Source organism: Sander vitreus, chromosome 12 (genome assembly GCF_031162955.1).
Source record: "Sander vitreus isolate 19-12246 chromosome 12, sanVit1, whole genome shotgun sequence".
Lineage (NCBI taxonomy): Eukaryota > Metazoa > Chordata > Actinopteri > Perciformes > Percidae > Sander > Sander vitreus.
In genome coordinates, this window is record NC_135866.1 from 10,065,331 (window position 1) to 10,187,716 (window position 122,386).

General features: G+C 41.4%; 6 protein-coding genes and 2 long non-coding RNA genes across 33 annotated transcripts; 4 read left to right on the forward strand and 4 right to left on the reverse strand.

Annotated features, from left to right (window-relative positions):
• Positions 1 to 13,482: 13,482 nt before the first annotated feature.
• LOC144526302 (ras-related protein Rap-2b-like) lies at positions 13,483 to 14,392 on the reverse strand. The gene has a single exon (XM_078263705.1). The coding sequence runs from the start codon at positions 14,041 to 14,043 to the stop codon at positions 13,495 to 13,497; it is 549 nt and encodes a 182-aa protein (XP_078119831.1). The 5' UTR covers positions 14,044 to 14,392; the 3' UTR covers positions 13,483 to 13,494.
• Positions 14,393 to 18,081: 3,689 nt separating this feature from the next.
• Positions 18,082 to 66,264, reverse strand: mbnl1 (muscleblind-like splicing regulator 1). Of its 23 annotated transcripts, none has more exons than XM_078263685.1 (12): positions 66,241 to 66,264; positions 50,172 to 51,158; positions 29,495 to 29,710; positions 29,080 to 29,301; positions 27,392 to 27,631; positions 26,271 to 26,324; positions 24,926 to 25,079; positions 23,927 to 23,962; positions 23,023 to 23,105; positions 22,488 to 22,532; positions 21,758 to 21,829; positions 18,082 to 21,589 (listed from the first exon to the last, which is right to left on the reverse strand). In XM_078263685.1, the coding sequence occupies exons 2-11, from the start codon at positions 50,343 to 50,345 to the stop codon at positions 21,773 to 21,775; spliced, it is 1,281 nt and encodes a 426-aa protein (XP_078119811.1). In that variant the 5' UTR covers positions 50,346 to 51,158; positions 66,241 to 66,264; the 3' UTR covers positions 18,082 to 21,589; positions 21,758 to 21,772. The 23 variants fall into 23 exon arrangements, with proteins under 23 accessions (XP_078119811.1, XP_078119809.1, XP_078119808.1 ...); XM_078263683.1 differs by lacking the exon at positions 66,241 to 66,264 and adding an exon at positions 65,602 to 65,711; XM_078263682.1 differs by lacking the exon at positions 66,241 to 66,264 and adding an exon at positions 61,110 to 61,289.
• LOC144526303 (uncharacterized) lies at positions 60,673 to 66,640 on the forward strand. 2 transcript variants are annotated; one of them, XR_013502745.1, is made up of 2 exons: positions 60,673 to 61,085; positions 64,007 to 66,640. It is a non-coding gene; the product is annotated as an uncharacterized LOC144526303 (long non-coding RNA). The 2 variants fall into 2 exon arrangements; XR_013502744.1 differs by lacking the exon at positions 60,673 to 61,085 and adding an exon at positions 61,399 to 62,873.
• A 10,016-nt stretch (positions 66,641 to 76,656) lies between these two features.
• On the forward strand, positions 76,657 to 77,683 carry LOC144526304 (uncharacterized). The gene is made up of 3 exons (XR_013502746.1): positions 76,657 to 76,829; positions 76,932 to 77,150; positions 77,404 to 77,683. It is a non-coding gene; the product is annotated as an uncharacterized LOC144526304 (long non-coding RNA).
• Positions 77,684 to 78,321: 638 nt separating this feature from the next.
• On the forward strand, positions 78,322 to 94,754 carry LOC144526299 (cullin-3-like). Its single transcript, XM_078263678.1, has 16 exons — positions 78,322 to 78,607; positions 81,867 to 82,064; positions 82,489 to 82,602; positions 84,515 to 84,675; positions 84,942 to 85,056; positions 85,153 to 85,381; positions 85,514 to 85,659; positions 90,286 to 90,462; positions 90,586 to 90,756; positions 91,065 to 91,172; positions 92,486 to 92,610; positions 92,713 to 92,809; positions 92,934 to 93,068; positions 93,257 to 93,443; positions 93,826 to 93,971; positions 94,182 to 94,754. Exons 1-16 carry the CDS (start codon positions 78,548 to 78,550, stop codon positions 94,311 to 94,313), a joined length of 2,301 nt encoding a protein of 766 aa, XP_078119804.1. The 5' UTR covers positions 78,322 to 78,547; the 3' UTR covers positions 94,314 to 94,754.
• A 2,583-nt stretch (positions 94,755 to 97,337) lies between these two features.
• Positions 97,338 to 99,549, reverse strand: LOC144526450 (dehydrogenase/reductase SDR family member 12-like). The gene is made up of 9 exons (XM_078263934.1): positions 99,422 to 99,549; positions 99,265 to 99,347; positions 99,063 to 99,158; positions 98,877 to 98,958; positions 98,743 to 98,804; positions 98,497 to 98,601; positions 98,231 to 98,321; positions 97,642 to 97,779; positions 97,338 to 97,517 (listed from the first exon to the last, which is right to left on the reverse strand). The coding sequence occupies exons 1-9, from the start codon at positions 99,480 to 99,482 to the stop codon at positions 97,360 to 97,362; spliced, it is 876 nt and encodes a 291-aa protein (XP_078120060.1). The 5' UTR covers positions 99,483 to 99,549; the 3' UTR covers positions 97,338 to 97,359.
• Positions 99,550 to 100,982: 1,433 nt separating this feature from the next.
• ap1s3b (adaptor related protein complex 1 subunit sigma 3b) lies at positions 100,983 to 105,504 on the forward strand. Of its 3 annotated transcripts, none has more exons than XR_013502758.1 (6): positions 100,983 to 101,139; positions 102,226 to 102,404; positions 102,615 to 102,723; positions 102,937 to 103,074; positions 104,581 to 104,691; positions 104,805 to 105,504. XR_013502758.1 is itself a non-coding variant. In XM_078263936.1 (6 exons), the coding sequence occupies exons 1-5, from the start codon at positions 101,137 to 101,139 to the stop codon at positions 104,620 to 104,622; spliced, it is 471 nt and encodes a 156-aa protein (XP_078120062.1). In that variant the 5' UTR covers positions 100,983 to 101,136; the 3' UTR covers positions 104,623 to 104,642; positions 104,805 to 105,504. The 3 variants fall into 3 exon arrangements, 2 of the variants coding, with proteins under 2 accessions (XP_078120062.1, XP_078120063.1); XM_078263936.1 differs by having other exon boundaries at positions 104,581 to 104,642; XM_078263937.1 differs by lacking the exon at positions 104,581 to 104,691 and having other exon boundaries at positions 100,984 to 101,139.
• A 209-nt stretch (positions 105,505 to 105,713) lies between these two features.
• scg2b (secretogranin II b) lies at positions 105,714 to 108,959 on the reverse strand. The gene is made up of 2 exons (XM_078263933.1): positions 108,893 to 108,959; positions 105,714 to 108,368 (listed from the first exon to the last, which is right to left on the reverse strand). The coding sequence occupies exon 2, from the start codon at positions 108,349 to 108,351 to the stop codon at positions 106,555 to 106,557; it is 1,797 nt and encodes a 598-aa protein (XP_078120059.1). The 5' UTR covers positions 108,352 to 108,368; positions 108,893 to 108,959; the 3' UTR covers positions 105,714 to 106,554.
• Between the last annotated feature and the right edge of the window lie 13,427 nt (positions 108,960 to 122,386).

The window sequence follows — 122,386 nt, forward strand, 5'->3', positions numbered from 1 at the left end:
TCTAGTGGAGGACAGAGAGCTGCATCCAGCAGCCGTATCCAAGGAAACCGCATATTAGGCTTTGAACAATCTAAAGTCTTATTAAGTTATATTTGTAGATTTTTGTAATATATTTTTTGCCCATAAAAGAAACATGCAGTTTTTCAGAAACCATAACAAAGATGGAAGTGCAGTGTGCGCGCACACACACACACACACACACACACACACACACACACACACACACACACACACACACACACACACACACACACACACAGGTTTGTGGCACTATCTTTGTGGGGACCCGTCATTGACATAATGCATTCCCTAGCCCCTTACCCTAACCTTAAACATCACAACTAAATGCCTAACCTTAACCCTTACCCTCACCCTAACCATAACCTAATTTTATCCCTAATCCCATAACCAAGTCTTAACCCTCAAACAGTCCTTTAAACTTGTGGGGTCCAGCATTTTGGCCCCACAAGTTTACTGGACTCCCGGTTTTTGGACCCCATGAATATAGTTAAACAAGCCCACACACACACACACACACACACACACACACACACACACACACACACACACACACACACACACACACACACACACACAAGCAAAATGAAGATAAGATGTTGGATGATGATGTCTGGGAGCTGAGAGCACCTCTGTGTGTCTGCTGTGTCCTCCCACTAAGTGTGCAGTAAAGCATTTAGTCTATTTCAGTCCCTGGATATGTGAGGTCTTTTCTTCACTGTTCCCCCAAGTGACTCATCCACCACTGTGCACGATCTGACTCCTACAGGCAGCAAGGCAACACTGTTAGAAAATGAAGACCATCAGTGTGGAAGCAGCTGTGGTCCATCACGTGCAAATAACTTCAGTTACTCTCAAAGATCAGCATCCGGCACATTTTATTGTTTGTTTTACAAAATATGTTTCTGTATCATACACTGTCTTATCTTTCTTGTATCCTCTATTATATTGATTTTGTTTTATATCTTGTTTTTTTTCTGTTCTACCTTATCTTAGGGATTCCATAAAGTAACCATTAAAGTTATGAAAGAAAAAAATGCTCAGTTCAGAGAACAATATTCAGAAAACATTCTGTTTATGTTGTTTATTTTAAGTGTTGTAAAGTTAATAGTAAAAAAAGGATTAGTTTGTTCTGGTCTATCAGAGCAGAAGAAACTAACAGAAGTAATGAAATAATAAACTCCTCATTTTTATGTAGCCTCTCAAGGTAAGCAGGTGGCATTTGTAGCATCTCTCGGCCCCGGTGGAGGTGTTGAACCTTATAAAGTTGAGATCACACTGACCTAAAAGAATATGTACACAAACACAGGCGCGTACAACCCTGCAACAGGTAAACTTACCATAATGAGGTGTATTAATAGTTAAATTGGTTTATTTGGTAAATACATACTGTGCCTGACTCTAGATGAAATGGAAAGCACAACAGATGTAACTCTCTGTTGATCATCCCCAGGTATTTTCACTGCTCCAGTCAAAGGAGTCTATTACTTCAGCTTCTCTGGCCATAATATATCATCTAAACCAATGGGACTGCGCCTGATGAAGAGAGGAGAGCAGATAGTTACTGTGTACAACCATCCAGCTGGAAACCGCTATGAGACCGCAACCAATGGCATGACTCTACAGCTTGAAATGGGAGACCAGGTGTACATGAGACTCCACCCAGACACCTGGATTTTTGATAATAATAACCACAGCACCTTCATTGGGTTTTTGATATTCCCTCTGTAAGTGAAATAAAGTTCAAAATAAGCCAAAAAGAAAAGACAACCACTTATATATTATTGTTCCAGGTGGTGGTAATGTTACAATAAAAAATGGAGACTCAAATTAAATGATCAATAATATAGGATGTACAATTTCCAGGGGGACATTGACTCAAAATATCTTGTGTATATTTATATCAATTTGTTGGCCATTAACAGGCATCTGTAATTTTCTCTATTAGATGTAGAGTGGGTTTATCTTTAATGGTTGGAAATGTTCTTGATAGCTGCTGAGGAATATTGAATCAATGTAATAATGAAGAAATAATGCAGGAATCCCTGTCATAAGTGTGAAAAATGTATATTAATTGATTTTATGATTGCCTTTGTGATTTTAATTAATAAAGCTTACTCTGACTCCAGCCTGAAAAAATGCTGCCATCATTTAAATTAAATTAAGATTTTTTATGTGATATGAGCTAAAATCATGACATAACTGTAATTCAAATGTAAAATTGTAATTTGCATTTTTATTTTTACTTAGTTTTTCTCAATCGATTTGGTACATTTCTCCTAACTCAGGTAACAGCTCTCAAAACAGTTAACACAGTGATCTGTACACTTTGTAATTGTTATGTGAGGGTAGGTGAATGGTGGACCCAAAATGCAGAGAGCAGGCTGAAAAATAGTTGCTTGAAGATTTATTGCACAAAAACACAGGGTACACACCACAAGGCAGTAAAAAATTGAGGGAGGCAGAAACAAAGTCCAAAATCCAAAAACTAGAGAGAACAAAGAACAGGAAGTCCAAAACCCAAACACCAAGACCGCAGGAAACACCAATAACAAACTGACAAGAACGAACAAACTGGCAGGAACAAACACCAACAGGACACAAAATGATCTGACACAGGACAGGGGGAAGACAAAGACTAAAATACACAGGGTAACGAGGTAACACATGACAGGTGACACCAGGGCAAGAAAACAGGTGAAACACATTAGGGCTGGGCAGAACAATCAAAAAAAGGCGGGAAAACTCAAGACAGGAAGAAAAACCAGACAAGACAAAACAGACACCCGGGCTATCAAAATAAAACAGGAAACTGAGCAAAATACAAAACAGAAAGACTACCATAATAACACAAACACCAAAACCATAACAGTAATTGTCCTAAACAGATAGTAAATTTTCCTTCATTTCATACAAATTACAAATCAAAAGCATACTTTTCTCAATTCCCTAATGTTATCACAGCAGTTCATACAACCAACCAAATCTTTAATATATCAGGAAAAACATTTGCAGCTTTTTCATTGGTCTTCACAAAGATCACAAGCATTTTTGTACCATTTTCAAAACACAACAAACAAAACTTTGTGAATTGTAAAATAGTCAGTTGCACACCTTATGTCCTCAATTAACCCCAAATTGATATCTGATGAGTTAGTAATCCACTCAACACAGAAAAAGCCAATTTCCTAATTGTTCACACAGCTGTCTTAATTACAACAACTACAAAAGGGGAAGAGAAAAACAACAAAGAAAACGAATGAGGAGAAAAGACAATAAAAAGAAGAAGAATGAGCAGTGGAAAAGGAAGAGGTGTAAAAGTGAGAGGTGGTGGACAGGGTAGAGGGAGAAGAAGAGGAGATGGAGAAAGAGCAAGAAGAGCTGAAGATGTGGGAGAAAGGGAAAGAAGAGCTGAGGATGTAGGAAGAGGAGAAGATAGAGGAGTAGAGGGAGAAGAGATGGATAGATTGGAGGGCAATGGTATAGTGGAAAGAGAGAGTAGAAAATATAAGAAGAGATGGACAGAGAGGACGAGAAGGGCAAGGTGTAAGAGGAGGGAGGAGAGGTAGAAGGATAGGGTATACGTGTGTTTAAAATGAAATCAGAGCCACACTTATTGACCATGTCATAAATCATGGTCTCTCACTGAGAGAAGCTGGGCAGAGAGTTCAGCTCAATATAAACAGATCCACAGTGGCTTCAATTATCTGCACATTTCAGAGGGAAAACCGGTAAATAACTATATCATTCTACTTCTACAATGAGAGTCCATGTAGTCTTGTTTGACATAAGTCTAGATTTCAACAATAAATGTTCCTGCTTGTCCAAACATTTTTAGAATTGAAGTTGGAGAACATTCAGGTGGACGAACAAGACTTCTTTCAATTGAACAAGAGCATGCCATTGTTGACATGGTGGTCCAGAACAACACCCTCCGCCTCAAAGAAATTCAGCAAAGAATAACAGGACAATCAACTGTTCCACAATATCCACCAATGCAGTCTCTCCACAACTGATCGTGTTCTAAGGAGAAATGCAATCCGAATGAAGCAAGCATACAAAGTGCCCTTTGAGAGGAACCCCCGTTAGAGTGAAGGAGTTGCGGTTCCAGTTTGTTCAAGAACGTGCAACCCAATTACTGCACTTTTACTGTCAACACAGATATATTTTTGAACTCAACTGCCAAACAAATACAATCTCCCTTCAGAAGCTCCGCCCCCCCGGATTCACGAACAGATAACAACTGGCTGGGCCGGCACACTCACATACTGCCTCCCCCCTCCCGCCCCTACCATCAACTGACGCCACCTGTTGCTGGAATAGTGCCATTTACTGTGTATTACAGAAACACCTATTTTTTCTCCATTTTCTGAAAACAAACACAAAACCTCATCTTCAAGCACTATTTACAAAACCTCTGACTCCTCTTGAAAAATGAAACTTTTTCCTCAAAACAGTTTTACCTGTGTTCTCTGTGCTCTCAAATCATAAACAAAGTGATCAAAATGATATACACTATCAAGCAGTCAATAAACAATACACCAAAAAATAGAAAACACATTGTTCAAAACATACAGTTCTCAGGGAGAAGTACATTTTTCTATCTCAAAACTAATTTCATATTTTTCACTTTAGATGAACGAAAACATGTTCCATCATAGTAGCTCAAAATTGATCAGAAATTACTACTCTGCTTTGCTCTTTGCAATTTTTGTTGTTCTTCCTCCTTGTACCCCTATTTTTACAGTACTGTACCCTGCATCTCACAAACTTGTCCTTTGTCTCTGTGATACTGTAATTTTTATAATTCTTTGTTGATATAAACCTGCAACCAGTCAAAATCTATTGAGCAGTCACTACTGTTACAGTAACAAATGTAAAGCACAATGTTCAGGGCCATACAATTTGTTCATTGTACAGTATACAGCCTACAATGCACTGTACTACAGTATACAATACTAAAAGGGACAAAAATCAAAGGAGTAAACATGTGATCAATGTGCTTCTTCTTGTCTTTGGGCTGGCTCAGGCCAGAGCACTTCGTCGACATCACAAGTAATGTTGTCCCTCCTGAGGCGACGGGGGAAGAAGCCTCTTGTGTGCCGTATCCAGCCGTGACACCTCGCATACGCCGTCGTCCTCGTCCTCTCACATTGTTTCTTCTATCCATTCTCAGACTTTCTCCTTCCCAACTTCAACAACCTGTTTGGTCTGTGAACAGGCTTATATTGGTTGTGTCACATAATTTGAAACAAGTGAAATCAATTTTGAGTGGTTGTGTTCAATCAATGACATGTGTTCTCTATTTGTATTTGATTGTTGCCACTTGTGTTTGCCACATGATGGTGGAGAGAGGCAGGATCAGTCACACTATTCTTTGTTACTGTTAGGCACCTTTCCAGTAATTCCATAAATTACTAGAGACAAAATACTATATTGAAGCAAACTGCTGATTTTCATTCCTTCTTGTTTACCTTACTTCAAAATTGGTATATTACATAAAATCTATATCTCTTCTTTAAAGAAACTATTGAGTAGTATGAAGTCACTTCAATTGTTCAAACTGTAAAGATGAGAAAGTTAGTATGTTCTGTATTGGTGTTTGATGCCTGTGTTTTTACTCTGAGTGTGTTCTGAGTGACTGTGTGTGTGTGTGTGTGTGTGTGTGTGTGTGTGTGTGTGTGTGTGTGTGTGTGTGTGTGTGTGTGTGTTGTCTCAGTGAGGATTGTTCTGAGTGTTTGGCTGCACTGAGCCTGTTTTGAGACGTGTGTGAAGAGTTGTGTTGTTAGGAATGAGTTTTGCAGGAGATGTGAACTGTTTAGCTCAGGTGACTGTTGGTAGTACAGACTGAGTTTTGCACATGTGGCTTCAGTCCAACAACCTTAAATAGTACAAGTACAATAAATAAATAAAACACTGGTTGTGAAACAACAACTTTTCATTTTTACATTTCTCTTTAAGCACAAATTAACCAAAGGAGATTAAACCTGTTAATTATTGAGCTTTCAATTAAGGCTTTGGCTGCAAAGACAATACTTGTCATTATGATTAATTTTTTTCAACTGCTTACACACAAAATCTTTTCATGTCACACAATTTTTGAAACCTCTCACTCAAAGTGCAAAACTACACAGCAAAGCTCCAAAACCATAAGCTATTTCTCAGCCTTTCACTCAGTTTTCATGCTACTGTATACAACACTGTGCTACTCTTACAAACGTGATGTTTTGTCCAATAAGTATTTTCTGTTTTACTGTAACATTACATTGTTGTTTACAGTGCACTTTTCAACCACTCTCAGCAGATTACTCTAGAACATTGTAAATGTAGATATAGGCCTATGAAATACAAAAGAGCTTTAGATTTAGAACAACAGTGTGTACATGGTATATCCAAAAATTTACTATTATGAAAAAAGTGTTTGCCATTTGATGCAAATGCTTCATTTTGAGATGTGTTTATGCTCTTTTGAATGCAATGTTTCATTTCGAAGGAGATGTGAGGCATTTCGCATTTTGGGTGTGCTGTTTTGGGAATTGTGTGTAGAGTTTTGAAAAAAAGAAGACATAGTTTTGAAAACGTGTGTAAGCAGTAAACTGTAATTCACTGATGTGAGTCACTTCATTGAAATTGCTGACAATAACAAAAATATAGAAATGTCCTGCCAGCCTTATCTTTTTATTGGAGAACAAAAATGATTGTAAATAAGATAAAACAAAAACCAAAGCCACCTTTGACCAGATATCATATTCTTGTTATGAGTTTGTTTGTTTACCCATCAGGGTGGAAGATAACAGCTTTTGGGTTTCTGGTAAATTTCAGAGTATTTCCTACCTAACCAATGGGGCTGTGCCTGATGAAGAATGGAGTGCAGATGGTTATTGTGTACAACCATCCAGCTGGAAACCGCTATGAGACAGCAACCAATGGCATGACTTTACAGCTTGTAGCAGGAGACCATGTGTACATGAGACTGCGGCCAAACACCTGGATTTTAGATAATGATAATAACCACAGCACCTTCACTGGTCATTTGTTATTCCCTCTGTAAGGGAAAGAGGAGAGTAGGTTTGCTCTGGAATGGCCTGCAACAATTCCAGAGAAAAATATCTGGATCTTTAGCAGCTAGATGCTCTTGACTGTGTTCACCAACCACTCTGTTATCTTCTCTGTTAGCTGTTTGGTGCTAAGCAGGTAGTGTAGAGTGGCTTCATCAGAGCGTTATTGTTAGAAAATGGTCTCCTATAATGTAAGTGTTGATAATAGCAGCTCAGGAAATTTAAATCAATGTAAATATAAAAGATAATGCAGGTTAAGAAGAATACTTTTCATGATTGTGTACATTGAAAAGTGTGTGTTCATTGACATTATGTTTGCCTTCATAAAGTGTTTTTATTAATAAAGCTACTCTGACTACAGTCTGAAAAAATGCTGCAATCACTTTGAAACAAATGCAAACTGCCATTTCCTTCTCCTTTTTTATGTAAGCTAAAGTCACGACATAACTGTAATTCAAATGCAACACCCTGGTTTGCACTTTCACTTTAAAGTTCACTTAACCTATTTTGAAACTGTACTTCGGAGTACACTGAAAATCTAATTATATTTTTTTCATACTGTCAGTTCTGTACTTCCATACGTTTATTTATTGTGAACTATAGGTTGCTTAAAATAAAAAAAACTCTGGTTCTAGGCCTGCATAGCTTAGCTTAAAGACTGGAAAAAGAGGAACACAGTTAGCTTGGCTCTGTCCAAAGTCCAAAAACCTGAAAAAATACAAATACGAGAAACAGTTAAAGCACTTAACTCCTTAAAACCACAACTTATCATTTTTACATTTCTTTTTAAATACAAATTAAACAAAGGAGTTACGTGTTAATTAGTGAGTTGTTATAGGTGCTGGTAGGCACAGACCCAGGCCAGCGGTTTCCCCATTTCCAGTCTTTGTGCTAAGCTAAGCTAACTGGATGCTGGCTATAGCCTGATATTTACCTGACAGATTTGAGAGTGGCATCTAACTCTCAGAAAGTGAGTATAAACTATGAGAAGTGATAATGGGCTCATAGTAAGCTAACCATGAAAATGGCTGTAGGCCTATATGTCAACTTTAACTCTGTGAAGTAGCAAGCTTTTTGTCTCTGTACAGCTTCCTACTCTCCCCTCTGCAGTTACTGACTCTATTATTGCAAAACCCAAGTCCAGTACAGGACATATTATGAAATAAGACTTTCTTCTTACTTCCACATTTTCTCACTCACTTGCTGCTATGGTCAGACTGAGTGTGTGTGTTGTCAGCTGTCACATTGGTTTGAGTTCATGTGGTTTAACAATAATAAAGGCATGAAAGCTCTTCAATAGTCTCCATGAGAGAAAGTGTTTTACGAAGAAGTGTCTGCAGTGACTGGAAAGGTAGCAGTGTTTTGAAGGAAAAGATGAAGGCTTCGCATCCAAAAAGCTCATAAACAACCAGCTGTTGCAACTACGGTAAATCATTGTCATATGATCCTGCTGGCTTCTTTGCTCAAATCAAATCACATGGAGCCATTGTATGCACCACAGCCACACAAGTGAAACCTATTCATCCTTTTCCCACCGTGTCCCTGTCCTTTATTTTCTATCAGTGTAAGATCAAAGGACATACTTCTCGGAGCATTACAGGACTGGGGTCAGGTCCTGTGTTATGGGCGCCCGAGGGAGGACAGCCTGTGACGATGCAAACCATTTATTTCTAAATGCTTAAGAGGAACTGCCTGTCTGTTTTAACATTTCATAGATCTAAGGTGAAGTTACCGCAGCACAGGAAGCACTCTCTCCTCCACCCATGCAATAAAAAAAAAAAAAACTTATCAGTAAGCCGGTCTAAGACTTACATGCAATGAAATGTTAATGAAGCATAGGTTACAGGCAATAAAGGCTTTAGACTAAACAGGATAAATGTTGCAGGAGATAAGATGAAACTTTCAGTTTACATGTATTACACGTTTTTTTAATCTGCCAGGCAGATTGTGAAATTCAGGATGGACATTAGGGTTTGTGTAATAATGCAGTAAGCAGAGGATTTTAGGCAAATCTTCATAGTAGCAGTTGTAAAACTGCATTTGTAATATTATATGTGTATAATTATATAATTTGAAAAAAGGTTATAAAGGTAACGCCAGAAAACGCCTAAAACAAGGCAACGGATATACGGCCTAAATAAGTGAAATCGTGAAAAAGGTGTAATTCTGAAACTTCCTAAAAACTGTCTTTTTGCATTGTATTTGATAAGCTCATGTTTTTTACATAAGATAAGGATCCTTTATTGTCATTATGTTTCCATGAATACAACAAAATTGCGAGTGCCCCTCCCAGCAGTGCTTGAAATAAAATGATATTGCACACAATTTAACTGTAAAGTCTTAGTTTGAAAAGTACCTAGGAAGTGCAGCCAGGTGTACAATATTTCCCTGTGAAATGTAATGGTGTAGAAGTATAAAATATAAATACACAAGTAAAGAACAACTACCTCAAAACAGTACACATGTACAGTACTTGAGAAAATGTACTTTTCACTGTGATAGGCTGTGACAGTAGTCCTGCATTAGCTCACTAGTCATTGAGTTACCTAGTATTTTACATCTGTGAAGCAAAGTGAACAATTTAACCCATTGCTAGGATAAAAAAAAAAAATCAGTAGGTAAGCAACTAGATAATTTAGTTTGACACATTTATCTGACAGCTTCTTTTGTGCTGTGTTGCCTTTTTAACCTGAAAAAATGGAAGTGATCTACAGAAACCTCGTCCTCAAATATTGCAAGCCTGTTGCTTTTTATGAAATGCAAATGTCTGCCAAGTTAGTTTGAGCTGATGTTAATCTACAGCCAACTTTACTGTATGTTCATTTCCTGCTGTGTGTGCACACTTCTGATGATCTGTGTGCGTGAGAAGTTTAATTCATTTGTTATTCAAGTGCTCATATTATGCTTTTTGGCTTTCTCCCTTTCCTTTATTGTGTTATATATCTTTTTTGTGCATGTTGTAGGTTTACAAATTGAAAAAGCCCAAACTCCACCCCAAAGGGACTTACCATCTTCCAAAGAAAACACTGTTCACAAACTGCTCCAGCTCTATTGTAGTCCAGCCTTTACTTCCGTGACAAACGTGCGTCACTTTGCGTCACTTTGTAACACGTTTTAGTGCTCGCCTAGCTGCTAGTGTAGCACGCCCTCAAACCAAGCTAGTTAGAGCGGAGGCCTGAAGAGTTCAAGTAGTTGTATCGCCATGTCCAGGAGACATGACATTTTTGCAGAATGAAAACGTATGAAAGACAAATTTGTTAACATTTAAATAACTTACCACTCTGAAACGTCTTGCTCCAGTCTAGGTTGCGAAGCTGGTTCGGGTTGTTCTGCCTGTGTTTCGGGGTCAGACTCGGGTTTGAACACGAGCCAAAGCCATGAAGCGGGTTTGTTTTGGATCACACTAGCATGCTTGTCAGGGCCCGCCCTACTCTACTTCTGACTGGCTAGTAGTCCTTAGCAGTAGTCCTGTGCATGTGCGACTCAGGTGTGACTCCGAACAAAGATAGGATAGAAGTGTGATGCCTCACTCTGTAGCTAAAACAGAGAGCTCAACACACAGGGTGAAAAGAGGAGCTGCATCAATGTGTAGTACGACAAAAATATGTTGTTTTTTGAAAATTAAACCATGTAAATCTATTCTGGTACAACCTCTAAATACAATTATGAACCTGAAAACGAGCACAATATCAGGTCTTTAAAAGGTATTTCCTTTTTTCACTAAAATAAAGAAATGAAGCCCATCTGTTCATTCAGTAATAATCATTACGATGGCATTTATTGTATGAAATTGGAGTAATCTGCAGTAATAGTTAGGAGTTGGCGATAGTTCTAGTTCTAGTAAAATCCAGTCATCTCTAATGAAAGTGCTCTGGAGTTGTAGCTGCATGCACTGACAGTTACAGCTACTGCAGATGGTCATTAGGAAAACAAAGTAAGCATTGCTAGACTCATTGAAGCAACCCTTTCTTCACATAGGACCTGAATAGTCCTTAGATTGAATTTGGTAATCTGACCTTTCATCTCTGTGGTTGTAGGGACACTTGAGGCTCATTGGCTGGTCTGAGGAACGGATTACCAAATACCAGCCTACAGTATGTATGGCTGATTCAACTTGGCTGCAGACACAAAAAGCCCTCTCTGCTCTCCGCTCCACAGCCTAGAAAACATGCGGCAGGAAGAGGGGAAACAGCTCTCCCCAGCAAAACAAACTTACTGGAAACCCTACCCATTACCCAAACAACTGGACTGAGATGTTTTTTATTCACGTGGGCCATCGTTACTTATTTAACACTACTAACCAAGGTGTTTAAGACTATCCTTATACGAACAGTAAACATTTAAAACCTGCAACTCTTTATCGTTTCTTGTAAACAAGTGTCTATGTGTCATCTATGATATCTAAAAACAAACAAACAAGAAAAGCCACAGGTTGTCTGACACAGTGGAAGGGCTGCAACTAATTATGTTGATTGTCGATTAGTAGGGCTGGGCAATATATCGATATTATATTGATATCGTGATATGCGACTAGATTTCGTCTTAGATTTTGGATATCGTGATATGACATAAGTGTTGTCTTTTCCTGGTTTTAAAGGCTGCGTTACAGTAAAGTGATGTACTTTTCTGAACTTCCCAGACTGTTCTAGCTGTTCTATTATTTGCCTTTTCCCCACTTAGACATTATGTCCACATTACTGATGATTATTTATCTAAAATCTAAGTGTGAAGATATTTTATGAAAGTACCAATTGTCAACCCTAGAATATCGCCACAATATCGATATCGAGGTATTTGGTCAAGAATATCGTGATATCTGATTTTCTCCCTATCACCCAGCCGTATCGATTAGTCTATGTTTTGTTTTTTAATTAATTGATTTGTGTATAAGATGTCCAAAAGCATTGGAAAGTATACATCACAAGTGCCAAGAGCCCATGGTGACGTGACAAGTCGTTTAAATGACTTTTTTTGTGTGCAAAAACCCCCCCAAATATAAAAACTAAGAAAAGCAGCAAATCGTCACATTAAGAGAAATGTTTTTGCTGTTCCTTCATATAACTACAGAAACGTCAATTCATTTGTTTTGTTGATTAATCAATTAATGGACTTGTTTCAACATCAAAATTGTTTACAGGGACAATCACAATCAAAGTACCCCAAAAATGTAGACACTTTATGTTATCAGCAGAGACAAGCACAGCACACAGCGTAACGTAAAATGCGTTTTGTATTAAGTATTAAGTCTTTCAAACTGACAGGTGGATGGCAGAACATTTTGTCCAAAGAGAGAATTACAATTACGGTAAGTCCATTTTTAGAAAAGGAAAAAAAAAAAATCTAGATAATACAGACACACATGGCTTGCCATTCACTGAACCACAATCCTAGTAGGCTAAAGTTACTCTGTTGTTCTTGTTGGACTAGTACCTCGAGAAACGGCCTGAGTCGGACCCTGAAACAACAGGTCTGATACAAGCTCGGCTTCCTGACAGTAAGATAGGAAGAGGCTCTTCTCACTTCGACACCAAATTAAACTAGATCGTTTACTGAAAACTGTTAAAAAGTTCTGATTGCCATCAAGACGCACTGCAGAGGAAGTAGGGCTCATCAGTTGGCACAGTCACAGGAGTTTTCTTAGGAAGGCACTTGACATGGGGTCGTGGCGTTCCCCATGCAGCGACAGCAATGCACTAAGGTCCTTGTTTGTGCACACTGAGGAGGGACACCGTCAGCTAAGTGCAATTCCATGATAAATCCACTTTCACCAGACAAAAACATTTAGTCGTAACACAACTCCACCACAGTCCACAGCTTCAAATACAGTATCTTAGTGGGCGGGGGTCTGCGCCTCTTGGATCACACTTGACCTTTTGGGGAAATAAATTGTGTTGATCTGATTTGAGTAACCTGTGCAAGGCTAGAGTGGTGATTGATACGTTTATGAGCGGTTTTAAGCGCTTTCAGGCCCCCTGTTCTCAGCCAAAAAGACCTTAGAAGTGACCAATCCCAGCTCTGCCTGGATTTAGCATAACCCCACCACCCCTAAAACAGATATGGACCGGGCCTAGAAGATGTAACAGTACAACTCAACAAATAAAACCACAAAAAAACAATAACCAGAAAACAGGTGTCTCTTAGGTTTCACAATAAGACATTCCCATTGAGGCACATTTCCAGAGAAGTGTCATATACAAAGCTATATTAAAAAAATCCCAAAACATTCAAGTACTTTGTCATGTAAACACTTTTCCAGGCTATAATACACAATGGATTATTGTCGTCGTTGATTTGTGTTTGTGCGCAACAATAAGACAACAGTGTGAGGAGAGAGAATAGCTTCGCAAAAAGCCTGCAGGACAAGTTAGAAGCTCAAATTCAGCCCGGATGCACTGTTTTCTGTAGGTTGTTGTTTTTGCTAGAGCAGGACACATGAGCAGCACTGGTCGCCACCACTGGGAACAGTTGAATAGTTCATCTGTCTGACTATTTCCGCAAACAGTTCGTCGACTGATCCTTTATTTTTGGCTGAAGTTTCCATAAACGGGCAGTTCCACTCCTGGGCCAGCGCCTTGCCTTCCCCGGAAGACACCTCTCTCTCCCCCTCCAGGTCCACCTTGTTTCCCACCAGGATCATGGGCACCCTCTCGTATCTCTTCACCCGGATGATCTGGTCTCTCATCGGCTTGATGTCCTGGAAGCTCTGCTGGTTCACCAGGCTGTAAACCAAAATAAAGCCCTGGCCGTTCTTGATATACAGGTCTCGCATGGAGGCGAACTGCTCGGTCCCCGCCGTGTCCAGGATCTCCAGCACCGACGGGGACGAGTCCACCTCGATCTCCTTCCGGTAGAAATCCTCTATCGTGGGGTCGTACTTCTCGATGAAGGAGCCCGTCACGAACTGGACCGTCAGCGCGGATTTCCCGACTCCACCCGAGCCCAAAACAACCACTTTGTACTCCCTCATGGCAGACACCTCCTTTTTTTTCCGCGACGAAGCCTGCTCGCTCTCGCTCTCTCTCGCTCTCTCTCGCTCTCTCTCTCTCTCCCCCTCTCTCTCCCTCTCTCCCACCCGCTGACCAGCCCCGATGTTTTCAAAGCGAGCAGGCTGGGAAGGCTGCCCTCTCGCTCGGATAGGAGTCAAATCCTCCTCGCCTGCTCTGTGACGGCCGCGACGGAGTGCAGATCCGAGGAGAATGGCCGCTCCTGGACATTAGCGTGGCAAATTAAAGCACATTTTGATCGCACTGCATTGTGCAACGGGGCTGGGAAGCGTGATCGCTTCTCCGCTCTTGCATGGCGTTTCCTGCCCACATCCTCAGCAGCGCGTCAAAAGCCGAGGCTCAGTTCCGTTTTCTTAAAGGAGCCGTCACCCGAAACCTCAGCCAGAGCCATCAGATGTTCTCATCAGATGACCAGACAGACACTGCAGGCCGTGCATGTCTGTGGCCTATAGTCCGCATGACCTCTGCCCTCTGCCCTCATGTACACAAAGGCATTGCTCTCAACAAGAGGCTCTTCAGCTGTCTGTAATTAGGATTATACATGCACATGCGTGTGCTAATAAGGTCATTCATTAGCCATTTTACATATGTCATCTTACTTACCCCATTACCTCATTACCCCCCCCCCCCTCAATGGGCCAGTGGTGGAGGAAGTACGGACATCTTTTACTTGTGTAAAAGCAGCAATCCTACAGTGTAAACATACTTAGTTACAAATAAAAGCCCTGCATTCAACACTTTTGTCAAGTTTAGTACAAAAGTATCAGCATCAACATTTGTATCAGCATCACTCAGTAAATAAAAGTAGCCTACTCATTATGCAGAATGTCTAATTTCAGAATCAAATATGATAATATAATAAATATATGTATATATACAGTGGGGAGAACAAGTATTTGATACACTGCCGATTTTGCAGGTTTTCCCACTTACAAAGCATGTAGAAGTCTGTAATTTTTATCATAGGTACTCTTCAACTCTGAGTGACTGAATCTAAAACAAAAATCCAGAAAATCACATTGTATGATTTTTAAGTAATTAATTTGCATTTTATTGCATGACATAAGTATTTGACACATCAGAAAAGCAGAACTTAATATTTGGTACAGAAACCTTTGTTTACAATTACAGAGATCATACGTTTCCTGTAGTTCTTGACCAGGTTTGCACACACTGCAGCAGGGATTTGGCCCACTCCTCCATACAGACCTTCTCCAGATCCTCCAGGTTTTCGGGGCTCAATGCTCTTACTGAGGGAAGGAGGTTGTTGGCCAAGATCTCGCAATACATGGCCCCATCCATCCTCCCCTCAATACGGTGCAGTCGTCCTGTCACCTTTGCAGAAAAGCATCCCCAAAGAATGATGTTTCCACCTCCATGCTTCACGGTTGGGATGGTGTTCTTGGGGTTGTACTCATCCTTCTTCTTCCTCCAAACACGGTGAGTGGAGTTTAGACCAAAAAGCTCTATTTTTGTCTCATCAGACCACATGACCTTCTCCCATTCCTCCGCTGGATCATCCAGATGGTCATTGGCAAACTTCAGACGGGCCTGGACATGCGCTGGCTTGAGTAGGGGGACCTTGCGTGCGCTGCAGGATTTTAATCCTTGATAGTGTGTTACTAATGGTTTTCTTTGAGACTGTGGTCCCAGCTCTCTTCAGGTCATTGACCAGGTCCTGCCGTGTAGTTCTGGGCTGATCCCTCACCTTCCTCATGATCATTGATGCTCCACAAGGTGAGATCTTGCATGGAGCCCCAGACCGAGGGAGATTGACCGTCATCTTGAACTTCTTCCATTTTCTAATAATTGCGCCAACAGTTGTTGTCTTCTCACCAAGCTGCTTGCCTATTGTCCTGTAGCCTTGGTCAGGTCTACAGTTTTATCCCTGATGTCCTTACACAGCTCTCTGGTCTTGGCCATTGTGGAGAGGTTGGAGTCTGTTTGATTGAGTGTGTGGACAGGTGTCTTTTATACAGGTAACAAGTTCAAACAGGTGCAGTTAATACAGGTAATGAGTGGAGAACAGGAGGGCTTCTTAAAGAAAAACTAACAGGTCTGTGAGAGCCGGAATTCTTTCTGGTTGGTAGGTGATCAAATACTTATGTCATGCAATAAAATGCAAATTAATTATTTAAAAATCATCAAAAGCTGTCATGAAAGTACAATATTGGCTTCCAAAATGTAGTGGTGTAGAAGTATAAAGTAGCATAACATGAAAATACTCAAATAAAGTACAAGTACCTTAAAGCTCATAAAGTACAAGTACCTTAAAGCTCATACTGAAGTATAGTACTTTATTAAATGCACTCTGAAGTCCACCACTGCCTGTACATGAGTAAAAGCAGCAATACTGCAATATGCAAGTAATGCATTACAAGTAAAAGGCCTACATTTAAAATGTCTAGATAAAAGTAACAAAAGTAGTACTCATAATGCATGCATGGCCCTGGTACTGTAAGCATTATACTACACTATACTATTGGATTATTATTACAAAATATCACAGGATAAAGAATATTGTTTTTTTTCCTTACTAACATGAAAATGTAGCCCCAAATCTAATCACATGATTCTCCTCTATAGCAGGAACCACATTTATTGGTGTTGATGTGTTGTGATAATCTGATTAGATCATCTTTACCTTAGTTATTTATTTATAGCGTCAATACAGAGGTTGCAATCTTAATCAAATTGTACTTGATACAATGACAGTAAAGATATTTTATTCTATGACACATAGCAACATAATATCCTGCCAACAGGCACCGTGGTAGAAACGATAATAAAAAGTTTAGCCCGGAAAGGTAGCATGTTTCTGAAGATAAATATTATTATTAGAATATTAAGATTTAGCTTTTGTGTAACTGCTTGCATTAGAAAACCTGTCAATGACCCAATGTCTCTTATTCTTGGTCTCCCTGCTAGATATGTAGTGTTAAAAAACCAGAGACTCTTCTGTATTCTTACATACGCAGCTAGGAGGAAGAATATATTATTGCAGTGGATTAGCATAAAGTGGTGTTTGATTTAGTACCTATGGAATACCTGACATGTGTGATTCATTCCAAATCAAACCAATTTTATAAAGTTGGGGAACCTTATCTGAATTATTTGGACCGCATTGAATTTTCTGAAAGGTCATAATGTGTATGTTTTCTTTCTTTATTCATTCATTTTTATTGTATTGTATGTGTGTAGCTGAGCCGATGTTGTATTCTGGTGTTGTGTTTTTGGATGTGTGTGTTTGTTTGAAGTATGGTTGCGTGCTAAATGTCATGGATCCATTTTGTACTTATTGTAAAAATGAAAAACAATAAACTTATTTAAAAAAGAAAAGAAAAAAAAGAGAAAACCTGTCAATCAATTTGGGATTGAAAGCAGGTTCCTGTGTTTTAATTTTTGGGGGGCGAGACCTTTGTTCACATCTGGATTACAGCAAACACAAGTCACTGTATGAATAAGATAACCATGCCTTCTGAGCCGTATACACTCTCTCCAAAAGATGGAAAAGAGGGAAATAAACCCTCTGATGTCATCAACATGTTACATGTTCAAATACAACACAATGGTAGGCATGGTGTGAGTTCATGTGGCCTTCACCTGTTTTATTATCACGTCTGACCCAGATAAAGCACACGTCATGAAAATTGCCCTGAGCATGATTCATTTAATTAAAAATAATATCAGTCTCTGTGGAGCTGCTCCAGTCTTGCTGACATTGAACCCCCAAGGTTGAAGTTCAGAAACAATTTTGAATACACTCTCCTAGATTATCCCATGCACATATGTTATGCCAAAATATAATGGGAAAACACTTGCATGTTGATCTGCAGTACATAACAGATAGCAGGGGTGTTTTTCAGCAACAGGGCATCAATGTTTACGTGTTAATACATATTAGGTTGAATGTGAGAACTTTAAAACATTCACTGAAATGTGCCTATGTGTTAACTTGACTCACACACCCAGTACACACAGAGTCAGTGAACACACACCTGTTGCATGAGCAAATCAAATATTGTTTTATTCAGATTTCAGATTCAGAGTCAATTATGGCAACAACAAAATGTTCATCAACAGATCTGAAGACAGAATAGTACATTATTGTGTGGCAACTGTTAGCAAATACATAATTGATGGTTGCACTTACAAGTAAAAAGCAGTCAAAGCGTACACGTGCCCCCAGCAGGGAAGAGAAGCCATGGTTCCAGCCAGGAGACTGAACATCTGGTTTTTTGAGGAAAAAATGGTGCTTTGGTTCTGTAGCAACTAAACTCAGCAGCCTCGAGTCAGACACATGTTGACCAGTGACTGTTACATTCATTTCAAAGACTAATTTGCCAAATAAGCATTTGGTATGGTGAGCCCTCACCTGCTGAGTGCACAGCTCTGATAGCAGGAGCAACTTCCTGTGAGTCAGTGTCGACTGTAATTATACGGCTATGAGAACGTTCTGCATCTGGGGTGGATGAGTGCTAATATTTATCATTCTTTAAATAACATGTTTGCTTGGAAAATATTTTTTTTAATCACACAAGAGTAAGATGACTTGTTTTTTTTTTTGAAGTATTATTTCTCCCCACTGTGGTTGTTATCTACTTTGAAAAACAAACAAACATATTACTGTGTATTCTGTAATCTGAATGTGTTATCTGTCTTTACATAACTACGCAGTTTATTTTGTTTACATGTTTGTACTTTTACATGCAGTCAAATCAAACTATTATAGAATACAATTTTTTGAAAGTTTTATGTATCAAGTGTACCATGGGAGCAGCAATACTGCATGACCAAGTCTATAACAAATGATATATGGATATTATTGGATATGTCATCCCACAGGAGGGGTGGAGTTAGCATGACATGGGGAAATCTATTCCCCTTCGACATTCCCTGGCAATACTACCGATAAAATAAGACAAAAAGCGCATAGCTTTCTCTGAATGCGTTGGCCAAGAAACTAGTGCCCTTCTTTGCAAGCAATATTTTTTTTTAGCTGGTCTTCTAATTTAAGAATTTAAATTAATCTAACAAAATTCCTTATAATTATAGATCTTTTTTTATTCAAAATAATATCTCAATATGATACACATTTTTTTCTCTGTTCATTTGACTATATACAGAAGTGCAAAAAGTCAACCTTCGTCCCTTAGGTTAGAACTCATCATCTGCAGCATTTCTGACCTCTCCAGTCTGGAAAAGTCTTTGCTTTCTCGCTCCTAATCTCACTATCCACCAAACTTCCAGAGACCCGTCAATCTCACTGCTCGTTTTGGCCTGACATTCAGGGCAAACTTAAGAAATATTCAAACATAAGTACATATCTTTTTGAAATGGATACAGTAGAAAATAATTTTTACTCTAAAACATGGACAATCTATTTTTCAATACAATATATTTTCAAACATGATCGCGACATGGTACAAGGAAAATTGAAGTTGGTTAAAAGATTAGTCTTTTTTTTTTTGTCTGCTCAGAGATGCTGCAGTGGCAGCAAACTAATTGATCTCATTCCTTGTATCAAAAAAGTCTTTCATCAACAAAATTAACTGATAATGTAACATCATCTGAAAAAGGCATCCAGCTATATGGATGAAATGGATATTTAAAACTGACTCAACACATTATCATTTATATGGTTTGAAAAAGTTATGAATGTCATACTATCTCAAAATCTACAACGGCTATATCAATGTTGTCAAGTAATATATAGTAAGGCAAAAAAAAAAGAAAAGAAATCTACAACTACATACCTCAAATAGATTCAAATCCTTAAGTAGTACATAACACAGAAGTTCAATGAAATTTAAGAGAGTAATTGTTACTTTTACATCGAGAGAAAGAACAAAAAAACGATCATAAGCGACATGTGAGAGAACTATAAAATATCATTGGTGTTCTTTACCTGCATGGTGATTGACATGTGATTGGGCTGGGACCCAGTAATTGTAATCTAAGGCTTTGTTAGGTACATTACAATCGGTAAAGACACACTACACACCTCTGTGAAAACAGAAAAGGGATGTGATCTTAACAATTGACAGATGTGGTGGAACATGATGAACATGGTTCCTTAACTAAGCCTCTTGAGAGATGCTTCTGTAACCCTTTGTGAATATGATTGAGAATAAAACTGTGCTTTGGTGTCTGTAGTCAGATCTACAAGTGACTGAGAACCTTCATGTTTTGTTTGGAAATGCAAAAGTGTTGTATTTCCTCAAAAGCCAAAGTTCACTTAGGATGAGTTGTGACAATCAAAACAGGGCGACCAGACAAACATCAATCAAGTGCACATGTGGTTTAAATGACCTAATAGACCTCTGGGTCCAGTTGTTTTAAAATTCCCATCAGTACGTGGCTCAACAGTGCTCCTTGGAGAAGCTTTAGAGTCGCCCCTCTTTGAAAGAGGGAGAACAAGGTAACGCAATGCCAATTAAAGCTACACCCTCCACGCTTTAGAGTCAACAATAGACTTGAGCAACAATGTAATCCCAACACACAAAAACAACACTAGTCTAAGAAAAGAGGCATGACCAACTTTGGAGAAAAAAAACCCTACATTTTTGATTTTAAAAGAAAAAAAACATCACAATTAGAAACACAAATTTGGCGGGAACCCCACTTCTAAAATGAATTAATTAGAGAAATCAAAAGTAAAAAAACAAAAACAAAAAAAAAAACACTCACAATGGAGATTTTGAAAACGAAACAATACAAAAAAGAGCCATACAAAACTTTAACCTTTGGTAAACAAATAACACTGCTGAGATAACACTCTGGTTTTAGCTGTATGGCCTTGATGGCACATGACAAGGTGAGGAAAGCTAGCCTGGCTGTGCTTTCAAGGTACACAGGTATGTTGGTTTACCAAGAACATTCATACGTCCAAGACCCTCATTTACAAGTAGCCGTAAAAACACAATACTGTACATATGCCTAATTCTTTTGGCGAATAAAATTCCTGTTTAAATCATTGTGCCTTTCAGATTTCAATTGAAATTCAAGGTGCATGTTTGCATTACACTTGTAAACTATGAAATATGGCTATCAATTATAAAATAAAAAAATAAAGCAGAGGAAATAAAAAATTTAAAAAAGGGATGAAAAAACTGGATGTTGCTTTTATGCAACCATGCCTTTGACCTTGTGTGCGCATGGTAATGATATTAGGTAGAACAAATTGAGTGCTATGATTTAGTCGGGCGCAGGGGTGTAATGTGAACGTTTCCCACAGAGGGAGAGACACACTGACCCCGGCACCAAGATATCCTCTTCTCTCGGCTCGACGTTGAATTTGACAACAAATTCTTCTTGACATTGATATGTGGGAAGATGGCACAGATCATGTGTTGCACCGCTGATGTTTACACGTGCGATGAGACCATCGTTGTGGACCGGCTAAGAGATGGCAGACCCTCCTTGTCCCATTGTTTGACATTCTGAAGGCTATGTACATAAAGGCTGAACTCTTTTGGCTTGGACGGTGCCAGCACACATTCATTTGATCTGTAAGACATGACGGATTTCACTTGAGAAAAAAAACTACTGAAATAGTTGCTAGTCTATGTGCACACATATTCAAGTCAATCTTAAACCAGAGCTACAATGATTCACTCCAAATAAACAAACGTTGTAATGAATAGAAAGAGTATGAGGATTGAAATAGGAACTCACTGTTCTTGAGAGGAACTACATTTGAGTCAAGTACTTGTGACTACTCAGATGATCTGCAGATATTATTGGAATCTGGGGGGGGGAGAAAACAGACAGGGATCAAATGAAGCATCCCAAACCGAAACCCCCCCCCCCACTCAAAGCGGAACACAGATCAACACATTTTAACCACATCCTCTCACATTGAGACAAGTTCAAATACTGAAAAAAAGGACAAAGATAACAAAATAGACAAAGCAATTTGGCTCGAGTTTCAGTTGTGACATGTCAATAACAATCCAGACACTTCTGGTTAAGGGAAGGGAGAGATGAGGGGGGCAGAGGGAAACTGTCAGTGAGGTGGCTCCCCCATGCAAATCTAAGTCCTCCATGTTGTTGACCTGCACACCTCAATAAAATGCAGAACACTGGTCCTGGATCAAGACTGCTAACATGATGATTAATCCTACATTTTCACTTGTATTATAAAATTGTACAATGTAACTGACTGCCTTGAACAGAACTGAAAGCAGAATGTTGCAAATCCTTTTTTAGAACTTTTCTGACTTTAATAATGAATATGCCCATCTTCTAAACACGAGAAACATGGTAGAGCATTGCTTTACAAGCTGGAAGCAGCAGCGAAACACCCCCAAAAAAAGCCAAGCACCAAAGGGCACAGATAGCAACTTTTGCACAAGCTGTGCGAAGGTCGCTCTAAAGAGTTTTAATAAAACCACCTTATACATACCAATTGCATGTATTCGTTGGTAGTCAACTTTGATAAGGAAGAGTCCTCAAAATGGGAAAGGACAAAAATCGAGGTTACAATGAGGACAAACATTAAAATACAATACAGTATGTTTTTTTTTCTCCAGAAAGACAGATAGATCTAAGAAACGTATGAATATTGTGGTTAGAGTTTAAACTTGTCACAGTATGATATGTGTACACATGTTGGACTCTAGTGTAGGCCAACAAGAGGGAGTACCGCCTTTTACCCAACCCACCACTCGCTGTAAGACACAAGCATCCCCAGATCAAGAGAGAGAGAGAGAGAGAGAGAGAGAGAGAGAGACTGATAGAGAGAGAGAGAGAGAGAGAGAGAGAGAGAGAGAGAGAGAGAGAGAGCGAGAGACTGATAGAGAGAGAGAGAGAGACTGATAGAGACTGATAGAGAACGAGAGAGAGAGACTGATAGAGAGAGAGAGAGAGAGAGAGAGAGAGAGAGAGAGAGAGAGAGAGAGAGAGACAGAGAGACAGACTGAGGTGGTAGAGGTGCAAACCTGATTGGTGGAGGCAGTTGCGAAGGGGTTTGTGGCAGATGTGTTGGCTGCAGTGGCTGGAGTACCACCGTGCATCATGGGAACTTTTTTTGGAGGAAAAATCATGTAAGCAAAAATACATAGAGGAGCAGTGTAGCCACATACACACCAGGCAAATGAGGGTAGGAGAAGGAGAGAGAGGGGGAGTCAGAAGAGAGGGTTTCGATTGAACTAGTTCCCTTTCTTCCCTCTGCCAATGCTGATAAGAGGCCTTGTGATTTGAGAACTTGATGTGACACAGTGTAGCTGCAGCAGCGGTGACTTACTTCTGGATTTGTGTGTATAAATAAATAAAATGCTGTACTTTAATAATACTGTACTTTCTTGGTAAACACCAGATGAGAGCACACTTTAAAACAGTTCTACAAGGAAATAACACAAGTCTTTAAGGCAGAGGAGATAAGGGAAAGGTTGTAATTGAACTCCCTCTGTTTTTTTTATTAATAAAAAAAAGGAAAGAAAAGAATTTCAATATGTGTCAGATTAGACCAGCCAAAAGCCAAGTTTAGAGTGGGCATGATAATGAGAGTGGCCAAGCAATATATAGTAGGTGTACACATGAAATTAACAAAATAGAGGTCAGTGAAATTGATTATGAACAACAACAGCTGACACAGAGGTAATAAACAACATTAAAATGTCACAATATTTGTCTTTCCTTATGTGGACTCTTGCTTATGCTTCAAATCACAAAAATGTATCTTCACGCAACTAAAACAGTGACTCTCAGGTCACCAAAATCTCATCACAAAGTGGCCATAGATTCAATACAGTAGATTTCACAGGATGGGTTCATTTTGATGACGTGCGAGTCACAGACTGACATGAGGTTACAGACAACTGAAGAAGGAAAGCTGGAACCTACCAACGCCGCCTGTAGGTGTCATGCACAATATTGAGCCTGCCCATCATGCAGTGCAACAGGAAGTGGATTGGATAGGGAAGAGAAATCAAAACAGCCCATCACAAGGTTTGTTAGAGTGAGGGGAGAGATAAGGTGGGAAAAAAAAAGGTTAATATCTCTTGGACACAGTCATCAGCGATTGGAACAGGCAAAGTGGTGACAGCATCACATCTTTTTTTTAATCAAATGAGAGTGTGAATCTAAACTTTTTGTCTACAGTGCATTGCATATGAATGTGTAATACAACAAGAGTGATAGTGCGGTTATGATTGTAACTATCGAGTATTAAACATTACATACACACTCTAGACAGGAGTGAGGAGAACAGCAGATGTGTACAGAAGCCAGACTCTGTGGCCTGCTGTTTGTTACCATTAACCAACCCATCCAGCCCCGTCCTTACCAGCCCCAGCCAAAGCCCCGGCAATGGTTTCTCATCAAAACATGAGTAATCCCACCATGGACACTACAATCTAACAAACTAGTAAACCAAGTTATGTCCTTTCTCCTACAAACATCCATGCCTTCCTCATTCAGCCTACATGTACTAGGAGGAGCAGGTAGCTACTGTATGTGTTTTATTAAAGCAATTAGTAGGCAGAAAGACATTCTAACCCATTCTTAACAACTAGTGGCCATGCAATGCCATACAAAGCATAATGCACACATTTGTTAAAGCATTCTTAGCTTTTCAATTGCACTTTGAGAAATGTTCAACCCTTTCTGGCCTCTAATGAAATCTAGAGTTGTTTTTTTTTTATATTATGCTATGTGTACGACTTTCTTTGTAAGTTCCCTCTATCTGAAGACATAAAAGTTAATGTATAGTCCACAACCAGTCTGCTCTGTCCTGCAATCTACTACCTTTCCCAACCCCAGACAAACAGGAGCCAGGTTAGACCGATCCAGGCCTCCTCTGGGTGGTCAGAGCATTAGTGGAGGTTGCTTTGGGAGCCATACCTGATGGGAGGAAAGCAGCCTGCTGCTGAAACTGCATGCTGGCCAGGGCCTGTTGGTACTGGAGCATGCTGGTGTTAAACATGGCAGTAGCCCCGTTGGCCTTCTCCAGGGCTGCCCGCTTGGGCATTTGAGCCATGACATTAGGGGCGATGCCCTGCCCAGCCAGATGGAGGGAGGTCAGTGAAAATTGAAATAAAAATAAGATATAGAAAGAGCGAGAGAGAGAGAGAGAGAGAGAGAGAGAGAGAGAGAGAGAGCGAGAGAGGGTGTGTTGAAGAGAGGCCAAAACGGGAAAGAAAACAAAAAAGGTACATACGTTAGAGGACATCATATAAACAGCATCACAACATCCTTGTGTGTACAACAACAACAAAGACAATATCATCATCATATCATCAGTAGCAAGCAAGCAGCAGTCTGACACAAGTACTACACAAGCAGGAGCATGGTGCTTACTGGAGCTACTGGCTAACAAGCATATTTATTATATTTCATCAAGAAGCTTACTTGGATTATTAACTTTGTACTCCTACGCCTGACTAAATGCAACATGAGCAAGCAATAACAATTAAAACAATAAGGCTGCTAACAGGAGGTGGAACAGGTAGGAAGCACAGAGAGAGGGAGGCTGCACTGCTAGCTCCATGATAAACTGTGTAAGCCATGTTTAAGTGATGGTTCACTCTCAGACAAATGTCAAAAATGGTCTCAGGCCAAGGGACACGAGTCGGCTGTTTAAAGCTACTTTTCTGGTGTGAATATTTACACCATAAAATGCTCTGAATGTGGATTTTGTCTTGGCATGAGGCCATCCTTGAGATCTGAATATCTGTGACAAGATTTGATGAAGGAGTGAACTATCATTTGAACCGTAATCATCTGTTATGGTGTTCCTCTTAGCCCCACCCTTATCCATCTGACATGCACTAGTAACACAGACATGCAAACATTTAATTGAGCTACTCCACACAACACTGACCACTGACTTGGACGTAAGCCTGAAGCCATGCCACCATTTACAGAAGCTCTACTTCCCTAGCCCTTGCTAACTTTTGTTAAACAGGCGACAGGTGATAAATTGATTGTGGCTCCTTATCACAAATTCCACATTTGAATTTGTGTTTGAGGTGATTTCTACACGAAAGAAGATAGGTGTTTAGTGTTGGATGCAACCTGAACCCAGAAAGCCACAATCATTTTATCACAGGCAATAATGACAGATCAACAGGAGGAAAAGACAGACATTGCACTGAGACGACAACAAAAATAGCTAGGTATATTTGGTTAAAAACACTGCTCTACAACAAAGCCACATGCCAAGCTAAAAGGTGAAAGGTCATAGTACCAGGTCAAAGGTTGCGTCGAGGGGTCGCTTCAGTGATTTGACAGCCGACTGAGTCTTAATTAGCAGGCAGCGAGCACATGATGGCAATGGGCCAATGGGGTTCAAGCGCATTAACATAAACCAGCAAGCAGAGGTGCATCATGGGGGCAGCAGTGCAGTTTGGGTATAGGTGAGAAAAAAACAAATAAAAAAACAAATCATTGGAATGCAATATACAAGGGGATAACAGGACTAAGGCATGCACAGTGTGGACACTAGCTCTACTGCTCAACAGTTAAATGGTCATCAATAATCTATGACAGCTACCAATCTACATTAGTTATTGTCACACAACGATAGATGAATATAGCGATGAGAATATTATTCAGTCATTTCTTTAGGGTGGGTCTCTGAGGTATCGTATCGGACAGAAAATTACATTTAAGCACAATTCACAGGTTTCTGTTTCACTGTGCACATTGTAGTCAGTGTCAGATTCGGCCCAAAGCTCTCAGCCTCGCTATGTCAATAAGAGCATGTACAGTAGAAAACACTGTGGCTGTACTATTGTTCACAGGTGCTATTACTGTGAGACAGCACAATATTTCCTTTTTGATAATGTCAAGAGGAAGAGAAGTAATAGATAGGAAGTACAGAAACAATGGTGTCACAAATAAGACCAGGCCATCAGAGAGAGAGAGAGAGAGAGAGAGAGAGAGAGAGAGAGAGAGAGAGAGGAACTCGCTCTCTGCTTGTGGTACGGGATGAAATGAACAAGGAACTAGACAATCTTTTTTTATTAAATCAGGAAGGAAAAAGAGCTTAATGCACTCATTGAGAATAATGTACCATTGTCCGATCCTTCTTCATATCATCCCGTTCTGAGCAGATTTTACCCAAACCACCTAACACCTACACATTTGACCTGGCAAAAGCAGAACTCAAAAAGCTACAGGAAGGTGAGACATTTTCAAAAACATGAATGTGAATATGAGCCACAGAACAAATTCCCCGCTGGGTAATTGAAGTTCTAGTAAATAGCCCTGCTGTAAAATTAAAGAACTTCCCCAAAATTGCACCTGTAAGCCTGTTACTGTATGTAGGTGTGAATGAGTGTGACCACGCTTGTACAGACTGCTCACCATGGCCGCGGCGGCTGTGGCCTGGTTCACCTGGTGCTGGGCAGCTTTAATTTTGGCCTGCAGATGGGCCGGCGGGTGGAAGTACTTGCACTTTTCCCGAGAGCAGCGACCCTTGATGTAGTCCATGCACACGGTGACGGTGTTGTCGTTGGTGTCGATCATGGTGCTGTCTGAGGGGTGGGCGAAGCGACAGTCGGTCTCCCCCCGAGAGCAGTTGCCCCTCTGATATTCCCGACACACCTGAAAAAACAAAAAGAGGACAGAGATCATGAAAAGACGTGGAGTTACCTATAGGTACCTAGAAATTCATGTGGGTACAACACAAAGAACAGTCCCAAAGAACATTTCCTGCTCGGTGCATTTGTGTCTTTAGGTAGAATATATCAAGTATGACTCACCAAGCCTTTACTCTGTCATTATAGAGAGTGTGTAGTTAGATTTAGCTTAAAAATGCGTGAGACCTGCAGTTCAATAAACAGATTAAAATGCTTTGCAAGGTAATATTCCTCCTGCTGTGTCAAGTCATTTTCTAGGCCTTCCTCTCTACAATATCCTTTCACACCAAACACAAGATCTGTACAGATTATGCAGCGTACTTCCTGTCTAATTGGAACCGTTAGATGTCGAGTTCCTGTCCTTGTTAGTGAATAACTATTACACAGAGGAAGGTGCTGAAGCTTTAGCACAATAAACCTAGAATGTTAACGGTTTTCTTTATGAAGAACTGTATTGTGTTTGTTGGAGCGTGAGTCTCTGCCATTTTTTAAAGTCTATATGTGAGACACCAGAGGGCAGCACTTTCTTGTGTGTGTCATGAATGAACACATGGGTATTACTTATCTTCAACTCACTCTGCTTTTCTGCAGTGTGTCAGCAGTGTATGTTTGAACTTAGATAAATGAGTACTCCAGAAAGACAATAAAGGTAACAGTTGCATTTCTACTTGACTTTTTAATTTCACCGACGCGACAGAATAGAGGAAACGCATTGTACAACATGTTTGCTCCACGAAACACACAAAACTGCTTTTGGATGACCTTGCATTTCTAGGCCTATTGTGTGGTTTTGCGATTCCTTTTTCTCTCAAAATCATTAGGCTTATTTCTAGACTCAACAATCACACCCTCCAGCCGCGCTAGAGGAAGAAGACACAGTAGCCTTGATAGACCAGAATGCAACGCTGCAGCAAAACCTGGTATAATTTTTAAAAGGGCTGTTGCTGTTGCTATACTATAACTGGTGCTGTGGAAACAATTCCTGCTCTTTCTACTCAAGTTAATATTCAACAGTCACATCTCTGGTGCTTGTCTAATGGTATTTTGTGAATTACAAAGCAACTCTTGGAATGCACTCGGCATCATAAGCTGATGAAAAACTACGCTTTATGATTTTCGAACTTCTCTTTTGCATAATGGAGCCTGCTTATAATATCACAATTCAGTTTTAGGAACAGTTAATGCAAGTCCAATAAAGGGGGCCATTACTCTTACAGTATGCTTGTAAAACCACTTGTTAAAAATGCGTGTCTTGTTTACAAGCTCATTATCATACTGGGAGACTCCACCCCGACTAAGAAACACACTTCATGAAGTAGAGTTTTCCTGGTACTCTTAGGGAGGAGTGGGTTGATTCTATGCTGCATATAATCTGGAGAAAAAACAGGTTCTAATCATCAGTGTGTCTGTTACCTCAAGTCTATCTGTTCTCAGCAGTTTCTGGGCTGCAGCAGCGGCAGAGTTGGGGCCTTGGTTGACGTTGGGGCTGGAGGCCATGAGGACAGGGGTGCTGGACATTATCTCTTGGGGCATCAGGCCTGGTGACATAGGGCTCAGGTAGGGATTAAAGGCTGCGGCTGCAGCTGCTGCTGCACTGGCGTTGGAGGCCATGCCTGGCGACATCGAGAACATGGGCTGGAAGAGAGCCAAATAAAAGCAGAATGAAATGACTGTGGAGAAAATGTACACATAAACCACAACTGTGGGTTTTTTGTATGGGGAAAAAACAGAGAGGGACTGACGGAAAGACAAATCAAAAGACTGAAAAAGCCACGCAGACAGTGAAGGAGCTGTATATGTGTGAGCTTTTACATGTATGTGGTCTCACCGTGGGCAGCAGCTGTGGTGTGTTCATACGTGTGTGTCCTCTCACCATAGGTGGTAGCTGCGTGGCAGGCATCATGGCGTTGGCGAGCTGCATCTGTTGGGCGAGCATGGCCATGTTCTTCTGCTGGATCAAGTTGTTCCTGCCATTGATCTCCAGCTGGGTCTTTAGGTGGGCAGGAGGATGCAGGTACTTGCAGTTCTCCCTGGAACAACGGCCCTAAAGTTGGCACGCAGAGGTGACAAAATGGAACAACAGAGTCAGAATGACCCATTTACTGCAGGTTTGGCTGCATTCACATCGGAAATATGGTAACCGTACACTTTATGGGCATGTTGAAACTACCAGTGCTAAGTTCTTGTGGGAGTATCTTGGATTCAAACTGATAATGTTTGTACGTTTGTAAAGTTTACTTGTGGCTTTGTGCTTGTGGCATGGCTCTATGGATGGCAACGCTGGTCTGTATTTCAGTCCAACATTCATGATTCTTAGACGATGAATCCTAATGACTTCCGATCCCATGACTTTTCCTCTGGTGCGACCATGAGGTTGACATTTGTGGTTAATGTCTCAACAACTATTGGATAGATTGCTACAGACATTCATGTTTCCCTCAGTATGAACTGTAATAACTTTGTTGAACCACTGACCTTTCATTTCATACCATTATCTGGCCAAAATTTCAAGTTTTCGAATACTTTGGTATTAAATAGCAGCAAAACTAATGGGATTCCCATTAGCGCTAATTAGCATGGCAACATGCTAAACTAAGATGGCGAACATTTTAAACATACAGTACTTGCTATACATCAGCATGTTACCATAGTCACAGTGAACATGTTGCCATGTTGACGTTAGCATTTAGCTCAAGGCACCGTTGTTCCAAAGTACATGGCATGGCTGTAGACTCTTAGTCTTGTTATGATCTTTTGTACTCCCAATAGTCTGTGCTTCCCCTCAATGCAGACTAATTAAAATAGTATACTGAGCATTAACAAATTACAATGTGAATATGGCAGATAACAAGCAGGTTTGTTTTTGGTTACGTGCAACATCATCACATCAAAAAGGGTGTAAATGCTCAATGTCAGACACTCAAATTCTCATTAGGTCTGGGCTAAGTTCAGCACTAATTGTTAACGGCTTGCTATTTCTGCAGGGACATGTGTATGTGTGTGCGTGTGTGTGTGTGTGTGTGTTTGTTAGCCCCAGGAGGTAATGACAGACAGTGTGGTGCTGCTCTCCAGAGTATTGACATATATATAATGGCCAACAGACCCCGTTGCTCTGGACTGAGACCAGTGAAGGATATTAGAAGCACTGCTCTGGTAGCTGTGCCAAGAGAAATCTCAATCATTCTGAATCTTGCAGAGACGGAGAGTGTAGGTATATGTAGGGAGATAACATAGGCTTAGGCTAATTATTGCTAACTAAAATGCTAGTTAACATTAGTAATTAAACTTAAATAGCTAATGTGAGTCGAAACTGCCTGCGAGCTTCTCCTGTACTGTACGGTAATTCCTCTACTGTGCGACAGTAAGTTGCGTGGTTATGACACAATCATTAGCCTATTTTTACAAAAAGTCTGCTACGGCGCCATAACGTGAGATACAAGGTAATGGAGCCTTTTATACATTGTTGTGTTTCTTTAGAAATAAAAACAATGGACAAATAGAGTCTTTAAACTCTTCAGATGTAAAGTTATTCGCTGTCAAAGTGGCGTCAAAATGAATGGCAGTCAGTGGAACGCTAACGGGAGGTGATGGCTTGTTAGCATCAAAATGGCGCCATAGGAGCTACGCATTCCGAGGAGAAGCTTACCCCCTTGCTCCAGAGCTCCATCTCAGCTACATGTCTAACTAATGCTATAAATACTGTCCACTCATATGATCCGTATATATTGTATCAGCAGTCATCCGGAGGTCACACATCAAAGTCTTCAAATAAGACAGGGATCCCTTTTTGTTGCCTGCTGTGAGTATCCAATTTTACCTTTAGTCTGGAGAGGAGTCTAAGAAAAAGTCTGACACACGCACATTCTCATGCAAGCAAGAATGCAAACACATCAATGCATGCACGTCGGGGTCATGTTCGGATAACAGGTGGCAGATACACGTCACACAAACATAAGACAAACGCACGCACAAACACGTCCACAGTTTAAGAAAGCTGTGTATTTACTTTCAGTCCTGCGGCACAGCTGAGCTGACTGTGGCAGCTTGTGCTGACAGAGCTGTCCCCAATGGGATTCATCTCTATACCCCGTCATGACTTCATTCCTCTTTCTCTCATCTCCTTCCCTTTCGCTGACACTGGAGCCCCGGACAGGTGCGAGGGAAAGGGGTGGGGGATAAGGAGCAGAGAGGGGGACACTTAAATAGCAGGGGGGCCTCTTTAAGATTTTTTGTTTAGTCCACTTGTCAAGTTGTCATCTCAAGTTCTCATTGGATCTCCTTTTAAAGGGATTTCTTAAAGACTGTGTTGCATCAGTACAGAATGCATGGAGTGGGACTACAGCCATGTCTCTTCTATTCTGCGTCCCTGTTCTCTTTGTTACTGCCTCAGTAACAGAAGGGAGCACATGGATTATGGTCCATATAATAAAATCTTGAGTGAAGAGCTAACTGACGCAACATATTATATATGATATTTATGTCTTTTAAAATAAGTTAAGATTGGCTGAAATACTGTAGATGAAAAAGTGCATAAAGTGAAGCATGAGATATTTTCCTTTTGACGTAAAGACAAAAGCACACGCAAACACATAGAGCCATAAAAACGGCAATTGTAATGGATTTAATAACCTCCCATAATATGTGTGATACACCTTCAGTGCATCAAAGATACAAGCAAAAAAGGAATATGTCACAGTTTTTGTATAGTATGGAATAAAAGTGTTTGTATAACTTTATATTCATTTCCAAGGGCAATTTAGGGACAATGATTGATTGATTAATTAATTAAAGGAAATTTGAACAAAAGCATAACTTTCCATGCCGAGGGGTGAAGGTTTCCATCCAGGTTATGTACACATAGGTTGAGCTGGCATTCAGAAGAATTCTGACACTGTCAACACTCAGAGGTGTGTGTGTGTGTGTGTGTGTGTGTGTGTGTGTGTGCGCTTGTGCGTGGAAAGTGAGCGAGTGTGTCTTGCATGTGTGAAAGAAGAGGAGATGAAAACAGGTTCTAATAGCACTTATCCAGAAAGTGACAATGGCATGCAGCAAGGGGAGAGAGTGAGAGTGTGTGTGGAGAGATAGTGTGTGTTACGTGAGTTGGCATGTGTGTGCGGAGGGAGTTGCAAAGGCATGAAGGATCATGTTGCATTCACCCCATATGACCCTGTCTGTCGAGTGCAGGATTCGCACCTGCAGTGGTTTATGTGGGTTAAGGTGGTACGGTAATGTTTAAGAAAGAAACATGTGGCTCTGACTTGAGCTAACATTTGCCATTCTGCCGAATCACGCAAAGAGAAACGGCATCAACCGACACAGGCAGCCATTTTGAAAAAAAGAATCAGGTCCCAGAAGAGGAAACGTCAGGCTGCATAAGTGGAAGAGAGAGAGTCATAGTGACTCTATAGCGAGAGAGAGCGCCGGGCTGCGTCAGGGAAATTTTAGAACTTGCAGAAGAAGTGATTAGTATGGGTCATCACATGCAGGGAGGAGAGAGGAAGGAGAGAGAAAGAGAGAGAGAGAGAGAGAGAGAGAGAGAGAGAGAGAGAGAGAGAGAGAAATGGAGATGCAGACTGAGAGAAGGAGAAGAAAGACGCCGCCCCTCTCACATCATGTTTGTGGCTGTTATCATGACATCAGCGGCCTTGAGGAGCAGCGAGAGACGGTGTCCACGGCAACAGAGCAGCCGGACCCACTGCTCTAACAACACAGTTATTCCTGGAATCTTCCTGATCGCTGGCAGATACAGTACAGGAAAGAAAGTACTAGAGATACCACCGACCCTGAAGCCACAACTATTCCGAGAGTAAAGGGCATTGTCCACTCCAATCACCACACCTCTCTGTCCTGTGTCCTGGCCTTTTTGTGTGTCTGTGCTGCTAATACAACCATCATGAAAAAGCTGATACTCACTGCCGATGAATGTTAAAAGATATCATCTTCAACGTTTCAAATCGTTCGAGGGATTCAAATTTCGGAACAGAGAATTATATTATCTCATTATACCAACACAATTTAAAGGTAATTATGCAAATAAAAAAATTGGATGTGTTATGGAGACCCATAGAAGGCTTCAAATCACATTTTTCATGGCCCAGTGAGAAAATACCTGATGAGAATGGGATTAGTGAATGAAGTGATTTGTCATTACTCCATGTTTATGCCAGAAATTATGAAAACAATGAAGCGAGCCGCTTCAGAGCGATTTATTCACATTATCAGTTGATTCCCCAGTGTCGGTTCAGGTTGATGAGCAGAGAGTAGTTACATATGTGTCTTCATCATCCAAAATGTGTTTCAGGAATGTTTTTTCCACTTCAGGTTATCCAGTTTTACAGCTGCATATTATGACAATATCATAGCCCCTTTCACACTGCACTTAGCCCCAGGCTAAGGGAGCTGTTAGCCTAAAGCTAAGAAAGCGTTCACACTGGCACAATCCTGGCACATTGCAAGTGGGCTAACCCCAACTTTAGCCTAGGGCTTGTTGGCCCTGCTCTGGGGCAAGGTTAGCCCCGAGATTGTAGGGTTAACCCCTCAAAAAAATGCTAAACCTGGGACTAACAGTTGCCAGTGTGAAACAAGGCTTTTGGAATTTATACTGTTGCTTGCTGTTAAAGGAACACGCCGACTTATTGGGACTTTAGCTTATTCACCGTATCCCCCAGAGTTAGATAAGTCCATACATACCCGTCTCATCTCCGTGCGTGTTGTAACTCTGTCTGATGGCCCGGCACCGGTAGCTTAGCCTAGCACGGATCCTGAAGGTAATCGGTTCCAACTAGCCTACTGCTCCCAATAGGTGACAAAATAACGCCAACATGTTCCTATTTACATGTTGTGATTTGTATAGTCACAGCGTGTACAAATAACAAGGTCACATGAGACACAGCCATCTTCTAACCGTATACATACTGGGAACTATATTCTCAGAAGGTGAAGCACTGCTACTTCTGCTACTTGGGCGGAGTGATATGCTTGCAGCACCTGAGAAGCACCGGACAGAGAGTAGAAATGCTTGGGAACCGATTACCTTCAGGATCCGTGCTAGGCTAAGCTACCGGTGGAGCCGTCGGAAAAAGTTACAACACGCACGGAGATGAGAAGGGTATGTATGGACTTATCTAACTCTGGGGGTTACGGTGAATAAGCTAAAGTCCCAATAAGTCGGCTTGTTCCTTTAACAGAAGAAGTTATAGAATGTTAACATTAGGTATGTGTTTCAACTGACACTTAACCCAGGGCTAGCAGAAGTGGAGTGTGAATTGTATAGCCCTGGGCTCAGGCTAACCCTGAGAATACAGTGTGAAAAGCCCTCATATTGTTTTATCAAGGGCCACAATACCAAAATGACAAAACCTAAAGATATATAATAATATTAAATTAGAATATTTCAAAGAAATTGTCTTTCAATGTATAAAAATGACTACTTATATGTACAAATTGCAAAATGAAGAAATTGATAACTGGTTTAAACTTATGTACAGTACAATACAGATTGCAGGTTACATTACAGAATCAATAAGCAAATATCCAATTCATTCAGATCTCATTTTGTAAAATATTTTACATTTGCTTGTCATCATTACTTTATATAATGATGACTTGTGGATCACAAACAAGAACTTAATATAAAAACAATAATAACAACTGAACTTCCCGTGCCTTCTTTAGGTTCCGTCCAGACTGTGTTTTGTATTAGTAGTGGGGGTCTGTGTTTCTCCTGGTGAGACAGACTTGCCAAACTCCAGGCCAAACAGGGAACAATAATCCCACTGGCTACTGTGCAGTCTGATTGATGATAAATTGGAATAACATGTCCCACCCTGATCGCTCTCTCTCTTTTCTAACTCTGCCTCTCACCCATAGACACACACACCCTGCTTTTGTGACTGTGTGGGATTTAAACAAACAATGAACCAATGTGTAAAGAATGCTGGGTGTGGCTGCATCCCAACTCTTTGGAAAAGAAGTGAAGCATGCGGCAAGATGTTTTAAATGCGCCTGTGTGTGTGTGTGTTTATGTGAGAAAAAGTGAGTGAAACAGTGGCAAGGTGAAGAAACATTGGCTTTAACTTAAGGGTTAGAGTAAACATATATCCAATACACCAGTGGTTCACAACCGTTTTGAACTACAACCCCTCACTACTGGTGGTTAATAATATGCTGAATGGTTTAGGGCCACAATACATCTCTAATCCGCTGCTACGTTATGAACCGTCCAGACCTCTCAAGTCGTCTGGGGCAGTCTGTTGACTGTCCTCAGTATTGCGGCTGTAAGCAGTCCAACAAAGTGCTGCCGCGAGGGACTAAACACTGAGAGATGCATAAACACACTGTGACGCGCTCGAGATTGTATTGCAATGATTTATTCCTCCACACGTAAAATACAACTAGCACTGCAGTTGGCGAAATAAGTGCGTTAGTGCGGCGGTCAACAGAAAGTGTTTGCGCCCAGGCTCACCCCCTCTCTGTCAAAGCCCAAAAAACCCAGGTGAACAGGTGAAGCAAACAAATATATGTTATAACTTCCGCTCAAACCGCGATCAAAACACCCACCACCTACAATACAAGTGCACAGCACAATAATCAACAAACAATACAAACGAGACCATAAACAACATACAACATGTGGCTCCTACACTCAGGGTTAAAACCAAACATGAGAAGAAATATGAGAATGTTTTATTTGAATAATTTATAGAGGCCTGAGGTGGTAAAACTGTCTCATAATTCATTAAAAAAAAGACTAAATAAAAATTAGAAGTAAAACAATTTTGTATAGCAGAAATATGTTATCTTGCTTTCCTTTCCCTTTGAATGTCTCATGAAACCTCAGCTCTATCTCACGACCCGTTCGGGAACCATTGCAACAAACCATCAATCTCAATTCCCTCTGGGCTTTAAACTGTGGGAAGAACATTTACTAAAATTCTAAGGAATTAAAAACTTGGAAAATCATTTTTGTTACACTAATTAACAGCTAGTGTATGTCTGTTTTATATCGGGGTGGCAGTAGCTCAGTCAGTAGGGAGTTGGGCTCGGAGGGTCGCTGGTTCAAGTCCCCATACAGACCAAAGTATGGTGGTGGACTGGTAGCTGGAGAGGTGCCAGTTCACCTCCTGGGTACTGCCAAAATGCTCTTGAGCAAGGCACCGAACCCCCAACTGCTCTGGGCGCCTTGCCATGGGCAGCTCGTGTATGTCGCATGTATAGGTACTGAGCATGTGTGTGTAATTCAGGCCTGTGTGTAATGTGTGTAATAACGACAGAGTGAAAAACATTGTAATTTCCCCTTGCGGCATTAATAAAGTATACATTATTATATATTATTATCATTTCACTCATTTGCAGCATTGCCTATGCATATATATGTATTCTTATGTTTCTTTGATGTTCCAGTGTTGTGGTGTGAGACTCAGTTGTGTTGGGTTCTGGTGTGAAGCCACACTGTTCTCTGCTTTGCGTTCCAGTGACTTCTGTCCAAAACATACGCAGAGATGAAAGCCCTTTCTCCTCACACACACACTGTGAATAAAGCTTTGTTTTGCTGGAAAAGCAGCAGAGACTCAAAGAGCCAGGCCCGGTGGTTGGTCTTTTTGTCTACTGTGTGCTCAAATATGGCTCAAAATATAAAACATATCAACTCAGTCAAAATTCTGACTACTAGCAGATCATCTTACATGACATGGCAAACTGGAATTTCCTGATAGTCAGTGAAGAGCCATTCAAATTACTGGAAACATAGCAGACCAAGAATATTCAGACGTGCTTGTGTGGTCTTATTGTTGCTATATTTGCAAGTATTGAGCCACCAAAAGCAATGAGAAATGCACAATCAATAATACCCTTTTACAGTAAAGTACAATTGATTTTCTTTTTGGTTTTAGCCACTTAATTTTGCATTAACTTATCAGTAAAGTTTATAAGGAGGGCAAGGAGGACATAAGAGATCTACGTAGTGATACTTGATGCAGGGTTGTTTCTCACTGTGGCTGGCATTTCTATATCAGACCACGAACGCACACTCAAACCCTTGTGATTATGTCTATATCTCCCTGTTGGGACTCAGTGTACACTGTGATCCACGCTAGAGCTTACTGGGATACGGAGGAGGGAGGGAGTGTTAATCTATGATAATAGTTGCAGTATGCCCCCGGTGACGCATTACCACCCTCACCAAACAACGACGATGAGAAAAGGATTACAGGCTACAACACAGACCACACAGAGAGTGATGAGGTAAGCTAGATAAAAACATGTTTGTGTGGTCAGAAAATGTTGGTGGATTTACAAAGTTTTAGGTAATCATTTAAAGTAATACTGTGCAAACTGAAGATGACAGCAGTCTCTCTTGATGCTTCAAACATAAACACACATATGGATTAGACACAGTGGCAGCTACACAAACCTCACTATGTATAGACACACACACACACACACGCACGCACACACACACACACACACACACACAGCAATGAGTTATTCACACTTGAGAGGGTGTTGGTTCTCAGAAATGCCTCAGGTCAGATGTCACGTACACAGGAGCCCTGGATCCAAACTTAGACCTTTCTGTTTTTCTCCGGACTCCACCCCCCTATCTCTTTTCACACAAACATACTTTCATGTGACTTTATTTACGCCAGTTTTTTTCTCTACAGACTCTGTTCTATGCAGTGCTGCTTTCTTCTCCTTTAAAGGATAACAAGGTTAGTTCGGTACTTTTCATTATCAGTAATAACAGAGCAATCTCGCAGGTATCGATTTGAGCAGCAGCACTTTATGAAAGCCATCCAGTACTCGCAGTGTAAGTACGTGAGGTGGCCTGGGCACGTTCATTAAATCATCTCGGAGCTCCGCTTCCCAGTGGGAGACAGAAAGAAGAGTCATTGCGCAGAAATCACAAGGTCCAGGCAGCAGCGAGGCGTCAACAATGCTATTGTTTCTGAAACGACTGAGGTGTGCTCTTTTCTCACTGTCTGTAGGCATCACAGGCTCAGAATCAAAGTCGGCCAGTATCTTAAGTATCTTAATCAGCCAGCCTTTCAAAACTTTAAAGATAATTAATCTGGTGACATGCGAAACCAATGGTTAGACTTTGCTTCTAGTGCCTTAGCAGAGCATCTACATTAATAGCAAATGTACTTTTAGGATTCCCCACCATATAGATGGATTTATGTTCATGGGTTTTAAATCATTAAGGTTAACTGTTATGCTTTAATGTGTGGATTCAACTACCATAACAGTCCTGAATAGCAATAAGAATCACTTTGTCACAGACAACGTTGTCACAGACAGATAAGAAAAAAGGGGACAGAAGGGAAAGTGATTATTTAAGGCAGAAGTAACAAAGGAAACTCCTTTGACCAAGATAAGAAAAGCCTACTGTATGCCTTCCCCATCTTTTTTATGCAGACTACATCCCTGCTTCTACCTCGTCAGAGTGGCAGCTTTACGATGCATCAAAAAAACACTTCAAAAGCTGAAAGAAAGTTTAGAGGCATGCCACTGCTCCTTTTTCTCTTTTACATGCCGTTCTTTGATCCCCGTTGTCTGTTCTCCCTTTCTCACCCACACCACTACCACCATTATCTGCACAGGGTTCATTTCCTTCTCAGGTTTGTGACACCTGGGTTGTGGAAACACGCAGAACAAGTCCCTTCTATCAATGGACAAGTAATAACCACCGGGCAGATGATTAATTTAGTTTGCAGCACTAACAGATTCAATCTGGCATGTATTGTGCTAATCTGATCTCATAGACTGTAATCCTATCCACAGCTCTAATCCCACTGTCAACTGGCCTAATCCTGTTTCCTGCGTGCGATTATCTCCTTCGAATTTCGCACTAGTAAAAGCGGGACGCTTTCACACTCCCCTCTCTCTCTCTCTCTCTCTCTCTCTCTCTCTCTCTCTCTAATTGCATTTGAAGAAGGGATTTTTTGTATCACATTTACTCTTCAAATTGTTTCTCTCTTGAAAGGTGAGGGAAAAAAAACTGACAGTGGAGTGGGAATTCAATTAGTTTCTGGGGCTACTTGACTTGTTTCACAAATTCTGTACACGTGTTGTTGCCCTATAATAAGCATCACAAGGAATTATTCTAGTTTATTCTTTTCTATTCTATTAGGGTTACTGCAAGTTTCTAAACAACATAAATGAACTCTACTTGCAGTTTTCAATGAATGGTCTAAATCCCATATAAGTGAAATGAGAGTAGCTACAGCAGCCAATGACATCTATTCAACAAATCAGCCCAAAGTCCAGTCCAGACATGTTAACTAGCAGTGTGCAAATGCAAGTAAATGCTACGACTACTCATGATATATAAAGCAATATATTATGTACCTGGTGCCAGTATGAGTAATGGACAATGTAGAGGATGCAGTGCACTGTGCAGTATGACTCCTGCAGTCTGTGTGTGTGTGACACAAAACTAATCAGGGCTAACACTAATTGGACCTCAGGTGGTGCCACTGTTTCAGGTCAAAAAACAAGGACACATGATGGATCACGACAATGACATAATTTGTGAGAAAGTGGGTGATGATGAAGTGCGTTTACTGCTGACTTGCTTCACCTCTCAAGAGTTTTCGCTCAATGTCACATACTAATGTTTGGTAACACTTTGCTTGAAGGTGTCATGACACTGTCATGACACATGAACCCTAACCGTAACGTTTAACCTTCAAGTTATGACTTGTTTATAATGTTTACGACACGTTCATGACAGTGTCATGTCACTCTTAAGTAAAGTGTAACCTAATGTTTTTATAAAATGGGTACATTTTGCAATTTTAGAATTAGGGTTGGAAAATAATAATGGATATGAATCTGAGTATGTATTATTGCAATGGATACAGAATGTATATGTATATGTATATATATATATATATATATATATATATATATATATATATATATATGTATGTATTTGCACTCATGTAGGGAACGCTGTGAATATAAATATTTTCAAAAGGCAGAAGTGGCAACAAGTTAAAATTGTGGACTCACTATGTATTCCTGAATGGATGAGAAACTGAAATGTGTAGTATTGCAATTCAATTAAGATATGTATTACTTGTATGAATGTGAAATTTTGCACAAATGACAGGTGTGTTTATTGAAAGACACTCCCATCGATAAATTATTGTCAATTGTCTCACACCTGGGGGCCCAGAATGGGAGGATCAGAACGTATTTAAGACCACGGTTGTGTGTACTGTTGAAAATACTCTTGATGAAGGTCCAGAGGGACCGCAACGTTAGTTTTCTTTAATAAATGGTGATGCTGCAGCAAGAGAAGAGTGCTGGATTTTCCTTTTTTCCAAAAGTTAGCGTTGGAATCGGAGAAAAGGAGAAAGTAATTAAGACCAATCCCATGGGTTTGACGGGCCCAGACACCGTGATTTTTAGAAGGAATGCACTTAAAAAACAAAAACAAGATTGACACAGAGAGAGAGAGAGAGAGAGAGAGAGAGCAATTGAGCGAGTGAAAAACAGATGGACAGCTATCCTTGTTGTCTCACATTCTTGTGCCTTGCACCACCAGCGGGCGTCTCACCGTGTAGATTCTCTTTCACGTTTTGGCATCAACATAGAGATAAGGGGCAGGTTAAAGTTGACTGATATACCTAACAGCTGGCGAGGGGGAGGAGCAGCGTGAAAAGGTGTTGAGAGAGTTGAGTCTAAGTGAGTTGCTGTGCCCTCAAGCTCCTCTCCTCCTCTCTCATCTGTCTAATGGGAGGATAATGGCAGAGCTGACAGACTGAAAAAGCCAACAAGAAAAAGAGAAACCGGATGTTATTGACAGAGATGGATGGGATAATTAGGAAAAGCCAGATCAGTTAAAAGGCTAAAGGTATATTAAGATTAAAACAATTTCATCCCTTATCATCCAGTTTTCCTTTTTATTTCCCCTTAAGTAGCTTTAAAGTCCCTTAGATTACCTTGAAATCAAACTCCATTTTTGAAAGTATTTATGCTCGCCATTATTTCCGCATAGCATTTAAATGTATTCACATTCAGTAACGATCTCTTAATTTAGTAGTGGCGGAGTCCGCCATTCTTGTGCTGATTTGAGATCGCCTCACTAATCACGAGGGATTCACAGGAAAAGTATGCATCTATGCAATCCGGGGAAAAGTGAAGTGTTTGTCAGTGCGGTTAGCCACAAACCACGAACACGACTGTTTTCGGCATTTTTGTTCTCTGTTAAAACAATGTGAGTTTGTATAGCTGCGACACACCATTTACTCTTCTGTTGTGTTAGGTAGCTGCTCAACGAGCGTTTGCTGAAGTATTAAACTGCCCTTTTATAAGTCTTTAAGTCTTATTCCACATTGTCTGACAATATTACATATATTCTGTGGTGGCTTGTTCCAGTTTTTATTGAAGCTATATGATGTTTTCACCGAGTCAAATATTTAAATCCAAGACTCATGGCAGCGCCATGTCTGCAAATGAAAATACATGTATTCTAGATGTAAATGGATGCATTTACATATTATTAGATGCGACACATGCATTGCAGTGCATCATTTTAGACACATTTTTCCTCAGTTTAGCCTGATGTATTAAAATACGGTTCTTGGGGTTAAAAGTGATGAAGATAGAAATGTTTTCATGCTAATGTCTGAAAGATGGAGCCAACGATAACGTCTATCTCGAAGTTCATGTCACAAGCATTGAATAGTTGAAACCTAGGCCTATGCAAAACTGGTTTGTATGAAGCTTTCATAAAAATAAAGCATGATGAGGGCTGATTCCTTTCCACAGTATGTGTGCATATAAAACAGCCTTACCTTTTATAGTGTCTGAGTTAAAATAAATGTAAATGTTTGCTCTGATTCATTTAATAGTTGCTTGGAAATCTATACATTTTAACCAATAAAAACGCATGAACATAAATCCACTAATAACAGCATAACTGGAATAATAACACGTCGTCAATATTGATTAATTGGTGAAGCAAACAAACCCTCAAGCTATGTGAGGTTGTATGGTATGTCTGTGTGTTAGAGAGACAGAGAGAGAGAGGCTAGAGAAGTAATCATTGTATCAGTGGTGTTATAAAGGGGCCCAGTGTGATGGAGGGATAGGGACGACTGACACTGAGAAGAAAAGACAGGCTGTTGTCGCTGATCTTCCGTCACATAAGCTCACAGAAAAGACGCACAGCCAAACTGATCTGACAAGGATGGACACACCATAGAATGAGCAGACCAGAGAATGTCTCAGTGTGTGTGTGTGTGTGTGTGTGTGTGTGTGTGTGTGTGTGTGTGTGTGTGTGTGTGTGTGTATAGGCCTGGATTAGAATGGTTTTAACACAAACCTCTCTAGCCTGACAGTGAGAAAGACGTAAGAATAAACCCCTCAACACTAGCAGAAAGAGACGTAAAAGATCATACTTACCAAAATAAAAGCCCCTGTAATGTGACTCAGCTCTTATCTAGTGAAACCTGCTTGTTATAATCAGAGAAGACCGAGCACAGCCAAACAGACGACACTGCAATATGAATAGCTCTCTTCTAGTAAAAGCTGAATGTTATGGATGTTATGGCCTTGATAATTCGAGAGACATTTTCATTGTGGATACACCCACAGATATCCCATTAAAAATCTAATTAGGAGGGAGATCCCATGTGCTGACTGCAGAGGAGAGAAACCCATACGGATCCAGGAACCAGTATCTGTCACAACAATGGCTTCAGGGCAGCACCCTGACTTGAGATTAGCACAGTGCTACTGAAAACAAACCTTGCCGATCACAGGTGTGACTAAACCTTAATATCTAAACACATTTCTCTTGGTCAGCTATTGACACTGCGCACAGGTGTCCTATTTCCTTTTCTTTGGGCTTGTAACTTTTGGCGAAAACCCAGTGAAGCAAGCAATGTGAGGATCACACGGCTATGAGTGGCTTTGGATTCCACATGCCTGGCTGTGGCTGTTGTGCAGATAAACAGCACATTTGGATTGTATCCGAATGCGGCACAGATCTTTTTAGACAACATCCAAGGAGAACGTTTGATCTGTTTTATGTCAAATACTGTAGACCTAGTATGTATATATATATATATATATATATATATATATATATATATATATATATATATAGGATTAAAATAAAACTATACTGAGCTAAATGAGACACTTAAACTACAATATGTTGTTTTTGCTCTGGTTTTTATTCTTTCATTACTGGCCACATGAATTACAACTGTTGCCTACACATGGCTATGTGCAGTGTCTTTTAATGCAGTGTGTGTCAGCAGTGTCAAATACACATTAGCCTTCTGAACTTATAACTTATAACCATCTGCTTATTGCTCACACACACACAAACACACGCGCGCACACACACACACACACACACACACACACACACACACACACACACACACAGTGTTGATTTTACTGCCCAGAGATTGGCTGGACAATTTGTTTGAAATCATAAAAAACACTGTAGACTAGCAACGTGGCTAATATTTACCCCACATGTCTGTCTGGCTAACCACCTCAGTGCATGTGTGTGTGTGTGTGTGTGTGTGTGTGTGTGTGTGTTTAACCTGACTGTTCCTTTTGACCACTAAACATAAATATGCTGTCAAAAAATGATCTGCAAAATGAGAGGAAAGACAGACAGCAGGAGAGAGAGACAGAGAGAGATAAATAAGAGGTATTTACCCGCCCTCTGCTCTGTAGGAATGTAATCTTGGCTCAGAACAGTGTGGTAACACATAGAAACCCGCTGCAACAGCACTACTAATACAGATGCAACAGACACACACACGCACACTTGGCCTCTTTTTCTCAGGACACAGACATGATGACAGTGGGTGTGTCAGGCTGGCAGGTAGACAAAGTACAAGGTCTATGCTGTGTGTCTGTGTGTGTGTGTGTGTGTGTGTGTGTGTGTGTGTGTGTGTGTGTGTGTGTGTGTGTGTGTGTGTGTGTGTGTGTGTGCGTGCGTTCAAACTGTTCCCCATGGTGGACAGTTACCACTCCTTTTTTTTATGGCATGGACAGCAGTGTCGGGGGTAAACAAGGACCTGCTGCTGCTCTTGGGTTCACAAAAGGTTGCTTGTTGATGTCACATCAGCCCATAAGCTCACGCTACATAGGTTTCTGTGTGTGTGTGTGTGTGTGTGTGTGTGTGTGTGTGTGTGTGTGTGTGTGTGTGCGTCTACCAGGGTGTAATGTGAACCACCCTGTCCAGGGATGGGCGTGGCCTGAAGTAAATGAGGCAAAAAACAGACTGAGCGGGAAATGAAGTAGAAGGAGCTACCAAGATGGGAGGAGAATGAAAACAAGCAACGGTGGACTAGAATAGGCTTGCATCAAATTAAAGTGGGATGGTACAGCACTTGAATTAAACTGGCAGTCTCGCTTGCATTATCTTGCTCTGCAACCTGAGCTCCCTATTATACTCTGACATTATACAATCTGATTAGGAATGCTTTAGTGAGGCAAGTAGAGAACTCAAGTAATTACAACCACTGGAGGTTAAAAGTAGGTTACTTCAACATTCTTCTTGTAGTTTTGTCAGATACAGTGCAGCTCAAAGGAGCATAATGCTGCACCACACTTTTCCGCCTGTCTCATCGGTTATTCTGTGTGCGTTTTTTATTAGAGCAGATCGAAATAGTAGACATACAGTGGTGTGAAAAAGTGTTTGCCCCCCTTCCTCATTTCCTGTTCCTTTGCATGTTTGTCACACTTAAGTGTTTCGAACATCAAACCAATTTAAACAAAAGTCAAGGACAACACAAGTAAACACAAAATGCAATTTGTAAATGAAGGTGTTTATTATTAAAGGAGAAAAAAAATCCAAACCATCATGGCCCTGTGTGAAAAAGTGATTGCCCCCCTTGTTAAAACATACTATAACTGTGGTTGTCCACACCTGAGTTCAATTTCTCTAGCCACACCCAGGCCTGATTATTGCCACACCTGTTCACAATCAAGGCATCACTTAAATAGGAGCTGCTTGACACAGTAAGGTCCACCAGAAGATCCTTAAAAGCTACACATCATGCCGAGACCCAAAGAAATTCAGGAACAATTGAGAAAGAAAGTAATTGAGATCTATCAGTCTGGAAAGGGTTATAAAGCCATTTCCAAAGCTTTGGGAATCCAGCGAACCACAGTGAGAGCCATTATCCACAAATGGCGAAGACATGGAACAGTGGTGAACCTTCCCAGGAGTGGCCGGTCGCCCAAAATTACCCCCCAAGAGCGCAGCGACGACTCATCCAAGAGGTCACAAAAGACCCCCACAACAACGTCCAAAGAACTGCAGGCCTCACTTGCCTCAGTTAAGGTCAGCGCTCATGCCTCCACCATCAGGAAAAGACTGGGCAAAAATGGCCTGCATGGCAGAGTTCCAAGGAGAAAACCACTGCTGAGCAAAAGAACATCAAAGCTTGTCTCAATTTCTCCAGAACACATCTTGATGATCCCCAAGACTTTTGGGACAACATTCTGTGGACCGATGAGACAAAAGTGGAACTCTTTGGAAGGTGTGTGTCCAAGTATATCTGGCATGAGAAGGAACACTGCATTTCATAAAAAGAACATTATACCAACTGTAAAATATGGTGGTGGTAGTGTGATGGTCTGGGGCTGTTTTGCTGCTTCAGGACCTGGAAGACTTGCCGTGATAAAAGGAACTATGAATTCTGCTGTCTACCAAGAGATCCTGAAGGAGAATGTCCGACCATCTGTTCGTGTACTCAAGCTGAAACGAACTTGGGTTCTGCAGCAGGACAATGATCCTAAACACACCAGCAAGTCCACCACCGAATGGCTGAAGAAAAACTAAATGAAGACTTTGGAGTGGCCTAGCCAAAGTCCTGACCTGAATCCTATTGAGATGTTGTGGTATGACCTTAAAAAGGCCGTTCATGCTCGAAAACCCTCTAATGTAACTGAATTAGGACAATTCTGCAAAGATGAGTGGGCCAAAATTCCTCCAGGACGCTGTAAAAGCCTCATTGCACGTTATCGCAAACGCTTGGTTGCAGTTGTTGCTGCTAAGGGTGGCCCAACCAGTTATTAGGTTTAGGGGGGCAATCACTTTTTCACACAGGGCCATGATGGTTTGGATTTTTTTTTCACCTTTAATAATTAACACCTTCATTTACAAATTGCATTTTGTGTTTACTTGTGTTGTCCTTGACTTTTGTTTAAATTGGTTTGATGTTCGAAACACTTAAGTGTGACAAACATGCAAAGGAACAGGAAATGAGGAAGGGGGCAAACACTTTTTTCACACCACTGTATTTAGCTGTAAATAGGAATCTTTTATACAAATTTAGAATCAGCGTCTGCTTAAAAGTTAATCATTCACAGTAACAAAGTTACAAAGCTGACTTCAAATCAGGGAGTTCTGGCAGCCACAATCCTTCTCCAAATATTTACCCCGCTTCGACATAGCTGAGCCGTCTGGGTTGCACCAACCAGATACACAGGCAACGGAAAGGGCTGCGCTCTGAGGTCTAAGTCTAAGGCCAGTGAACACCCACACATGCATACATACACAGTATATTGTAAGTGCACAGACGCACGCATGCATGCACACCTTAGTTTCAATTCTGTGGCCTAGATGAAAACTTAGTTCTGATTGGTTATCTTGCTTGGGGGTATATCATCCACATCTGATTACTGCCATGAACATCTTCCCATGAAAAAAATATTAAGTCTTTTTTGCTAATTCTGGTACAAATACATTCCCTGCTCTAATTCCCTCAGCGTTGACCCTACAAGTGGGGTTTAGTGCAGGACTTTTTTTTTTGTGGGTGATCTCTGTATGTGCACGCATGTGTGCTTGTGCACCATGTAAAAAGGAGGCCAGAGAGAGAGAGAGAGAGAGAGAGAGAGAGAGAGAGACTGTTGGGGAAATGACTGGGTTTGGGTGTGACCTGCTCAGCTATGCACTGGTGATCATGTGAGACCCATTCTAATTATAGACTTCTCAAGAAGAAGGCCGATCCTCTCTCATGGGCAGAAAGTGTGTGAGGGTGCAGTGTGTGTGTGTGTGTGTATAGGTGTGCATGTGTGTGTGTGTGTGTGTGTGTGTGTGTGTGTGTGTGTGTGTGTGTGTGTGTGTGTGTGTGTGTGTGTAGGGGGCGCAAGACTAGTAATGGGGAGCGATGTGGCTTCATGTAACAAAACTAAATTAAGAATTTGTCCTATTTCAACCACTGAACCTGTGTGAAAGTAGAGTAGGACATGTACTTTTTCAGGTTGTGGGTTTGTGGGTCTATGTAAGAGGAAAACCTTAACAATGTGATGAATGTGTCCGTGCCTATATGTTTGTATTTTAGGTCTTATCTTCCGGTTTATACTTATATGTGCAACTAATAGCCTTTGCTTCTGATTTCCTCCATCTTATTTAGCTCTCGCTCTCTCTCTCTCTCTTTCGCTTTCTCCTGCTGTTTCCACTGTGGGTTATAGAAACCTGCTCTGTTTTTCATTACCAGTGGAAAAAATGGGGCACACAGTTAAAAAAAGAATCACCCATCCCCATTAATACACAAGTCCTAGTGGAAAATTAGTCCAAACTACTAAAATAGGCCCCTTGGTGCCCACAAATAGCCTCTATACTGTATATCTGCCAGCTACTCCTTTCCAGTGGCTGGCCTTTATCTCAGCGTGAATGACAATTTAAGCATACGTTCATGTATCGAGAGCCTTTCGCCTGTAGATAAAAGCTCCACTGTGTTGTCAGTGAATGTCTACATGTGGTCACTGTATTGAACTGAGGGGTCACTGACATGCAGATAGTCAGAAGAACATTTGTGTCTTACTTCTTGGGACTTTGTAATTTTGGCCCCCATTTCCATTGGTTATTATAACTTTTAAATTCACTTTTGACATCTGGCAACACAGCGATATCACTTTAATGTAGTTCGACTGGGAAATAAATGACCATTCAAGCTCTCAGGTCAGATCACAGGTTGTAAACAAGCCACCAGTTCAGCCAGATTATGTACTTCTGGGCGAATCAGAAATGTTGGCCATAATCAATCGTTGCGTCAGAAAATTGTGGTAAGTATAATACATCAAAGTTGAACCAGGAAGTGGGTCTATAAACTGTGATGGATGGTTACAACTGACCCGAACAGACGGTTCGGGTAATCATGTTACAGTCTTTGTTTTCTCTTACTAATATGTTTGGCGAAATTGCTTGTGTTTCTTGAAATATCTCACGAGATAGGGAGAATGATGGTGGCGGAAATCTCCACAGACATGAATGATGGCCAAAACTATGAAAATAAGACTCAAGATGTAATAAACAACTATGACTTAATGTGGCTTGCAATTTTGACAATCACACACACACACACACACACACACACACACACGCATGCACACATGCACAGGCATTAGCACATTGTGAGGAAACTTGGGGAGAGTTCAGCCTGGGCTTGACAATGCTCTTCTGTCCACATCTGGCAATAAACACTGTTCTCTGAGTCGACTCACACACACTGTCCTCATCCTAACCCTGCCCTGTTCACACACTGCCAATGACCACGAGTCACCAATGTCTGCAGAGGCAAAATACAAACAAAAGTGAAAAACACACATAGCCAAACCTGTGTGGTGTGTGTGTCAATGCTGGAAACTTTGGGTTGAGGTCCGCCCATCTCTAGAGATCTTGTGCTCCGATAAAAAGACAGATTGTGAAAGAGAGAGAGAGAGAGAGAGAGAGAGAGAGAGAGAGAGAGAGAGAGAGAGGTGTTTGCTTTTCTCCTTTCCTGCTGCTGCCTAAAAATGGAAAATGACTGCATACAGTGCCCCAAATCTGCCCCTAACTTCGCTCTTTAACACACACACACACACACACACACACACACACACACAACCCCCCTCTTAATGCCACTAGGCCTCTGCACAGGAAGTGGTTTGACTGAGCGAGATCTACATGATGACGCTATCACCTTGTTCCACTCTAGCTGTTGAAACATGTTGTGCTTAGGGCATCCATATGAGTTTGTACATGTGACAGCCTATTCATCTGTGTTTTCCTGTTCAAACACTGGCACACAGCCATGTTTTTCACTTTTAGACGGACTGTGCTGGTTTAGTAAATTCATGCAGCAGTGTTTATGTGCAGTGTATTCAGTCGGAAATGCAACCGAATCATAAGTGACTGCCGAACAACCAGCAAAAACTCTTCAGCCTGTCCTAGAAAATCCACAGTGCAGTGTTACAAATGCCTGACTTCTGCTTCCTGAATGTAAAAAGCTGCCCCTCCCCCTTCCCTCCTCTCTGTACCCTTGATCACATGTTCCAGTCACCTGACCAGAAATAGGTGGGACCAAGGAGAGCACATGCCGTAGCCAGATGGTGCACTCTAGATGTAGGCTGCTATTTCCAGTTTATAACTCCACATATTTACCCAGACTGAGCACGCTCAATCTCTTATCTGTGGCCAATGTGTCTGTCTGAGATCTGACCTTCAGACTTCCTTTTCACCACTTCTCGTTTCTTACCTTGAGTGAGTCGAAGCAAGCGATGACCCGTCCGTTGTCCACCTGACAGCTCTTGGCCGGATGAGCGAACTTGCACTCCTGGTCCGAGCGTGAGCATGTGCCCCTCTGGAACTCCCTACATACCTCAAGTGTCAGCCACTTTGTGTCACGCATGTGTGCCATGTTCATCGCCATGGCAAAACACTGGCAAAAAGTTATTCCGAGCTGAAATCTGTTCAAGTGTGAATAAAGTACCTCTAGTGTTTTAATTCACAACTTTTAAGTATTTTTTTTGTGTGTGTATTTGTTGTTAAAGTCTGTGATACGTGTATGTGACGTTAAAATGAAACATTCAAAATAAAGTTCCTATCGATTGAGAGGGCTCCTTTTCCAATGCGAAATGTTGCAGTGCGAATGTGATTGGATAATCTTTTGGCTCAACCAACCACAGAATAAGTGTTTATATCCAGGAGACGACTAGCAATGAAGTTGCCGCTCTCTGCCTGACTTTTCTCTCTCAGTGTTTCTTGCTGAACGGTCTCACTTACAACATTCACAAGCCAAGGAGGCAAACAGATGAGCGGGCCAAACAGAGAGCCCTCTGGTTAGGTGCAGTGAAGCAGGCAACAGAGGTGAAAGTCTGGGTGTAGCCTGCTACAGGAAGGTTAAGGACACTGAGGACCGAGTGGAGGCTTAGAGGGCTGAAGGCGAACGTCAAAGGCAAGGTGGGTGAGATGCTGCGTGGGCCTGGTGGTGTGTTGGGCTGCTGTGGTAAGGCTGTTCGGCTGGTGGAGGGCCGTCCGGTGAGGAGAGCTAAGGCTGGAGCCCGGCTGCGAGGAGTGGATGGTGATGGATGAGCAGGTCGGAGCGTAGGCTGCGAGGTGGGTGTGGCCGCTGTCCTTGTACTCGTGTTACTGTGGCAGCAAGCGAGCGAGGCGGGGCGGAGGGTGGAGCTTCAGCTGTAGAAGCAGGTCGAAGCTGCAGCAGACATCAGAGAAGGCACTTCCTCTGGGGAGAGAGAAAGGAGGGAAAGAAAGATTTAAGGTTTATTTCTCTTTCATTTATCTCTCATAGAAGGATCTGACCTGCAGCATTTTTCTTTTAATCTGCTGCTAAGCTATGCAGCTGTGGGCATGAAGAATATGTAAAAATGCCAGAAATGCAGTGGTGTCAGCTGAAACAAATACAACTTTCACCCGCTTTGCAGTCTAAACACACATGGTGCGCAATCACGCTCATCACACCACACCATAAACACACACACACACACACACACACACACACACACACACACACACACACACACACACACACACACACACACACACACACACACACACACACACACACACACAAGCCATTTACAACCTTCCAACTCTTCTGGTCAACGCAGGAAAATCTGATCAAATCCTGTATCACTTACAGTTGAGTACAGCAAAGCCGGCCATTGCAAATGTGTTTAGAGGTGAAAGAAAGGGAAGAGAGTGAAAGCAGAGGGGAAGTCGAGGCAGGGCAGGAGGTTAGTCATTTCCCTTCTTGCGAAGCGGTGTAAGAGTGGGGACCAATGAGTTTGCAGGGTTGCAGCAACATTCTGGGCTGAGCGCCAGGTGAGAGCTGGGGGAGGAGCAAAAAGGAGGCTGACCTGCCTGCTGCTAGAGGAAGAGAAATAGAGAGACAGGCTAAGCTAATCACTATGCTCACTAGTTCTATTGATTTCTCGCGAAACAAATGATGTATTTTTCTAACAAACAACCTTTGATTAAAGACCCTAGATAATATTATTCTCCATGAAATCAAGCATTTCTAAATTAAAAACAGTACCATTATGATCACAGCAAGACTGCGAGGCTCTCACACAGATATGAACTTGCCTGCTGTGATAATATCATGTGTATTTCACTCATAAACCAAACTTCCCATTTATCAAACGCTTTTTTTTTTTTTATGTATTTATTTTATCATATTTGCAGTGGTTTCTATTTTTGGTGAATGCATTGTACGGGGTTTGCTATGGGAATTTGAATGATTGGGCTCCCGTGGGCCTAGTGTGCTCTTATCACACAGGCGGGGTAACTCACCACACCCTGTGTAGAGAAGTGGCTTTTCCCAGAACAGCATGCGCACCTTCAGCAATGCTACCAACCGCTTCTAACTTTACAGCACTGCAACGCTGCAACACGCTATATCAGAGCTCTGCAGCAGTACCGCCCAGGTCATGATGACCCAGCAACATGGATATATGTTACAGAGTGAAGGGAGGGGAAACTGCTTCGTTTCACCTTGGATAACCCCTATGCTAGCAAAAGTAGCTTTACAGCTACAAATGACCTTTGGAGAGCAAGCATAATCATAACACAAACACTACAACTGCCCTACCCCTGCAATACACAGGCTCACACACATTGTCCATATCATGCACTTTAGCGGCTAAAACCAATTAACTTTTCAATAACATTTTCAAAACAACAGAACAGATGTATCACCTTACTGCTAAATATTTTCAAATGACAGATAATAACATTTTATTTGATGATAGGCGGAAATCTTTACATGTCCTTTTTTATAGTATTTTCATGCCAAAAAAAAAAAAACATTTTGAAGTGCGGCAAGATTGAATGTCTTGTTTTGGAACGAGACTTCATCATTTTAGCTTCATCGCTGTGAAAATGTCAAGTCAGCCAAGTCTAATCTCTCTGTGAAAGCCTGTATGCACTAGCACCTGCGTTTTTAATATCATATAATGTTGATATTACAAGTATTTATTGCTACAGCTCAGTCTGATAGGGCTGATGGCAACACACTTTTACTATCCAAATATACATTGTAATAAGTTGAAGTTCAGGTGAGCGTGGATCATCTCAGAACTCATCAGACTCAACTCTAGCCACAGCTGGACACAAAGTAATGAGGTGGAATAGAGATATCTATTATAACATGTTTTAAATTGAAGGTGCCAGGGGCTGTCTTCAATCAAATGAGAGAATGTGATGACTTGATGCATGAAAACGTGCCCCACTGCATTCTGTCTGGCTGCCTAATCTGTTTCTATGGCTGATGAGCACATACTGTATCTATGAGAGAGAGATGATGTAGTATGGTGTAAGACAGTGCCAGAGTGATAATGAGCGCTCATTATGATCCATCATGTCTGGACATGGGTGTCCTTCCCCTATTGATTTCTTCATCTCTATGGTCTTTCTTGTCAGTATGCCACTCCCTCTATCTAATTCCTCTTTAACTGTTCTCTGTCTCCAAAGCATCCATTTCAAATGACTGTTTAATATGATCTACTTCTCTTCTCTAACCACAGAATGTATACTGTTTTTACCAGTGGATCCTACTCTACTTTGGTCTTGCTGTTTTTTTCCCCATCCTCTCCAACTCCGTCCATGCCTCTGCCTTTGTGCCCTCAATGTGACTGTCTGGACTCTGTTCTCATCCAACATCCTCCAGCAGCACTCCCTCTTGCAAGCTGGTGCAAGGTCAACCACACTGGAGGAAGGAAAGATTGCGTGGTGTGTTTGTGCACCATGTTAAAAGGAGGCCAGAGAGAGAGAGAGAAAGAGGGAGAGGGAGAGAGAGGGAGAGAGAGAGAGAGAGAGAGAGAGAGAGAGAGAGAGAGAGAAAGAAAGAAAGAAAGAAAGAAAGAGAGAGAGAGAGAGAGAGACTGTATGCTTCCTATCACCCTTAAGGACACGTGGCAGAAACATTACATGACTGCAAGAAGAGGAAGTGTGTGTCTTCAATATCAGCACATCACCATCAGCTCACAGTCATGTGACACCAGCATATGCCTCAACGGCCCAAACCGTTTCTGACTCAAAAAAGCAAGTCTGACCGTCTTCTATTTTGTCTTGGTTTATGCCGTCGAAATACACTCTTCACCGCCACTGAAAGCGCCAACTTTGCATAACTGCAAAGTTGGCGTTTATTTGCACGGTGCACTGTGATGGATGGTGCTCAGACATTATGAGGTTTTCTTGAACACAGAGAGCTGTATTGTTACTAAGGCATGTCTCAACTGATTGAAAAGTTAGAGCAATCAAAACAACATGCGTTTTGTTAATCTGGGCTGGTCTTGAAGTTGTCAATGTGACTAACTGCTAGAGACAAGAGGGAGTGGTTCACAGTTATGGTAAGACTTCCTGCGCTTCCTGTGCCAAGTGGCACAATAGTTGTCTAGTTTAGCATAGTCTTGCATTGCCAGACCTATCTATACAGCGCTTTGGAGTAAGTTCTGGCTAGAACACATACATAAAAAAAAAACGCTCGGGGTTGTTTGCATTTCTTTAAACCAATCACAATCGTCTTGGGCGGCCCTAAGCTCTGGACGCAGCGACGGTGGCTCTGCGAAATAGTCTCAGGAAGGAACTTGTTCTGGTGGAACATTTGCACCCCGCAAAAGAAAACGCCACATACAATATTAAATGAAGTTAACTGTTAACATGATACAGTAACGTGAGCTATTTAAATTAGCTGGAAACATCATTTGCTTTTATCAGTGTATCACCTTGTGTACTTTGTCCACAGCAATCCCCACCAATTGGTCCCAAAACGTCCCAGTTAGATTGTAAATGCTGTAAACATATTCTTTTTAAATCTTTACAATCATTCCCCGTAAGAACAAAGCAGGTCTGCCTTTTTGCACGTCCCAAATTTTCTTCAAAACTTTTTTAGCGTGTAGCTTGGTAGCTCAAAGTTTGTTTTCGTTTCTGGAAGCGAAGGGATTTTGAGAACGGCAACTCACAGAGAGCAGAAGGTGAGGGACGTCTGGCGTGTGTCTCATGCGCCGGATGTCCCTCCGTCAGGCAATTATACTGGAAATGTACTTGGATTGATCCAGACTAAGTTTAGCATAGCTTAACACCAAAGAGCATGAGTTACTGGAGGCTCTATTCTGCGTAATTGCATATGAAATAAAACACTGGGGTTAACTGATGCAGTATGAGCTTCTAGCTTGGAGTTCCTATCTTCAACATGGACTGCAGAGAAAGAGGCGTCCTTCTCTTTTGGTTTGCTGCTGTTGAGTAAAAGGAGTTGTTTCAGCATATTGACAGAGCTGGAGTCAGGGTGACAGTGTGCTGAGACAGGTCATCTCAGTGGAGGACACTGGAGGAAATGCAACACCCCAAGCACCGCTCTTGCTGCTCCATGTGCTCAGAATATAGCATGTCAATATTGCCCTCACTGACCTTTACGTACACACATACACACCAGCGCATATTTGGACACGTGAGCATGTTCTCCTCGCCGTTTGATCTTTTTCGCTCAAACACACATATACTCAGAGGCTGAGGGCTGCTACTCTATCCACCGTAGCTCTTCTACATCACATGCATCCCTGAGTTAGTTGCATTTCTTCTGGCTGAGTAAACTGCTTTTCTTTTGGTGATGTGACCTTTCATGTTGGTTGAGAGAACGCACCCAGTGAGGTCTGCATAAAATGAGTGTAAAGGCTAAGAATGCATTGTAGAGCCAAATACCATTGTCGGCAGGTGCTGGACCAATAAAGACAGCAATGAAAACATTAGGGAAACGTCTGCACACTGTAGCTCAACTGTGTTGCTATGTTTTTGTATAAGGGCTAGGGCAACAGCAGCACGTTGCATTAAAATGAAATGATGAATACACTATGTATTTATACGATATATTTCTACGTTTTTGAGTGGAGGATATAGATGGAAAGGACAGCCGTGCTCCACAGGGTAAAATCTCCGTCATTTCTTGCTAATTTGAGTATAACCATTGTTAGTATTGTTATCGACCTACTAATCATAGCAAGTCGTCATCTCCTCTCAACTATTAGTTTAACGGACTTATTTGTCATCGGATTAAATAACGTGGTTCTGAAAGTGAGTCTTCGGCTAGGAACGCACAACAAACAATGCCTATTGACTCCTCCGAGAGCAAACCTCTGGAGACAATTAGATCTCTTGTTTAGCATAAATGGACAGAGCTATGCACACACACACACGCGCACACACACACACACACACACACACACACACACACACACACACACACCTATACAAACACACAAACCTCTATGTGTGCTTAAGTTGTGGTGAATATCTGTGTGCAACTCTTTGCATCTTTCTGTGTGTGTATATATAATGATGTGGTAAAGTCAATAGGCAGTGAGGATAATGGCTGGCCTTATGGTTTAAAGTGACTATATGTAACTTTGTAATGTTTCTGAAACTGTGTAATGTTCCATCTGATGATCATAAATGACCTGTAACAGCAAACGAGACTAACAGAAAAGAACACTAGTTTTATATAGTTTTTGTTAATGCCTCTGCCCGGGTCCGATTTTTCCCGCAAAGTCACAAAATGATTTTACGACTGGTAGACGGCGCTACAGAGCCCACATTCTGACGGGTCACAGATTTCAGGGTAACATCGGAAAAGCCTGTGTTAGTGAGTATCCAGCCAGGTAAAAGGTAGCAGGAGATGTCTTTATTGTATTTATTTTTTATTTTAGAAGTTATCTGCTGTAGTTATGGCTGATACTGGGGCAGGGTCAACACAGAAAAGAAGGAAATTAAACGAAGAACAACTAAAAGCTAAAAGAGAAAGTGACAGATGACGGGCGAAACCCCGGGTCTATCTAGGTCAGGCTTTCAGCAGATGGAGACAATTACGAGATTGTAAATGATTCAAAAACGTCCTCGAATTGCCCCTCAGGTATGGAATATGTCTATTTCATTCATAAAATAATGTAACAATGCGTGATGTGGTTGTACGTCAGTAGCCTGTATTAACGCAGACGTTTTATTCCTTTTAGTCCGTGTTTGTGTTGGCCTCCTATTTTCTTTTCCCTTGTCCCCCTGTACCTGTGTAAAGCGTCCATGGGTTTCATAAAGCGCTATATTAATCTAAGTTATTACTAAGTTGGTTGCTACAACAATCTCAATGCTTTGGCTCGTGACACAGTGACAGTGATAATGTTACCCGGTTTAGCTCACGAGACATCCAAAGTAGGCTACGTTACCGTATGCAACATTTGAAATGCATCAATGCATCTGTAACGTTTTCTTTTATTGTAAATGAATGATTTTCTGTCTGACCAAAATATTCATCACGACTATATGACCTCCTGGTAACATTAATCTACAGCGGGCAATACAGCACCGTCAAGAAAAGACCTTTACTACAGCAGGTGTGGTAAAAACACTACCGCTTTTGTCCAAAGCAACCGCTATGATCAACACAAACTGAAAGTTACATTCAGCCACTTTAATGAGTGGCTCATTGGCTCACATTTATGTTGTCTGTGTCAATGTGCTGGGACAAAGTTCCACATGTACAGACCGGTTTCACGTTTAAGTAAAACTTGAAAAAATTAGAGGAAAAACATGGCAAATGCAAAGAATGAATGGTTTGATGAGGACTTCAATTATGTGAGTTGTATGCCATGACCTTAGCCGTCACCAATTGAACACCTGTGGGAGATTTTGGACAGGTTTATTAGAGACGAGTAAAATCGATGTTTTATTAAAGCTGTTACGGCAGATGATGGTGGACAAACACCTTACTATGAAGCTTTTCATGTTATTTTCCCCCCTTTAATTTGCACCCATCTGTATATATACACAGGTATTGCCTAACCTAGTTGTTATCCCATATACAGACATAAATATAAACAGTAGGCCAATGAAATAATTATATTTTTGACCTAATTGTTGCTGTGACTTTTCCAAACACATCACAGCAGTTTTGTGTAACTAAAATTGGCTGAAAAGTAGCACAAACTTTTAGTCTCAAACCACACGCTTACTGATTACTGATTTTATTACATCTTTGCACATATCTTAGCCTGGTTGACACCAGACCCTTCTCGGTTGTAACTGAGAGTGGGTCTGGGGGCGTCACCAACGGACGCTGCTCAAATGCCTCTGGGCGCAATTGGATAGTCCATAAACCAATCAGACCAACGATCCGGGTGATGTAGCAGCGACAGCGGCATCAACGGGTTGCTGCGCTTCGGTGGCCGTCATGTTGAACGTAAACAAAAAGCTGCTTGCTTTGCTTTTTCCTTAATGGAAAAATTGGAAATGGGCTTGAATGGGCTCTTGGCCAGACGGACTTGCGGAAGTTCATCAGGGTTTTCCCAGGCTACACATATCTATCTATCTATCTATCTATCTATCTATCTATCTATCTATCTATCTATCTCACATACATTTAGAACAGAATATTTTTCATTTCTGAGCATACAACATGGTGTCTTTTCATGTATGTAGGCTGTGTGCCTTCTGGTAATGGCTTTACCACATGTAAGACATTCGCTTCTTTATCAGTATATTACATGCAAACATACTTCACCAGTGACCAATTTCATCTTCTGCACTAGTTATCTGTATCATTTTAATCAATTTCATGGAGGACAGGCCATGCTAATGTACCCACATCCACTGGCTGGTGTTGGGGCCTGCTTCTAATATACCGAGGCAAACAGAACCAGTGCAGTTCCAATCATAGAAACAAAGGCTAGGCAGCGGGATAGCTACAAAGAGACTGTGAGTGAGAGAATGTGACTATTGGGGCAGGATTGTGTTATTAAATGTTATAGCCATCTATCTCTGCTTCAGAGATGGAGAGGTTTAAAGACGTCAAGGCTGTAAGCAGGAGCTGATTCAACTGGGCTGAAGAAGAACAAGGGCAGGCTTGTGTTGACACGTGTACTTCTGGACAGAACAGCAAAGAAATAACGAGACACTTATTACTGACTGCACAAACGGCAGCTTCGACATGCTGCTCGCCCTGCTTATTATTACTGTTGTGTGGTTCAGATACAGGTGGACGCTGACTTTGCTTCCTCTCCACTGCATTATCTGATAAATAAGTATTACTGACTACCTGAAAAGAATAGAAATAGGTACATATTATGGCAAGTTAACGACTCCACCGTGTTTCTTACAGTGGCTGAAGTCAATTCATTTATAGCTTCGCTTGAAATAACGTCAAGTGGAAGGTGTCTTACTCATCCAAAGTTGTGTCAAAGTGTTGCTCAGAGGGGTTGAAATGTGGTCACAACACAGTAGGAACATACAGTGAAGCCCTCGTGTAATAAAGGCTTAACCTGTCAGCGCAGATTCAGCCATGCACGTAATCCTGTCCGTAGGGCAGATCCTAGCTTATAGGCAACACACATAAATGCAGAGCAATTTGTACCCAAGTTCACATACAACAAACCACAGAGAGAGCTATATCACCTTTGACATTATTGGCCATAATATTCATATTGACAATAACAACAGCACGCTCCTCAGGCTTAATAAAATTGATAGTCTACCAGCAGCAGAGCTACCATGAGGATTTTAGAAAGTCTCAACAATGCAATCTGCCACACATCTGTCTGTGTTGCGCTTGCTTGCATATGTGTACTTGTGTGTGAGTGCTACTGTCTGAGCCACCCTGAATTCCTCCAAGTCACAACAACAACAACATTCCTCATCATTGCCCCAACCACGGACACACCACCATGAGGAAACCCAGAGAGGCGAGCGGGAGGAGGGCAGAGGTGGCGAGGAGAGGGACAAAGAGGGGAGAGAAAGAAAGGCTGAAGTTTAAAGCTCTGAAGATCCTCTGGCTTTCACATACCATATGTATTTTACCAGAATCATGTCCTGCTGTTATTATTTTTAGACTCTCCGAAATTAAGAATGGCACTAAAAAAACCTTTAAATTATTGTTTCTAACAAATAGCAGGTTATTATTGCATGTAAGAAAACACTTTGAGTCTGTTTACCTTGGCACGATCCACACAGACAAACTTAACTCAACTCCTGAAAGAAAGAAAACCATCACAGGGCAATCTCACGTTATCTCCCAAAGCCTTAATAAAGTACGAAGGTACTTACTTTCACTCCAGTTTAAACACAAACAAGTAAAATCCCTCCATTTACTGGTTCTCCTTCTCCCTGTCTTTCTCGTTCCTGCCCCTCTTTCCTTCTGCCTTCAACTTTCTTCCTCTCTCTCAGCTACTCCCCCTCTGTCAGACGCATGAAAACACTCACTTAGTCACACACACACACACACACACACACACACACACACACACACACACACACACACACACACACACACACACAGACAGAGTCACCCTCTCACACACTCTCTCCTCCCGCGACCCGGAATGCTTGGCAAGATCCGACTGTACTGAAATACTGTGCTCACCATATAAGGTAGCAGCAGCTCCACATGTCACACGTAATTTACATGCAGCCAGGCAGGAGTTTTGCCTTACACAGCACACACACACGTAGACATACACAAACACACATGCTAAACCATGCTTCTCCCTTTAGGCTGACGCAGCAAGGCAGGGAAGAGGTACAAGAGAATCAAATTTACCATTCTCCTTGTTAACCAAGCCCTGCAGGATAACTCCCAACATGTCCAATGTTGAGTCAGACGGAGGGAATGAATGCTGAGTGGGTGATCTATTGATTCTCTCTACTGCTTCCTGGAACAACCATGGTCCTCCAAACACACACACACACACACACACACACACACACACACACACACACACACACGAGAAAATTTTCTTGCTAACTAGCGCTACCCTCAGGAAGTAGCTATTGTGTGACTGTCTGCTTTGAGCCAAGAATGTGTCTTACTGTGTGTGTCTGTCTGTGTGTGTATGTGCATGCTTGTTTGCCTATATCTATGAAACAAGCAGGAACAGATCAATGTTAACCCTGTGGCCCACATACTGAACATGCACGCGCGCACACCCACGCACACACACACACACACACACACACACACACACACACACACACACACACACACACACACACACACACACAAAGGCAAGCAATCCCCATATCTCTACCTATGTTTCAGTACAGGCGCTTACTTTGGAAAGTAAAGACTGCAGCACACACAGGAGGAAAGATCTAGATAAACCAATGAGACAAGGAGGTAGGTTATGAACCAAGCTCTTACCTCTCACATAGCTCTCCAGTTTGTGTGTGTGTATGTGCGTTTGCTTCCGCGTGTCGATTGACTCTGTGTTTATGCGTGTGTTCAGACAGGCCGCGACAGCAGACCCCCAGGCACCGGCTGGACCATTCTCAGGCAGGCAGGCAGAGCGCAGCTAGGCAGAGCGACTGGCAGAAGACAGGCAAGCGAGTGAATCAGCAGCGAATGAGTAGAGGAGCTGTGCTGAGCCGAGCACCAGAGTGTGAGAGAGAGAAAGAGAGAGAGAGAGAGAGAGAGAGAGAGAGAGAGAGAGAGAGAGAGAGAAAGACAGAGAGAGAGCGAGAGAGAGATAGAGGGAGGGAGGAAGAGAGAGAGCAGGAGTGTTTGTCTGTGTAATTGTGTGTGTGTGTGTGTGTGTGTGTGTGTGCGTGCGTGCGTGTGTGTGTGTGTGTGTGTGTCTACGTTGCAGCGTTGGCTGTGTGCGCTAGTGTCTCCCCACCCCTGCCTCTTGAAGTGGCTGTGCGGAGCTGTGCTGAGATGGGCTGGGCTGTGTCTCTACTGACTCCACAGCCTCTGGATCGTGTGTCTGCTGCCTGACGAAAGTGGTGCTCGCTGGGTGGCAGTAGCAACAGCTGTGGAGGAGGAGGAGGAGGAGGAAGAAGAGGAGGAGTGACTGCACTGAGCATACAGATCCTGCAGTCCCTTCTCCCTCCCTCTCTTTCTTGCTGAAGGCTGGCCACGCCCCCCCTTAAACAACACCAGGAAGTGCTGGTTCAGTTACAGCAACACTGCCCTTGCCTATCCAGTGAAGCTGAGGAAGGAGAGAGGGAAGAGGAAGGGAGGAAGGAAACATTGGGAAAGCACAGCAAGACGATAAAGAAGGATAAAAGAAGGGAAATCAGTCACAGAAAAAGCAAGAGCGACAAAGGGCATTAGAAATGAAAGCTGGGATAGTGATGAGGAAAGAGTGAGACAGAAACGAGTGAAAGAAGGGATTTAATGAGGTCAGGACGAATAAGGAGAAAAACAGCAGTTGGAATAAAAAGAACAGATTAAGGGGTGTGGAGGAAAGAAATATAGAAAGAAATTGACAGGGAGTTTGCGACAGATTAGGTCTGGCTTGTGTCAGGATCCCCTCTTCTGCTGTGGCATGCAACCCTCTAACACCTCAGCTCAGCCTCACACTCACAGCTCTTGCCCACACTACAAAAGCAGGATACATTGAACTGCACCAAATCACATTGGACTACGCTAGTAAGTGGTTACACATTCAGAGTAATACAGAGTGTGTAAATACTCAGGAAATGGCTATTCAAAAAGATGCAGACCAGTGCAGTTTGGTTGCAAGTCAGCAACAGCAACATACTATAAAAACTGGGACAACAATGAGGCAACTGCTGCTGCCAACTTTCCTGGATTGTTGTTGACCCAAGGCTTCTGCCACCAGAACCCATGCATCCAGGGGAAAGCCAGAGAGGCTAAAAGAGCCTCCAAGAATTTGATTTGGACCTAATGCTGCAATATCCAGTAGCCATGGAGATAGTGGCCTTGGCATCTGCAGGAATCTTTACAGATTTTGAACTGTGTTCTGGCGCCAAGTTTTCTGTCTGATCCTGCATATTGTCAGTGACTCACTTATTGTGATCAAGGAGAAATTATATTCATAATGCTGCCTGAACTGACATTAGCTTTGCAATGTATTTTCATTTTGAAAAAAACAAATTCCACACACTGCAGCTGAATTCAGTTGGACTGAGATCACACCTGCATCCATATTCGCAGAGAGATGTAAGAAACCTTTCTTTCTTTGGTGTATTTAACATGTATAATACTGCGAACAATACCCCAATGCTTCTCCTATGTAAAACTGTAACACCTGACTTTCTGTTCCACCCCTTCTTTCTCTCTCTGGACCAGTTTCTATAGCTGCACAGCTCTGTTTAATACATCGCTGGTGATAAGTCATCTCTAATTTACACAGCAGGCCCTTAAACCCCCAGTGACAATTTGTGGTAGAGCCCCAGCAGCAGTGCTAACCTTTTACCTAGCCAATATTCGGGTGCAATGTGCCTGTGTACTCAGGGAGAACAGATGTTGTATAGTCCAGACAAAAGGAAGATGTCATAGGATGCCATAGTACTGTTTTTCTGAGTTGATCAAATTTAGATAGACAGTGCCATTGTTAGCTACAACAGCAAAGTGCATGCCTTAATCTATTTCCAACCGTCATTCATTAGTGAAGGAAGGAGATCCATTTCCAACTATGGAAACGGCCCTGCTAGAACACATACAGTATGTCTTTTAGATTAGCAGAGCAATCTGTTTGACTGCTGATCAATGGAAGCAGCAGGTCACTCGAACCTCCGAATGGAGTTTTCCTTGACCCATAATGAAGAACCGTGGTGATTGATGTTGTTCTGGCTCAATAGGAGACACATTAGCAACGCCTCCAAAGATCTGGGCGTTCTGTGAAATTCAGCCACTGACGTGGAATTTCCCCTCTTCTACTGCAGCTGAGTGTATGCCAGTGCTTCTGCTACTTTCGGTCTCTGCGTCTCTCTTTTACTCGTCTGACCTGCTGCTCCATATTTCCTATTCATAATCATTCTTTATATGTTCTCTATGAGTCTGTGTTTTCATCACTTTGTCTCGCTCATGACTACATCTTAATTTAACTAAATTTCCCCACAAACAACCACAAGCACTTGGCTATTTCTCACAACCCGCAGATATTCCCCTAGTCTAATCAGATGTACAAAATGAATATAGAGCCAAACTTTGCAGTTACCAGAAGGTTTGCTCATTCAGTTCTACAAGTGTATTCAACATATAATCTTAGGAGCCCATTTCTCCTTTTCTAGTTTTTGTTTTTTAAGTCATTTTTTGTAACTTCCTGCTCGTGTTTCTTGTGTGTCTTACAGATAAGAGGATGATCAATGAGGCCGTGGAGCTGTTTAGGTATGAGCAAAGAGCGACAGGCATCAACATCCTGGGGTTGAGCAAACTGTTACCCAACTGAAAACAGGAAGAGGTGTGTGTATGTGGTGTAGTTGAAGGGGAATTCCACCGATTTTACACATTTAGATCAGTGAACTAGTCATGGGGAGAGAGTCTGAGAAAGTAACCCTAAAAATGTCATTATCAAGTTGCATTTTCTGTTGCATCAGTTTTGTTCATTCTTTTTTATTATCTGTATTTTGCGAGTCCTACAAATATATGAAAGTAAAGTCCTAAATTGCAGAGTAAAAGAGTAATGTAATAAGGAAAGAATCCCCTCACACTCTATTCTTCACACAACACATTAACCCTAAACCAAGACAGTCTGGAATGGGTGACCCTTCTGCCTCTGTCAAGCCATCAAATCCTAACCCTTCACATTCGTCCACCCTTATTTTTTCTCCCTCCTCCCTGATGAATGCAACTTTCCACCTTAAGCTTCCCTATCATCTCAGCGCTCTGCTATTTCCCAGCACTCTGTAAATGACATTGGCTGGCTGATGTGAACTCTCACTCCACTGAGGAAATGTCCTAGAGCTCTTGTGTGCCAAAATCTGACGGCTCATCTATCACTAAGGCCGCAAATACACATTACACTCCCATTACAGACCATCACAGCAACAACTGTAACGGTACACGGTCTTGCGGAAAGGCCCACAGCAGGGAGCTGCATTCAATGTCAGCCATTTCACTCTAGCTTATTTTGGAGGCCGCATAATGAGAAAACAAAACATTGCTTTGAAAAAATATCTACACCTCAAACAACTTTTGTTATATGTGACTTTAGAATACGTGGGGAGTATCCTACCTAAACAAAATACACATTACTAAAAATGTACATAACAGTGGGACAAATTGTAAATGTGTGTATGACAGTGTGGAAAATTGCAGTCCACTTCCTCTGCTGCATAATTGTGGTTTTCTCTTAACTTCGCTCCACCAACAGCAGGTGCGATTCAAGCTGTCAGGTTTGAAATACAGAGAGGAAATAGCACACTGTCTTGTCCCCATCTGAGACCATTGTGTGTGTATGTGTGTGTGTGTGTGTGTGTGTGTGTGTGTGTGTGTGTGTGTATATGTGTGCGTGTGTATGTGCACCATTTAAGCTTATCTTGAAGATAAAATAAAAACAAATGGAAACACCCTTTGCAAAGAGGTCTTTAACTCCAGCTTCCAGCTATTTTTCTGTCTAAATGTAGCCTGCAGATACACTGCTGCGAATATCAAATAAACGCTACTTACATCCCAATCTTCTTACAAACTTTATATCGCCATACAAAGTTGTATAAAGAGACAAATACTGCAAATGTTGGTTTTCCTACAGCTGACAAACTTAACGTCTTTGCAAAGTATCAGAGAAAAAAACTTTGTTTGTTGAAAAAAAGGAATCTTTATCAACTACAATTATGAAATTGTATAAAACGAATCAATTGAAAACACTAAATAATACCAAAAGCCATTTAAAGTGGTCAACAGACATGAATACTACAGAAAGTGATTTTATAGCCAGTGAGCTTACCTGTGTGTCTGTCTAGCGCTGACGTGCCACTGGGATAGACAAAGTCATTTCAATACAGGTCACACTGACGCAATGCACTATGGGACGAACTAACATCTTCATTTCACTCTTCCTCTACTTCTCTCGCTCTCATCTCTCTCACTCTCATAATAGCACCTTCTGCTTGGCAACGGCCATACCACAAATGTGGTCAGGTTTACAGCGAACCATCACTGCGCAACATCAAGTCTCCATGACAACCACTCCTTATCTAATTTGCATCTTCTGCTTGCATTATCTACTGATGCCAAATATGGTCACCTTGTTATTTCCTCCCTCCTCTCTCTGCATCCCCTTTTGTTTTGTTTTTTTTACTTCCTCTTTGCCTCACATTGTGAGAACTGTGTGTACTTTGTGTCTAATGTATATGCGCACACAGACATGTACGCATGCTTGCAGCCTGTGAGTGTGTGAAAAGAGGAAGTGCCTGTGACATTAGACCAGTTTGTAGCCTGAGAGATAAGCAGTGAAACAGCGTTTTAAATCAGGAAGTGGAGTGTTGTAAAGGCTGCTGTTGAGGGAATTGAAAAATAAAGGGCACCTACAGTATGTTATCACAATCCACCCATGGCAGGTACATCGTCACAGGATTTCACTTACCCCCTCGGTTCTTCTTCTGTGAAGTTGGTGAGAGAATTTGGCCACCTCCTCTTCCTCCCCCAAGGACTGTGCCTATCAAACTATCACTGGAATGTTGAACCAGGCCCCTGGAGCCCACACATACAGCAACACTCAGCAGCACTCAGCACCTGTCTCCGACTGCCAGCACAGAGAAAGAGACGCGGTCAATCACACTGGACAGCACAGCAAAGAGGAAAGAGCAGCGGAGAGTGGGAGGCAGAAAAGCATTTTATCAACAGAAAAAGACATACTGAGCAGGTTGAATGTCATGTGCAACACATCACATGATGGCTAAAGCACATCATTTGTTGAACGTAACACATCATTATTAAAACAATTGTGAAATCTTGGCATATTTACTATAAACAAAAAAAGGTCAGGACGCGTTGCAGCCTCTCTCTCTCTCTCATGTCAATGTTATTGTGTTTTTACATGTTGCAAACATAATGTTGCTATCACACTACAACCTTGAAGCTAGTACACACTGGATATAAAGAGCTTATCAGAGCAAACTAGGATGAAGATGAATTTGACAATTTCAGAGACCTTATTTCTGGCATATTGGTGACTTTTTTAAGACGAATAAAAATGTAGCTATCACAGTGCATCTGCACTATTTAACGACATTTCACAATTACATTTGATACCATAAAGCAGTTCTGTACCCCTTTTGGACACAAGATGATTAAAAGATTAGAATTCTGTTAAATAAAATGATGTTTAGTTTTTACAACGTTTCTCTAATTTGTGCTAATTATACCCCTTCAGGCATCTCATAATCCCCAAGAGAAAGCTATCTGAGAAAAAAAATAATGTATCTTTAGTGGATTGGCTAATAACGTGTGTTATCCTTATTTTAAGGGGTCACAAGCCAAAAACATTGGGACCCCCTGCCATACAGCAATATAGCCGATTTATTTCTTGCAAAAACCAACAGAGCATGTTGTGTTGTTTGTTGACAGTAATAATACTATCACTAACGTTGATCTGGTAATGATGATGATGATGATGATGATGATGATTACAGTTTTTCTTGATTGCTTTGACCTGCTTAAAGAAACTGGGATCCACTCGGTTTTCATCATCACTGTCTCAGCAGAGCAGAAGACACCTCTTTGCAAATGTGTGTGTCAACCCTTTCTCATTGGATTGACACACACTCATTTCCCCCACCCTTTTGCAGAACAGTTAACACGGCTGTCATTCAAGCAGTCCAAACACCATTGTTTTAGCTATGGTAACCAAACAGAAACCATCTGTTCCTAACTATAAGAAACTACCTACATCAGTATGAAATCACTGAAGCACCTGTTCACACAAATCTTCAATTAGCAGTCAGTGCAGACAGAAGAGACTGAGTATCAATAGTGGCTATTTCTTATACTCTACAGTAATAGATGTTTATACGTTACTGTAATAGATTTTATTTTTATTTTCTTAATTTCTTATACTCTAATAGATTTTATTTTGGTTTACATGTATTATGTGTAATATTTACAGTATTTCAGTTTTCAGCCACAGTTTGAAATAAGAATGGACGGAATCAATAAAATTTGCATCAACGCATTTCTGATTCTGGATCCAATTCTCTGCTGGAAGGCAAATTTGACAACAAATGGCATGAAAGCTACGTAGAGTAATAGACTACAGTGACAAGCAGTGGTGCGCTGATTCACACTGATTGCTCTATTTTGTATTTTGTTGTCCACTGTGTAATGGTTGATTGGAAGAGCTCATACACTTGTTTTCAAGTTGTGTTGTTTGAAGGAAAATGAGCTTTTGTTGCATAATGTTTTGGCACGGTTAGTAGGGTTGGGCATCGAGAACCGATTCCTACTTGGAATCGGTTCAAAAATTACGATTCCATCGGAATCGTTTCTTTATTGGAATCGTTTAGAATCGTTTAGAGAATTAGTTTCAAATCCGATCATCGCTTCCCAATTTCCCAAAAACATGCGTAAGTTTTGGTTTCCGTAGCGGCCAGGCGCTTGTTGCGTTGCAGCCTTGGAGTGCAGTAAGCAGCGCTCTAGTGTGGCTTTATTTTATGTTGAAAAAGCAGTAAAACTGCACCATTGACTCAAAATAAAACTTTGCTCTTATTTGTGAAAATAGGCATGTGATCCGTTTAAACTCCACACCTCAAAGAATCGGAACCGAGAATCGTCAAGAACCGGAATCGAAAGGAAAGAATCGCAATTGGAATCCGAATCGTTAAAATCTAAACGATGCCCAACGCTAACGGTTAGAGCCTTTTGCAAACAAAATGTGTCGTTTAGACCATGAGTGCCACTGTTTCGGCCTGTGTGTTAACTGTTTTGAAAATGTGGAGTTTGAGTTGACTGCTGCATCAAAGCAATCAAGAAAAACTGTAATGTTATAATGCCAAACATCACAGAACCTTTAATGTTATTCATGTTTTCTTCCCCATTTTCTCAAATATTATCAGGAGATGCAACCTCTCATCTCAAGCTCTTTAGACATATCATCTCTCCATCTGACACTTTAACTTACCCAGGCGGTGTCTGGAGAAGCTCTGAGGAAGCATCAGAGGCCCTGAGCACCAGCCAGCCTCTCCTCCTCTGGGCTGCAGGGCTGCTGATACTCTGGGGACTCTGGGGATTGGAAGTCAATGAAACTAGGCCTAATTTAGCCTCCACTGCTCCACAAGCTGCCAGAAATCAGAGTGAGACTCCTTCCCTTTTTAGGGCTCCCTGGATACTTGCAGTCTGCAAGTGGCACTACAGCACTCCTAGCTCCACTAAGGACCTGGACAGAGAGTAAGGCAGAGAGAGGTGACAGTCAAAATCTGTTAAATGGAAGCGCCATTTTAATTATTATCTAGGTCTAAAAGTCCAAAACTTGCACTGTGGGAACTATGTCATTTTTTTTTTTTTTTTACCATAGCTATTTATTGGCATTACTCACACTGTAAGCTTATATAACCTGCCAGTTTGGACACTTTTACAATCATCTTATCTTGACACCACATTCAATATATGGACAGCTTGGTCCTGTAAATGGCCGAGACACATTTCCCACTGCCACGACAGCTTGCCATCAAATCACACCAGTAATTAGGTGTGAAAAGGGGGACTAATCAGAGAAACTGTACTTACACAATCCACTCAGCCAGGTCCTGACACGGTGTCATGTAATCTTTAATAACCTCGGTCGGCTCTGAAACTGGTTGCTGCCTGCCAGGAAGTATATTTCTTTTCCCATCGTGATCTGGCTGATTCTTAATGTGAGAAAAAGAGAGAGAAAGAGAGAGAGAGAGAGAGAGAGAGAGAGAGAGAGAGAGAGAGAGAGAGTAAACACTCATCTTCCACAACACAAGATACATAGTATTTTATTTTAGTGTCTAAGTTAATCAATTTCCTCCCAATTTGTGTGGTAAAAATAAACCTGTAGAAAAGAAAATGTGATTTATTACGTGAACTGATTAAATTACCCTGACATGCAATCATTTCCTAGAAAACACAGATTAAATTGTGATTGTTGTTTTCTTAAAAAACTAAAAAAAAAAAAAAAAAAAAAAAGTAGACAGGGCAAGGCAGCGGTACTCATGAAAATGATAGACACATCACTTTTTATTAACCGTGGCAGCCAGTGTATTTCAAATAAATGGATGAAATGAGGATTACTCATTGAGCCTCCACTCCCTTCCCATCCTTGTGTTTTCCACTTGTGATATGACTACGTCATGTATTATAAAAGACAGTGATCACATAAGCCACGGTATGTAATACACAACAGGATTATCTATGGTGGAGAGACTAAGTCTCATCTTCACCTGCCACCTTCTACGGGGAGCAAACAAATACAAGGCTGTCGTTTTACCGCAAGTGTGTGGATAAACCCCGGCAAAGACCGATTCAAACTGACACAATCCCATTAGTCTATTCAAGGTCCCTGTCTGAACACCCTGCATAATGAGGAGATAAAGGCTACTTGGGCTATATCTATTAGTAACTGTTCTTATAAAGATAATTGTTCATGCCTCGTGTCATGGATAACTAATCATTTAATTAACCCCCCCCTCGCAAGAATTGTATATTACCATTTTTAAAGAAACTTGAGTGTTTTAGTAAGTCTCTGGTCAACCCCTTTACTAACTGTTGAGATGGTTGTTGAGAGACCTGTTTCTCTTGCCTCTTGCATATCTGACTCCTGCTTTCTCACCTCCACATATAGCGCAGTTCACTGGAAATCTTTGCAGCTCCTTGGAAATCCTTCTGACATACTTTATGTCAACGATAAGCTCAGTAAACGTCATCTCCTCAACATGCAATTAGATCACAACTAGAGGCTATTAAGTGACATCAATAAAACGTGAAATTACAGTCTTTCGTTGGTATTTAAGTTGTACGTCTGTCAGGCACCAGTACGTTCAGATAACAGTCAACTGTACAGAAGTGAATTAATAATAAACAACAAATCAGGAATCTGAGCGGGTAGTTCTAAACCGTGGTTAGTCCTGTGTCATCCAACTGCTCTGGTAAATATCGATTATTTTAATAGTTAGGGCTCACACATGTCTTTTTAAGATTACTTTAGATGCAAACCTAAGTTTGTTTTTGTCTGCTATTGAAGTAGTGAAATATCAAATACACACTTTTGATCACATATCAGTCAAACTGCTATATACTGAAAATGTGACAATATTTAGAGGATGAATGTTGGTGCTAGAGTAGAATAAGTAGAATAAATGTATGCACAAATTTTGAGATATGATCAATTACAGCTATTGTACACTGCAGGTCATTTAATTCACCTGTAACTCGGGTGTAATACACCCTCTGGGGTAAAAGAACAATGTTCATGCTTTATTAAGATATTAAAAGGGATAGCTGGAATATTTTGAAGTGGGGCTGTATGAGGTACTAATCCATAGTCAGTGTATTCCCTATAAAAGATGGCGGTCAGCACGCCCCCAGTTTGGAGAAGCAGACAGGAGACAGACACAGAAGCTAAGCAATGTCCTGCTGTGGATGGGGACAAAACACATTATAGCCACGTAAGAAAATCTGTTTAAGTGTACGCTATATTTAGAATATTTTCACCGCTTTACTTTGCCATCAGACAGCCCTTTCCAACAGGGAACTTCATTCTGGCCTTTAAGAGATCCCTTCCTGAAGTGCTTCTGATGTAAGTGATGGGGGAACACAATTCACAGTCCTCGTGCAAAATTGTGAACCTTGAACACAAACAAAATCGCAGACAGTATCTTGTCTCATACAAATCAGTAATGAATTATCACATTTCCCAGTGTCAAGTAACTATGCCTCATTATGTAGGTAAAAGTTCAACCACCAGACATAGGTCTATATCAAAAACATTTTCTATACAGCACAAGACCCTCCACTTAGTATCATAGCAACCATGAACTCAACATGGCACCTATTATAATTCTAAAACTAGCTAAGCTGAGCGCCAAACATAATTATATCTCTGCTCAACCAATCACAGAAACCGAGCCATAAATAACAGACTGCTCCACTACAGAGCACCAGCCTGTGCCGAAAAGTCAACAACCACTTTCTCCAGCGCGGCTCTTGCTCACAACTGTAGCCGTCGTGCTCAGAGGAGGACAAACACACTGGGACAGAGAGAGAGGCCGATAGGTTTACAAAAAGAAAGAGCAAGAGAGATAGAGGGAGTAGAGAGGAAAAGAAAAACAAATGTAGCCTATGATTACTGAGTCATAATGAAGGCTGTTGGATGAGACTGTGGCTATGAGCTATGTCATTAAAGACAGTGCAGAGTGGCTGGAAAACCTATAGGTCTCTATTTGAAACACTGGCATGCTGGAAAACATAGCACAGGATTGCATAGCATAAAGGTCCTTTCAAACAGCTTCTTCAAAGTCATTACAACATTTCACAGATATTACACTAATAATCTCAATAGCAGAAGCTTTCTTGTAAGTGGTAAGGGCTCCACTTTCAAGCCTTATTACCCTGTGTGTTTCTGCCAGACAGCTACCGCAGCGCTCTGTGAAACAGCTTAGTCCCTGGGGCCTTATATTTAGATTTTACGACCAATATTGAATTCTGACCTATGATATTTTCAACGGGGTGATGTAAGTGGTCACCTCGACAGTGCACACAGACACTGCAATTAGGTTTAGATCACATCACAAGGCTGGAAGTGGTACATTTGGTCCCTCTGGGTGATGAGAGATGGGATTGTGTCTGCACATAAGACATGTTACAAAGTAACAGAACCCTTGTTTCACTTAAGGGACTTTAGAGTTGCTCTAACCTCTTAATGTCATATCATCATTGTAATTGTGGTGACAAGTCACAATGACAAAATGGCTGCATGGATACAAAATGACCAAGCAATTTCTGAAAGATCAGTTAATAGCTCATTCTTTAACTTTCTGCAAGGCTTTTCGATACACGCTCAATTTTTAAAGAATGTGATCTAATCAACAGAGATGCCAATGCATTAAAAATATCACGTCACATATCACCCGAGTTATGTAAACAGGACAAGATAGAAGTACCAAAAGACATCCTTGGCATATGTATCACATAATAAAAGCAGATGTGTCCCACATTTCTCCTGCCCTCCTATGCTATTTGTTTTATCTAGCGCCTCTCATACAGGGAGGTGATACTTTCTAGACTTCAGTGTGACATAGTGAGTCACAATTGTATTCTTGTGTGTGGCATATAAAGCTTACGTAGGTGCACTTCTTGGCTAGAATTAGGTCACATTGGCTTTTTTGTTTCGGCCAGTCACATCATATGATGCCATGATGGAGTTAACTCCCCAACAACTACAGTTGTTTTCCACTTTGAGGGGGGTAACATTTTTGGGGAAGCACTGCATTCTTGTAATTTTTCTTATTTTATGGCATGAGAAGGGCCAGATTTGGAGCACAGTATTAGCCTTTAAAACGCTAGCCTTGACTGGGATTTTAAGAGTTCTATCATTATGATGTTGTTATTATTAAATGGTTATGATGGTATACACAGGATCTGCAGACGACAATTACAGTTGGTGAATCTATAGTTAAGTAATTGATTGGTAACATCACCTTATCTGTCACAGTGCCCCGATACCTTTAAAAATATACTATTTATGTAAACCTGAAGGACAAAAGTATTCCTGTAGAGCTAAGGAGACTGTGTGAGATGCTACAGGCAACACAGCCTGACCCCTCTCTCAGCTCCCAGGACGTTTTCTTCAAGCCTCCCTATTGGGATTCTGGTAGCCTACATTCCCTGCTTCAAGGTCGGCAGCAGTGGCAAATTAAATTACTTGTCCTGTTTTGTGGTGTTGGCGCCGGGTCAAAAGCAACTTGGCTAAAATGATGAGTGCGGGATTCTGAAGGGAGCCACATTTGCCCTGAGCCTCTGGTGTCATGTTTGCAATGAAAAGAGCTGAAATCAAAAGCAGTGTATTAAATTCTGCTTCTGTAATCACTTGCAAAAAAAAGTCAATTACCTCCGCTTTCAATGCACCACTTTATACTGCTGTCCTTTGGGTTTACCCTGCTGCTGGATGAAGTCAGGTGTTTTTACATGGAGCAAAGCTTGACAACATTAGGCCCAATTTGTTAAACTCACGCTACAGCACACGCCACCTGCTGGCCATCCTGGGTATGTTATGTGGCAAACGAAAGTAAACGTCAAAAACATTTTTTTATTAATGCTATTGTTACTGGGGTTGAAAGTGATTACTTTGTGTGTGCCCAAGCACATATAGCAGTCAATTTAACATCACATAGACACCTTTCACTTAGCAGAGTCTTTATTTCCACAGCCACAATACATTTCTGCCACGTGGGGGTGTCAGCATCTTATGTTAGCTGTCTCTACAGCAGCATGCAGTTTATCTCTCAGTTAATAAGGGGGTTGTTATCAGCAGACAAACAGCTTACACACCACACTGTGGAATGGGAGGAACTCAGAGTATGTAATGTGATGTCAAAACATGACCCAAGCAAACAGACAACTTGATATTATGCTACACACGGTCTGTTTGCAATGTCACCAAGTGACGTTATAGGACAATTCAATTTGGGGTTCACACCTCACTCAATATTAGATAAAGGTGTATTTTATCTTTTCTCTGTAGGATGAAGTAATGTGTATTCAGTAATGAGTAAGTCATTTGTCCACGATATAAAATTAACTCACCTCTACAATAAGAGTAACATGACCTCTGAACACATGCATTGGGATTGTAGCTGTCACACTTCCTGCCAGAACCGCAGTTCACATGACAACATTCTTGTTGTCAATATCAGTGAGGATGTTACCTGATGAAAGGAATTGTTTTTTTTTATCTGATATATACGCAATACTGCAAGTCATTTTCTATAATGTATCATTGTTACATGAACAATGGCTAGGCTGAGAACAAACATTGTGATCAAGCTTCACCTCCTAAGTATTCTAAAGAGGAAGAGAGCCAAACATAAAGACTAAGTGGACAAGTCAAGTACTGAAGGCATGAGTAGCATCATGCAGTATGTGTGGCCATTAAGGTACCGGATGCAGCAAAGGGTTTATTAGCATGTCTACATAGTCCCATAGTCATGTCAGACTTTTTACAACCCCACAGTAGTTGTTGAAGGCCTCCTGGTACTAAGTGTAAGCTGTCATGGTTGTGGTTTTCAGTTTTGTTATTTCCTGTTATATTTTGTTAAGTAATTCCGTGTGTTTTGCTTGCTGCGTGATGCCCTGTAAGTTGTTCACTGTTTCGTTTTCCTAGATCCTATTTGTGTATGTTTGCGTGCTTTACTTCCTGCGTTATTTTGTAGTGTTCAGTTCCATGTGTCTGTCTAGCTTTGTTTCCTGTTCGAATCTGATTAGTCCCTAATATGTTTCACTTGTTCGCTCCCTCCCTGCTCGTTTGCCCCTGTATAAAATGTCCTCTGTTCTGTTCAGTCTTTTGTCAGGTCTTCGTCCTAGGTTCAGAGTTTCTGCTTGTTCCCTGTTTACTTTTTTTGGACTCTTTTAGCTGTTTTGGACTTATCTTTATTTGGTTTCCCACTCTTGTTTGGTGTCTTGCTCAGCATCTACATGTAAGCCTGGATTTTCTTTTCTAATAAATTCTACACCTGCATCTGCCCCTGGTTGTGTTGTGCATTTGGGTCCAGAACTCTGTTTTCGCGCCTCAGCACTCAGTCCGTCGTGACAAGCTGTACACAAAGATTTGGTGATAAGACCGATTCACTGCAGCAAAGTAGAAAACACTGATACCGATAATCAGAAACACCCATTGGTGATATGTATAATTACGTATAATAAGGTGCATTAAGTTCAATTGTCAGCAGTATATAAAACTACAAAGCCTCCTGGTTGGATTCAGATTAACGAGTGTGTGATACTATCCATCTGCCCAAAAGATCTGGCATAAAAAACTCCTTGCAATATGATGATCTTTGTCAGTAAATATGTACAGTACTACCTTTAAGAGCCCATCCCCTCAGTGAATCAACTATTCTTAAAGTTGTTATTTGTCCATGACACATTAGGCAATCTAAAGTGGATCTAGTGATATGAAAGGTGTGATATAGAAGTGTAATCAGAGTGTTCAGTGAACACTGACGTCACTGTTAGTTGTAGTCAGAGTAGAGGTCCTACAGACTTGTAACCAGAAGAGGTCAGTAAAACAATGTTTTTCTGCTTGGTGTTAGGTGCTAGGACTACGAGACACTAGAGAGCAGCAGAGCAGCACCAAACAGACACTCACTGACTCATACTTTCTGCTCTAAACAGTGCACATATGATGCATATATGTTCTTACTATAAAGCCTCATACATTAAATATGTATAAGTACGTACAAATAAACTTGGGCTGGGCGATATGGAGAAAATCAAATATCACAATATTTTTGACCAAATACCTCGATAGCGATACCGCAACGATATTGTGGTGTTGACTATTGGTGCCTTCACAAAATAATTACACAATGAGATTTTTGATAAGTAATCATCAGTAATGTGGATATAATGACTAAGTGGGTAAAGTTACATGCACAACAGTTACAACAGTCTGGTTAGTTCAGAAAATGACATCACTTTACTGTAATGCAGCCTTTAAAACCAGTAAAAGACAACACTTATACCATATTACGATATTACCATATCCAAAATCTAAGACGATATCTAGTCTCATATCACGATATTGATATAATATTGATATACTGCCCAGCTCTAAAATAAACACAATCACACAGCAGTTATCTAGTTATTCATTACACTTATTTTCACTGTGTTATGGGTTTAACTGTGTGTACAGTTTTAGATTTGTGTGAATGCAGTAAGCGTGAGCCCTAAAATGAGGATATTGGTGTGGAAACTGAGAGGTCTGTTTTGATATACCTCACATACTAAACCCATTTTGGGGCTTCTTTGTCCATTTTAGCCAAACTGAGTTTAAAGGAGAAGCAGCTCACCCTTGACACAGACTGTGAGACCAAAGGCTACGCCTCTCCCAAGTTCCTATTGTGGCTTTACGTTGACAGAGTAGATGAATATTTAACAGGAGGAAGGAAAGTGGTAGGCATCAGATCACTAAGAAGAAAATAACTCTCTTCCTATCACGTGAGTAGACTATCAATGGTCTGATGACAGACTAGATTGCTGCTTTTGATGTGTGTTGGGGCTTCTACACATATAGCCAATGTGTAGACTGTGTGTTTGCAGGTCAGATGGGGTCAAGTCGTGTGTTGTATGCAGATGCAGGCAGGTTGGAAATGTGTGCAGTTAGCACAATGGACAGCGAACAAAGGCTTATACAGGTGATCAGCGCCATGCGGATGGAAATCAGAAAGCTGGAGCTGGAGAACATAGGCCTGAGGAGGACAGCTGGAGCTAATCTCCGAAAGAATGCAACAGTTCCCATTATGACACCAGAATGCAGAGGTAGACTTTTTTTTTTTTGTTCTTCTAGACTTTCTTTTTATTAGCACTATGTAAGCTAAGACTGTAACATGTGAGTAGGCTGTGGTAATTAACTTTGTGGCTTTACTGTACTCTAAGGTAGGTTCTTGGTTTAACATTCTGATAGTCCCATTTTGCTTAATATATATATATATATATATATATACTTAAGTGTCTTGCTTTTCTATGGACTCACCTATTTGCTGTTATTAATATTTTTCTTTATCTCATTCAGAGAGCGTCGTCATGACAGTGAGAAGATATTCCATCTTCCAGCCGTTGGTCAATCATCGGAATTTGCAGTTGGGCAATTCTAAAAGTGAGCGATGGACTGGAAAACAGAAAAGATGAAAATTAGCAGGCTGTTGAACTGTATCTGACACCGGCACAGAGAGTGGTCGTGTAACGTAGGTTCTGCTAAAACATACCAGCTCTTGGAGTGGTGGCCTGGTCTAAAACTCTATTTTGGGACATAATTGTGTATCACTGTCACCAAATAAAATTTTGTTCTGCCCTCGGTGCGTTTTTTTCAATGCAACTTCTTAAGTTGAACCAGTTAGTTTGTTGTTGTTGTTGTTGTTGTTGTTGTTGTTGGTGGCGGTGGTGGTGGTGGTGGTGGTGGTGGTGGTGGTGGTCTTCTTCTTCTTCTTCTTTGAGTTTTAACTACAGCTTGCATCCTTAATGTTGCACTACTGCCATCTTCTGAAGTTAATTACCTCCCACAGCCCAGTATGTGAAATTTTCCTCCTGTTCTCAAAGCTGACCGAGGATGTTCTGTCTTGTCCACTTTCACCACCTTTCACTACGTTCTTTACTCCTGCACCTTTTATCCCAAATCGTTTCATTTCGTCCAACATGTCCTTTATCTCTGATACATATAGCTAGGCTATGTCCTGCAACTAACAAGCACATAATGCTCTACAGTTTCTGGTACCTCATAATGATAACACAAACCACTTCGACGCTTCCCTGTAAAGATGTCTGTTGTTTATGTTGCCGTGTAGCCAGTTATTTTGTCGCTGTACTGTTACAATATCAAATGTATCAGTTAGCTATATATATACCAATATAACCGCTATGATATGAGTGAGCAGTTATTATCAACCTGTGGAATGCACCTGACAGTAGTGACTTTATTCTCGCGAGATTTTGGCGTTGCGCAGTGGAGTACAGCCGTCCGCCATCACTGCATACAAGCTAACATTAGCCAAAATCCACTGAGAAGAGAGCGAGTGACAACAACATAACAGACCAACCTAATTCCTGAAGGGGAGGTCGCTGAGTTTCCCTGCCGCTTTCCTTGCGTAGAAAACAAACTAGCAACTGCCTTTCATGTAGTCTTTAAGTCAACTTAGAAACGAAAGTCGTTCTAACTAATCATGTCCAACCTCAAAGGCGGCACCAAGAAGGACACCAAGATGAGGATACGAGCCTTTCCTGTAAGTATTTTCGTGCTCTGTGAGAACTGAGACGCTAACTATGGGTCTCGAGTGCCGGGGTCCGGGATGACAGGTCTCTACGCTAGCAACTGCCTGCTAGCTAGCTGGTCAAACGAGAAAAACATGTCATTGTCAGGTGAAAAATGCTATTAGCTGGACATATTACCCGAAGAACATTAGCTTGCTATGTTATCAGTTACGTTTATTTAGCTAACGTTAGCTAGCTTCTTGGTTTGAAAATGCTATCGTCGTTTGGCATGAACTGATGTTAGCGTAAGAAAACTTCGTTATATTAGCAAATGGTAGCTAACGTTAGCTAAGTAGCAGGCCTGATAAGGTTAGCTAAATTAACGCTAGCCAAGTTGCAGTCAGTCAGCAAGTATCATTACGCCAACGGTATGGTAACGGCAAGCTCTTGGCTGTTAAAGATGGCAATTAACACATTATCATGTAACCTAGCCTGTGTTAGCTTGAGAGCTAACGCAACTTCAGCCTAACGTGAGACTAACGTTACAGTAAACATGCCTACGGTAACTTCAGTAAGTTAACGTTAGTTCATGTTCTTGACATCAACCTAGTAATACCACTGTCACAATGAATTCACCAACATCTGCTGATCACTGGGCTGAATTACATATTCACTCACTCAATTAGCTAGTCAATGTTATGAGTGCAGTTGTCATGTTGTGGGACATGCAGTCGTGTCTGACTTGCCATGCCCTTGCTTATGAGAAACAGGTAACACCCTGAATCTTGTAATCTGACAGGGAAAGCTGTCAGGGTTTAACCACAGCGTGCCAGCGTGGAATCCCTAGCCCTTGCAACATCCTTCCATTCCTTGTTGAGGTTGCTAGTGTGAAACACAGACAATGTTTTTTTTCTTCTGTTGGATATCCAGGATTATAAGTGGGTGTCCTGCAGAATGACTCAGTGAGCAGAGTTTTGAGTTTACAAGCAAGTGCAACACCAGTTTGACCATCACCAGTTGATCCTATTACAGCTCATGTATTTCCAGTAGCTATTGAGACATACTGATCCTGTGATCTCTTAACTCTGACTAGGATAATAATCAGCTTTGAACTGGAATTTGGGCAGGTCATCAGTCACATCTGGCACCGAACGGCTTCCCTTCAGGTTCTGATCAGGTTCATGATCGACTTTAAAGTGCTCATATTATGCTTTTTGGCTTTTTCCATGTCCTTTACTGTGTTATATCTTTTTTGTGCATGTTATAGGTTTACAAAGTGAAAAAGCCCAAAGTCCACCCCAAAGGGACTTACCATCTCCAACAGAAAACACTGTTCAAAAACTGCTCCAAACAGCTCTATTGTAGTCCAGCCTTTGCTTCCGTGACAAACGTGCGTCACTTTGTAACACGCGTTATAATGCTTGCCTAGCTGCTAGCATTGCACTCCCTCATACTCTGCTTCTTAATGGCTAGAAGTCCTTACCTAGGTACTGCGCATGTGCAACTCCCAACAAAGATGGAACAGAAGTGAGATGTCTCACTCTGTAGCTAAAACAGAGAGCTCAACACACAGGGTGAAAAGAGGAGCTGCAGCAATGTGCAGTACCATTTTTTTTTTTTTGGCATTTTTTGAAAATTAAACCATCTAAACCTATTCTGGTATAACCTCTAAATACAATTACGAAACTGAAAATGAGCATAATATGAGCACTTTAAGAAGTGAGTTAAAGAAGTGGTGAGATAATGTAAAAATGACATCCACACAACACGTCATTGTTGTTGTTAAATATATGGTAAGATACCCGGAAAGTGACTCATATCCTACTCCGGCAATTAGGCAGAAACAACAAAATATTGGACAATATCATCGTCCATCGTGACGGCTGACCAACATCACGATGGAGAGCCACCATCGTGATGCCATGCCCCTCACCCTGTCAGACACACACTAATCCTAGTCTCAAACTTTGCAGGCAGGCACGGAGCTGTGGGCCCGCCCACATTGACAGCTGGCCCGCCCAATCAGAAATTCAAAGTCAAGTGTGTTGGTGTGCCGCAACAATCACAACAACTATGGATTGCTGTTGTGGCCAACAACTGGAAACTTTAGACATTGTTCGTCTGCTATTAAATCACTAAATTCACTTCTGAGACTTTTTTATGCGAGAAATCAACTATGTAGAGCTCAAATATGGGCCATATTACGAAAATTGATGGCTAATTGCAAATTTGGTCCGACTGTGTCGGATTTCAGAAGCTCCACAGTCTGACGTGCCTGCTGGGGTCGCTGGCATGCCGGTCGGCCTGTCCACCTTCACAGACCCGCTGTGAGCTGGCTGGAGCTCTATCAGGAGACTCGGACAAGAGGCGTTTAATTCCCTGATCGTTTGTTTAAATAACACAACACACACATCCATTATAAGATTAACTGGAACCTGTGGTTTTTCTAAGTTATAATGCTCCACAAGAGATTGCGCCACTTCTCACAAATAAAGATAGGATTGGAGATGAGAAGTTTAACTGACACGTGACTGCGATCAGCGCTCCACTTAGCAACAACTGCAATGTTTCATTTTAAATGAATGTAGCCTAATGGCAGTCTGGCACACATGGATGCTCAGTGTTTTATATGTTTTGTATCGGCACCTATAATACCATTCAAATTTCATTTATTTTTTTTAAATTAGTTTTTAAGTAGAAAAAAAATTTATGTAAAGAGATGGTAAAATAAAAAGTGCCTGGCTTTTTAAATGATATGTATATATTTTTATATGTATAATTTATTTGATGTGATTGTCCAACTGACAGAGTGCACAGTGGCTGGCTAACCTGCCAAATCCTTGCTCACCCCCCTGCAAAAGTCCGGTCCTCCCCCGAAGCATCAAATGTATTCAATGGGGGTTTATAACTCACGTTTGAATTATATTCAGGCTTAAAGTTAGCCATGATTTAAAAGCATTCTGCTTTTTTTTTCATTCAGCCCGACTCACCTGCATCCACGCTCCACCTCTTTGCCCATTTTTGGATTAGCCAACATCAGGCACTGCCAAGATGGCGTGGACATAGCTTTAGAAAGCTGCAATACTATTGTTCATTAACAATGTAGAGCATATACTGGTCCTGTATTATGCATATGTATCCTTTTTACAAGTAGTCTACAATTTTGTATCTAATTGTATTTCACACATTAATCCTTGACACTACTGTTGTTACCTACTTATACCATGTAAAAATAATGAAGAATAGACATTTTTCAGGTAAACACACTTTCATCTTTTTGTCCCTCCCTAGATGACAATGGATGAGAAGTATGTGAACAACATCTGGGACCTTCTAAAGAATGCTATCCAGGAGATCCAGAGGAAGAATAACAGTGGGTTAAGCTTTGAGGAGCTGTACAGGAATGCCTACACCATGGTGCTCCACAAGCATGGGGAAAAGCTTTACACAGGCCTGAGGGAGGTCGTCACGGAGCACCTCATCAACAAAGTAAACATTTTCCTTGCTAATGCAGCTCTTTTTTATGAAAATCATTAACAGAAAAGAGATGAGAAAACATTGACATGTGAGATAATCAGTGATAATTAATTGCTATTGTGTCTTTGTTTCAAGTTTCCATTTATTTTCTGGGATACTGTCATAGATTTAAAAAAAAGTGAAACTTTTAATAGCAAAGAACATGCTTGAGTGATGTTTGATTATATTAACAACAACATAAACGAGTTTGTACACCCATCTTTTACCAAGCTTAAATGGACTTCATGGACTGTTACTGGACTTTGCATACTAAATTTCTAGACCGCTATGAGGTCTAGCTATTAAATTATTTTTGTCCTTATGACCTGATGTTTATCAGTCACCTCAGAAATAACTTGATGTGACCTCCATTTTGTCAATCTGTTTGTATTTTCAGGTACGGGAAGATGTCTTAAACTCTCTAAATAATAACTTTCTGCAAACACTGAATCAGGCCTGGAATGACCATCAGACTGCCATGGTTATGATCAGAGACATCCTCATGTACATGGTAAATGGGATGTTGCGTTCTCTTGTCATACTCATTTTCTATGAATCGTCCTGTAGTTGTAGATTAATAACTGTACAAAGATCTTTAACATTGCACAATGCCGCGGTGGATGTTACTTTGTTTTTGTTTAGTCCATGGGACCATAATTATAATATTTGTCCTATGGGTCATGTTGCCTCTGCAAGGAGATCATTGGTGCGTGTTCCCTGTCATGAATCATTTTTGAAGAAATAGCCTTTTGTTTCAAACTGTGACCAACCTAACTGTAAGTTGCTGTTTTATTTGTGGTCCTAACATTGAGCCTCTGTTGCTGTATTTATTTGTTGTGTTGGAAAACTGGCAGGACTAGTTGATTTACTTTAGCAGCAAGTCCAAAATGTTTGTGGGGGTGTGTGTGAGTAAGTGAGCCCTCGATGATAGGCACAAGTGTAGGCTAAACAATTGCACAGTCAGTACAGAGACTACACAGCTCTCCTGGGGTTCTTTTGTTCTGCACTCTCCTTTTTCCTGTTCTGTTCTTACCCCGGACAGTTGGCTTTCTGGTGTTTAACTGTACAGCAGACTCACTACGTATATGCAATGAGAGCAGCCTGCTGACCTCTAGAGGAGAGCCAGACAGATGTAGCAAGTGTGACTTTGCTGTTCTCACCCAGTGTATTTATCTTTTTGGAAGCCACAGCCTCTCTTTAAGCCCTGGAGACATTATTTATTTGTCTGGGAGATGTAGGGTGATGTACATTTTAATACTGAGCATGCATTAACATTTTACCTGTTAACTGCCATATATCATTTTTAAAATATATATATATATATATATATATATATATATATATATATATATATATATATATATATATATATATATATATATATATATATATATATATATATAGCATTTATGTAGGATGTAATCTAAGAAATGCAATTTCATTCACTATTCAAATGAAGAAAAAAGAGGCATCAGAACCAAACCCTATAAGCTCATAAAACAGGCTTTTGGAAATTGGCAGGACTAAACTCTTGTTTTTGTTTTTTTACACAACAGAAGCCATGCAAATCACATTATGATGCCATGAAATATCCTGGAAGTCTAGTAGAAACCACCACCTCTAATTCTGCACTGGCTTATATTTGTCATTCTAGATGTATGTAATGTCAAATCTTGATACTGTGATGCATTGTATATATTTTATCACTCGCATCCCCCTTGAATATTTGTGCTATAGGAAGGGGCTTATGTCGTAACCCTATGTTTTCTAGGAATAATTCAGACACGTACCAGTCATGTCTTCAGACGCCAGGAACACAATGCACGCTGAAGCACCACAAATAGCTGTGAAGCGTAGATTCGGGCCTGATCGCACGCCTGGCTGTTCATAGCAGACATGCACTTGACACGTTTGCTCGCAGAAGAAATAGAGGAGACGGCGAGAACGATCGCTGCAGCGCGCAGGCCGGGCTCGCCAGCCTGTGTGGCTTGACAGATTGAATAAATGTGGGCACCGAAATGAAAATAGCTCCGCTTCACGGCGGTGTGTGTTGTGTTTCTGGCCTGATGTTCTAATTAACTTATAAAAGCTTTGCATCCTATCAGTAGGATTGTATAGTGTGTATAATGAAAGGTTTGCTGGCATATTCAGCACCAGTTAAAAGTACTTTGTGCACCACATTGGGTCACAGTGGATGTACCGTAGTTTTGTTAACACTGGTCAGCATACAAAATACTTAAAATACATTCTTGTGAAGTGGGAGTGGGTGAATACATTAACTAATCGCTCATTAAAACTGCATACTCTATACAGTAGTTACTGTGCTTTTAAATGAATGTAATTGAGTCAGTTTGGGCCATAGTACTTATTACATACATAAAGTATTCAATGTCTTTTTCTCCTCATTCTCTCTTATCTCGCAGGACCGGGTCTATGTTCAACAAAACAATGTGGAGAATGTGTACAACCTCGGCCTCATCATATTCAGGGACCAGGTGGTGCGCTACGGCTGTATTCGAGACCATCTACGACAGACGTTACTGGACATGATTGCTCGTGAGAGGAAGGGAGAGGTTGTAGACAGGTATGCAGGAGTAGTACTTCACTGCTTGATCTGAAGGATTACTATTGTAACTGTGGGCCTGCTCCAGGATGCCCCATATTTTGCTTTACTTAGAAAAGTTGGTGACATGCAGCAAGTTAACTAGATATTTGTGTTGATCTTATGTTTCAACTTCAGGCACAATCATGCATTTACTTTTTGTTGCTTTTTTGTGTTGCAATGTATTTTTATTTTTAATAATTGCTAATATGAAAGCCTCACCCTGATGTTTTTGTCATCCATTGCAGGGGTGCCATCAGAAACGCCTGCCAGATGCTGATGATTCTTGGCCTGGATGGAAGGTCTGTATATGAGGAAGACTTTGAGGGTCCTTTCTTAGATATGTCAGCGGAATTCTTCCAGGTAAGTCTTTGGTAGGTTCTTGGTGTCTGATATTTTTGTAGCCACTGAAAATCTTTGTAATCAAATGTAATAAACGCGCAATATACGCTCTTTCAGATGGAGAGCCAAAAGTTCCTAGCAGAAAACAGTGCCAGTGTCTACATTAAGAAGGTAGAGGCCAGAATCAATGAAGAGATAGAGCGAGTTATGCATTGCCTGGACAAGACTACAGAGGAGCCCATTGTCAAGGTGGTGGAAAGGGAGCTAATTTCTAAACACATGAAGACCATTGTGGAGATGGAGAACTCTGGCCTGGTTCATATGCTCAAGAACGGCAAGACAGAAGGTAAAAGCGTTGCCAAATTCAATGAAAGAATTGCATTTTTATTTCAAAATTAAGAATTGCAAAGTAGCAGCAGCAGCAGCAGTCGTCTCTGTTTGTTTCTCATAATGTTCCCCAACCATGTCTCCCTCTCAGACCTGGCATGCATGTACAAGCTGTTTAGTCGTGTGCCAAATGGCCTGAAAACGATGTGCGAGTGTATGAGCTCCTACTTGAGGGAGCAAGGCAAAGCTCTGGTGTCCGAAGAGGGAGAGGGCAAGAACCCTGTCGACTATATCCAGGTATGCTGGTTGAACAACACAACTTTATATGTTACTTGAATGTGGGTGGTTTATGTATATCTCTGTGCAAGTAAGTGGGTGTTGAGTGTGAATGTGTATCTGTATGTCAGACACAGGAAGAAGTTGACAGGAACTGATCATCTTGAAGTGCTTAATGTAAAACGTTTAGCTTGATTTCTTAAAACGGCAATAGAAATGATCAGCCATGGCCATTCAACTGCAAATTAAATTGTAGGCAGTGGTGTCGGCGCAGTGGTGGAAGGTCAGAGAAGCGAGCTTGTGACCGGGAGGTCGTCGGTTCAATCCCCAGACCGACAGGATTAAAAAAAAAAATCTGGGTGGGGAAAGTGGAAGAGCAGCGCTTCTCCCTCCCTCATTACCACCACTGAGGTGCCCTTGAGCAAGGCCCTTAACCCCAACCGCTCCAGTGGAGCTGCTCAGTGGCCAGCACATCAGACTGTGGTTGTACTGGGCAGCGTCCAGGTGTGAATGTGTAACTGTGTGAATGTGATCAGGGTGTTCCTGCAAAAGAGAGGCTTCCTCTCAGTGAACCTTCCCTGAATAAATAAAGGTAAACATTTTTTTTTTTAAACAATAAAGTCAATAAATAACATGAATGAATCAATAAAAATAACTATTTAAATAGAAATCAATTAAAAGACATAAAATCTATCCCCGTTTGTAAAGACCTACAAAAACAAAACCTAAAATAATAAAAGTGCTTGTAGTGCTCTCGATGACCACCCTCACAATAGCAACATGCGTGTCAGTGATGTTCCTCCACCTGTAATATGCATTGAGGAATATTCTTTCCCCCACATTCTGCGTCATGAGTCACGCACAAGTTGAAGGAGCTGATGGAGGATTACATTTCACTGGAATTGTACCTCGTATGATTTCATGGGACACACATAATTGATTGAGTAATGACCTTTTATATCCCAAGGGCAACTTCACTGTGACATCATTAGGGACCGAGCACTGACGACCGTCTATTGAAACTGAAGGAATTAGTATTATAATGTTATTATAATTATTCAACGCTATAACTCTATTTAACGATTGTGACCATATTTCACATTTGGTCAGATACTGAATTGGGTGCCCACCTTGACACAATGGTGATTGTATAGATCTTCTTTGCTGCCAAGTTGAAAATGTGTGTGTGAAGCATCCATGTTTGCCAAAAAATACACTTAATATCTTTGATTAAATTGTTTCAAAGTCTTCACTACATCTATGTAGAGACAAGGACTACACATTAGCCTACAGCTAGAAGTCCCATGTACATTGCATCGGTTCCACTTTAGATGTAACGATGCCTATATGTATTGTCCCTGACAAATAAACTGATAAAATATTATGAGTCAGATAATAGAAATGGATGTAAACTGCAACTTGACTGGTTGGCAATGTCATACCACCACAAGGTGGTAATTCTAGTTAAAGGGATACTTCACCGATTAGCATTAAGCTTTGTATCAGTAGAAACCCAGTAGTATTTTCGAATGACCGTGCTTCCCTCCCTCATGTCCCAAAAATAATGAATAAAAAAAGCCTCCAATGATGCGAAATGACGATTTTCGCATCATCAGAGGTTTTTCTTCCAGACACACAATACATTTATCTCTCGTATCAGGGGGACATGAGGCAGGGAAGCACGGTCATTAGAAAATACTACCGGTTTTCAACTGATACAAAGCTTAATGCTAATCGGTGAAGTATCCCTTTTAAGTAATTGCTACAAGGTGAGTATTACTAACTATCAAAGTGATGGTTCGGATTCTTACCTATATGGTCGTTTTTACTAATCCATGTTAGTGTAATAGATCCAGAAAGTTTGGCCCGTTAGCTTCATCCCTGTCTTGAGAACGAGCACTTCCCCGGAACAGTACTGTTCTAAAATGAATGACGTTTTTAGCAGCGACCCAGAGCTGTAAAAATGTTTTGAGGGATGGACACACATTTGTTATTGTATCATGGATAATCTTATCAGCCATCTTTGCTGCACCACGCAACTGAAATTAACATCATAGGTTTATTTCAAACAACTGGTAAGCGTATGAATATGGGACCTAAGCGCCGCTGCGTGGTGATATAGTGGCAACTGGAGGAAACAAAGTAGTTCCACCATTTTGGAACAAGGGGGTTAGAAAAAAGCATTAATAAACATTCAGTGACAATTCTGCGTTGTAGTGTAACCTTAAACGTTTTTTAGCTGTGGGTCACTACTTAAAATTGTTTTATTTGCAGGTCTATATCCGCTTTATTTAGAGCAGCACATCACTGGTCAAGCTCTCGTTTTCCCGTAAGGGAAGAACTTGACCGGTCAAACTTGGATCTATTACACTCAAAAGGAATAACAAATACAACTATTTAAGTAAGAATCCAAACTATCACTTTAAGCTGAATTTGTGGTTGAATAATGACAACATTGTTTAAATGTGAGGAAAGGAGGTGCTCAGAGGAAGGCAAAGTTTGCAAGCAAGTTGTGGAAAGGTAGAAAGGTGGATATGTTTTTCCTAAAGTGGTGTTCTGGTTAAAGGGTAACCATTGTTTACAAAAAAAAAGGGGTGAGAGATACAGTATGGTCAGAATAGACCATACTGCAATTCAATCCGAGGGCTAGCTATTTTTCTTAGAAGACCTTGATCAATGGGTTTTCCTTCTTCTGGCCATGAAGGGCTAAGGTCCTTTACTATCAACAATAGGTTTCTCTCTCTTTTCTCAACTTCATGCATAATCTGTAGTTTCATTTCTTCCAGACTGCCCTGGGTTTCTCCTCTGGGAAAGTTTGGAAGGTAGTTTACTTCAGCTAGTCTGTTTTTTATGTTGGAGTGGGGGTGCACTTTGTCAGGGCTGTTTATGCTCCTTCTGCCTGCATTGACAGCCACCTCCACACATCTTTGGCCAGCTTTATACAATTAAATTCCCCATCTTAGAAAACAGACTGACTTCACTGAGTTGCCAACTTGAAATTCACAAACATTACCCAAACGTAAAAAGTTTTTTTTATTTGTAAAGCTACAGAAGAAATGCTCCAAATATTGTTTTTTTAAGAACACAGCTAACATATTACTTGACATATTTGTAGAAGTTTAGCTAATACAAGTTTGCCATTTCATTAACTGACTTAACATCATGCAAACTTTATGACATGCATTAGCCTTAACTTAATCATGAATAAAGGTACATCTAACCACCAGTTCAACATTACATTTACCAGTTTAGGGCACTTCACATAAACGGCAGCAACACACTTGCGAAAAGAGGTAGCAGCTTACATTAAAGGGTTAACAGTGACTGCCCACTTTTTGAACGGTTCTGGAAGTGTTTTTCTCCATTTAATTACTCCATTGATGTTCCAGAAAATGCTTATATAAGCCTAGAACCAAGCCAACCAATCATGAGATGAATCGTGAGCATAAAACATTGGATTTGGCGCAGAAAAAAAGGCAAAGGTAGACAGATTGTATAGTTCAGTGGTAGCAGCTCATTAGATGTTAGTGGGTGCGGTAAACATTCCCATGGTAACAGCAAGCTCCACCAATCAGAAGTCGCTGTTACGGTTAGGATTGTTTAGGTAGTATAGTACTTCTCCATGACATTGCAAATATAACATGTTTTTCTTATAGCGAGGTTGATATACAAACGTGTGGCTTCTACAGAAGAATATACTGTCATTTCACAATACCATAGCTCGTGGTAAGTCTAACTTGGATGGTTAAGACATTATGGCTAATAATCAATATCTGGAAAATCGGGCAGTGACGCAGTTCGAAAATGTGCGCAAAGCACAGTCTAAAGATCAAAGATTTTCATCACTGTCACATCCTTACAATGTTACAACAAGCAAAGGAGTTTTGACACATTTTTTTGGTTTAGCTTATAAAAGTTGTTCGATGTGTGAACTCCCGTCGCTTGCGAAGGCAGCCATGTTGGATAGATTTTTTTTTTTTTTTTACTGGTGATGTCCTGACGTAGGTGACCTCAGATGCTGCGTCGCTCTAACACTCAGTTGTCGAGCAAGCTAGCGAGTGTATGAAAAGGGGAGCACCATACGAAGCAGTGAATCAGAGAAATAAAACAATATTTTTGAATTGCTTCACGGTGGTTATGTTCTAAAGCACAAATAAACGCACCCACACATCCATGGGATGGTGCCACATTGCCGGATAATTAGTGACTGCAGAGCTTCATCCTGTCTGTTTCTTTGTGTCTGTGTCAGTTAAACTTGTACCTCGGTATGGGGCCTTAAGGCTCTTTTGTTGACGCCCAAAAACTTCTCACACACTGAAAGATGTGTGGAGAAGAAAAGAGAAAATACAGTGCAGGGTCTCTGCAGATACAGACACCACCACGCACATCTAGTCGGTCATAAGGGATGATTGAGAGGGATTACTTTTGTATTAGTCTGTTGTTTTTTAGGATGACACTGCATATTATTCCTTTTAAGAAAACCTATTAGTTTATTGTTGGGTTTACTTAATAGCTGGTTTTGATTGCTGTACCCATAATGCTTTTGACTATGAAGTACTGCTTGTTATTACAGTGTAATTTAAATTGTGATTAGGAGAGAAATGTGTTATAGATTATCTCACCTCTTTGTGATTTCCTCCTCAACAGGGCCTGCTGGACCTCAAGACACGATTTGATCGTTTCCTCCTCGAGTCTTTCAACAATGATAGACTCTTCAAACAGACCATAGCAGGAGACTTTGAGTATTTCCTCAACCTCAACTCCCGCTCACCAGAGTACCTATCACTCTTTATTGATGACAAGCTCAAGAAGGGTGTCAAAGGGGTATCTTCTTCTAATTTTCTTTCAATGCAAAGCAAATATATTTTATAATATATGTTTGTGCTCTGTAAGAATATAATTTTTTTTATGTGCTTTATTTCTTTTCTCCCTGCCTTGTTTAACCAGTTGACAGAACAGGAGGTGGAGTCGATCCTTGACAAGGCCATGGTGTTGTTCCGTTTTATGCAGGAGAAGGATGTGTTTGAAAGGTACTACAAGCAGCATCTGGGTCGCAGGCTGCTCAGCAACAAGAGTGTTTCAGACGACTCAGAGAAGAACATGATCTCTAAGCTCAAGGTAAAAAAAAAAAAAATAGAAAGTTTAGAATACAGATGTTTATGCATATCCCTTGTGCTGTTCCCCATTATTTAGTGCCATTGCCATTCATCCAGGTGACTCTTCTTGCTTAATGAATAATATAATAATGAATCTTGCAGAATCTTGCCGTTTAAGGAGCTGAATGGGATAACATTTCGCTGGAATTTGACCTTGTACGATCTCATGTGACAAATCCAGTTGTTTGTTTATTTCTTCTTCTCTGCTCACGTTGCCCTGTTGTCACCGTCAGCAGTTTCAACTCACTATTCCGTCTTTCTCCTTTGCAGACAGAATGTGGCTGTCAGTTCACCTCGAAACTGGAAGGGATGTTTAGAGACATGAGCATTTCCAACACTACCATGGATGAATTCAGGCAGCACATACAAACCACGTCGGTAAGGCAGTCATACGGCTTTTCAGAGAAACAAAACGCTAGTTATTCTAAACAAGGCACATGTAAAAGCATGAACTCAATACAAGTACAATTCATGATCCATATGTTTGAAGGAAGAACATTTGAAGCACAGGATTTGAAGTAAGTCTTAAATCATTAGTACTTTAAAGATATACTTTATATTAGAATGTTGTGTACCAATTATTCTGCAATGGAGAGTAATAACTGTTCAGTCATGTTATGTTATATAAAAAGTAGGGGTGTGTATCTCTCATAAGTCCATCTGAAACCTATCTAGATACATGGGCTACGATACGGTTCAGGGACGATACATTTTAATATGGAACGATTCAGTTTGAATCGATGTTGAAACGATTCAGTGCGATTTGAGGATATACAATTCAATCTGATAGATGCAGTTAATATTTGTTTAATGTAAACACATTCCTTTCCCATTATAAATTAAAATAAGCCAATTCTATAAAAGAAGCGTTGCCTACCTTCAAATATATATTTTGTAAAGGGACCAGAGAAAAGCAAAGCTAGGACATGCTAATAGTATAACTTCAACTTAATCAGCCAGCCACTTATAGCCAAATAATCATCCACATCAGCTCCATATTAAATGAAACTGCCTCCTTGCTGCTGTAATCTTAGAGACAGTAACTCAAACATAGGTCCACATTACACCGCCATTGTGAGCACTCCAATAATAATCAAACAGTATTGAGTGAGAACACCCATGAGCACAATAATACTGTCGTGAGCGTTAGCATGCGGCTATGCTAATGTACTGAACATCAGTTTACTCAGATGTTTATAAACACACACATGGATGGATGACTCCCAGACCGTAGCTAGTACAATTGACAATATCTACGATGTATTCCTCTCAGCCACTTTCACTGCTAACTCCAAAAACGAAACCTCGCAGTCGGCACACGTTTTTTCTGCAAACCCAAACAAAGGCGCTTGAATGAACATGAATGACCAAGTCCTTAATCACACAAATGGTGAGGCTTTTGTCTTCGACGCACAAACGCACAGCCGTCTCTTCCAAAAGCATTGCGCACACCGCAGCAGCTTTGTTGGATTGACAGCAAAGCTTCAGTCAACCGATTTGTAATGTTAGACCCGGGCCATCGGCCCAGTCTTGGTCCATTTAGACCGATCCAGGGGTCCGTGTATCGATGTAGTCGTATCTGTGATAATACAACCAGATACCGAGCCGTAACTGTTCATCTTTACACCCCTAATAAAAATGTTTATTAAAAGAGAATTTTATAAAAACAAAACTCCATGCATCTCTTTCAGGCATCTCTAAGTGGTGTGGACCTCACAGTACGAGTCCTCACTACTGGTTACTGGCCTACACAGTCGGCAACCCCCAAATGCACCATCCCCCCTTCTCCCAGACACGCCTTTGAAGTCTTTAGAAGGTAATGCTCTTAAATTCACTCATATGTTTTACTACACACAGGGAGGCTCAATGTGGCTCTGTGTGGTTTCTAAAGAACATGGTCCTGGCTTTTATTCTACAGGTTTTACCTCGCTAAGCACAGTGGTAGACAGCTCACACTGCAACACCATATGGGCGGAGCAGACCTAAACGCAACTTTCTATGGAGCTATTAAAAAGGTAGACGCAGTATACCATTTGCCTCGTTTATCAGAAACCACATATTTCAAGATGCAATGTTGCTGTTTAGTATCATTTTTAAGTTTGGAGTTTGAATTCACCTTACCTTCTACTTCACCTGCAGGAGGATGGTTCAGAGGTGGGTGTGGGAGGGGCTCAGGTGACGGGCTCTAACACCCGGAAGCACATACTGCAGGTCTCCACCTTCCAGATGACCATCCTCATGCTCTTCAATAACAGAGAAAAGTGCACTTTCGAGGTGGGGACACAGTGAAGCACTTTTAACTTGCTATCTTAATCTCACTCTTCCATTTGATTTTTTTTTTTGTCCGTGAAGGCTATTTTGATTACTGTATGACTTGCATGCATCCTTCTGAGGACAGAATTTTACAATATGTGCCCCCCTTTTTTGTACAACCTTATCGCCTATTCTGTCCCCGTCTAAAGGAGATCCAACAGGAGACGGATATTCCTGAGCGGGAGTTAGTGCGAGCGTTGCAGTCTTTGGCCTGCGGGAAGCCGACACAGAGAGTTCTCACCAAGGAGCCAAAGTCTAAGGAGATTGAGAGCGGCCATGTGTTTACAGTTAATGATCAGTTTACTTCCAAACTGCACAGAGTCAAAATACAGACAGGTGGGCAAAGTATTTGTATGACACATCTAACCCGTCGCTACAAAAAGAAGTCTCGCCTCAATTCTGGGCCATTTTCTATCTAAAACTGACGGAAGGTTTCATTTCTGGAAATCTGAAACATGATACTGTGGTCTTCTTTCAACTGATAAATGGGCCATTACTACTGTGATTATAAAAGTTGATCATCATATAAGTTACTTCACTAGCATCCCATAACTACAGTTTCAGTACCTTGTGGACAGCAGTAGATATGCCTTTAGCTCAGAATATGAACTGAATCCCCCAGTATCGTGTTGGGACTCCTCCTTTCTGCTGATATAAAACAGCACCTTGAGAGATTTTCTCCTCAAACTTATCTTGTCTCTGTATCCTACTTTCCCAGTTGCTGCTAAACAAGGTGAATCAGACCCCGAAAGGAAAGAGACGCGGCAGAAAGTTGATGATGACAGGAAGCATGAGATTGAGGCAGCCATTGTCCGAATCATGAAGTCGAGGAAGAAGATGCAGCACAATGTCCTGGTGGCGGAGGTAAGGAACTCCACCAGAATACAAATGTTGGTCTTTTAATGGACAGCAATTTGAATCCAGTAATTGTCCATCTTCTCCATTTCTTGATCCCAACATTTTCTAAATATTTTTTATCGTGACACCATGTTCTGCAGAGAAATGTAATTTAAAAGGCTAATTTTATGTTGATAATGTGCCTTTTTCTAACATTTTGTGACTTTGTGTCTTCAGGTAACTCAGCAGCTCCGAGCACGTTTTCTTCCGAGCCCTGTTGTAATTAAAAAGCGTATAGAAGGACTAATAGAAAGAGAATACTTGGCAAGGACGCCAGAAGATCGCAAAGTGTACACCTACGTTGCATAGAAGATGAACTGTGGATGAGAGGAGGAAGAGACTGGACCGGGGGGAATGGGATTTGTTGTTTTCTTTGGACTGTTACGCATGGACTGGAAGTTTCTTTTAAAGACAAATGCTGGGAACCTGATTCATCCTCCCTTACAAAAACACAGTAAACGCATAAATGGGGGGATAAAATGTCAGCGCAGGAGGAAAAAAAATCTATCAAAACTTGTAGATGATTTTTAAATCAGGCCCAGTCTTCCTATTCCCTGTGAGTTTTAACATGGATGGATCCAGCTTCAAGCTTTTCACTGTTTTACCCTTGTAGAGATCAAACTTGCAAAGAATCCCTTGGGAAAATGTGAATGCACCACATTATTTTTGTTTCAATACTGTATAAAAAAAATAATAAAATTATTAAAAACAGCAAATGTGGATTGTTACAAAATAAAAATAATGAGTATTGATGCTCTGTAGTTTTTCACAGAAATACTCTGCTCATCTGCTCTTGACTCTTACATACATATCCCCATTGTGATTTTTACATTGCAGTAAGTATGAAAACATCAGTTCTGTCTAAAAAAACAAACAAAATTAACTGAATTCTCTCTCCCAAAGGATTTACAACGGTGTTATCTGCTGCTCCTATTACAATTTCTAATTTATAACATGAAGAAAAGTGCAATATTGTGAGGATTGAGAAATTTGAGAAGGAGCAGACAACAAATATGTAAGCGCTGCAGACTACGGTGCAAACAGTGATACACTTTTCCAATTCACATCCAGCAGATAACCCAGCAGATGTTTTATCTTAATAGTCATGTTGTTACATGTGTTAAGTAACTGCTAATGAGATATTTAATCCAAATCAACTATTGTCTTTAATTCAATGCAAACAGTCCAGTTACCACATGCTGACATCACAGATTAATCAGGTGACACTGAGCTATGCACTGTGAACATAATGCTGTGTAGAATTAAGGGCCATTCACATTGTACGCGGCATGCGCTGCGTTCGCCGCTAGGTTGTCCTATTCCCAACTATATTTGTTGTGTTTGCCGCCGGGCTCAGTGCAAATTTACGTCATACGTGCGCCAATATTTGAATACACGTCACGTCTGCGTCCGGTGTTTACATCAGACGTGCAGTACATGCGACGTTGTGGATAGTGATTTGGTGGAGACGATGTTTCTGTCTTTGAAACAAAAGAAAGCCTTGGCACTTGCCCTGGTTGTGAGGAGAAGACGGAAGAAGGGTGTCTCGTGCACCCACGAGACCCTCAGGTCCAGAGAGCAGTTGGGGGAATTCCGGCTGGTGAAGGAGCTCCGCATTCACTGTGACCGGTTCCAGGGGTACTTTCGGCTCAACAGGGAGCAATTTGACAGTCTGCTGACGAGAGTCGGGCCTACGATTTCCCGGATGCGAACAACATTCCGAAAGCCCATTTCTACAACGGAGCGTCTGGCTTTGTCTCTCCCTGACGTGTGGCTCCAGACAAGACAGTATGGAAAAGTACTTCCGAGTCTGCCCCTGCACCACTTTTTTGTCTCCTCTCCTTTATGTACCTGTCCTTTAGGTTCTTCCACCTTTTCTTCCACTCTTCCTCTAAATAGATGAAGACGCGTGGATTATTTTCATTTCTAAATAAAATGTTGGATTTTAACACTATGTGTCATTGCATGTTTATATACTTAAGTAAGAGGTCTGCAGTCATTGCAGTTGGGTATAATAAAGCTAAGATATGAGCCTACATTCATACATGCATCATTCATTCTCTGGAAAACACTGTGTTTAATGCATATGTGCAATTAATTCCTCCAAAACTGGAGCTTACACATTTGGAAATGGGTAGTTATTCTGTGTAAAGGCCATATACCTACCTATATACCTATATGTGAACTTCAATGAAAATGAACATGACTTGCGTCAATCAGTCCAAACATATTTTACATCATATAAACATACAAATACAATATTATTATTGTGTAATAACAACCGAGTGTAAATTGTAATTTCCATATTGGGGATCAATAAAGAGTATAAATTATAATTTTTTTATTAAAAAAATACAAATATATCCTACAAATACCTGTATGGAGCTGTATAATCAACTTGGTATTTGGGTTTCGCAGCTCACAACAGTAGGCTACAGTTCTTCTCAGTTGCTTTGGCGCATTTCTCAGATCAGAGATGACAGTAATGTGTAACTTTGTCATATAGGGAATAGTGCTCCCTTTCATGTGCATTGTTCATTAGACCATACTTCCAGAGTGAACTGTTAAATATGGACAACACCACAAAGCAGTTTCACTATCTTGGTATAAACAATGGCGTAAGGACTTGTCAGTTTGATTCATTGGTATAAATACTTGCTTTGGACACAAACAAAAGATTTCCAGCAAGATAGCCGATTTTTCAGGTCAGTCACTATGCGGTGCAGTTTACACCAATTGTTTTAAGAAATGCACTCACTGTTGCGCAAATGCAATTATGATTTGACAAATGCACCAAAGTAAAAAATGTAACATGGGATTCTATTTCCGTGGAGACATATATGTTGATTTCACATAGCTAAAACAAACCTGAATGATTTAAATTAAGAGGCTACAATAATCTACACAGGTGGCATGCCTATTATGGTGAAATACGCTTCCACAGCATAGTTTTGCGTCCGAGGTCTCTGTACGACCTCGGACTTGTGTCGTAGCCTGTACAGCTCTGGGAGATCGCTGACGGCCAAAATTAACCTCTCGTCCATGTTCCGTTTGTGGATCCACGTGTATTCTGTGTTTTTGTTTTTGTTTTTTTCAGACACTTGAATGCACGTCACAGCGCACCGCGGCCGCTCTTGCGCGTGCCGCGCTGCGCTTTGCTCAGCGCAGCGGCAGACCAGTTCTTGCGCGCGCAAGCCATTGACAATAATGGTTCTCATAGCGCTGCCGTTTGCGCGTACAATGTGAATGGCCCTTCAGGAAGCACAGACAAATTATTATTATTATATATTTTTTTTATTCAGAAATTGATCTTATTTAAGCTAATTTGTCACTTACATATGGTGTAACATTTGCATCAGAATTCAGACAGATTAAGGTCTGGAATGAGCTCTACATCAGGTTGTGAATTAATGGCTCTGGCCAAAGTCTCCAGCTGAGTCATGAAACTCTGAATCTCTTCAGCAGAACTGTGAGTCCAGGCCAGAGGCAGGTGGGCAGGAACCGGCGTACGATCTGCAAAACAATCTGTCAGAATTCATCTAAGAAGATTAAAGAAGAGAAAAAAGAAAAAAAAAGAGAGAAAGGATCATCTCTGTGTGTTTTGTGGAAGAACCTGTCAGCACTTCATGCTGTTCACCTTGAAAGAACTGCCCGCCACATGTTCTGGCAGCAGCTCTAGACAAAGCCAACCACACAACCGTGTCCGCTCCTTGCTCTACGCTGCGCAGCCTCTCCCCCATCATCTGGTGGAACTGAGGCATTGATGTAGAAACAGCTGGAAATGGGTAGAAAAATCAGCCAGGGTTAGTGGTGTGTGTATTGTTAGGCTAATACTATATTACTAACAAAGTGACAGACTTATTTTTTTTCTACTGAAGCAAATCAAACCAGCAAGGTTTCTACAAAATGTACTTAAAGTATGAAAGTAAAAGCCAAAATGGGCTCTGTCAATGTTGCATTATTTATTGCATGTTATAATATTGGGTTAGTATTATTCATGCATTAACATGTAAGCACCATTTTAATATTGTAGCTAATTCCAGCTCAATTTAATATATAACAATGCCCTGTAGACATTTGCTGTAGCACCCCCATCAGGAGAATTGTGCAAGGACAGTACAGTATGTGTGCGATTTTATTGAGAAAGGAAAAAAAAACTAAGAAAAATTACCAGCATCAACAATACTTTTCAGGCCCTTTGGGTCAGCTGCCTAATGAGTCAGTACCTGGTGTATCTGCCCAGCCTGGATGCATGGCAGAAAAGTGAATGAGTGGGTGAGCTTTGGCCCACTGTTGTGTCAGCACTACCTGCTGTCTCTGAGAAGAAACAACACAATATTACCTCAGCTGGAAATGTATTTTGCATTACTAATTTATGTAATTTTGTCTTCTGTTCAACAAACATTATACAGACAAATCCAAACTCAGTGAGAAGTAAAGAGAACTCCAACACAGATATACCTGTCTTATAACCTGGGTTACATTGTCCTACCTTGTTCTGGGCGTAGACCATGACGGCATCAAAGTGGCCCTTCTCTGACTGCAAGTCATCGACTCTGAGTTTCTGGACCAGCATGCCTCCTGAGGACACAGTGATCTAACAGGCAGGGAGAAAAGAGGCACAGTGTGTTTAGACAACAGCCACTAGAGCCTGGACAAAAGTGGCATTATGCTGTCCACATGATGCAGATGAGCTGTGTGCGTGTGTGTTTGTGCGCGTGCGTGCACGTGCGCTTACCACCCTTGGATCCCGGCTCTTCTGTAGAAGTGGTATGAGACTCTGGGTGAGGATGTACACGCCTAAAGAGAGAGTCAAAACACTGTTACATATACAGCAGCATGGCACTTTTAGACATCAGAGAGAAGTCTCACCCATAGTGTTTGTAGCAAAGTTCTTCTCCAGGCCCTCATCATTAAGCTCTCTCTTGTGCACCATACACCCTGCATTATTTATCTGTCATGAAATAAATGACAAAGAAGACAGATCAAACAGAAACAACATTATTAGTTTATTGGGCAGATTTGTGATGAAGGTTAAAGGGAACAGGCGACACCTACCAACACATTCAAGGCTGGATACTGCTTCTTGAAGGCCTCGGCAAACTCCCAGACTTTGCGTGTCTCTGACATGTCCACAATATGAATGTATACCTCCTGGAATAACCAGATAGGTGTCGGTCTCACTCACACACAAATCATGACATTTGTCACTTCTTTTTCTCATTTAGTGTTAGGCATGTTCAAGGCAAACAACGCTCACCGTATTCCCAGACTCACTAGTGATATCCACCCTGGCCTCTTCTGCTTTATCTTTGTTCCTACACACCATGTGCACTGTCCCACCTGGAAACAAAACATTGTTTATTTTCTATCAATATCAAATGCATTGCAGAGAGCATTCCTCTCCACATTTTTACCTTTCTTGGCTATAGCCATGGCTGTTGCTCTGCCAATTCCACTGTTGGCACCAGTGATCATAAAAGACCTTCCCACAACGGACACATCTAGGTCTTGGGGCTCAAAGTCTTTAGATGCTGCCTCATATCCCTTCCTAAAGGCACAAGGAAGACACACAAATCAATATGTGCAATGTTTTTCTATCTTCCATCTTCTAATTTTAGCTTCAGTAGAATCAGCTGATGGGAATATCATCCTCAAGACACATCAGCTGTCAGTGGGACTATTGTAACTGTACATAAAGGCCGGTTTGTGTGGTGTGTGCCATACGCTGATCAGACCTTTGATAGTCTTTAGGTTTAAATAAATGACATGAAATACATTTTACAGACAATAAATCCTATATTTAGACAGTCAACAAGTAAGACTAATAATTTAGACTATATATACACTTTGACTGACTGCCTGAGCATCCCCTGACAGCAATGTCTTTACATCTCCAAAGTAATATAATAAGTTTATTTATATAGCAACTTTTAACGTCACAAGTGCTTCACAACAGGAAACACAATAGCAAGTAGAAAACAGAACAAAAGACATGACATTCAGACATCAAATTAAAACATAAAAGACAAAAACAAAAGCAAGTAAACAAATGGGTCTTGAGCTGTTTTTTTGTCCACAGATCTGAGGTCCAATGGGAGAGACTTCCAAAGTTTAGGAGCTACAACCTCAACAGCACAGTCTCCTTCAGTGTTGAGCCGAGAGCCAGGAACAACCAACAAACTCTGACCAGAGGACCAGAGGCCTGCTGCTGATGTAGCCTACAGTAGGGCTGCAGACGCCTGGCTCGGATCTTGATCTGGATTCTAAATTTGACGGGAAGCCAGTGTAAAGAAATCCAGATTGGAGTAACATGAGACCCTTTTGGACATTTTGGCCCATCACTTGTAGGCGATTCAGGGAAGTCTTACTAATGCAGGTGAAAAGAGAATTGCAGTAAAGAAGAGATGATCAATAAACGCAGAATAATAATTTTCAACTCAGCTGGGGCCAATGGACCTGAGTTTTGTTCCTCAGCTGGTAGAAGCAGGAGCGAACCAGTCAATTAACATGCTGGTGAATTCAAAGCCAAGCTGGTCCATTAAAACACCTACGGGTGGTATAGGTTCAACAGAAACAGAAGTAAGGACTCAGTGTGTTGACTGACCTTGTATATTGGTAGATTCCGTTCAAAAACCAGATGGCATTTCGGTACAGAGACATGTTATCAAGTGAATAATAATCCCAAGAAGTGCACCAGTTTGCCCTGTCAACCACTGTGACAGATGAGCATCACATGGAGCAGACAGAGAGAGAGCACTTGCTGCTCTCTGCCGACACCACATGGGAATAACACTGAAACATTCACCCAGACACTGACAGTCAAGTGACTTTAGTTAGCCTTACGTTTTATGAGCTCATTTATTTAAATGCTCTGTACAAAGCATGTGGGGCTGTAACACAAACCTACAATTACCACATCCAGATTTGTTGTGTGAGGTGTGGTGACGCGTCCAACAGGCACCGCTCCTCCGGCTGCAACGAGGGGCGGAGTCAACCAACTTTCCCACTAACTGGAGCGGACGACGGATAGATATGTGCTTACTCGGACCAGTTTACCCTTTGTTAGGGTTAAAGTGATTATTTGTCGTTATCTTTTTCATAGCTTTCTAACTCTTGGCGCAGCGTCAAAATGGTAAGTGTTTTGGTGGTTGTTTTCTACGCATGACAAGCTGTAAGATAGCGTCAGGCTGTTCACCTGTCGCACCTGATAGGTAGCTAAAGCTAGGAACCATATATACACCTCTACACCGCTTCCTTCTACACCAGGGCCCTTGTTTGTTCTTACTAGGCCGTCCAAGCAACAGCATCTCTATTTGGTTTTTATTGTAGCCTATAAGGTTTAATTGTGTGTTTATTGCGCTTGCATTCACATAAAGCTACAGCCCGGAAGTAAGGTGTAGGCTACGTTTTCTCAACCAGTCCCCTCAGTAAAACCGGTTTCGTCACTGTCAGTCGTTGAGTCCTGCCTTGGTGGCAGTTTTTCCATATTAATTTGACTATGGGCAGACAAGGGGATATAAAGCAAGGAAAGGCAAGTTTATTTGTATAACACATTTAAGCAAGGCGATTCAAAGTGCTTTACATAAAACAAGAAACAAGCTAAAAAAAATAAATAAAAAATGAGGCAGCGTCAAACAGAAAAGTCTCTTGATTTCAAAGAACAGAGTTTCAGCAGACCTGCAGCCACCTGGAAATACCAGTATGAGGACTTGTTTTTCTGGTAGCCTGTAGCCTAATGTGCATTAGGCTGGTGGGTCTGTAAGACAACATTAATAAAAAAAAATCAATCCATTTAACCTTATATTCCCTCTTATTTCAACAATGAAAGGAAGACTTAAAGGAATTGGTGTGTCAGGGGATTAATGTCCATTTTGACACGTAGCCAAATCTATTTCCAATGCTAGTAATCACATTGTATAAACATCCGAAACCCAACTCCTTATTGCCGCCTCCCCCTCCCCCCCCCTCCTCCCCCGACTGTGTTGGGTCAGTGGACTTACTCTTTAATGAGCCATGACAACAGAAAACCACTCGCTGACCCTTGGTTTGTGTGTTGAAGGGTAGTTATAGCCTCTGCCAAGACTTTGTGCGTATTTGTACACGCACACACACACACACACACACACACACACACACACACAAGTCACCCCCCCCATGGTTCTTCAATGCATGCACCACGGTTGCCCCTCTGACCCTTGCCGTGTGTCTGTGTTGCTAGATGCGCTTCCTGCTGCTCTTCAGTCGCCAGGGGAAGCTGCGTCTGCAGAAGTGGTTCACTCCCATGTCGGAACGTGAGAAGAAGAAGATTATCAGGGACATGACCACAATGGTGTTGGCACGGCAACCCCGCTCCTGTAACTTCCTGCACTGGAAAGACCTGAAGATTATTTACAAGAGGTGGGTGCTGCCCCTGCATGTCTTGTTTTTCTAGTTCAATGACTTTATCTGCTTCTGTAGCAGCAGGACCACTAGTCTCTTTTCCAATCATAGTTACCCCTACCGTATATCATTTATAACTCTATTTATATAGTTATTATATATTATTATTATTATTATTATATATATTTATATCAGCTGTAAGTCATCACTGTGTCACCTTTTCCTCAGGTATGCAAGCTTGTACTTCTGCTTGGCCATAGAGAACCAGGAGAATGAGCTGATAGCCCTGGAGGTTATTCATCGCTACGTGGAGCTTCTGGACAAATACTTTGGCAATGTATTTCATTGTGTTTCACCCTCTTTTATTCAATATGCAACGCTAGCCTGCAGTGTAACTGTTGAAATGTGATGGTAGCTCAACTCAAAAGCATATCAACTGTTGAACTAGGCTGTACAGATCATATCAAACCGCAGTTTCAAAGTAAAAATGTAACCAATGTAAGTACATTCTGCACTGTTAATAATAATAATCGCACTAACCTCCTCTCAGGTGTGTGAGCTGGACATAATCTTTAACTTTGAGAAGGCCTATTTTATCCTGGATGAGTTTCTAATGGGAGGAGAAATACAAGAAACCTCCAAACAAATGGTGAATCGCTCCATTGAAGCCTCGGACATGTTACAGGAGGTGAGATGCGCAACACAAGGCATAGCTTGCTACTGTGGTGTGAGCATGTTACATCTGTTGCATGGCTCAACTTCATTAAAGAATCTGTGACGTGTTTTGAATGTAGTTTAGTGTTGCTTGTATCTCTTTTTTATCACCGTCGTGGGCAGTGGTGGAATGTAACTGAGTACTGTAGTTAAGTACAAATTTGAGGAACTTGTACTATACTTGAGCGTTTTCTTTCCATGCCATTTTCTACTTCTACTCCACTACATTTCAGAGATAAAGATTGTTCTTTTTACTCCACTACATTAATCTGACAGCTTTAGTTACTTGTTACTTTACAAATCAAGATTTTTTTTATAAATGAAACTACCCAACAATATACAGGCCTACAAGTCCAGCTGAAATGATTAGCCGATTAAACACTTAGTTGATTGACAGAACTGTTTTGATAGTTTCCAGTTTCTAAAATGTGAGAATTTTTCGGCATTGAGTACTTTTTACTTAAATACTTTAAGTGAAATAGTATTGTAAGAGTGTTTTTACAGTGTGGTGTTAGTACTTTTTACTTTAAGGTGCTGTAGGTAGGATTGTGAAGATCCAGGACTTAGCCAAAAAATGTGAACATCGACAACTTCTCAGTCCCTACCCCCTTTCCGCTAAAGCCCAAAACGGTCTCCTAAGCCCCCCCCCCCCACAAGGGAGAATGAATGCGTGTGCACGAGCAGTGACTGACGCAGTTAGACACCCCCCCCCCATGGCCCTGATTGGTGCATCTGAACAGGCGTGTTGGATTGGAGTGGTGGATTTTTGCAAATCGCACTACAGGCTGTAGGAGCCAGAGGAGCCAGATTTCTTTTTTTTATTACTCATACTCGCGTCATGTAGTTCTACTGGAACATAGGGTCAGTTTCAGCAAATATGACAGAAAGTTAGTTTTATAAGTCTTACCTACTGCACCTTAAGTAAAGGATCTGAATACGTCTACTTAGACAGATCCAGATGCCTAAAAGTGGTTCTTTATAACACTTAACATGAATCAAGCTTCAGTATGGGAACTTGTTTCAGTTTACTGCGTGTGTGTGTGCGTGCGTGAGTGTGTGTGAACCTAACAATGTTGCAAGTAGTATGTGTCATAATGAGTTCAATTAACAGTGGTGTTGAGTCCCTGGTGTGCCTTTCTCTCTCATAGTTATAGGCTTGTGAATATTAGCTGTAGCTCCTTTTTTGTATAGTGTTTGTGCTGCTGGTTTCCCTTTCCCCTCTGTGTGTGTGTTTGTGTATCTCTCTCTCTCTCTCCCAGTGTTATTGCGAGTGAGAGACAGATTTCCCTGGACTGTGGCGTAGGTTTAGTGTTTGGCTGATGCTTCCCGCTCTCCCTGTAGGTTCATGGCTCTGTGTGGTACAGTAGTTAACTGGGTGTGTTGTTCTGTGCTTCTGAATAGGGCTGACTAACACTTTTTAATCAAGAGTTGGATTATGTGCAGCGTAGCCTCCCATTCATTTTGACCATTATCGCTTCAGGATGACAGCAGTGAGTGGTTTGAGGTGGAGCTGTTTGGATGACATGGAATATGGACAGAAAGGTTAGATGTTCTGCTTGTGTTAGTTGGTGTGCTCGGCACTTAATAACAGGTGATGTGTAGATGTGTGCATGTGAATGTTAATTGTACCATAATGCATTTTTACAAGGCTGGGAACCAGATTTTTAAACTAAACTTTTTTTTTCTAATTCTTTTCTTTTCCAGACCATGGAGGAGTATATGAGCAAACCTGCATTTTAACCCACGGGGAAGAAGAACATAAAGGAACAGCGGGGGAGGAACCCAGGAACTGAATGTACTGTATTTGAGTCAAAGAAGTTTCTGAATATGGATATGGAATTTACTTTGATTCTATTGAACCTTTTTAAAAAGAAGGAAAGGGAATGTCTTCTCACCTTCTGCCTGAAGCTTTGCTGCGATGTAACTGCCTTTGAGACTAATAGTCTGATATTTGTCCTGGGCTCCACTGAAGGAAGGGGGGGAGGGTCGTTTTCACATTGATTGCCGTTATTGAAATGTAAATGAAGTAGTAATAGGATCTGGGGTGTAAAAAGGGATCTTAGGGGTATGAATTTGTTGAGTTTATATTTAAATCGTATATATGATTTATATGATATATTTGAAGTGAATGATTTTATTCCAAAAACACTACCCAACAATTGTGCAAATCTGCAACTCCAGTTTATACAAAAAAATAAATGTGATTTCAGTCTTAAAAACAAGCGCTTTCAACAGATTGGAGTGAGACTGATTTAATAATGAATTTCCTATTGTTTTTAATCATCTGTATATGCCTATTTCACACGTGTGGGACCATTTGTATTTAAAAGGAATAGTTGTTGTGGGTATCGTGTGCGATCTATGATGTTGGAGCTTATAATTAAAAAGTGCCTTTTGATAAACAGACTGTTTTGAGTAATAATCTTTACCATAATTGTGTATTTGAAATTCACTAAACCTTGTGGAATTTAGTGTATACTAGGATCGACAAAATTATTATTTTTTTCTTCCCCAAAAACAATTGCCCCTGCTTCCTCTGGTTGTAAAAAGTGGCTTTAGGGTGTGTTTTTAATAAGGCAACACAACTCGGCAAGAAGAAAAATAATACCGCTGATGCTTTATTCATCTGTGATTCATCACACATTATTGAACATGTACAAAATGGTTTAAAAATGAGCATACATAGCACAACCACTGGTAGGCCAACAATACAGAGCTTCGCAGTATGAAAGGGTTGGAAGGCAGGCAACGGTTTGATATTCAGACTTGGAAATAATTATCCATAATAATAACATTAAATCTACTAACCCTGAATATATCACGAGTCACAACAACACTCGTTCTCAGCCCAGCACGCTACCCTATAATATTCCTTTAGTACTCCTTTCACTTTACGGTATGCTTGTGATTTTGAAGGCATCTGTAAAGTATACAGATATATTCATATACAATTGAATAGTTTGACATTGATGAAAAATAAGTGTTTTTACTATTACTCGGTTGATTATAATTGAAAATATAGGCCTGTTCACAAACACCATTAATGTAAACAAACCTTTAACAACATCACACAATTGTAATAACTTGGATTTCATTGTGTTTTGATATTAGTCCATGTATTAATTGGCAATTTGAGTGACAACACGTTCAAATCAAAAGTGTTTTGAGGATACATTGTTTTTTTTTTATTATTTATACACGGGTTGCACCTTTTCATCTCCTATGATATCAATATATTTCTATAATGTTCTTGCAGCAAGTAGGGACTAGTAGGCTATATTTTAAAAATGTTTTTGGACCTGTAAGATTGCAATAGTTCATTTTCATTAGGGTGATATTAATACCAGTTCATATAATATACATTTTGTAAACTAGATCACGTCCACCAAACTTTATTTTTGAGACAGTATTAAATACTATATTCATAATTCCATGCGTCTTGCAGAGCATCAGGCTACATCCCAGCCACTTCATTTTCAGGGTGCTCCTCCTCTTCATCTACGGTCTGTGGAGCCGAGGTCTTGGCCGTTATCTCCTCTTTCCCCTGCATCTCCGTGGGCTCAACGTTCTCCTCTGTGGCCACCTCGGTTTCCCTCTTGGACACGGGCCTCTTTTCAGTGTCCGCTTGCCCCAAGTAGTCTTTCATGACCCGCTCGTACAGCTCGTAGGGGAACTGTCCCTTCAGCTGCGACTGGGTGTCCCGCTTGGTGATGGTGTTGGGGTACTCTGTGAGGATTTTGGCCGCCAGGTAAGTCGTCACCTCGTCTTCCACATCTCCATCATCATCTTCATCATCATCAGCGCCATCGGCCTGACGTTTCAGAGGCATTTTGTTGAGCTCGGATAAAAAGAGGTTCTCCCTGCGCCCGGAGGGGGGAGAGATTTTAACCGGACTTTGAACTGGATTTGCAACAGGTTTGGACGCCACTGGGATTCTGTCCAAGGGGGGAGAGGTCTTCACGGGTCTCTGTACTACAGGATACTCGTTACTGATCGTCTCCACGCCGATGATGTCTAAAAAGTCCTCTCTGTCCATGTCCTCGGGGACGGGCTTGCTCTTCAGCGGCAGTCTGCGGCTGTAGTACCTGATCTTTGGGGTCTGGCCGCTCGGGTAGCGAGCCGAGGCTTGGGGTTCGCGGTGGAGCTTCCTGAGCTCCTCTGTGAGCAGCATGTCGATGAGGTCCTGTGGAGGGACGTGGAGCTTCAGGGAGAGCTGCAGCAGCTCCTTCACTGTCCGAGGATCGAGGATGGAAGGGCGGATCAGTCTCTTCCTCTGCTCTCCCGTCTTATCCCTCTTCTGCGTCTGGTCGCTCATCTCCAGGACCTTCAACAGGTAGTAATCTACCAGCTTAGTTTCATCACCAGTCTCCTCTTGGTTCCGGCGTTGCATCTCCTCCCTCTCCGCTTCCTCCTGCTCACCGAGCGCCCTGTCCATCTCTTCGTGGCTGCCGTTGACCATCTCCTCCGTCTCCTCCCTCTCCTCCACGGGAACCCACTCCTCTCCTCCGGCCACATCGTCGTAAGCCTGACTTCTCAGGCTGAAGCCGTCCTCGTCGTCGTCGTCCCCGAACACGTCTCTCTTCTGGCCGCCGAATGTGGGCATCCTCCCAAGCTCCTCAAAGATGGAGCGTAAATTGGCGAGGCTCTGGGGCGTGTACTGCTCATCCAGGTCCTCGGTGGCCCGCTTGGAAGCGTCTGTATTTTCCTCGTCCTCAAACATCAGCGGGTATTTCTTGTGGGGTCTTGGGAAGTTACCGTAGTCTGCCGGTGCGCTCACGGGGACTTCAGTGTCTTTAGTGCGGTGCCGGTGCGTGCGGCGGTCGTTCCTGGGCGCCGACACGGGGCTGAGCTTCACGTCTTTCCCGGCTCGATCCTGGATAGACTTGAGCAGGGTTTTCATCAGCTGCTCAGCGGTAATGCCCTGCCTCTGCACGCCGGGGGCAGGCTGACGGTCTCCGGGACTCTCGTCCTGCTGTGAGGCGAGCTGAAGCAGGACCCTGAACTTCTCCACTTCGTCGTAATCCGTGGGTTCAGGTCGGCCCCCGTTCCGCTGCTTCAGGTTCTCAATGTACTCCAGGGCTTTGATCATGTCGGAGCTGGGTGGGTAGGCAGCCGGCTGCCCCTCACCCTCCCCGCCTCGGAGCCTGTAGTGGCGGGGGAGAGACGCAGCCTGCACGGCGCATCCATGGAGGAGGAAGGCGAGCAGTACAACGGCTCCCCCCGCGGGCAACTTGTGGTGGAAATGCAGCATTATAGGCAATGTATTACCTGCAAATCAAGAGAGCATAACATGTTAATGAAGGAATTGGAAAAACAAAATAAGCCAAATCCACGATCTCTATTTATTCTGGCCAAAAACTTACTCGAAAGCAACACGCATAAATGCGCGCGTTTTCAATTTTTATCCGGGATTGGTATGCCTACCAGGGAGTTACGCTCAACAAATTGAATGAAACTATGCTGCGCGTGAGGAGAAGGAGATACGTTCACATCACTGGATGAGTCATTCCCAGCGTTGTTATGGGCAACCTCAACATCCGATTCCCCCAGCACAGCAACACCTTCATTAAAAAAACAACCTTTATTTCGTCGTTATTTCACTTAAGCAACAACGCATTATAATCATAGATTGTTGAGGATGCTCGTTTTGTCACATCTATAACCCCCATTCTAACACAAGTGTCGAGATCTGCGAAAATCGAACGTGAAAAACAATTGTCTTTCAATCTTAGACAACTGGATATTCATCTGAACTCAAAAATCATTCACACGTACAAAAAGATGTGTCCTACCTTTGGCAATAAAGCTCAGACAGCAGCGAAGGTGTATGGCATCTCCTCAGTAACGGTGCTGTTCTCTTCTGTTTTCAGCACTTGGACAGCTCCCCTCGTTATATGAGGCAACACCTGACCACCGCGTCATCACACAACACACGCAATAGCCAGTCCTAAAAAAAACCGAAAAAAAAAACATATATGATTCAGGTTTATGATATGGCATACTAATAAGCTCGCTGCATTAAATAGTTTTCCGCCCTGTAGAAGCTATTGATTGGAAAGATCTTTGAAAGTCCGGGAGCAGATGTATTGACTTCAGGACTGCTGCCCGTGTCTCACAAAGAGCCATATGTTTATGTGGATTCTCATTCATGTGAACCGTTCACCTTGCATGAACACATTTTATTAAAACTATCTTAACTCAGAGGGGAAATATGCAAATGCTCATTTCCAGCCAATGTAAACATCAACATTTCGGCACCAATTTTACTATTTCATCTTAAATATATTCCACGTGTGGCAGAAATCATCTTTCACACTGACACTGAAAAACACACTGAAAAAAAAGCACTTTGGTCATCTTGGTGTAAACTAATACGCCGTTTTACCACCACCCTTATCATGGCACATGAAGAGTTAAACCCTCTAGCGATGACTCACAGGCTAAAACCACCGTGGAGTTGCTGTCGCAGTTCAGTAGCGCACCCCCCCCTCTCCCTCTGACAGAGACGGTGATCAACACCCTCCTGTCGGCTGCGGGCCAAAGCTCCGGCATTCCGCAGGTCGACAAGATAAAGGGGCCACGCAGCACGGTATCTGCCGATAACAGGTCACGGATGCATGGTGACAGAATTTATGGTGAGATCAAAAGCCTTATTAAACTAAATTACGTTAGGTAGGCCTACTCCTCCCATCATCCAGTTAACATGTGTGGCAACGCATTCATCAAAAAATGGCATCAATATATGTTCAATTTTAAGTAGCACTTTGGGAGTTAAAATGTGTTTTAAACTTAATACATATAACCAAAATAAAGGCTCTGACTCAGTCACATTTAGACACCATATGAATTCATTTCTACACACAATTTCTCTGTAGGGAGACAAAAATAAAGGTGACAATGCTAAACCTCCTTATAATTCTGAACTTATTTCTTTTGGAAAAAATGAAATAGCTCATTTTTTTTTAAGATAAAGAATACAGCTTCAGTACATATCTATATGCGTAGCTGGAGCCAAGTCATTCAATGCTTTAAAGGTAGTACATAGTACTCTTGGTTCATGCTTTTAATGCTAAGACTCTGTTGGTATCTCCTTACAAGCCAACCAAATGGCCAGTCAAATACATTAGGATGATTTTATGCTCCAGCAGTACGTGTCTCCTTCATACCGTCTAAAGTGATTCTAACTATGTTGCTCAATGCCCTCTGACACCCCATACACATAAATGCTCTTCCATTTCATCCCTGCTTAGACTGCCCCCTGCCACCACCACCCAGCCCCAATTTCCATTGCATATATAATAGCATCCAATGTGCTCCACATTTGTTCCATGTTGTAATCCTTTCACGTCCATTAAAACTAGTGAAAGACAAAAATAAATTGCCCGCTTAATATTTTCACTTCAACCTTGGTGCCGAGCACACGCTGTGTCATGAAATAGAGACGACGACGTTGGAGGTGCTTTTTAGTTGAATGTGCCTGCTCTCCACAGCTGAAGAGCTGCAGAGAGCCTCAGCTGGTGTGTGTGTGTGTGTGTGTGTGTCACAGATGGAGAGACTGATAGAGAGAGAAGGAGAGGCGTGGTGTTTGTAAAATGTGTTGTATAATCCCACAGCATCACTCCGCTGACATCACACCTCTCCATTCAGAAACAGCCTTCACCCTGAGGGACGGCATCAACTCCAGAGGTCAAGGCAGCATGCACACTAATCATTTAAAGGTTACATTCTCTTGCGTGCCCATTAAGAGACAGATAATAGAATATGACTATTGTCTGCTATCAATTTAACTGAAAATGAACAAGCGCACTGGAGCTATTTGAAGATTAATTTAATTGTTCAGGTTATTTTATGGCCAGGCCACTGACTGATGGAAATGTCACACTTCTTGGAAAGATTAAGGGAATATTTGTCCAGCTCAAATGCTCTTTCATTTTGGGTTGTGTCCATAAGAGCACACTATAGGTGTAGAAACACAGGCACACACGTACTCACGATATTTGAATGTGTGTCTCAGTCAGAAATGCTTTTTTCACTTCTAAAAATAACTTGTCATATGGTTGCTGCGATGTGTGTGAGTAGTGAGTAAGGGATTATGCACCACAGCAAACAAAGAGAAGTGCATAATTTGAGGGATATGGTATTTCTTCAGATTTCTGCAGTTTCTAAGATATGGATCAGTTAGGAAAAAAAGGTCAGTGGTTGAAGAAGTATTCAGGGCCTTTACTTAAGTTAAAGTACCAGCAACATATTGTAAAAATAGTACACTGTGGAAAGTCCATATAGAATTCCTATTTATGTTAAAATACATTATCAGCAAAATGTTACTGATACCGATTCCTCAATGCATGAGTAGCATCTGTTGTAGTTGGTTGAGGTGGAGCTAATTTTTCTGTTAGTATACAAAGATTATTTGTTCAATCTTAATCTGAAAAGTATGTGCTTTCAAATAAATGTAGTGGAGTAAAAACATTTCCCTTGGAAATGATGTGGAGTAGCAGGATAAAGTAGCATGAAATGGATATTTACAAGTACTTAAAACTGCACTTACGTAAATGTACTTAGTTACTTTCCAACACTGAGTCTACATTGAGTCATGTGGCAAAGTATGTCAGAGGAAAGCATGCACAACAATAAATTCCTATTAAAATGTTCTCTCTTTAGGTTTCACTTTACCGCTTAAGGTTTACATTTCAATGAATAAAATAGAATTAGACTGATGCTATTAAAAGGCATTTCATCCATCCTTGTGTGGAATCTTAGCTTATCTAAACTTCTCTCTATCTTTGTTTTTTACTTCTCTTTTTTTAATCTGTTGTTGTATAAGGTATATAAGCCCCCTGAGCACTATAAGGATTCAGAGTGATGGATCACTTTTTTTTTTTTTTTTACTCAAATCTCAGAAGGTTCCTGCTGGTGGAAGATTCACTGGCTGAATCTGTGATTCCTCTCCGGGACTTGCGATGTGCTGTCTGTGTGCATCGTTCCAAACAGACCGGCACAGTCACTTCATTACATCAAAAACAAAAGAAATAATTCTAGTGATTGACACTGCTGTGTCCCTTATCTATCGCCCTTTCTCTCATTTATTGATGCGGATTACAGCAGGGAAAAGAGGGGGAATCATAGTAATTAGATTAAGAGTCCTTAGTGCCACACTCTCTCATTGGTTTTGCGTCCTGCTTTACATTACATGATTTAACTCTCTCCTCTCTCTCTTAATCTTCAATCAAGCTTTATTGCTATAAAATATTGTGTTGGTTACACAGTGGTACAGTACACAGTATATTGAGCTCACTAACAGAGTGCAATTATTTCAGTGCGTGGTTTGAACATTTTCAGCCACATCCAAATTTGCGTGTCCGATTCAATTTTTTACTCTCTTTCCCACTCCACCCAAAGAACATTTGTATTGTTTTGGCTGCTTGATCATTGTAAATATCTACCATTATGTACCTCCTTCCTCCTCCTCCTCCTCCTCCTCCACCTCCTCCTTCAGTCTCTAATCCCCACAGCAAGCAATTGGGATACTGCTGCTGTTTATCCACATGTCAATCAAAGCCGCGGGGAGAGAATGATATCAGCTCAACAACGGCCTGTGTGCGTCACAATGGCAAGAAAGCACACGCCCATGTGTTCACATGCATGCGCTCACTGAGAACCAACTGCAAAGATAAACACACACACACACACACACACACACACACACACACAAGCTCATAAAGCTGCATCTCGTGTCTTTTTGATCTTTTGATGTGAAGTGTGTTCAGATTCTTGCTTTTACACTCTATCAGCTCAAGAACTAGTGATTCAACCAGCCAAGATAAGGACAGAGCTGCAAAACACTCCATCGTTTCAACCCTGAATTTCTTTTTGAATGGCTTAACATTCAAACATGATTCTGTCACATAAAGGCACGTAAGAAGAAAAGAAAAGAGAAGATGATCATTATGAAAGAGAGAGAAAGGCGTCAGGGTTTGTTTTCCTCCTCCTCACCTCTTCACCCTCGTCACACCATCCCGAGGCGGGGAGAGAATGGCACGCCCGTTGTCATGGCTCACCTTTTCAACTAACGTCTCCATAGTGACGCTGCCTCACAGCCTTTCATCTGATGCTGTGCTTCCACCATCATCTATTCCCACATGTTGGTATTCTCGTCTCCTCCATTGGTCGCTTCCTTTCTTAAGCTAGACATTTTCTTAGTGGCACGCATTCATTACTTTTCTCCTCTATTGTACCCATCCGGCTCACCCCTTCCCTTGTGCCAATTACTGTGGTCAAAGCATGGTCCTTGTCTTCAGGAGGCAGGTGGTTTCAACCAGGAACAGAGATGGGGGTGATTAGGCCTGCAATATGTTGTCTGAGCCATTAGGACAGAGGGGCAGAAATAAGGATAGAAGTGTGCTGTCTTGAGCAACATAGGGAGGAGAGAGGAAAACTGAAGGAGTGTATGAAAGGAATGAAGGTGGATATTCTATACAAGCTTAGCCTTTTTGAAAAGGGCACATGTTCACGTAATGCTACAGGAATGTGGCAGAAAACCTGTGGGAGAGGGCTAAATATCGCTGTATTAATGAGACTGAGTTCACAAGCTGAGTCTCTATCTGCTAATGGGTAAGTTTGACATTTGGGACCCACATGTATTCACTTTGGGCTGAGAGTTAGATGACATGATTGATACCTCTCTTTGTATGGTAAATATGTAGCTGGAGCCAGCAGCCGGTTAGCTTAGCTTGGCTTAAAGAGTGGTAACAAAAGGAAAGCTAGCTGGGCTCTTTCCAAAAATCGACTTACTGGACCAGCCCTTCTAAAGCTCACTAATAACACATTACAGGTGCTGGTCATATAATTAGAATATCATGAAAAACTTGATTTATTTCAGTAATTCCATTCAAAAAGTGAAACTTGTATAATGTATACATTCATTCCACACAGACTGATATATTTCAAGTGTTTATTTCTTTTAATTTTGATGATTAGAACTGACAACTAATGAAAACCCCAAATTCAGTATCTCAGAAAATTAGAATATTACTTAAGACCAATACAAAAAAAGGATTTTTAGAAATGTTGGCCAACTGAAAAGTATGAACATGAAAAGTATGAGCACGTACAGCACTCAATACTTAGTTGAGTGAATTACTGCTGAATTACTGCAGCAATGCGGCATGGCATGGAGTCGATCAGTCTGTGGCACTGCTCAGGTGTTATGAGAGCCCAGGTTGCTTGATAGTGGCCTTCAGCTCTTCTGCATTGTTGGGTCTGGAGCATCGCATCATCCTCTTCACAATACCCCATAGATTTTCTATAGGGTTAAGGTCAGGCAAGTTTGCTGGCCAATTAAGAACAGGGATACCATGGTCCTTAAACCAGGTACTGGTAGCTTTGGCACTGTGTGCAGGTGCCAAGTCCTGTTGGAAAATGAAATCTGCATCTCCATAAAGTTGGTCAGCAGCAGGAAGCATGAAGTGCTCTAAAACTTCCTGGTAGACGGCTGCGTCTCGCCTGGACCTCAGAAAACACAGTGGACCAACACCAGCAGATGACATGGCACCCCAAACCATCACTGACTGTGGAAACTTTACACTGGACTTCAAGCAACGTGGATTCTGTGCCTCTCCTCTCTTCCTCCAGACTCTGGGACCTTGATTTCCAAAGGAAATACAAAATGTACTTTCGTCAGAGAACATAACTTTGGACCACTCAGCAGCAGTCCAGTCCTTTTTGTCTTTAGCCCAGGCGAGACGCTTCTGACGCGGTGTCTTGTTCAAGAGTGGCTTGACACAAGGAATGCGACAGCTGAAACCCGTCTTGCATACGTCTGTGCGTGGTGGTTCTTGAAGCACTGACTCCAGCTGCAGTCCACTCTTTGTAAATCCCCCCCCCACATTTTTTAATGGGTTTTGTTTCACAATCCTCTCCAGGGTGCAGTTATCCCTATTGCTTGTACACTTTTTTCTACCACATCATTTCCTTCCCTTCGCCTCTCTATTAATGTGCTTGGACACAGAGCTCTGTGAGCAGCCAGCCTCTTTAGCAACGACCTTTTGTGTCTTGCCCTCCTTGTGCAAGGTGTCAATGGTTGTCTTTTGGACAGCTGTCAAGTCAGCAGTCTTCCCCATGATTGTGTAGCCTAGAGAACTAGACTGAGGGACCATTTAAAGGCCTTTGCAGGTGTTTTGAGTTAATCAGCTGATTAGAGTGTGACACCAGGTGTCTTCAATATTGAACCTTGTCACAATATTCTAATTTTCTGAGATACTGAATTTGGGGTTTTCATTAGTTGTCAGTTCTAATCATCAAAACTAAAAGAAATAAACACTTGAAATATATCAGTCTGTGTGGAATAAATGTATACATTATACAAGTTTCACTTTTTGAATGGAATTACTGAAATAAATCAACTTTTTCATGATATTCTAATTATATGACCAGCACCTGTATATCCGGTTTGTTCAGTCATACAAAAACAATATGAACAAGCTGTGGTTTTACAGATTTCTTAGCCAGGAGCACTAACTGTTGTCCTTTCAACTTAAGAAGCATTTTTTACATTTCACACAGGCACACATGAACAAACAGGACCTATACATGCAATGGAAAGAGGTCAGAGTGTGGGGGGCTTCCCCAAGCAGTTGGGGATTCAGTGCCTTGCTCAAGGGTATCTCAGCAGTGCCCAAGAGGTAAACTGGCCACTACCAGTCCACACTCCATACCCTGTCTGTACGGGGACTTGAACCGGTGACCCTTTTGTTCCCAAGCCAAGTCCCTGCAGTCTGAGCCACTGCTGCCCCAAACTTGCTTATGACCAAGAGTAGCCCATCACATAACCCCCAGGAAAATGGAGAATTGCTGACAGACATGAGTGCTATTGATCTTCTCATCTAACTCTCGGTACGAAAGAGAATTCCTTTAACTCTTATTTACAGTAAAAATACTGTCAACTTTCAATTTTTTATAGATATCTTTTGGACATGTTGCGCCTTTATTAGATTAGACAGTGGTGAGACGACAGGAAATAAAATGAGAGAAAGATTGGGAATAACATGCAACCAAGGTGCCCGTCCTTAAGCCCCTAGGGTACCAGAGCAATTTGTCATTAAGTTCTACTCTTGAGCTAATTTTTACATACCAACTTCCCTGCATTAACGTCACTATTTCACTAATATCTTGCCTCCACATCACAAACCTGATTCTTGGTCTCTCTTGTCGTATCAACAACCATTCCCCACTTTGTAGCACTATTTTCTGTCTTTCCTAAACTTATCTTCAGTTTCAGCTCCTTTTTCCGCTCTGCCTCCCACTAGCCTGTCAAAATCTCCATTTTGCTCATTATTATTACCCTCCACCCTCCTGCTTTTTTTTTTTACCCTGTATATATCAACTGCTGCGAGTGTTCACCTTGGTGTTCTGACTCATCCCTTTTCAACAAACCGACAGTGTGCTTGTGTGTGTGTGTGTGTGTGTGTGTGTGTGTGTGTGTGTGTGTGTGTGTGCATGTGTATATGAGCACACATGCACAGATTATGTTAGTGTCTATGGTAAGGGATGCAGTGTGACGCACTGGCTGACGTCATCAGAGGCAGAGGCAGGATGTGTTTTTTCATCAAGGAATCTTGTCAAAGAAGAGAGCAGAATAACAAACTGAATAGACCAGCAGTAATGCACATATTTGCAGCAAAAATGATACAAATGGTCATTATTACATCCATGTGTTTTGAAACTCCAAAAAGTCTTTTTTTTGCCTCTCTAATTGGATTTTTTTTTTTTTTGTCTCCCTACTTGGCTGCGCGTGTAACAGCCTTATTTGTTACTTGATATGTACAGCGCCTAGGCAACTGTGAGGGATTTTTATGTTCATTAGTCTGCCACCTCTTCTGTCCTCCTCTGCATGACTCCATCTGGCCATTATCTCAATGTGAGGCTGCAGGGAAGTGTGTGTTTTTGCAAATGTGTGAGGATATTGGTCACATAACAGCGCAGATGGAGATACTGTATATTTATTATCATACCAAAACCCAATATGTCCAATTCTTATGTACGCCCACATGTTCTGTTGTCTCTGCAGTGTGGCACGCCATGCAAGGTTGTTTTTTTAAACGTGAGATTCTTTTTAAATATGCTCTTTCTAATGCGAATGCTGTTCTATTTTTGTTCCTCCATCCTTTTCTTCAGTTCAGTTCATCCTCTCATCTTTCCATTATGTTCAGTCTCATTCGTCCACCCTTCCACCCCTCCCCTCCTCCACTTTCCCTGTTTTCCAACCTTCTTCTCTGCTTTGTCCCTCCTACCATCCCTCTCTTTCCTTTCTCCGCCTCTCCCCCTTATCTTCTCTGGTGCTTCATCTCTGCGGTCTCTGTCTCTCCCTCCACCACTCCCTATCGGCGCTGCGATGATGCTGTTCTGGCTGCTTCCCAAACCGCTTGCCCCCTCGCTCCTCCACTCCACAGCACCCTCCCTTCTGATGCTATAAATACCCAGCATCGGTGAGTCATCGCCCAGACATATTGGTTGCCTCTCCACCCCACCCCCCTCCAACCATACACACACACACACACACACACACACACACACACACACACTCTGCTAGAGCTCATTGCCAGACCTCACACATTTTCCCACCTCCACATTGGCCCTCACATCATGATGACCCAGCTGAGCTGAGATGGGGCGTGTGCCTGGCATGGTGCAGCCAGTGTTACCAAGCGCAGCCAAAAGTCAGCTTTGACCAAAAACAAAATCAGCATGATTGCGCACGATATGGGAAATACAGTCAACCAAAAAAGTAGACTTCATCACATTCACTTTCCAATTAGGCGATGTGGCACTCCTTAAATGCCTGCTGAAAGTAGCTTTAGAGTCATTTGAACATTTTTGTTTTTGTATCTGCCTGTTCCGTTGCTTAATTGCTGTTATATCACACTAAAATGGGAAATTAGTGAAATGCTGAAATACAATACTGCATTAGTACATCAGAAGAAAAAGTTTCATGTTTTACCTTTTACTGTATTTCAACACAACATATTTGGTATCTTTGGATGCCTTTGAATATGGGTTTACATTTAAATGGAGGTGCTGCGTGTTTGAACAGTGCTTTATCACACAATATGAGTTTGTAATGATGGTCATGCCAATGAGGTTTAATAGGTTAAAGGGGTTAATGCAAAAAAATACATTAAGACATTTATGGGAGCAACTTTACACACAAAAGTGGCGTGTAGTTTTTTTTGAAGGGCAGCAGAAAAAGGAGGGCAGCTCACCCACACTTATCTCTAATCAAGCATATCCCTACTGCACCTTAGTGTGTCTTACATATCATTTTAACAGTCAAGTGTCACATCTCAGTCGCAGTCCTCGCTGTACCACCATCTTTCAGCCTCCGATGTAATTATTCTCAGTTTTCTCCAGCTACCACCCACCTCTCCAGAGTAATAAGGCAGCTCCGATTCAGCTCCGCTCATCCTTGGGTAAACTCCAAATATGGCTTATTGGCTCACACTAGTGTGTGAGCACAAAGCACAAACAGATGAACAGATAAAAGTTTTTGCGCACTTCTGAGTCATAAGTAGACAGGAAGAGGGAGCGAGCAAGGCTCGAGAGAGAGACAAGGGAGAAATAGGAGATGGTAGGAGACAGAAAAAGGTAGGGTAAAGTGTCAGAGAGCAATGACAAGACCATCACACACACACACACACACACACACACACACACACACACACACACACACACACACACACACACACACACACACACACACTACATTAATACAAAATGGAAGATGTCCCTCAGTTTCTGGCTGCTTGGTGCTGTTGTTGTTGTCTTGTGGTATAGAGGTACACTGTGTGTATGTGTCTGCGTCAGAATCAGTGGGCTAATGAAGGAAGCTTAATGCCTCTGACGCACTCTCCGGTCCCATAGGGTTGGATGGAGGGAATCGAGAGGAGAGGAGGGGTGAGAAGAATCACTCATCTCTCTGTGGTCTTATAGCTGTTTTATTTGTAATGAAATGCAAAAGCAGCGCAGACAGAAAATCATGCAGGACTTTAAGTACCCATGTTCAGCCACCTATAGACCTTTTTCAAGGCAGACATGTTGACATGTCATAGTAGGAAAAACACAGGTTTATTCAAAATCATTAATGATGGTTGCATTCCACTTAGGAGAGGCCCTGGTATAGACCTCAACAGTCCCGCCCCGAGCCGACTCCGTAAGTAAAAATCCCATTGATTTTCTCCATAAGGATTTAGAATATCATAATGACGTCGTAATGTCTAAACCATCCGAGGTAGACTGACCCCAGGCTATGTGGTTGTGAAACGAAGGTTCCTGCTCCTGTAGAAGTTAGAAGTCCGTATGAAATCAACCTTGTTTTAAGAAAAACATGTTTTATCCGCAATCCTACCCACAATCCTAAGCGGAACAGCATCGTCTCTGATTGGTCAAACTCGCTGTTACCATAGAACCGTTTACCGTACCCGCGAAACCGTGAACGGCTAGAGCGAGCTTCTACCATTGAAGTCTATGATAGTTTCTGTACACAGTCTTGTACCTTTGCCTTTTTTTTGCCATTTTCTAAATGTTTTTTTGCGCCGAATTAAATGTGTTATGCTCACTATTCCTCTCGTAGCTGGTTGGCTGGGTTCCAGACTTAAATTTCTCTATATAAGCAATTTTTGAAACGTCAATGAAACAATTGAATGGGGAAAAACACTTCCGGAGACAGAGCTGAAAAAAAGTGGGCGGTCACTGTTGAGCTCTATTGTGCATGTTGACTCACTGAAATAGCTTATTGGGACACTTGATGGAATGGATCTTTTTCACAGCAGACATTTTGACTTGTCATAGTAGGAAAAGCACAGCTTAAATTGATAACCTTAACGATGGCTCAATTCCATCAAGTGTCCCAGTAAGCTGTTTCAGTGAGGCATGCACAATACCAGGGTCTCTCCTAAGTGGAATGCAGCCATCATTAATGGTTTTGAATACACCTGTGACCTATGACATGTCAACATGTCTGCCGTGAAAAAGGTCTATTGAGCCATCGTTAAGGTTATCAATTTCAGCTGTGCTTTTTCTACTATGACAAGTCAAAATGTCTGCTGTGAAAAAGGTCCAATACGTCCATTTTTCCAAGAGGGTAAGCTTCTCCTCGGACCGCGAACCTCCTATGGCGCCATTTTGATGCTACCAAGCCATCACCTCCTGTTAGCATTCCATTGACTGCCATTCATTTTGGCGTCACTTTGACAGCGAATAACTTTACATCTGAAGAGTTTAAAGACTCTATTTGTGAGATTTCTCTTGGCACAGCTACCAGAAGACTTACAACTTTCAGACACGTTGCTCACGGCACAGATTTGAGTGTAGTTTTTGCAAGTTCAACATAGATTATAGGTCAAAAGTTGAATGAACAAGTACTTATGTCCTTTCGATTTGTTACAGGTTGAGTCGTTGTTGCCCATAACACGCTAGCATTCTGCTAATGAATGCTGATTGGTCAGTGAAGGACTGATTACGATCGGAGATCCCGCTTGACGGCATCCAAAGCAGAACCAGAATGTCAGAGTGAATATTTCGGCGTGGTCTTTAAAACATTAGCAAACCTCTTTCTAGCATGTGTATTAACAGGGAGAGGCTAACCTGTCAGCTGTGTTGTCGATGCTTCGAGAGAACAAAGGAAGCGACTCAGAGCTTGCCGTAAAGCAGTATCTCTGGCCGTCTATGTGTATGACGTCATTGACATTTTAAAATTCTTTTTAGAACAAAAAAGGCACTTTAAAAAAATCTAACACCCAGCAGTGTGTATTTTCTTAGCCTCCCCTTTCGAATGCAACATTCAAATTACTAGACAAAAAATGATATCCTGAGAAAAGTGGATTTTGAGGGGTATAGCTCCATAGAGTCCCATTCATTCTGCACTGGCCTGTGAGCGCCCCCTATATGGAACTCTGGTGGAACTGCAACCAGTTCAGAAGCCGGAAGTAACGAGAGAGTGGAACTTCTTCCCTTTATTAGAAATTCTTTGGTGCTTCTAATGGCCTTCACTGGTCTCCGTCCAGAGCAACGGGATCTGTTGGTCCATCCTTATATACTGTCTATGCATTTTTCGGACCAGTTAACATATGGTGGCCGAGAAGCAAAACTAGCTAGTATCACATAACTGTAGCAGTAGGCTAACGTTAGTTCAAATTCGTTTCTAGTTTTAGATGTAAAGTTAACGAAAGACAGGTGGACGCACTTTTTCTTCAAATGATAGGCAGCTTTTGGTCAGTTTAATGGATGTTTCTGCATTTTAGTAAAACTGATTTTACTAGCTATTACTGCTTGATTTCAATAGTTGCTGCTGGTGTTAAAGATTTGAGCAGTGTGTGGCCGCTGTGCCCTTGTGTGTGCATGGTGGCATGTGTATTGTTGAGCCCCAGCATTTTTGGCTGGAATTTGTGGGAAGGCCTGTTGATCGCTGATTCTGTTATTTGTGTTTTTGATTGCTTTGTGGTTGTCATATGAGTAAATGTTACCGGTTGTTGTGGGTTTTTTTTTTTTTTTCTTTGGTAACATTAATTTTGACTATGTGATGCAGGATCATGTCATATTGCGTGAAAGTGATGGCTTTAGTCATGGTGTATTGATGTTTCTGCAATAGTGTATTTAAACTCTCTAGGTGTTGAGCCTTGTGTTAAATCACTTTATTCCACACGATGATGTCCTAGTGTCATGGTGAGGTTATCCAATGGTGGTTTAATTGCTGTAGGATAGTGAAAGCCCAGGTGTAAAATACATGGCCCGCCACTGATTCCAATACATTAAAGGTGCCGTAGGTAGGATTGCAAATATCCAGGACTTAGCCAATAATTTGAACATAAACAACTTCTCAGTCCCTCCCCCTTTTCTGCCAAAGCCCAAAACGGTATCCTACGCCCCTGCCCCCACAAGGGAGAATGAATGCGTGTGCATGAGCAGTGATTGACACGCAGTTAGACACATAGGGTCAGTTTCAGCAAAAATGACAGAAAGTTAGTTTTATAAGTCTTACCTATTGCACCTTTTAAAGGTTCAGTACTAAACGTTGATTTAATTGTAATATGTAGGCCTATTATAGCTTAAAATACATTGCAATATGTATTTACATTTATTTGGCATTGTAAGCTTTATATATGCACGATGTAACTTGTAGAACGTGTATACAACGTATTCAAATGAATTTGTACCCATTATTTCATCAAAACCTTTATTGCCTCAAACCTTAAAGCTGTGGAGAAAATTATGACACAAGTCGAATGAATCAAAGA

Bases quoted from the DNA above. Each gene is read 5' to 3' on its own strand.
- LOC144526302 (XM_078263705.1), bottom strand. From the start codon at position 14,043: ATGAGGGAGTACAAAGTGGTTGTTTTGGGCTCGGGTGGAGTCGGGAAA.
- mbnl1 (XM_078263685.1), bottom strand. From the start codon at position 50,345: ATGGCGATGAACATGGCACACATGCGTGACACAAAGTGGCTGACACTT. The intron at 29,302-29,494 runs GTGAGACCACAT...GCTCTCTTCCAG, and splicing joins CACCACAGCTGCTGCCCACG to CCCATGTTCTCGATGTCGCC. The intron at 21,830-22,487 runs GTATGTATAAGG...TCCCCCCCCCAG, and splicing joins CCAACGAATACATGCAATTG to ATTCCAATAATATCTGCAGA.
- LOC144526299 (XM_078263678.1), top strand. From the start codon at position 78,548: ATGTCCAACCTCAAAGGCGGCACCAAGAAGGACACCAAGATGAGGATA. The intron at 85,057-85,152 runs GTAAGTCTTTGG...ACGCTCTTTCAG, and splicing joins TGTCAGCGGAATTCTTCCAG to ATGGAGAGCCAAAAGTTCCT. The intron at 93,069-93,256 runs GTGGGGACACAG...CCCCGTCTAAAG, and splicing joins GAGAAAAGTGCACTTTCGAG to GAGATCCAACAGGAGACGGA.
- LOC144526450 (XM_078263934.1), bottom strand. From the start codon at position 99,482: ATGATCACTGGTGCCAACAGTGGAATTGGCAGAGCAACAGCCATGGCT. The intron at 98,322-98,496 runs GTAGGACAATGT...GTTTCTTCTCAG, and splicing joins TGGTCTACGCCCAGAACAAG to AGACAGCAGGTAGTGCTGAC. The intron at 97,780-98,230 runs GTACTGACTCAT...ACCCATTTCCAG, and splicing joins AGGCTGGGCAGATACACCAG to CTGTTTCTACATCAATGCCT.
- ap1s3b (XM_078263936.1), top strand. The intron at 102,724-102,936 runs GTATTTCATTGT...ACCTCCTCTCAG, and splicing joins TGGACAAATACTTTGGCAAT to GTGTGTGAGCTGGACATAAT. The intron at 103,075-104,580 runs GTGAGATGCGCA...TTATCGCTTCAG, and splicing joins CCTCGGACATGTTACAGGAG to GATGACAGCAGTGAGTGGTT.
- scg2b (XM_078263933.1), bottom strand. From the start codon at position 108,351: ATGCTGCATTTCCACCACAAGTTGCCCGCGGGGGGAGCCGTTGTACTG.